Source organism: Talpa occidentalis, unplaced genomic scaffold, assembly GCF_014898055.3.
Source record: "Talpa occidentalis isolate TD23 unplaced genomic scaffold, MPIMG_talOcc4v2.1 talOcc4.15, whole genome shotgun sequence".
Taxonomy (NCBI): Eukaryota; Metazoa; Chordata; class Mammalia; order Eulipotyphla; family Talpidae; genus Talpa; species Talpa occidentalis.
The window spans coordinates 81278847-81414387 of record NW_023601543.1 but is presented as its reverse complement, the minus strand read 5'-3'; the positions used below and the strand labels follow the sequence as shown (position 1 = coordinate 81414387).

At 46.4% G+C, this 135541-nt stretch overlaps 3 protein-coding genes across 5 annotated transcripts in view; 2 read left to right on the top strand and 1 right to left on the bottom strand.

Annotated features, from left to right (window-relative positions):
* SYAP1 (synapse associated protein 1) overlaps window positions 1-2941 on the top strand; it is a 19446-nt gene extending 16505 nt beyond the window's left edge. The window contains exons 8-9 of the mRNA XM_037512660.2: window positions 187-334; window positions 2741-2941. Coding sequence (XP_037368557.1) covers window positions 187-334; window positions 2741-2868 — 276 coding nt within the window. The 3' untranslated portion in view covers window positions 2869-2941. The remainder of the gene's footprint in view (window positions 1-186; window positions 335-2740) is intronic.
* A 12531-nt stretch (window positions 2942-15472) lies between these two features.
* TXLNG (taxilin gamma) lies at window positions 15473-59183 on the top strand. Its single transcript, XM_037512659.1, has 10 exons — window positions 15473-15618; window positions 40169-40472; window positions 43301-43392; window positions 46307-46477; window positions 48102-48296; window positions 51476-51595; window positions 53029-53103; window positions 55519-55611; window positions 57279-57374; window positions 58263-59183. Exons 1-10 carry the CDS (start codon window positions 15517-15519, stop codon window positions 58542-58544), a joined length of 1530 nt encoding a protein of 509 aa, XP_037368556.1. The 5' UTR covers window positions 15473-15516; the 3' UTR covers window positions 58545-59183.
* Window positions 59184-61018: 1835 nt separating this feature from the next.
* Window positions 61019-81035, bottom strand: RBBP7 (RB binding protein 7, chromatin remodeling factor). Of its 3 annotated transcripts, none has more exons than XM_037512656.2 (12): window positions 80724-81035; window positions 79740-79884; window positions 76453-76598; window positions 72727-72900; window positions 71589-71704; window positions 68568-68728; window positions 67776-67902; window positions 67576-67653; window positions 66962-67038; window positions 66652-66709; window positions 63162-63272; window positions 61019-62455 (listed from the first exon to the last, which is right to left on the bottom strand). In XM_037512656.2, the coding sequence occupies exons 1-12, from the start codon at window positions 80737-80739 to the stop codon at window positions 62387-62389; spliced, it is 1278 nt and encodes a 425-aa protein (XP_037368553.1). In that variant the 5' UTR covers window positions 80740-81035; the 3' UTR covers window positions 61019-62386. The 3 variants fall into 3 exon arrangements, with proteins under 3 accessions (XP_037368553.1, XP_037368554.1, XP_037368555.1); XM_037512657.2 differs by having other exon boundaries at window positions 72727-72873; window positions 80724-81034; XM_037512658.2 differs by lacking the exon at window positions 80724-81035 and adding an exon at window positions 80171-80189.
* Between the last annotated feature and the right edge of the window lie 54506 nt (window positions 81036-135541).

Sequence of the window (135541 nt, the reverse complement as noted above, 5' to 3'; positions counted from 1 at the left end):
GCACCCTCGCTTTCCCTGTGACTGCTCTAGTTCTCGAGCCCTGACGCTTGGAAGGTTAGAAGGCTGGAGAGCAGCGCCCATCGGACTAGGAACTACAGACTCTGCTTTAGGTCGTGGCCTGAGCACGAGGGCTCTGGCATGTGTCGCTTCAGACCCCATTTCCAGAGTTCATTTGTTGCATTTCAGGATGAAGAGGAAATTTCTACCAGCCCAGGTGTTTCTGAGTTTGTCAGTGATGCCTTCGACACCTGTAACTTAGACCAGGAGGACCTGAGGAAGGAAATGGAGCAGCTGGTGCTGGACAAAAAGGAGGGAGAGACAGCTGCACTGGAAGGTACCCAGCAAACAATTCTTTTCCCCAATTCAAAGTTGATGGTAGAACATTGTTCTCCTGCAGCGTATACATAAAAATCTGTTGTTACTTTGGCCTCAAAATTGCCCCTCTGTTCCCCACTATAAGGTGGGTGCTGGGCAGATGTGCGCAGACCCCAGGCCCCTCGGCCCTAAGCTTGCACAGAAGCATAGAGAGGAGAAACTGGGACCCAGAGAGGTGAAGTCATTTGTCCCAAGCAGGCGGGGCTGTGTGCTCGTCCTTCAACAGGGTGCTGCCCTTGGCCTGCCGCTCTAGGCTGGAGCCTCACTTGGGTCTGCACTGGGTGTTGGAGAGCCTTTCCGAGCTGCTGTGTGTCACAGGAGCATTGCGCTGGCAAGGGGCGGGCTGCCTTCTGAAACATTAAGTAATTCAGAAAACAAGTCCAGGGTGGGGGCGGGGGCTGCTTTCCTGGGGATAACAGGACAAGTTACGACGAACAGCAAAGGCCTGCATCAGTCACCATTGAATGAAGAGTGGCTTAGGAGCCTTCTGAGACTTGGCACTCTCGGGGGGCTGGCTGTTCCCTCAGTTGTGCAGAGTACGTGTGAGAACACTCGCCTCCCAGGGGCTGCAAGCAGGGAGGAAGTAAAAACCCAGGCTGGGACCTCCCCGGTGGCGCAGCGGTTGAGCGCTGGGTTGCGAAGCTGCCCGCGGCCTCTGCGGCGCCGGTTCGATCCCCGGCTGCCCCCCGGCCACCGGAGGAGGGTCCCACATGGCGCGCAGACCTCTCCTGCCGCCCGCTGCTCCCCTCAGCAGTGTGCTTCGGTCCTTCTGCCTGTTCTGCTCTCCGCTCTGGCTCTGGTGAATTCTCTCACCCTCCCGCGCTTCTGACTGTACCCAGTGCTTGTATGCATATATGTATAAATCAATCAATCAATCAATCAATCAATAAATCTTTAAAAAAAAAAAAAAAAACCCAGGCTGGCCAGGCCCTCAGATACCTCCCAGCACCTCTCTGATAGAGGGGGCTGCTGGCCACTGAGCAAGGAAGGTGGGCATGAGCCCTGGGTGTTGTGGGCATCAGCTGGCACAACTCCACACAGCTTCCATGGTTGCTGGGGATGACACTAGCAGGGGCCTCGCAGGAGGCTGGAAGGAGCCCTGGTTCGGGTTGGCCACTCCAGGCAAGCTGTTCTTTCCCAGAATGCCATGCTAGTTTTATTTGGACCATTTAATATTCTTCTATATAATAGATGCCTTAACACCTCCCACCCCCCAGCTAAATTGTAAATTCCTCAAGGGCAGCTACACCTTGTTATCTCCTGCAGTTTCTAACATGGAGCTTAGTACCCAGTAAATACCTGGCATTTGTGAACTTGGTAGTTTGCAACCCAACAATCTTCCCATGAGGTTGCTGCTGTACAAAATGAAAACATTTGGCTTCTGTTTTCTTTTTAAATGGTTGACCTGTTGGTTTACTTGCTGTTTTATAACCGCATAGCAGCTGCCTTCTATACATACATATGAGTACACACGTGCAGGTATATTGAGTGTCCGAGAGGAAAGTGACAGTTTTCTATCTCAACGTGAAGATCAGTTTGGGGGCTCAAATGGAGCCCCAGTGAGGAGCCAGGCTTCAGGAGCGACCGCCTGATTTCAGGTCCCCAGCTCTGTTGCCACTCCAAGGAGACTGCTGCTACCCTGTTCATTAAGCCCACACCGAGGAGCCTGCAGATCTGGTTCCATCTGAATGTCTGTTGCTGTCAAGCTGAGTGGCCTTGGGCTAGTCATTTAACCTCTCCACATGTACAATGCATGTAATAGTGCTAGCTAGTTCATGGATCATTCTAAGCATGAAAAGAGTGATATGGGGCCTCCCTGGTGGCGCAGCGGTTGAGCGCTGGCTGTGAGCCCGCAGCCTCTGCAACGCCAGTTCATTCCCCGGCCGCCAGCGAGGGTCCCACAAAAATAAATAAATAAATAAATAAAATAAATGATGACATTTTAAAAAAAAAGAGTGATATGTAGAAAGCAGTTAGCCCAGTAGCAGGCTCAGAAAGTGCTAAGGAGGCATTAGCTGTTTTTGCTGCCATCATCACCGTTATCGGTAAAATATTTTGCAGCCACATATTATCAATTATCCATTTAAATAGATGGACAAGTGGAGACCTGGGTGAAGCAAAGTAAATTCCCCACATTTACTGATGATGTCTGATACCTTTGCTTCTACATTTAACAAATACCTTTCTAATCATACTTCTCGTTGTTCACTGTTCAAATTTGTTCAGCTTTTCTGGAGTGCACACAGTGATGCAACCTGAGACATTGAAAATTACTGTGGCTAAAACTTCACATAGATAATTATAGCTAAATTGTTAAAACCAGCATTATGAATTCAGAGACAATCTTTTCGTATGTTTCTTTCAGAGGATTCTGCAGACTGGGAAAAAGAACTGCAACAAGAACTTCAAGAATATGAAGTGGTAGCAGAATCAGAGAAACGAGATGAAAACTGGGATAAGGAAATAGAGAAAATGCTTCAGGAGGAAAATTAGTTGTATCCTGAAATAAAAGAATAATCCTTAACATGTTGTAACTGACATTAAATAGATATGGGCACTCACTGAATCAGAAAGCACTAGAGTACACCTTTTGAAATTCAAAATTACTCTTTTCAAGCTTAAAGTTGCCTCTTCTACTTAAAAAAAAAAGTATATAGAGCAGTTATTCTAATAATCAAGAAAATGTTTTATGTAAAGTTTCTCTAATATAATTCTGGTTGGAGATGTTCTTCTGGTTGGTAGGAATATCTTTGCCACAAGTAAAATTTTACAGTTTGTCTTTTGTGAGGTCAAAAAAGTAACTTATTCAATTGTAGATTTCTAAACATTTCTACTTACTGCGTTTTTGTTGATACATGTCTGTTAAAGTACTTATTTAATGGGTTGATAACTATCACCAAGTGTCCAAATTGTACCAAAGAACTTAAGAGGAAGCACTTTCAGAACAATTTTCTTGCAAGGTTTTTTCTAAAATTCCATCTGGAAGCCAAAAGATAAAATTTTATCTATTGATTTTAATGGTAAAACATCACACAATTTGACTTTGAGAAATACTGTGCAAAACAATTTTTCTTTGGGGCCTTTTCTTTCTTGTTTGTTTTTAACTGTATCATGTTTAATAATCGTGTTTTCCTATTTTCACATCACAGTTTTTGTAGAAAGTAAGGCCATTCATCCTGTCTGTATTAATGACCTTCAGAAGCCAGTTTACCTTAAGTCTCTTGTTCTTATTTAAATCATCACCAGGTATAAATATTTTAGCTTTGTCTTAATTAAACTGTCAGTCTTTAGAAGATTGTATTCCTCTGAGTACAACTTACGGAATTTCATCGATCGGTCCTAGTTATATTCTGCTACACCAGCAGGCCCATGTTCAGAGAAAATGGAAAATGGTCATGTTAAAACTGACTTAATTCATGTCAGGCATTCCCAAGGCATTTGCTTCCCAAACCTTTCATTGTTTTTAAGGAGCCTTTGTTTCATAAAGGGGAATAGAATTAAGATAATTCTTTATAAGAATAATACAGATATTGGGCCTCCCCGGTGGCGCAGCGGTTGAGCTCTGGGTTGCGAAGCTGCCCGCAGCCTCTGCAGCACCAGTTCGATCCCCAGCTGCTCCCCGGCCACCGGAGGAGGGTCCCACATGGCTCGCAGACCTCTCCTGCCGCCTGCTGCTCCCCTCAGCAGTGTGCTTCGGTCCTTCTGCCAGCTCTGCTCCCCGCTGTGGCTCTGGTGAATTCTCTCACCCTCCCGCGCTTCTGACTGTACCCAGTGCTTGTATAAATAAATAAATAAATCTTTTTTTAAAAAAAAACATCCCCATTGCTAAGAAAATTCAACTTACATGCTTTAGCCAATATGAAAGGACATCAGAAAATGAACTATCCAATCTTTAAAAAAAAATAAAAATAAATAAAATAATCCGATGAGGGGAAATGTTTGTTTTTTAAATGATTTGAAGTAGCTAAAAACCCTAGAGGTAGTAAGATAGAATATGACAGTGTTTAGTCCTTAGCGCATGCATGAAAATATTTATGGATGTATGTTGAATAAATACAAAAAAAGCACAGGTTTCAGAAAAAGTAAAAAAGAAAACCCTAAAATGAAAGAGTATGTTATGATTGTTGCTGTCAGTTTTACATGACACTCTTACTGTGTTTAAAAACAGGCTTCACTGTGCATTACCCCATGAAAATAAAAGGATAAAAGAGATTTTATACATGACAAAAAAATACACTCACTATATTTGTATGGATTCATCAGGGAGTAAAATGTTCTGCTTTTGTAAATTATGCGGGTAACTGAAGTCTTACTCTTTTAAAGGGCAAAGTAATTTGTAGCTATGTGTGGTGGAAATTTTCTAAGTGCTACATGCCTGGTGGTTAGCCAACAAAATATACTGGGTCTAAAAACAGCTTCCTAAAGAGTTTAAATACAGATTTCCTCATGTTATGTGGATGATACCTGGCTGGGCCCAACCTACTCTTGGGCCTCATGCAGCCTCCAGCCCTTCCCTGAACCCCACCCCACGCCCACCCCTAATGCGTCACTCTCTGCAAGGTACCTAGGCCAGGCCAGGAGACTGGTCCCTCCTCTGAGCAGCAAGGTCTCTGGGACTTTTTACCTTTGACCCTTCCTCCAGCTTTCTTTGGATGACATTCTTTCTAGCTGGCATTGCAGCCTCCTCTGCTGGCCCATCAAGTCTCCTTTCCACATCGGCCAATTAAGATGAACCAAATTCCCCAGGGACAGTGAATAACCCTGCTCAGCTGTATTTCTAATAATACGCATTTCAAAAGAACATGACAACTACGAAGGGCAGGGGCAAAGCTCTCTGAGAACCCATTTCCACATTCGTGAGCTTTCTGTGAGGTTCTTAGCCATGAGGCCAAAGGTTGATAGGGACTGATGGCGTCGTCTGGCATGTTTATGCACATGAAGTCAAATAGCAAATATAGTTTAAAAGGTAACAGCATCCAGCCAAACTGAGTTTTTAAAGCCTGTTTCTGTTGCACGGAGTCAAGGTCACACCAGAAGGAACAATATTCACTGACTTGAGGTTACAACAGCATATGAGTAAAATCCTCAGCTGACTAGGCTGTCTTTGTGCTCTGGTTAGTGTCAGCATCTCCTTGTTTATACTCAGAAGCAGCAACTTACACAAAGTGACAAGTGCCAGTGTGTGACAGATGAAAAGTTAAAACTAGAGAAGCTTACCTTGTAGGAGATAAAGCAGCCACTAGACTTGTGGACACAGCTTTCAGATGTCCTCCTACAATCAAAATACTGGTGCAAATATGGTTTGTGGGACAGCTTGTGGGTTTACCAGAAGAAAACTTGGGATCATGTCCAACTCGCAATATTTTATTTGCCTCCTTGAGTGCTTTTGATATAAAACCCCGGACTCTGAATGCACTTTCATAATATATATAACTCGATATGGTTGCTCTTTCTAGTAATTGTGAAATATTTTTCCTCCATTTTTAAGAAAACATTTTACACCTATGAAAATTCAGTACATTTAACAGTAGCAAATTTATCTTTAAGCTTTTAGAAATTTAAGTGGTGGGAATTTTGATGTGGCTTCTATAATGTGTTTTACTGAGGGGAAGACTGGCCATTCATTTATTTATTATTTTTTAAAGATTTATTTATGTATACAAGAACTTGGGTGTAGGCCAGAGGTGTGGGGCGGGGGGTGAGAGGATTCACCAGAGACAGTGGGGAGCAGAACAGGTGAATCTACTGAAATACACTGCTGAGGGGAGCAGCAGGCAAGACGAGAGGTTTGCTGCGCCATGTGGGTCAGCTCACTGGCCAGGGATCAAACTCTTGCTGCAGCGGCTGGTGATAGCTTAATAGTGCTGATACTTTAACCCCTGCGCCACCAGAGAGTCCCAAACTGGCCATTTTAATGAATGATTATTTCCACAGACTATATTGCTATGAAGAAACTAAAATTACAAGATGCATGTTACAGTCCCTAAAAAAGACAGTGCTTAGAGAGTTCAGACGGGACAAATGTATATTTGAGGCTTGAATCACTTGCAAACAGTTCTCATCAGCCATCAGTTGTTTATCTGGTCTTCACCCTCAGGGACTTGTTTAGATAAAGTCATTTATAATTTCAGTTGTTAAACCGATGCTTTTCTGCCATTTATTCACTGCATTCTGATTTATTTCCAGTATGAAGCACTATATTAAACTTTGTTCTAAATAAATAAACCTCATTTTCAGTGGTAAGATCCTTCCTTGAATAAGTTAAGATTCTGGTAGGGGATCTATAAATATTTCAAGGTTTTCTGGTATTAGCCTCCTAGTGTTAGAATTAAAACTGCTTTGAGGGCCTCCCCTGGTGGCGCAGCGGTTGAGCACTGGGCTGCGAGGCTGCCCGCAGCCTCTGCAGGGCTGGTTCGTTCCCCGGCTGCCGGCAAGGGTCCCACCAAAAAAAAAATAAATAAAATAAAACTGCTTTGAGATAGTATGAAGAACACATTTTATTTTCATTGTATAGATTTCTACTCAAATGTGATGGGTTGTCCTTTGTAATAAAAGATCATTCTAGGGCCTCCCAGGTGGCACAAGGGTTAAGACACAACCTATGAAGCTGTCCGTAGCCTCTGCAACATGAGTTTGATCCCCCGGCCGGCCAGGGAGCTGACCCACATAGTGCAGCAGACCCCTCCTGTCTCGCCCTCTGCTCCCCTCAGCAGTGTATTTTAGTAGATACACCTGCTCTGCTCCCCGCTCCGTCTCTGTGTTAGGGGGAAATGATGTCCTGAGTTAATCCCAGGCACCCCGTTTTGTATCGGGGTTGCTCTACAACATCTGGTGAATCCTCTCACCCTCCCGCACATCTGGCCTGTACCCCAGCTCTTGTATGCATAAATAAATCTTTTTAAAATTTTTTTAAAAAAAAGGGGCCTCCCCGGTGGCGCAGCGGTTGAGCGCTGGGTTGCGAAGCTGCCCGCAGCCTCTGCAGCACCGGTTCAATCCCCGGCTGCTCCCCGGCCACCAGAGGAGGGTCCCACATGGCGCGCAGACCTCTCCTGCCGCCCGCTGCTCCCCTCAGCAGTGTCCTTCGGTCCTTCTGCCTGCCCTGCTCCCCGCTCTGGCTCTGGTGAATTCTCTCACCCTACCGCGCCTCTGACTGTATCCAGTGCTTGTATAAATAAATAAATCTTTAAAAAAATTTTTTTTTTAAATGAAAGATCATTCTAGCCTAGTCAGTAGACCTTTCTGTCTACAGCTATAGTGGCCCCGCCACGTGTGGTGGTATAGTTTCATCCATCTCATTTCCTGACCGTGTTGGGCAGTGACTGCCTTCGGCTTGCTGGAGCTAAAGCTCATCAAGATTAACCAGCTCCTTTAAGAGTTAAGCCTGTTCTCAAAGATGGGGGGCCAAGAGGGATGGGAATATAAACCTGTGACCTTATAGAGAAAATAGATTGATTTGGAACAATGGAGGATTTTGGTGACTACTCAAGTATCCACACTGTGATCATGATAACAGCCATTAAGTGAATAATCTCTGCCATTAGCGCATTTAGACAATGCCAAAATCTGAATACAACAAAATGGCCACGGCTCCCGACAATTTTAACTCTTTCATGCGACTCACTGCAGGGTATAAGTATGACATGAGAACTGAGCTGAATCACGCGGCTCTATCAAACGAGTGTGGCCGGCCCGGGAATACAGTATTAATGCCACTTGCAAAATCAGTGTAAAGTGTTCTTTGTAAATCGAATTAACAGCATGCATGCTTGCGAAATTAAGGCATGAAAGTAAACACTTCAGAATCTAGACAACACGCAGAAGTAATTGCATAACAATTTCATAATTGGCCCTGGGTGTAGTCCTGGGGGTAAGATTTTTTTAAACCTGAGTCATTCTCCTGGGCAGCAAACATCGCTGAGTACTGGGTCCAGGGGAAAGGCCTGAGGGAAGAGTCAGATTTGCTTGGGCAAGATACTGAACCAGGGATGCTCAGCTGCCTTCTAAATGAAAAGGTGGGAGGGCATGTTTTTTGAGGTCCATCTCATCTCCTCAAATGTTACTGTTTTAAGAGAGGCTTTTGTAAAACAGGTACTGTTCTTTTTTTTTTTTTTTTTAAGTTATTATTGTTGGGCCTTCCCTGGTGGCGCAGGCAGTTGAGCGCTGCACTGTGAAGCTGTCCGCAGCCACTGCGATGCCCGTTCAGTCCCAGCTGGCCAGCGAGGGTCCCATGAGGCGCGCGGACCTCTCCTGTCTCGCCCTCTGCTCCCCTTGTTAGGGGGAACAGGATGTCCTAAAGCTAATTCCATACAGGCTTTGTGGACTCCACCCCCACCCCAGGCCAAAGCCAAAGACACTGGGAACTCCAAATCCCATCCCCACCCAAGGGAAGGTGGCTGGGACCTGAGGGTGGGGTGAAGCAGCCAGGTTGATATAAAGGCAGACACGTGGGTTTTGGGGATCCCCCATTTTGGCTCTCGGCCATCTCGCAGCGTCCGGCCAGCTCGGAGAGTGCCTTTGGGTTTCCAGGTCGGCGGATCAGGTAGGACGCATTAAAGACTTTATTTCCCTATTTTCTCCCTGAGTTGTACATTTTCCTTATTTCCTTTTCCCTTGTAAATAAACCTTTTATGAACCTTTTGTGTGTGCCTGTAGTGGAGTATTCATAAGTCCCTTGTAAGCGCGCGGGTGAGGACCCACAGCCAGGAACCCGTTCAATATCGGGGCTGCTCTATAACACCCTCAGCAGTGTATTTCAGTCTGCCTGTTCTGTTCCCCGCTCTCTCTCTGGTGAATCCTCTCATCCTCCCGTGCATCTGGCCTGTACCCAAGTTCTTGTATAAATAAATCTTTTTAAAAAAAAGTTATTACTGTTTATTATTTTTTTTAAAGATGTATTTATTTATCCATACAAGAGCTGGGGTACAGGCCAGAGATGCAGGGGGTGAGAGGATTCACCAGAGACAGAGTGGGAACAGAACAATTACATTTACTGAAATACACTGCTGAGGGGAGCAGCAGCCGAGACAGGAGAGGTCAGCTTCGCCATATGGGTAGCTCCCTGGCTAGCCAGGGATCGAACTTGTGCTACAGAGGCTGCGGATTGCTTCATAGTGTGGGGCTCAATCCCCTGCGCCACCAGGGAGGCCCCTAAAACAGGTACTGTTTTAACTCTATTTTCATTTTTTTTTTTAAACAATACCCACTCTTTTTTTTTTTAATTTTTTTTTTTAAAGATTTATTTATTGATTGATTGATACAAGCACTGGGTGTACAGTCAGAAGCGTGGGAGGATGAGAGAATTCACCAGAGCCAGAGCGGGGAGCAGAGCAGGCAGAAGGACCGAAGCACACTGCTGAGGGGAGCAGCGGGCGGCAGGAGAGGTCTGCGCGCCATGTGGGACCCTCCTCTGGTGGCCGGGGAGCAGCCGGGGATCGAACCGGCGCCGCAAAGGCTGCGGGCAGCTTCGCAACCCAGCACTCAACCGCTGCGCCACCGGGGAGGCCCTCTATTTTCATTTTTAACTTTCTGAAATGTACGATATCTTGGACTTTAAGATTGAATATGGCAGATCAAATATATGAATTCATCTCCACTCCATCCACAAACCCCATTAAGAGCCAGTAAAGAAATTAAAAGAGGGGCCTCCCCGGTGGCGCAGCGGTTGAGCGCTGGGTTGCGAAGCTGCCCGCAGCCTCTGCGGTGCCGGTTCGATCCCCGGCTGCTCCCCGGCCACTGGAGGAGGGTCCCACATGGCGCGCAGACCTCTCCTGCCGCCCGCTGCTCCCCTCAGCAGTGTCCTTCGGTCCTTCTGCCTGCTCTGCTCCCCGCTCTGGCTCTGGTGAATTCTCTCACCCTCCCGCGCTTCTGACTGTACCCAGTGCTTGCATGAATGCATGCATGCATGCATAAAAAAATAAATAAATAAATAAACAAATAAATAAAAATCTTAAATAAATAAATAAATCATTAAAAAAATAAAACTATTAAAAAAAAGAAATTAAAAGAAAGAATATAAATTCAGACAAAAACTGGAAAGCACGAAATGGCACCCAGGTGGTGTCGAGGACAAGATGCTTCAGAATCCTGGGAAGACCCAGGAATTCTGGAGGCACTACCAAGGAAAGCCAAGGAAAACCTGGTGTCAAGGTGGGTGACTAGCAATCTCTGCCACAATTCAGAACTGAAAAGAAAGTGGTCAAGGCAGAGTATTAGGTGATGTAGAAGTGAACAGATAGATGAAAACACAGTGTTGAAAATGGCCCTTCCCACTTCTGAGTGGGAAGTGAAGGTGGGGTACGGCATGTCAGGGGTCGCTGTTCTGAAAGGCTATGTGACCAGACTTCTAAATTTAAGTATTTATGCATCTTTTCAAATTTATTTAATTTTTAAAAATATTTATGTATGCACACAAGAACTGGGGTGTAGGCCAGAGGTGTGGGGGTGAGAGGATTCACCAGAGACAGAGTGGGGAGCAGAACAGGCAAACTGACTGAAACACACTGCTGAGGGGAGCAGTGGGTGAGACAAGAGAGGTCTGCTGCACCATGTGGGTTGCTGTGGATCAAAAGGGATCAAACTCTGTGCTGCAGTGGCTGCCAATAGCTTGATAGCACAGTCTTTAACCCCTGAGCCACCAGGGAGGTCCTATTCTCCAAATTATTATATTGATAGATCTTGGTGGGGGACCTGGCATCAATATTTTATCATTCCTCATGAGGTGGAAATTGTGGTTCTCAGGCAGTCTTTGAAAAACACCACTAAAGAAGGAGACTATATCAAGTCAGAGATATTTCCCAAGGAAAGTTCAACATTCTATATAATAGATTTTCAATAGAACCTAATCCCAGAAGTACTTCATATTTTTCTTTCCATTGTCTCTATGCATAGACTCTCCATTTCCTTGAAAGTCTATAATTGTAGCTGAGACTTGGGGAAATAAATCAGAACAAAGCTCATGAACTCCAGTGGTGCTCCCCGAAGTATATAGTTTTGTAAACAAATGTCAAATCAATAAAATTTAATAAAAAACTAAACCAAAATGCCAGAGTGCCAATACTGTGAAATATGCAAATATGGTTTTGAATGTTTGAAATGCACATACTCCCAATAGCCCGTATACCACAAGTTTTTCTTTAGAGTGCCCTTTTCCTGCTGGGCTGGCACCCTGCGTGTGCCAATCTAATAGTGCACTCCACAGCTGGCCATCAGTATGCCTGAGCAATCTGGGTATAATCGTTTTCTGAATCTTTCAGCGTCTGCCAGAAATGTGGAAGTGTAGAGCAGATGCTGAAATTGGCTGAATTCTTATAAGGACTAAAATTGGGGTTAGCTCAGAAGGATGGTATTGGGGAACTGAATTAAACAATAGGTTCTTTGTTTTATGAAAAGGCAAATACTCCTTTTCACTACCATCTCAAATAGTATGCAACAAACATGAAATTCAATTCTTTTGATGAAATAATTGTCTTGACTGTTTTAAAGGTTAGTAGGAGCTTTTCTTTGAAAATACTCTGAGGTGCACAAGTCAAACTAGCGTGCTTAATTTAACTCCTGCTGACCCTTCAAGACATGGTTCAGATGTCACCTTAATCCCACCTTAGACCTCCCCACCCCCAGTAGAAAACAATCCTCAGGACGTTACTTTGCCATACCTCTCTTATTGTTTGCTGTCACTGTCCAGGAGCGGCTCAGGAGTCCCTGTTCTAAATTGTGGTCTGCCTGGTGTTTTTTTTTTTTTTCCTAAAGATTTATTTATTTATGCATACAAGAACTGGGGTACAGGCCAGAGATGCGGGGGGTGATTCACCAGAGACAGAGTGAGGAGAAGAACAGGCAGAATGACTGAAATACACTGCTGAGGGGAGCAGTGGACAATACAGGAGAGGTCTGCTGCGCTATGTGGGTTAGCTCCCTGGCCAGGGATCGAACTTGTGCTGCAGTGGCTGCCGATAGCTTCACAGTGCTGAGACTTAACCCCCTGAGCCACCAAGGAGGGTCCCAGACTCCACCTTTTGAAAGGGGGATCATCAAAGAACTTGTGGACAGATTTTAAAACCACCATTGCTTACATTAAAGGCGTTATGAGAAACAGACCTTTACAATTCGTATTTCTTTTTTTTTTTTTTTTTTACAATTCGTATTTCTTGTAGGAGCAGTAATAGCTGTGTTTGTCTTGAGCAACCAGTAGCTTTTATTTTGTAATGTTGTGAATCACTCTGTAAATTATGTTTTCCTCTTGTCTTAGTTGTCAAGAAGCTCAAAATAAAAAACTGACTCACTTCCAGCTTGTATGCAAGACCTAAAGCCTGGTTTTGTGGATTCAACTCACCCATGACCTGATCTTATTTTTTCTATTCTTGTGTCACTTTATTTATTTTTACATTTTAAAAGGACAGGTTTATTAGGAAAAGGAAAGGAGAAGATGCTTGCACAGATACAAGCAGGAGGAAAGAGCTGGTGCTGCTTTGCAAAGGGAAAAGGTTTGTGAAGAGAAACACCTGCACAGGCATGAAAGGGCAGGAGAGCTGCCCCTTGTTTCACTTTGAATTTATTTCTGGAGGGGCCTCCCTAGTGGCACAAGAGGTTAAGGGTCAGCACTATCAAACTATCGGCAGCCACTGCCACCTGAGTTCGATTCCTGGCCAGGGAGTTATCCCCAAGGTGCAGCAGAGCTCTCCTGTCTCACCCGCTGCTCTCCTCAGCAGTGTATTTCAGTAGATCCCCCTGTTCTGCTCCCCACTCTGTCTCTGGTGAATCCTCTCACCCTCCCTCATCTCTGGCCTATACCCCAGTTCTTGTGTGCATAAATAAATCAATCTTTAAAAAATAAATTTATTTCTGGAGATACATGTATAGATGTATGAATGATATGTATGTAGCTACCAACATGTATGTTGCTACATTTTTTTTTTTTTGGTGGGACCCTCGCCTGTGGCCGGGGAACCAACCGGCTCTGCAGAGGCTGCTGGCAGCCTTGCAGCCCAGCGCTCAACCTCTAGGCCACCAGGGGAGGTCCTGTTGCTACATATTTTATATATGTTTACAATTTATCTAAATCCCTTTTGAAATAAGGATGCATATAAACAGAATAAATACAAGGAAATAGTTTTCATTTCCTTTTAAGACTTGAGGTCACTTGCATAGTTCTTTTGTATTCATAATCAAAATAACTATAGATTGTTTTGCTCTATATATACTTACATTCAAATGTATACAGTATACAGAAAATCACGAATTAGGATGCTCCCAAACCTCACCACCTAGGGGAAAACATTAACATTTTGATTAATATTCTTCAAAATATTTCTTTAAAGTCTACTCTATAAATGTAATCTGGTGTTTTTTTTTTTTTTTTAAAGGTCACCATGCTATGTATATTTTCTGAGTGAATTTCATATGCCTGCTGGCCATTAGCATTTCCTCTTTGGAGAAGTTTCTTTTTAGCTCTTCTGCCCATTTTTGGACTGGATTATTTTCTTTGTTTTTGTTGAGTCTCATCAGCTCTTTGTAGATTTTTGTGATCAGTCCTTTATCATTAGTGTTATGTGCAAAAATTTTCTCCCAATCGGTGGGGTTTCTCTTTGTTTTGGTTACTGTCTCTTTTGCTATACAGAAGCTCTTTAATTCCGAGTCAATTTCAAACATGTTTATCATTTTCTGTAGCTGCAGGATGTTGCATTGTACCGTAACTTAACTGTGTCACATTTTTACACTTAATTCCCTGGATGGGTTAGAAGCAGTTTATGGATAGATTTATTCTGCATGTCTCCTCAAAAAAAAATTGTAAGACTATTTTGCATCTTGTTGGGACTTTTGCCTTTAAGAAAGTGAGGGAATATAAAAGTAAAGGTCAGGCATGGTGGCTGAGGCCATCAGCTTTATATCCAGCCTGGGTAAGTGTTCATCGCTGTTGTAGATTTGAAATCTCAAAGCTGGACTGAGGTGTTTTGTTCATGAAATCAAATAATGGTACTTTCCCCCAATGTACAGAAATAAGTAAAATTAATAGATAGCATTTCCCCGATATTGAAATTTACTTTCACGTATGTTGTTAATCTTTTTGGAGGGTGTTACCACTGATTTGTATTCAACTGATAAAAGGTGGTAGAGGAGTTACAGAGGTTTTCACAGTGTGCTGCTGAAGACAACCCATCAGGGTTTCACGACGGTCTGTCACTTTCAGAAGCTTGGTCACTAGAGATGTGATTCCATCAGGTGGAAATAGAGAATAGTCCTGCGGAAAACTCTACTGCCTCATCTCATCTCGTCCCATCCCACCACAATCTCGTGAAGAAGAAAAGTCTATTCAACAAACCGAGTTTTTTGTTTTTCGTGTTCCAAGTTAAGGAAACAACTGACGGAGAAAGCAGGACATATTCAACATGTATTAAGTGCCAGCCAGCTTAGTGCGGACAACAGTGCCAGAAGCGGGGAAGGTTCAGCCAAGGTGAACAGGACAGGGCCCGGGGGCCGGCGCTGGGGCGGGTAAACGGGGCTGGGACCTCAGGTGCAGGGGCAGGGCTGGGGCAGGTGTGCCCGCCTCAAACCTCAATTCTGAAAGCCATTGCATTTCCCGCCTGGAAAGTCACGAAATATTTCCTCTTATCCCGAAATCATCCGGACTCAACTCCGAGGAACAGCAACAAAAGCAAAAACACAACAACGTACCCCTGCTCCAGCGCCGTCCCCAAACCTGGACTATTTGTAAACTTTTCCCTCAGGATAATAAGGAGTACCTTCCGGCATCGGTGCATCACCCCCAGAGAACTACAAGTCCCAGTAGGCTGCCCGCGCAGCCCAGCCTACTCCGGGCTCAGATCGCCGCCTTACGCTCCAATCCCGATCCGGGCCCGCGAGCTGTGGCCCAGGAGCCTGCTGGGACATGTAGTCCGCGCCAGAGTCCCTCTCCCGGTCCGCGCAGACTCGTGCGGCCTCTGTCCGCCCTTCGGCCCTGCAGAAGCCCTGCCCCGGCTCCAAAGTTCCCCACCCCATCCCGCTCCAGCCCCACGGGGGCCAACCTCCTCCGGTCACGTGCGGCGCTGCACGTGCGGCGATTGGCAGAGGGGTTCGGGGGCGGAGCTCGAGGCCCTACGAGGTTCCGTGCCCCCGGTCGGGCCGCTTGTTTGGCTCTGCCGTCACCTCATGGCGACGCGGGTAGAGGAGGCAGCGAGGGGAAGAGGCGGCGGCGCCGAGGAGGCGACTGAGGCCGGACGGGGCGGACGGCGACGCAGCCCGCGGCAGAAGGTCAGTCTGGGGAGCGCTCGCGTTGCTGCCGGGCCGGGGTAACGCTCGGACTACCTTTTTCGGGGTTCACCTCTTCACTCTTTCTGCTTACCTTTAGTCCTGGGACGAACATCCGGCTCTCTTTCCCCCCGGGGGTGACGACAGTGGGAGCAGGTGGGGGGAGTGGAACCGGGATGGATGGCGTGGGAGGGGGTGGCTGTTGGGGCTTGGGGGCACGAGGAGGCGGGGAGAGAGGGCAGGGGTTGCAACCCGGTGAGAGGGGGCAGGGGTGCGAGGCGGGGGGCGCGCCAGTGTGACAGCCACGTGCTGCCGGCCCCGTGGGGTCCCGGGCGCCAGGTCTGCTCTCTCCCAGCCCCCGAGGTCGGGGTGCTTTCTGGGCTCACCGCGCTGGGCGCCGCCGTCGAGGGGCGGCCTGAGGTCACGGGCTCGCCCTCCCAGCGCTGGGCAGGTGCGCCGCGCGCGCTGCGGGTGCGCCGGGGCGACGCGGGCGAGGCTGTTGCGCAGTAAGATAACCGCACCGGAGCCGGGGTGCTGCCCCCTTCCTCGCGGGCTTGCGTTCCCCGCCAGTGCGCGGGCGGGCGGGGGCTGCAGAGACCACTCGGGCCCCGGGATCCCGTCCCGGGCACAGCGGGCCCAGCTGCACGTGGGACTGGCCATGGGGAGGCGATGCTGGGGGACCTGGGTCCCACAGAGTTGGGAGCAGCATCTCGTGATACCCTGTCGTCCCATTCAGCCCCCCCCCCCACCCCGTTCTTTATTTCCTCCCCTTTTCTTTCTTTTTCTCCCCATCGGTAAGCGGAAACTTGAGCGCCTCTCCGACTCGGGCCCTTGGGCTCTTGATCCGGGCGACAGGCTGGACCGTTCCCCCCTGCCTTACTCCACTCACGTCAAGGAGTTTTCAGTGTCTCCCTGGATACAGGAAAATCGAGACCTTCAGAATGGGAGCATTCCACTTGTTCTCCAGTCAGTGGGTGGAGTTGGAAAAACATTGCACAACGAGCGGGGTACAGGGCTCTCAGGGCCTAGGAATAGTGAGCTTAGGGGAGAGGGTGGGAAGGGACAAGCCCCGTCCGTCTGTCCTGGTCTGTGGAACATATGGAAACGTTCAACTTGTTGGACATCCTGCTTGATCACACACCTAGTTCATATTAGCTTAATTATGCATTTGCATACTCTTAAAAATTACCCCTTAAAAATTACTGTGTGAAATTATGAAATATTTTTCTAATGTGATTCATGAACTTGAAAGAGGAGGAAAAAGGTTAGGTTTACATCTGAGCAGTGTCAAGAACCAGCTTTTGGGGGGCCTGTTTCTAGCGTCAGGGATTTTTATGTCTCTGCATGACGGTTCTACTACTTCTCAATTACCTCTCTCTCATATTCTCCCTCCCTTTGTACTCTCAAAGAAAGATCCAGCACTTGCAGGACTGAAAAAGAAGCTGTGGACCAAGTACACTCTAGGGATTCACCTTTGTCACTTTGGACACTTCACTTATTCCCTGAGGGTGGAGGGCCAGTCTCAGTGTTTGATTTCATAGGTCCCCCTGGGGAGGACTTTGATAAAAAGCCGCTGCAATTGAGGACATAAGTTCCCTTTTATGCCACTGGGATAAGAACAAAAAGTGAATTAGAAACTGAGGTTTAATCAGCTAGCATTTTAAAGGATCAGGCTTAGAGGTAATGACCCTTTGAGGCAGTACTCTGGTTAACAGCTGGATATCAATAGTCATGTGTGTGTGATTTTTGTTTACTTACCTCATGCTCCTTTCTTCTTTGCTTGCGCTTTTCTGGGAATCTTCTTTCATTCTGATTTTCAGTTGACTATGACATGGAACTGAAATGCATACTTAAATATTAGTTTTTGAAATTTCTTTTTTAAAAATCAGGTAAATATGTTGGGTTGGTGCAGATCGCTTTTTTAGACCTGTAATTTTTTTTTTTTTTTAAGACAGTTTATTTATTTTTTTTTAAAGATTTATTTATTTATTTACACAAGCACTGGGTACAGTCAGAAGCGCGGGAGGGTGAGAGAATTCACCAGAGCCAGAGCGGGGAGCAGAGCAGGCAGACTGAAGTACACTGCTGAGGGGAGCAGCGGGCGGCAGGAGAGGTCTGCGCGCCATGTGGGACCCTCCTCCGGGGGCCGGGGAGCAGCCGGGGATCGAACCAGCGCTGCAGAGGCTGCGGGCAGCTTCGCAACCCAGCGCTCAACCGCTGCATCACCGGGGAGGCCCTAGACCCGTAATTTTTTATTTCTGCTGGGTCATGACTTGAAAAACTATTCCCAGTTCTAACTTAACCTCTGCCCTATTTTTCCGGAAGCAGAAATGTTTAACTAATTGTGTTTTGAAAATATTGTAGGAATTAAAGGAAAAGTGACCATTTTGTCACTGTTTGGTTACATGATGGGACTTAAAGGAGAAATGATTGGAGATGTGCTTTATTGGTTCCTGGTTGCTTTAACCATCTACTTAGTCACTCCTGACCTACTCAGTTAATTGTGGCATTGTTTCGTAACTGCAGCCAATTGAATGTCTATTGAAGTGACTGTTTTTCTTCTCAAATTAGTATTATAGTGCATTTCTAGAGGTCTCTTGAAGAATTGTCTAAAACTGTGGCTATTTTAAATGTTAATTAAAATAAAATAAAATAAAATTTAAAATTCCATTCCTCAGTCATTTTAGCCATGGTTTGAGTGTTCTATAATAGCTAAAATGGCCAGTGCCTACTGTATTAGAGCAGATCTAGAATGTTCCATCATTGCCTTATATTCTGTTGGACAGGGCCTCCCCTGGTGGCACAGCGGTTGAGCACTGTGCTGTGAAGCTGCCCACAGCCTCTGCAGCACCGGTTCAATCCCTGGCCGCTGGCGAGGGTCCCACATGGCGCGCAGACCTCTCCTGCCGCCCGCTGCTCCCCTCAGCAGTGTGCTTCGATCCTTCTGCCTGCTCTGCTCCCCGCTCTGGCTCTGGTGAATTCTCTCACCCTCCCGCGCTTCTGACTGTACCCAGTGCTTGTATAAATAAATAAATAAATAAATAAATCTTTAAAAAAATTATATAAAAAGAATTCTGTTGGACAACATTGATCTTCATAAAAGGATGGAATATATACATTGTCAAGTATTCCAGAATTTTTTTTTTTTGAAGATTTATTTATCTATGCAAGCACTAGGTACAGTCAGAAGCGCGAGAGGGTGAGAGAATTCACCAGAGCCAGAGCGGGGAGCAGAGCAGGCAGAAGGACCAAAGTACACTGCTGAGGGGAGCAGGGGGCGGCAGGAGAGGTCTGCGCGCCATGTGGGACCCTCCTCCGGTGGCCGGGGGGCAGCCGGGGATCAAACCGGCGCTGCAGAGGCTGCAGGCAGCTTCGCAACCCAGCGCTCAACCACTGTGCCACCGTGGAGGCCCAAGTATTCCAGCATTTTTTAGGCTTCCAAGTTCACTCATAATACTTTTTCTATATCCCTATGTAGAATGTTTTATACGATTGAGCTTTTTAAAACTTAAGGACTTTTTTTGAGCTGTTCTGGTTTACAGAAAAACAGCGTGAATTACATAGTTCCCATACATCCCCTCACACACCTCTTTCTTCTATTAGTTATATCTTGTATTAGTGTGATGCATTTGTTATCATTGATGAGCAGATGTTGGTGCATTGTTTTTAAAGTCCATTTACATTTGGGTTCATTCTTGGTGTTGTACATTCTAAGAATTGATAAATATATAATCATCCATAGCTGCCATTATGGTATTATGACAGAATCGTTTCATTGCCCTAAAAGCCCCCTACTCAACCCTTCCCCTCTCCCCGCCGATGGGTGGCCACCACTGATCTTTGTTCTGTCCTCATGGTTTGACCTTTACCAGAATGTCTAAGGTTGGTTTCTTAACTAGATTTTTGCTTTAGAATGTTAAAATGATTTAACTACCATCAAACTCATTTTTAGGTTAGCAAACCATTCAAAGGCTAAAGATATGAGGAACCCAGGGTCAAATGAACAAACTTTCGTAGCTACACAGCACCCTTAGTTCTTAGGGCGTATGTGCACGTGTATGAACTCAGCGTAACTCGGATGATATGAAGAAGATTGGACAGCTGTCATTGCCCTCATTTATAGATGACAAACTGCTCAGCAAGGTCAAGTGATTTGCCCAAGGGGTGAAGCCAAGTCAGAGCCCAGTACCCTTTCATCTACACTACAGTAATAAGTAGTGTAGTAAGTGGGTAAATAGTAAGGATTTTGGAGTCAAGACTCTTGGCTCTCTGCCACTTACAAGCTGTGCAACCTTGGGCAAGTTTCTCAATCTTTTCAGCCCTCAGTTGCATCATCTGTAAAGTGGGGATGATGCTAATAACACCTACCACATAGGAGTGTTGGGAAGCATAGCAGTTGACGCGATGCCTTCAGTGCGAGGCTTGTGTATTTTCCTTGGTCTGCAGGGGAGACTACAGAAAAGAGATATGTTTCTCCTCTAGGGTGCTGTTTGTAACTCCGTGTTCCTACTTCTGTTTTTTTCCCTCTTCCTGGAACCTCTCTATGGTAGGCAATGAGAAGAAATCAGGCCAGGGTGGGGCAAGAGTGTGGGACAGGGAGAAACCATTTCATTATCTTGCTTTTCTCCCCGCTGTGTACTCGATGAATTCCTACTCTTCTGGCACAGCTATTAGTAAGAAGCAAGGTGCTCTTCTGTTTACAACACTATCATCTAATCGTGTCACTGGTTTGGGTGAATTTCATTTTCACCGGGAGAACCAAACAGGAAAAGCAGTAATGAGAACAGACCAGACATGCCTCTAGTAATGCGGTTTTAGATCGTAATATGCCTTGTTTTTTATGATGTTGCTGGAAAGTGTTTAGTTATTATTTTCGGTGTCATTTATATTGGTTTTGAGTAGAGAAATTTCACTGGGGAATGTATATGTCAAATTCAGATGCCATAAAATGGGGCATGTGGGGTTTGTTTTTGTGGGATTTTTCATAGAAGGAGTCATTATAATAAGCTTCTTTTCAAAAGGTAGGCTGTTCTGGTTTCACCCTTTGAGTCCACTGTTTGCTGCACTTTGCGGGGCACTTAAAATGTACTTGTATTCAATACCTCCTTACCTCTGCAGAGTAGGTGGCATCCCGGGTACATAAATAAGGCATCTGAGGCTCAGTCCAAAAGCAAAAGGTGCTTGAGTAACATAGCTCAGAGTTGGTGAGGTCAGCCCGGAGCTGGCGTCTAGCTGTCATGGACAGTGCAGTGGACGCACCTGCTGCGCAGGCGGCTTCTTACCTCACAAGTGTTACCCTAATATGCCAGGGGAGTCCCTTCCCCTCATTCTTCCCTTCCTTGTCCTTCCCCCAGTTCCTTTTTGTTTGCTTCTAACACGATTATTACTAATCTTTAGTTAATATAATGGATGTGATAGTATTTAAAATGCATGAAGTGGCATACAAATTTAATACAGTATTCATCAACATTGAGAATTAGTTATGTTTATAATTTTCCCCAAGTGGGGCATTTCTAGAAAGGGATTAAAAATAGGTCAGCTGACCTTTTAAGGGTTGAACCCTGAGAATATATTTTTAAGACTCAGTTTATTTCCTTGTTGAAATTATCTTGGTACTTACATTACTTGAAGGAAAAGATGCATAAAATGATCAGTGTTGCCCTCCTGTGTTACCAAATAATTTTATTAGTATTTATTGCTCAGGAGATTAATAGCCTTGTATATTACATTTCCAAAATGTCCCCCAAATAATTTTCCTTTATCACCCACTTTCCACTCCTTGGTCTGCTACAGGTAATATTGCTAAACCACTATCTTTTCTTTTTTTTTTTTTTTAAATATTTTATTTATTTATACATACAAGAGCATGGGTGTAAGCCAGAGATGCGGGGGTGAGAGGATTCACCAGAGACAGAGTGGGGAGCCGAACAGGCAGATGTACTGAAATACACTGCTGAGGGGAGCAGCGGGTGAGACAGGAGAGGTCTGCTGCGCCATGTGGGTCAGCTTCCTGGCCAGGGATCGAACTTGTGCTGCAGAGGCTGCGGATAGCTTTATAGTGCTGAGACTTAACCCCTTGAGCCACCAGGGAGGCCCTACCTTTTCATTGTTATCATTTTTCTTCTTTCCCTACTATCAGAAATGTCAAACAGAATGGTGTGAGGAAGATGTGCCAGTGATGGTGAAGTACGTTTTCAGAATCATCTCTTGGATTGAGGAGTGGGCCATATTAGAAGTGAGAATGTATGCACTGTGCTTATTTTGTTTATGTATCCTTACTCAAACATTATAACAGTTCTGCTGCACGCCAGAAATGTATATTCATTATATGTAGTCTTCTTAAAACCTCTACCTGTTTGGGGCCTCCCCGGTGGCGTAGCGGTTGAGCGCTGGGTTGCGAAGCTTGCCGCAGCCTCTGCAGCACCGGTTCGATCCCCGACCGCCGGGTGAGGGTCCCACATGGCTCGCAGACCTCTCCTGCCGCCCGCTGCTCCCCTCAGCAGTGTACTTCGTCACTCTGCCTGTTCTACTCTCCGCTCTGGCTCTGGTGAATTCTCTCACCCTCCCGTGTCTCTGACTGTACCCAGTGCTTGTATAAATAAATCTTTAAAAAACAAAAACAAAAACAAACCTCTAGCTGTTTGGTACCGTATACCCCCAGTTTGTAGATAAGGAAACTGAGGCAGACTGCCCCGTGGCCACACAGTAGGCAATAAGTGATATGTTGAAAGGTTCTTTAGGCTTCAAAGCAGTTACCCATATTTCATATGGCTTGTGCTGCTCTTAACACATTTCTGAGGATAGTAAATAAAAACGTGTTTCTGCTTTAATGTAAGCACAACCTGGTGACAGGTAAATAGGTGATGTTTTCTGCTAAATGAAAACAAATTGTGAAAGGTCGGCTTGGGAGACAAGGAGGATCAAAAAGCTTTTGTAATTCAGGGACAGGGTGGGGGGGGTTGAACTCTGTAGGTTTAATACCTTTTGTTTCATTCACTAAAGCCCTAGTTAATGTTAGGATACATGATTTAGGGGGTATGCTGGCTGTATGTGCGTGACAAAGGCACCTCAGAGTGTAATTTGGATAAATGAAAAGGTAGAAGCTTTGGAGAGACCCTTTTTATTTTTCCTCTCTTAAAGTCCACATGACATGGTGTTAACAAAGAATTGAAGTGGTGTGGGTAAGTAGGACAGATAAAAAGAGGAGGCTCGGTGTTTCAGAGGCCCATCATGATTGGCCCACATGGAGCTGGCAAAGGGTGACTTCATAAAATTGGGACAGGGATGTTTCACTTAGGTAACCCATAAAAGTAGAGGACTATTTTACACCTTAAGAGTCTGTGACTTGAAGATGGCCACCCCCTGCCCCTCCGCAAACTAGGTCAGGCCCAGGCATTCTTCGGTGGCTTTGGGCATTAACATCTTCACTGATTCTTTTGCTCTCTAGATAGGGGTTTAGGGTAATACAGGTATTTTCCAGATTGCAGATAATCATTCCATTACAGTTTTAGAGCTAGAAGTCATTTTGCAAATTTTGGAGTCCAGCATCCTTTATTTTTATGAAAGAAATAGCTTTAGAAATTAAATGTGAAAGTTGATGCCATCTTAAGTGGCAAGTGATGTGCAACAGTACAGTGTAGATGTCAGCACCCCTGGCTGCTGCTGCTGCTGCTGCTAGAGCAATCCCAGGACGCTAGCTGTACTGTAACTAGACCTTTTCCAGACCGATTGGTGCTTTTTTAAAAAAAATTTTTATTTTAAAGATTTATTTTTATTTATGCATACAATAACTGTGGGGTGTAGGCCAGAGGTGCCGGGTTGGGGTATCTGTGTGAGGATTTAACCAGAGACAGAACTGGCAGATCTACTAAAATACATTGCTGAGGGGAGCAGCAGGTGAGACCGGAGAGGTCTGCTGAGCCATGGGGGTCAGCTCCCTGGTCGGGGATCAAACTCATGCCACAGTAGCGCAAGATAGCTTCATAGCACTGAGACTTTAACCCCTGCGCCACCAGGGTGGCCCCCATTAGCTCTTCCTTGACTTTTTCACCTGTATGGGGGGAGTCAGGTTCCCTCATCCTAATTTCAGCACTACCTTGCCCCTCTTCTCATTTACCTAGTAACGCTTCCACGTGTTCACCTGACCTCATATGTGATGTGACAGATCATTCTGGCTCATGCGCTACCAACACTTAGAAATTGATACAACTCCTAGAACTTATCTTGCCTTCAATTTATGTTCCGCTTTAGAACTCCATTGCTCTGACTTCACTCATTAATTTTTTTAAAGATTTATTTATTTATGCATACAAGAGCTGGGGTACGGGCCAGAGATGTAGGGGGTTGAGAGGATTCACCAGAGACAGAGTGGGGAACAGAGCAGGCCTATTGACTGAAGTACACTACTGAGGGGAGCAGCGAGCGACCCAGGAGGGGTCTGCTGCGCCATGTGGGTTGCTCCCTGGCCGGGGATCGAACTTGTGCTATGGAGGCTGCGGACAGGTTCATAGGTTCCATCTTAACTCCTTGGACCGCCAGGGAGGCCCCACTCATTAATTTTGTGGCTAACAGCTTTATTGAGGTATAATTCAAATGGCTTACAATTGATCTGCTTAAAATGTACAATTAAATGGTTTTTAGTGTATTTGCAGAGTTGTATGGCTATCATTGCACTTGTTTATTTATTTATTTATTTTTGTGGTACCCTCCCTGGTGGCCGGGAAACGAACTGGCGCTGCAGAGGCTGCGAGCAGCCTCGCAGCCCAGTGCTCAACCACTGCGCCACCAGGGGAGGCCCTCCCTTGTTTGTTTGTTTATTTATTTATTTATTTATTTATTTATTTATTTATTTATTTAAATAGAGGCATGTTTTATTTATTTGTTTGTTTGTTTGTTTGTACATGCACTGGGTACAGTCAGAATCGCGGGAGGATGAGAGAATTCACCAGAGCCAGAGCGGAGAGCAGAGCAGGCAGAAGGACCGAAGTACACTGCTGAGGGGAGCAGCGGGTGGCAGGAGAGGTCTGCACGCCATGTGGGATCCTCCTCCAGTGGCCTGGGAGCAGCCTGGGACCGAACTGGCGCCGCAGAGGCCGCGGGCAGCTTCGCAACCCAGCGCTCAACCGCTGCGCCACCGGGGAGGCCCCCCTTGTTTATTTTTAATGTAACCTGGGAACATAATCCTTGGAATGAGAAAGATAAGAATAGAGTTTCTGCTTTCCAAGACGTAAGTCCAAGAGGGTGGCCAGATTACTTAAAATTACCTTATTGCTGAAACTCTTTGATCATTATGTCTGCCTATAAGACAAATCTGTGGATTAAATGAGGAAGTATAGCAAGTACTATTGGAGGGCCTCACTGGTGGCCTAGTGGTTAAGTCTCAGTGCTATCACTACTACGGCCAGAGTTCGATCCCCAGCCAGGGAGCAACCCACATGGCACAGCAGACCTCTCCTGTCTCGCCCGCTGCTCCCCTCAGCAGTGGATTTCAGTCAGTCTGCCTGTTCTGCTTCCCACTCTGTCTCTGGCGAATCCTCTCACCCCCTGCACCTCTGACCTACACCCCAGTTCTTTTATGCAAAAACAAACAAACAAACAAACAAAACCTGTTGAAGAGGCCTCTGAATGAGCCAGAGCAGATAAAGACATGGGAAGATGATTTGTACCAATTCTGCTTCATCACTATTTTTTTTTTATGTTGATTGGTAGACCAGTGACTTAACAAAAGGGGGAAAGAGGCCAATTTGTTAGGTGTAGTTAAGCAAGAAAAATTGGAACTCTCTTTCTTGTCCTCCCACCTGGTCACTGGGCATATTCCCTAGCGATGGATCTTGGTTGTCCCGCCATGATAAGGACCCCCTCCCCCAACCATGGTTTGACTAAGCCGGCCTTCTAGATTCTATAGCCCTGTTCCCATCAAAACCAGGGTAGCAGTTCTCAAACTTTTTAGTTTCAGGGTATTTCTGCGAGAACCCTAAGGCACTTTTGTTTATGTGGGTTATATTTAACGTTTACTACATTATAATTTAAAAATTATAAAAATAATTGTTTAAAAAATAATTCATTTTAATACATTGAAAAATATGAACTGATGCTGTATTAGTTATCAATTGCTGTATGACAAATCACCCCTAAAATTTAGTGCTTGAAACATTCATTATGCTCACATGGCTTTTGTAGGTCAGGAAGCTGGGTGTAGCTTAGCACCTTTCTGTTTGGGGACTCTCAGGGGCTTCAGTCATCTGAAGGCTTGACTGGAAAGGATCCACTTCCTAGCTCACTCATGAGGTCATTGACAGGATTCAGTTCCTGTGGGTTGTTGGACTGAAGCCTCAGTTCCTCATAAGCTGTTGGCTGGAGCCTCCTTTGGTTCCTTGCCACATGGGCCTTGCCACAGGCATCTCACAACATGGCTACTGGCTGCATTGGAAGGAACAAAAGAGAATGCCAGCCCCAGAAAGAAAAGTAAAAAAGACATTGCTGTCTATTGTCACATAATCATAGAGATGACATCCCCTAAGTTTGGCCAAATTCTCTCTTCATTAGAAGCCCACTTGAGAGGGGAGGATTATACAAGCTTGTGAATGCCAAGAGGATCACAGGGACCATCGGGTGCCACGTCAGAAGCTGCCTACCACACATTAACTTACATGATGGTTGTTTTTTTTTTTTTTTAAGATTTTTATTTGTTTATTTGTATATACAAGCACTGGGTACAGTCAGACGTGCGGGAGGGCAAGAGAATTCACCAGAGTCAGAGTGGAGAGCAGAGCAGGCAGAATGACGAAGTACACTGCTGAGGGGAGCAGTGGGCAGCAGGAGAGGTCTGCGCGCCATGTGGGACCTTCGCCTGGTGGCCGGGGATCGAACCCAAGCTGCAGAGGCTGCGGGCAGCTTCACAACCCAGTGCTCAACCGCTGCGCCACCGGGGAGGCCCTAACTTACATGATGTTTTAAAATTAAAAATAGTTAAGTTCCAAAATAAAAATTTGTGGAAAGCATACATTTACATTTTTTTAAAGATTTATTTATTTATGCATACAAGAGCTAGGGTACAGGCTAGAGGTGTGGGGGGTGAGAGGATTCACCAGAGACAGAGTGGGGAACAGAACAGGCAGACTGACTGAAATACATTGCTGAGGGGAGCAGCGGGTGAGTCAGGAGAGGTCTGCTGCACCATGTGGGTTGCTCCCTGGCCGGGGATCGAACTCATGCTGCAGTGGCTGCGGATAGCTTCATAGGTTGTGTCTTAACCCTTTGCGCCACCAGGGAGGCCCCCATTTACATTTTTGCAGATTTCTTTAATGCATGGCTTAATAGACAACTGCATTTTTGGGTCTACTTCTGTATTTAATCAATGGCAATGTGCCATTTTAGTTGAAGTATGTGAAGACAATCTGGCCTCACAGATACATGAAGATGGAACAAGGAGTATTTTTATTAACTATTTTAGATAATTATGGAAATTCTTTGATACTATACCAAAACTCGGCAAGTACTAGTTTTCGAAGGTTAGTTGCAACGTATGATCTGAAATCCTGTTGCTCTTTTCATATTGTTATATTAAAATCTGTTGATCTTGGGAAAGCTGAACCAAGGAAAAGCATTACCCCACTTTTTTTTTTTTTTAAAGATTTATTTATTTATTTATACAAGAACTGGGGTACAGGCAAGAGGCATGGGAGGGTGAGAGAATTCACCAGAGACAGAGCAGGGAGCAGAACAGGCAGACTGACGAAGTACACTGCTGAGGGGAGCAGCGGGCGAGACAGGAGAGGTCTGTCCCACCATGTGGGTGAAGGTAACATGAATGACCTGTGACCTCCTATAATCTTCAGACTTCCTCTGAGCTTGGGGCAGAATAATGAACAAGTATAGTATTGTGATACTGACTCCACATTAACATCATTAAAATTGATTTACTTAACCAAGTACATATAATTTTTTTAAGATTTATTTTTTTTTATTTATGCATACAAGAGCTGGGGTGTAGGCCAGAGGCGTGTAGGGATGTGTGAGAGGATTCACCAGAGACAGAGCGGGGAGCAGAACAGGCAGACTGACTGAAATACACTGCTGAGGGGAGCAGTGGGGAGAGGGGAGAGGTCTGCTGCGTCATGTGGGTCAGCTCCCTGGCTGGGGATCGATCTTATGCTGACAGCTTCATAGTGCTCAGACTTAACCCCTAGAACTTTTTTTTTAATAATGAAAATACTTAATTCATATAATTAAAAAAAAAACTGATATAAGACCAAAAAGTATAAAGTGAAGCTATGTCTTCCTCATCTCCAACTTCTAGATCCATACTCCCAGAAGAAATCATGATGAACAATTTTGGGGCTGTTCTCATACAAAAGTGTTGTCCATATACTGGCTTCTGTATGAAGAGTTTTTAACTTATACTGACATGTTCTTCCTGCACCAAATATTTGTCTTTTTCCTTACTTACACCTTGGAGTTTTGTCTGTATTGACATGATCTTAGTTTTTTTAAATAGCTGCCTTTTACCCTTGAATGAGAATATCTGTGGAAAAACTAGCAGGGGAATACCTGGGTGAAAGTGAGTGCACATTCAGATAATGATAGAAATTGCTAGATATCTCTGCAAAACCAGTATTCTCCCAATCCAGACTCCCCTGGACTGTACTGAGAGACCTGTTTGCCCACATTGAGGTTTGCTTTGTTTTCTTAAATCATCCTTTTAAGTCTGGGAGATTATTTTAATTTCTATTTATTTAATTGTGAATGAGGTTGAACAGGTTTTTGTATGTTGGACTTTTCTTTTTTTTTTTTTTTTTTTTTGGTGGGACCCTCGCCGGTGGCTGGGGAACGAATCGGTGCTGAGGCTGCGGGCAGCCTCGCAGCCCAGCGCTCAACCGCTGCACCACCAGGGGAGGCCCTATGTTGGACATTTTTGCTTGTTCACAAATTCTTGAAACTTGGGCTCCTGAATCATTTGAAGTCCTTAAAGGTGTGGTCTTTGGTTAGTGTGAAGTTCTCAATGATTATTTAATGAACTGATCTTTCTTTACTTTGAAAAATGAAACAGCTCCTGGGCCTCCCTGGTGGCCTAGGGGTTAAGTCTCGGAGCTACCACTGGTAAGGTCTGAGTTCATTCCCCACCAGGGAGCTGCAGCAGACCTCTCCTGGCTCCCCACTGCTCCCCTCAGCAGTATATTTCAGTAGATTTGCCTGTTTTGTCCCCACTCTGTCTCTGGTGAATCCTCTCATCCCCTGCACCTCTGACCTGCACCCCAGTTCTTCTACTAAGTAAATAAATATTTTTAAAAAATAAATAAAAAATAAAATAGCTTCTGAGGTTCCCCTCACCCCTTTGGGAAATACCAAGGTCACAAAACAATTTTACTTAGGACTTCTAGTTTTTTGTGGTTTTCATTTTTGTATTTCAATCTTGATACCTCTGGAGAGAGTCTGTGATTCCCTGACAACACCCCCCCCCCCCGCTCCCAATATGGCTTGGGAGATCACAGATCATTTATTTCATTGACTAATTTGAAATGATACCATTTTTATTATAGCAAATCCCCATATATGAGTCTGTAGTTTGATTTTTAAGACATCGCTATATAATTAGGAAGTCTCAGACAAATATTGCATGCCTGAAATAAAAATAAGATCTCACTTTTGGGAGTTTATATTTTGAGATTTAAGAATGTATTGTCTTGAAGAACATGGGCATATTGTAGAGATATGTTCACCAGAATCTAATTATATACTAGTGCATAGTAATATTTATTTGTTAAAAATAAAGACCCTTTCATTTCATTCCTTTGTTCTAACATAGTAAAACAGATTACGATTTAAGGAGGCATTGACTTATATAAAACATATTTTAAAGACTTTGATCCACAATGGTTAAAACAGAATTTTCAGATGAATGGCTGATAAAGTATAGCTGTGTGGCAAACAGCTATGCAGAATAATTATTTGAAAGTAAAATAGCCTTAGTATAGAAACTATTTTAAGTGACCTATATAAAACTAGTCACTTTTCCTAATTTAAAAAGCACATGAAGGGCCTCCCTGGTGGTGCAGCGGTTGAGCGCTGGGTTGCGAAGCTGCCCGCAGCCTCTGCAGCGCTGGTTCGATCCCTGGCCACTGGACGAGGGTCCCGCCTGGCGCGCAGACCTCTCCTGCCGCCCGCTGCTCCCCTCAGCAGTGTACTTCGGTCTTTCTGCCTGTTCTGCTCCCTGCTCTGGCTCTGGTGAATTCTCTCACCCTCCCGCGCTTCTGACTGTACCCAGTGCTTGTATAAATAAAATAAAATAAAATAATACATTTAAAAAAATAAAAAGCACATGGAAATGTATTTTTGTAATTTGTAAAATTTGTACTTGAAAATGTAAAAGACCCTCAAAATACTAGAAACATTTTGGAGGGATGTTCATATTTTAAAAACTAGGTAAAGTAGGTGGATGGTGTCCTGGGTGCTATAGACTATCTTTAACAGCTTTCAATATTTGCCCATGCAAATTTGCCTTCACTGGGCCTGGCAAATGTACACTGTGGACTTCACATTTTTCCTTGGTAGCTAATAACTTTTTAGGGTAAATTATCAAAAACATGGGCTTGAGGAATTTTTAGAAATAATTTAGTTATCCTAAAACACAAAAAGGCCTTAAAAAAAAACTTCAGTGCCTTAAATAAGCTACTTGAAATTATTTAAAGACATCCCTACCCCTAAATTAGTCTTGTCTCACCCCCCTAAATTCCAGAGTTAATCACTGCTAAAAATTCTACAGCTCTTCCCCAATGTTTTCCTAAATTTACACTGTTATATCTAGCATGCTGTGTATTTTTAGACATTTAATTTCTTAGATTTAGTTTGTAACTGCATTGGAGATCTGTTTGACTTTGAACTTTTATTTTCCAAGGCTGATGTGTGAAGGGGGGAGCAGTGTACTAGAGCACATGCTCTTGAGTTTGACAGATTTGCTTTTGAATTTTGCTGGACCCTTTTTCTGATTTTATTGTGGCCTCAGGCAAGGTTGTTTTGTTTTTTTTTTCCTTTTAACCTTTCCAGTTCACTTTTGTTTTTTCCTCTGTCTCATTTTCCTTATCTGGGAGGTTTAAGACCCATCTTTCAGTGGACTGGGGGAGGGCTCGGTGGGGTAATGTGTCTTGTAGGTCCTGAAGTTTACCGGGACTCTTTGGGAACCTGAGGCAAGCTAAGGGTCTCTCCCCAGGAAAAGGCACAACCTTTCCTACCCTGCTCCCTCTGAAGGGCAGGGCTAGACCTCAGTGACAAGGGAGGGTGATGTGCTCTCAGCACGTGCCTGGCACTGGTCAAGGCATCTGAACTCATCTAAGCAGATGGTAGTTGGAATAATTGGGGAGTGAATGTGGATGTGGGCCTTTTTGTTTTTCTTTTTTTTAAAAAAAAAAATAAGATTTATTTATACAAGAACCGGGGTACAGGCCAGAAGCACGGGAGGGTGAGAGGATTTACCAGAGACAGAGCGGGGAACAGAACAGGCAGGCTGAAGAAATACACTGCTGAGGGGAGCAGTGGGGGCGACAGGAGAGGTCTGCAGCGCCATGTGGGACCCTCGCCGGCCGGCCGGGATCGAACTGGCACTGCAGAAACTTCGGAGGGCTTCACAGCACGGCGCTCAACTTCCTGGGCCACCAGGGGAGGCCCCCTTTTTGTTTTTCATTTAGACTAATTTCAGTAAAAGAACAACCATTACTAAAAACATGTAAGCTCTTTAAACAAAATAAACCTAAGAACTGGGGTACTTCAGTGTCAGTATTTGAAAAGCATAAGTGAAAGTTTTAATCTTTAAAATTGTTTGTCTCTTTGTATTCACAGCGTAGGAAGGAAAGAAACTTACTAAAAGATTTTCCCCCCTTTAAGGCTCATCATTCCACGCAATCTCAGTTTTAAATGTACTGGTCCAAAAAACTATTGTTAAGTAGTAGATGAATACAGAGTACTTCAGTGTGTTCGTTGGCAAAATTTCTGTCATAGTTACTCTTCACTCTTAGTTAATGGTTAGTAAACTGGTGGCTGTTCATTTTTGAAGGTATCTCTTCTTTAGTTAAGGAGCCACCTTAGCTCCAAGTACTGAGACAGTAGAAGGGAGATTTAGAAATTTTTGTTATAATTTATACAATAGCTGGGGTACAGGCCAGAGGCACGGGAGGGTGAGAGGATTCACCAGAGACAGAGCGGGGAGCAGAACAGGCAGACGGACCGAAGACACTGCTGAGGGGAGCAGTGGGTGAGACAGGAGAGGTCTGCTGCACCATGTGGGTTTCTCCCTGGCCATCAGGAATCGAACCCGCGCTGCAGAGGCTGTGGACAGCTTCACAGCTCTGTGTCTTAACCCCTTGCGCCAACGGGGAGGCCCTAGAAATAGGTTTTTTGACAGGAGAGAGACCGCAGGGGTGGCTGGGCTCTGGGCCCTTTAGCGGGCGTTGCTGAGGGCCTGTGCTCTGAGGCACTCCGCTGCGAGAGCTGAGTGTGCTGCTCGGGGGTACAGATGGATGGACACAGTGAGAGTGTGATGACTTTTATGTTTCTGTGCAGGGGAAGGCGCAAATTGAAATTGATCTTGAAACCACTTACTGTTGGTTTCGTTTTTATTTGTGGTTGGAATTTAAATAAACATTTCCACCTCCCCTTGTTTCCCTAATGGGAGAAACTCCATTCCTCTTGGTACTAGAAAAAGCAAAGACTGGGGCCTCCCCTGGTGGCGCAGGCAGTTGAGTGTAGTGCTGTGAAGCTGCCGGCAGCCTCTGCAGCGCGGGTTCCATCCCGGCCGCCAGCGAGGGTCCCACATGGTGCAGCAGACCTCTCCTGCCGCGCCCGCTGCTCCCCTCAGCAGTGTCTTCTGTCCGTCTGCCTGTTCTGTTCCCTGCTCTGTCTCTGGTGAATCCTCTCACCCTCCCGTGAATCTGGCCTGTACCCCAGTTCTTGTATCAATAAATAAATCGTTAAAAAAATAAAAAAAGGCAAAGACAAGTTGGTGAAGAGGCAAGTCCTGGTCTGACTGGAAGAGGGGAAAACACGTGTGCTGTGCAAGCCCAGGCCCCACGAGGTCCCCAGCCCAGCGACTCCGTTTCCCTTCAGTCACAGGTTTCTTTTGTACCCTAGAGACTGTGTGTGCTTCCCTGCTCGTCGCTTATATACCCCTCACCCCCGGATCGTGGCATGTAGTGCAAACTGAAGTGTATTCTCCTTTTTCCCTTTTCATCCTCTCCTTAGGGACCAGTAATTCACAGCTGCCTTTTTCTGTTTTAACAGGTGCCACAGTACTTCATCGTTTGGCCGGAGCACAATCTTTCCATTCATTATTCATTGACATTTAGGGTATTTCTGATTTTTAGTTACTATAGATAATGCTACACAAATATTCATGTGTCTGTCACTTCACAAATGTACTGGTTTATCCATTGGGAAAACTGATAAGAAATGAATTTCTTGTGTCAAAGCATGTGTATGGATTGATGATTTTTCCCAACATTTTATTTATGAAATTGCCGCGGACCAGCACAGTAGTAGACGATGAGGCCACCTCAGGGTTGAGAGAAGCGTGCAGGGTGGTCAGGGCGTCGCCGAAAGAAATGACAAACAGACACACTTCAAGAGTGAAAATCTGAGTGTAATTTTTTTTTAAGTTTGTGACCAGTATATATATGTTTTCCAAAAGCACAGGAATGAATATCAATGAAATTAGCTTGCTCATGGGCTCAGTCTATCACCATCAGGGAGGTGATCTACATAACAAGCAATGACCATTATAGAAGAAGGAAGGAAGTTTAGAAAGACAAATAAGGGATTAAAGTTTGTAGTTCTAGAAAGACTTTTTAGCATTCTTATAGTGGTTCTTGGTGGTCCTTATCTTTTGATAAGCTTCTGCCTTTTCAGGGAACTTCCGCTGAACTTCCTCTGTTTCAGGCTGTTCTCTCCCCGCGTGCTGGTTGCCCAGCCGGATCTAGGGACTGTGGCGAAAGCCATTCCTAAAGATCACTGCGGGGGGAGGTGCAGCAGGTAGGGTTTTGCTGTTCTTCCCCTGCGCGCTGGTTGCCCAGCCGGACCTAGGGCCGGTTAGCCCTAAAGGTCACTGCAGGGGGAGGTGCAGCATGAAATTATCAAACATACAGTAAAGTTCAAAGAGTTTGATACTGAGCATCCAAATTGCCACCATCTAATTCTACCCTTGACAGTTTACTATACTTGTTTTTACACTTTTCCATCTCTGTCCCTTCACCCAGGAAGCCTTGTTAAGTGTGTACATGCTGAATTTAAACAAAAATATGCATCTGCAGCTCAAACCCCCACAACATCTAGTGCATTCCAGTACTTTAGAATGTTCCCTTGTGCCCCTGCCCAGGCAAACCCATCCTGGGTCGGGTGACTTCTTCGTGGTTAAACCAATTTATCCCCCAGCCAGAAATGCTTGACAGTGTCCGGCACCTTCCTCACCATATTGTCAGCTGTGGATGTGAAAGCTGGTATCTGTTAGTTAGAGTTGCATTTTTCTTTCCCTTTTTTTAAAGATTTATGTTTTAATTTATTTATGCATACAAGAATTAGGGTGTAGGCCAGAGGTGCGGGGGTAGGGTGTGTGTGAGAGTGTTATAGGACAGGGAGAGGGGCACCCCAGACCCCCACAAACCTGCCTATTCTACATGGGTTCTGCCATCCGCCGCATCAACACAAAACATAGGACACTTTAATGGGAAGGATCTTTAATAAAAACTAGGAAACAATACAGGTAAGGCAAAGAGTTTAGTTTCTAAATGAAGCACCCAAAGTTACCCGTCCCCTCGTGGGTCAAAGTCCATCCAAATGGGATTGGCCCAGAACAAGGCCCCAAAGCCTGCTACAAGTCTAAAGCATCTTCCAGTGGGGACCCACAGAAAAGGGTCACAAACAACTGGACAAGCCCGGAAGGAAAAGAGCAAAATCAACATCAAGATAAAAGCTGCCATTGTCACCTCCCCACGGGTCTCACCCACATCTGTGTCACCCAGTCCACGACCAAAAGACAAGCGTAGTTTCTTCACGTGTCTCTAGGCTCCATGCGACTCCTCCAGGTCTCCTTGCTCCATCCTGCTTCCTTTCTCCGTCTCTTCCTGCAGCTTTTTCTCTTCCTGCTCAGCTCCACCCTTCCTTGGGTGGGGCAGGGAACCTGGAACCTCCCCCTTTCCTGGGGACCACCCTGTTACAAGAGGATTCACTAGAGATAGAGTGGGGAGCAGAACAGGCGGATTGACTGAAGTACACTGCTGAGGGGAGCAGCGGGGCGAGACAGGAGAGGTCTGCTGTGCCTTGTGGGTTAACTCCCTGTCATGTGGGTAGCTCCTTGGCTGGGCATCGGAACTCCGCCCCCAGTGGCTGGTGATAGCTGGATAGTGCTGAGACTTTAACCCCTGGGCCACCAGGGAGGACCAGAGTTGCATTTTTCTTATTGTGAATAAAGTCAAGCATGTGTTTATGAGCCCTTCGCATTTACTTTTCTGTGAATTCTTGCTTCAGGTTGTTTGCCCATTTTTGTTGGATTATAGGTCTTAGTATTGTTTATTTCGTGTGTGTGTGTGTTTGTGTGTGTGTAATATATACATGGCATGCTGTTGTGTAATTTATCTTTACATGTTATATTTTGGTCACATCTGTCCCCATTATTAACTATTAACTAACTTCTGTGAGAAGGCTGGGCAGTAGACCAAGCATGTTTAGGGAGGTTAAGAGCATGAACTTGGAAGCTAGACTGCCAGGGTTTAAATCTTTGCTCTCCAGTTTGCTGTGTCCTTAGCCAAGATACTTAACGTCACCATGCCACAGTTTGCGCATTTGCAAAATGGAGATAATAATAGGATTTGTATGTTTTAATTGTGAGGATTAAATTAGTTAATATAGTAAAGTGCTTAGGGTACTGTCTGAATGTAGTATTTTCTATATGTGTTAGCTGATACTATTTGTTTGTATAAGAGAATGTACCCAAGAAAAGGCATCCAGAATGGTTATCTAAGAGGGCAGAATAAGGAGTTATATTGGCCACATGATACAGAATTTTCTGCTTAAGTTGATGAGGGCTGAGAAATCATTTACAATTTAAATAAGGTTGTTGCCCTAAGAATGTGCTATATATCAAATAGCCCAGCGCTATTTGATACCTCAAGGAGGTTCTTGAACAAATAGTCCTTTACAGTAGAAAAATTGAGGCCTGCTATTTCAAGAGTGAATAAGGTTTGAATCAAGACCAGCTAGAACTGGGCTTATTCATAAACAAAAGATTTTGTAAAATCAAAGTAAATCTTTCATTAGCAAATGTGAAAAATATCCAAATATGATATATCAAAATTAGTTACATAGGAGAGCAAGGAAATGTGATACTATCTTGCTTATAATGATAAAATAATAATAGTGGTGTTTTTCCTACTGTGTGTGTAATACTTAGGTGCTTTACATGGCTTGTGTTCAGCACCCATTTTGCTCCCTTGTGTTTTCCATCCACTGACATTTGAGTACTTTTTATGCACGAGCTATTGCTGTCTAGAAGGATATACGTGCCAAATAGGTGGTAATGGAATATGTGTGAAAGGAGTGCCTTGAAGACAAAAAAGTAGTAACTGAAAATAGAGAAAGATGAAATAAAATTGCAAGGAAAACATGAGATGTGAGGGATGTGTACAATACAGATTATTTTTTTTAATTGAGGTAACACTGGTTTATAGTACTGTATGTGATTGAGGAGTATTGGCTCACACCTCTTCGGATGCATGTTTCCATGTTACCCTATCGCACCTAACACCGAGCACCCATAGCCCTTTGCTCTCTTCCCTCCCTCTCTGGTAGCTTGTCAAACCCCCAGCGCGAGTTTTACCTGTGCATTTATTTGGTTGTCATCTCCAGGCTGAAAATATATACAATGACAAAGAGTCAGATGTCACCCCGTCGGAACTGGAGGGGCAGGATCTTAAACCCGAAGTAAAAGAAGTGTTTCTATTGAATGTGATGCTATGTTGAATGCTTGGTTTATCAAGCGCCAAAAAGGTCCTAGCGTTTGTTTTGGGTTTGATTTGTTATGATCTTTTGTTTTGTTTCTGTATATTCCTCCTATGAATGAAACCAGCAGGTATTTGTCTTTATTTTAAGATTGATTTATTTATGCATACAAGAACTGGGCACAGGCCAGAGGTACAGGGGGTGAGAGGATACACCAAAGACAGAGTGCGGAGCAGAACAGACGGATTGACTGAAATACACTGCTGAGGGGAGCAGTGGGCCAGTTAAGTCTCAGCACTATGAAGCTCTCAGCAGCCACTGCAGCACAAGTTCGATCCCCAGCCAGGGAGCTGACCCACATGGCACAGCAGACCTCTCCTGTCTCGCCCGCTGCTCCCCTCAGCAGTGTATTTCAGTTGATCTGCCTGTTCTGCTCCCTACACTATCTCTGGTGAATCCTCTCACCCCCCACACCTTAGGCCTATACCCCAGCTCTTGCATGCATAAATAAATATATCTTTTTTAAAAATGGGAAAGGATCTGAATAAACATTTCTTCCAAGGAGGTATACAAGTAAGCACATGAAAAGATTCTCAACATCATTACTCATTAGATGATATGCCTTCATACCACTAGAATGGCCGTAATCAAAAGAGCAGATAATAGCAAGTGTTGGTGAGGATGTGGAGAAATTGGAAATCTTATGCACTGCTGGTGGGACTGAGAAACAGTGCATTGCTTAGAAAAAGCCTGGTAGTTCATCTAAAGGTTAAGGGTAGAATGACCATATGACCCAGCAGTTCCTGGGTGTGTGTGTCTGTGTGTGTATAATAACATAATGTATGCACACACACCCTGGAGAAAGGGAAATGTATGTCAACACACAGATTTGTGCACTAATGTTCATAACAGTTATTCACAGCCACCAAAGTTGAAAGCAATCCAAATACCCATCCGCTGATGGATGGATAAATAGAATGTGGACTGTGTCCATCCAATGCCATATTATTCAGCCATTAGAAGGAATGAAGTACTGATACGCGCTACATGCACCCACTTTGAAAACATTACGTTAAGCACAAGAAGCCAGGAGCTAGAGGCTATATATGTGCATGGTTCCACTTGTGTGACAGCTCCAGAATTTACGGAGACAGTACATTAATTGTCCGGGGTGGGGGGCAGGAGATGGGAGGATTAGGTGTTGACAGCTGAAGCATGCAAGGCTTCTTTTTGAGATGACGAGAGTATTCTAAATTGATTAGAGGGCCTCCCCGGTGGCGCAGCGGTAGAGCGCTGGGTTGCGAAGCTGCCCGCGGCCTCTGCAGTGCCGGTTCGATCCCCGGCTGCTCCCCAGCCACCGCAGGAGGGTCCCACATGGCGCGCAGACCTCTCCTGCCGCCCGCTGCTCCCCTCAGCAGTGTCCTTCGGTCCTTCTGCCTGCTCTGCTCCCCGCTCTGGCTCTGGTGAATTCTCTCACCCTCCTGCGCTTCTGACTGTACCCAGTGCATGTATAAACAAAACAAACAAACAAGCAAACAAATAAATAAAAGAAAAACATGCCTCTATTAAAAAAAAAAAAATCTTTAAAAAAAAAAATAAATAAATTGATTAGAGTGGTGGTTGCACAGCCTTCCAGGTTCACTAACAGGGAGTGACTGGTATGCTTTCAGGCCTTGGGTTATATGGTATCTGAATAACATCTTGATAAGGGGGTTTAAACAAAAGTCAGAACAACGGAACACCTCAGCAGCACCCGATCCAGGGCAGGCTGGCATGATTACTGAAGCGGATCGCGGACACGTCCTCGGATTTTCCGTGGGGACCGCTGTGCTCCCCTCCCGTCCCCGCAGACGCGCGCTCAGAGTCTGCTGGAGAAGGCCTGACGCCGTCTCCTGGGGGCTTGTGGGTTGTATTACCATCGCGCTTCTGAGGAAATTCTGTCATGCCTTGGAGATAAGCAGTCTTTCATTTTAGTTATCTTGTAACAGACTTTCATCAGTATTGAGGCCCACACTGTGGTGGGGTGGCCCCGTCGTCAAACTTAGTTTTCAGGGAACAGTTTTGAAAATTATTTTTAAAAATTGGGAAAGATGGTATTAATAGTGCTCATTTTTCCTCTGCATTGCTTTCGTGTAAAGGGGCTCTTAGAGTATTCATATGCTCTTCTAGTATGTGACAGTTTCATATTTAATATAAAATAGAACAAGGAACTGTATGGATAATGCATTAAAATAATAACTTGGCATTTGGTTTGATATTAATGCTTGTGTGTTATTTGGGTGTATTACTGATTTTACAAAGGTCCTGCAGTAATGAAATCTAACAAGGTGTTTACTGTAAGTTCCCCAGGAATTCTTTGTAAACTTACTACCTATGAATTGAGAAATTCTGCTCTATGAAATGTATTGTGTATGGTTGGGAATTTTAAAAAATTTTGGAAGCATTTTTTTTTAAAGATTTATTTATGCATACAAGAGGTGGGGTATAGGCCAGAGGTGTGGGGTGGGTGAGAGGATTCCCCAGAGACAGAGTGGGGAGCAGAACAGGCAGATCTACTGAAGTACACTGCTGAGGGGAGCAGAGGGAGAGACAGGAGAGGTCTGCTGTGCCATGTGGGTCAGCTCCCTGGCCAGGGATCGAACTTGTGCTGCAGTGGCTGCCGATAGCTTCATGGTGCTGAGACTTAACCCCTTGCACCACCAGGGAGACCATGGAAGCATTTTTAAGAGTCTTTCCAACATACTTTTATAATTTTTTAAAAATCTGAATTAGGTTTAGAGCGTGGCATCCATTACTTTGAAATAGACAGCTTATGTCCCCTTAATGCATTATTTTTTTTTTTAAGAACATGAGAGAAATTGTTTTACTCCTCTAATAGTCCAGTGGAGCTGTTCTTTGTAAGAAGGGTGGCTTCCCTTGCGTGTACATGGAATTTAGGGGCCCAGTGCTGCTTTCAGCTGTGGCCCTGCCATCTCTTAGGGTCTTGGAGACTGAGACCTCTGTGTTCAGCCAGAGTGGTGTCGAGATGCACCTGGGGGAAAGATGCGTGCTTCTAAGGGTGAAAGTTAGTGCAGAAGGGATAGACATCACTTGGTGGAAACTGCACGTGGGAATCCCCCCACCATGCCGGGAGCCTGGGAAATGTAGGCCCTGGCAGAGCCCTGGCGGAGGACCGTGGGTTTTTGCTGGGTAGCTAGAGTGCCATCTCGGCTGTCCCAGCCCCTTGAGGAGAAGACCAGGATAGTTGTTGTCCACTGACCTGGGATCAGTTTAGGTCTGTAACGATGCTAATTATTTTGAGTGGTGAATTTTTATGGGAATAAGTTAAGATTCACAACTAAATGGCAATTTTTGCTTCTTTGGTGTACCATTCATGTGATTGTTTTAACTTTGATTTTCTCGTATTTCACAGTTAGGTCACCTCTCAGTGGAACTTAGAAACTGCCTATTTATGTCGGTTTAGAAATCACTAAGAAAGAGAAAAAGCATCACGCTGCCGTGCACTGCTGGTTGTAGACAGTGATTATATTTTTATTGACCACCTTTCCATCTCTTCTTGCCTTTCCCTCGCCTTTAGTTTGTGATTGGCACAACGGAAGAAGCTGGACTCTGCGGGCTGGGGGTGAAAGCAGATATGTTGCATAACTCTCAATCAAATGACATTCTTCAGCATCAAGACTCACGCTGTGGCGGCACAAGTAACAAGCACTCACGAGACGATAACGACAGCGGCGACTTCATAGCGAAGAGCCGGGACTTGGTGAGTCAGGCCTTCTGCACGCAAGCGCCACGAGAGGGGATTCCGGGACGAGAAGCTCGAACAGACCCCCCTGATGGCCGGCAAGATTCGGAGTGTAACAGGAACAAAGAAAAAACCCTAGGTAATAAGCTCTGCTGGGTGGCTGCGCCTTTTCACAGGCGGCTTGTTTTACTTCTTTCCCCGCACAGCAGGCGGCTGTGAACACGCCCGTGTCGTGGCGGGGATGTTGCTTTCTGTCTTTGGGCTTAGTTAGCGCGTGCGCTGCTGTGAGTGCAGGGGGCAGACAGTAGACAGGAAGTTTAGTTATTTCTCTCTTAACTAATCAAGAATTGGCTTAAAAATTTTTGAGGTAGTACTTAATTTCCCTGGCTTGTATCTTTAATGGTAGCATGACCAGAATGTACTATGAAAACTGTATTGTTTGATAACGTTTTGTTTAGGAACTAGTCAGGAAACTTTAGAGACAATATCATCGGTAGTTTAGCAAGTGGGTTAGGACTGGCGTTCAAGGGTATGTTTTGTTTTCTCCTGCTGTGTTTGAGATTTAGGACTAAGAATGTGCTATGTTAAATCTCATGAAATCTGAAATCTCTGTTTATTTTAGCTTTGTTGCCCCTGAGTTTTTTTATACTTCTCATCAATGTTTGATTTGTATGGGTGTGTGTGTGTGTGTGTGTGTGTTATATGTTAAATTAGAGTTAACTTCCTTATTAAATCCATTTTTTGCTTACTTGGAAAACTTTAAAATGTACAGAAATCTGAAAAATAATTTTAATTCCTTACAAACTAGACAGATTTCTTCAAAACCAGCAATTATATGTGTAAAAGCAGATGAACTCTTGGAAAGTTACATACATTACCATGCGCCCTTGCTATACTGCCTGTAGGTGTATACCCAAGAGGATTGAAAACATGTCCACTCAAAAAACCTACACAGATGTTCATGGCAGCATTATTCCTAATAGCCCCAGAAGTCAAAACCATAGTCATCCACCAGCCAGTGAGTGAATAAACAAGATGATGCCTCTGTACTATGATTCAGCCATAAAAAGGAGGAAAGCACTGATAGATTATGTGGGTGAACCTTGACACAATGCCGAGTAAAGGAAGTCAGACACACGAGGCCACATATAATATAATTCCAATTTCTTTGAAATGTTCAGAATTGGCAGATCCATGCCACACAAAGTAGAATGGTTGATTGCCAGGGGCCTGGAGGAGGGAACTGTGGGGAGTCACTGCTGATAGGGGTAGAGTTTCTAGTTGGGATGATGAAATGTTCTAGAATAGACATTGGTGGTGGTTGTACAACTTGTGAATAGAGGTGAATTTTATGATATGTTAGTTGTATCTCAATCTTAGATGCAGTGTGAGGTTAAAAACATTTATAAGACCTTCAGGTTACATTAGAATTATTTCTAGTCATACTCAATAATCATATTTCATCATCTCTTAATACTCTTTTAAAAAAAATATGTATCTGTGGAAGAACTGGGGTGTAGGCCAGAGGTTCAGGGGGTAAAAGGATTCAGCAGAGACACAGTGGAGAGCAGAACAGGTGGATTGACTGAAATATACTGTTGAGGGGAGCAGCGGGTGAGACAGGAGAGGTCTGCTGCATCCTGTGGGTCAGCTCCCTGGCCGGGGATTGAGTTCAGGCTGTAGTAGTGATAGCACTGAGACTTAAACCATAGGCTACCGGTGAGCCCCTCTTTATATTCTTATTGGGGGCCTTCCCTGGTGGCGCAGCAGTTGAATGCTGGACTGCAAAGCTGCCTGCAGCCTTTGCAGCGCCAGTTCGATCCCTGGCCGCCGGCAAGGGTCCCACATGGCGCGACAGACCTCTCCTGCGGCGCCCACTGCTCCCCTCAGCAGTGTACTTCATCAGTCTGCCTGATGTGCTCCCCGCTCTGGCTCTGGTGAATTCTCTCACCCTCCCGTGCTTCTGACTGTACCCAGTGCTTGTATAAATAAATAAATAAATCTTTAAAAAAAAAAAAATTCTTATTGGCCTTGAGCTGAATGAGAGATGTGTGTGTGTGTGTTTTCCTGTTCCAGTAAGAGAGTGTGTGAGATTTTTATTATTTCTGCCCAGTGCTCTGAATGTCAAAGTGAAGATTTTTATTAAAATTTTATGTGGGTGGAAAAAAGTATTCTATTTTGAGATCAACCTGCCTTTCTCTCATAGCAGTCTCTATGTTTCACTTTATTATATATTTTAAATGAAATGTTACATATGAATGAATATTCCAAAAAATAAAAATGGTACTTACCACCCTGCTTAAGAAACAGACCATCATCATTTATTTTGAAATACCATTTGTCCCCTCCTATCTCAGCCACCTGCTTCTCCCCACCAAAGCCCTTAAAATACTGTTGTTAATCTCTCTTCCCAAAGGGAAGTGCTGTCTTGACATCTTTTTGTTTATACTACACTTGGTAAATACATGGACTATGCCTATTAAAATCATCAGGAGTTACTTAAATTGCTCCCAGGATGGGATATTTGTCCTAAGTGTTTTTGTGCATCCTAGCTAGCAGACAGTTCCAGCTGAAGTTACTTTTGAACTTGCTTCTATATTTGTACTTGGTTAGGAGGAAGCTTATAAAAATCTTCTGCCCTTTGTAACTTGCCCTTGGTCTTACCTTGGACTCCAGTGGTTAAGCAAGGGAAATTTAAGCTTTTAGCAAGAATTCTTACAAGTAGCTAGCAAGCAAGGTTATAAGTGAGTGAAGGAATTTGGGGGTGGGGCTGGGGATGCAAGGGTTCCTGTTAATCCAGAATTTAAAAATAACTTTCTTAATTTAGCTGGTAAATCTCTTATTTCTAGTTATACTGTAAATTGTTTTATACTGAATACCAGAACACAGGAAGTGTTATATAGGATTTTTCAGGTTAGATTTGATCTTCATCCTTCAGGACTTATTTCTTATTTTGTTTATCATCAGGAAAAGAAGTTTTATTATTGATGCAAGCCCTAAACACCCTTTCAACTCCAGAAGAGAAGCTGGCTGCTCTCTGTAAGAAATATGCTGATCTTGTGAGTATTAAATCAAGGGAGGGCCGTATAAACTGCAATTAAGTGTGTATGGGCTTAGTGAGCTTTTTTAAAGTATGATTTGGTACAGTGTGAGATTTAAACAAAACGATTTCTTGGGGCTGATGTTCATTTGTATGATTTCATTTTATACAGTGATACATATAGAACTATTATTATAATGCTGAGATATGATATAAATTTTGTGAAAGTGGGTCTTAAGAGTATTTCTAAGTCAGCCTTTTCATTCAATTGGGGTGTAGTGGTTCCTATATTTAATTTCCCCCAAGGGAATTCTGGAGATAATACCATTATCTCCAGAATTGATTGAAACCGGGAGATGAAATAGTGTACCAAAACAATACTGTGTTTGAGGAAATATTTAGCATCTACTGTCTGCCAGGCATTACTTTCTCCATCTTCCAAGCCTCATTTGCACTGATCCTATGTTATTTCAGGGAGCATTATTTCTCTTTAAAATTATGAAAGTGGCTTTCTTTTTCCTCTTTTGGGGATGGTGTCTGGAGGCATTCATCATGGTCCAGCCTTTGACACACCATCATAGACTCCCCAGAACTAGGTCGTCCCAAACCCTTGGTAATAGAATTTGTTCACCTTGAGACCAGGACGGCTGGGACAGCACCAAGACCCGCATGTGGTGGGTGGCCAGGCTGACTTTGGGGCGTTCTTATGAGGCCGTCGGAAGCAAAAAGACATGTCAGCCAGGCCCGTGGTGGCTCCATGTGGGCTAAACGTGTCTGGGACAGGATCCGGCAGGCTTTTCTTATTGAGGAGCAGAAAATCATTGTGGAAGTGTTGCCGGCACAAGAACAGAGCCAGAAGGCTAAATAAAAAAATCAAGGTTTTTTTTTTTAGTAAAATTCTGAAAGCACTCTCAATATGGAAAGCACTGCCATCTGTAATGTGAAGACGAGGAAAGGCACGGGACACTCTTCCTTTGAAGGAAGAGTTGTGGGAGGCCCGGCGGGAGTGGTCCTGATACGCGCGCTGCAGTCGGCGCCCGTGGGGAAGCACTCTGTGAGCCGTCACCAGCGAGCACGCGGACACGCATCTCCATCTGCTGAAGCAGTCATTCTATAGCATTAAGTTGTCAGTGGCCAGCTTTAAAAAATGAATTGTTTGTTATTCGAAAAATTTCCCTCGGTTGTTTATGAAGGGGTCCGTGTGTACTTACGTAGCTGGTATTCAGCAGTCTGGCACCTTCTGCGTGGAGCAGTAGGAAAGCAGCAGTAGCATCGGTGTTGGTGACCTCCAACAGCCACATTGCAGGATGGTAGAGAACGCTCGGGGTCAGGTCGCAGGCTTTGGGAGAAGGGGTGCCCTGTGGCTCAGGAAGAGAGGCCCTATCAGAGCCCTCCATGTGAGGGGAGCAGTAGGGAAAGATGAGAACAAGAAGGGAAACGTTTAAATTGGAGACAAGAGTATAAAAGACAGAAAAAGCAGTGTAGGTTAGCTCCTGGCCTGTGGGTTTTTTTTTTTTTTTTAAAGATTTATTTTTATTTATTTATACAAGCACTGGGTACAGTCAGAAGCATGGGAGGGTGAGAGAATTCACCAGAGCCAGAGCGGGGAACAGAGCAGGCAGAAGGACTGAAGTACACTGCTGAGGGGAGCAGCGGGCGGCAGGAGAGGTCTGCGCGCCACGTGGGACCCTCCTCCCGTGGCCGGGAAGCAGCGGGAATTGAACCGGCGCTGCAGAGGCTGCGGGCAGCTTTGCAACCCAGCACTCAACCACTGCGCCACCGGGGGGGCCCTGGCCTGTGTTTTGATGCCAGCAGACAGCCCAGATTCTTTCTCTATATACATTGTCTCTTGGTTTAATAAAGATGACACAGCAGAGACCTTAGTGGCCCATAGCCTAAAATACTTACTTCCTGGTCTTTTTCAGAAAAAGGTCACTGACCCCTAATCCATACCTACATACAAGCGATATGGATGAGTTCTAGCAATATAATCTACAGCCCTGCTGTCCGAAACAGTGGCCATTAGCCACATCTGGCAACTGAAGCTTAAATTTAAAGAAAATTTAAAAAATTCACTTTCTCAGTTGCACAATAAAGTCAAAACAACTAAAACCAGTGATTTCATATAGGACCAGCAGAGGTGAGATAAAGAGGTGAGCAAAAGACTACAGGATTCAGGATCGTGTTTCCTTGAGCCCAGAGGGGCTGCAGTGCTCATAGAATTGCAGGTGGCCTGCTGCGGACCAGCCATCTCTGACTGGGCCGCAGCCCGTGGTCGGCAGGCAGATTGCTTTACAAACTGTCACGCAGAAACAAAGTGATTCAGGGGGGCAGAAGCTTCCATAAAGGTGTTTTTAATAGCTGTCAGCTAGCCTGGGAGGGGTGCTGGCTGTGGTGTGATAGCCACCAGGGGGCACTGTAGCTCTTGAAATTGTGACTCAGCATCATTTCCTCCTTCCTGAGAAGGTCAGCGAGGCTGCCATCTTCTGCTAGTGTTGACTTAACCTTGAAATATACTCGTTTGCTCCAAACCTAAAATTGCAGTGATTCCTCTCTCACAGGGAACCCTGAACGCTGTTTATTAAGTTCTAATTCAAAGGACCGTTTTCATTACAGCCTGTGTGTGTTTCAGAAAAGTAAAACTCTTCATGCTATGGATTCCTAAAAAGTTTTCTGAAAACATCACTTTTTTAAATGATAAACTAAAGAGATTGTTTGTTTTTTTTTTCCCTACCCTGAATTATTTGTTTAATTTCCTGTCACAACCGGGAGAGATGGTTGCCAGAGTAGCATGGCCTGAGACAATTGAAATGAAACACTACTGTAATTCTTGGTGTGTGAGAAAGTGCTCCGTAGCTCTCACTGTGTGTCTTCCAGCAGTAGCTCAGAGATGTCCACTGCGCTTGCTAAATGAAAGTGCTTGTTAATTTCAGCTGGAAGAGAGCAGGAATGTTCAGAAGCAAATGAAGATTCTGCAGAAGAAGCAAGCCCAGATCGTGAAGGAGAAAGTTCACTTGCAGAGTGAGCACAGCAAGGCCATCTTGGCAAGAAGCAAACTAGAGTCCCTTTGCAGGGAGCTTCAGCGCCACAATAAGACGTTAAAGGTTGGTCGGTTCATTTTTCTGGTGTTCAGGAGGCGCTGACTCAGTGTTGTGTAACCCTCTATACCTATTTGAAATAAATCCTTGTCTCTACCCAGAGACAGAGTTCTGCCTTCGCTTTCTGCTTTGCTTGGCCTCATGTTTCTTCACGTCTCGCTTACGTGGTCCTGGGCAGCGCAGACGGGCCTGGTGTTTCCACCGCAGCTCTCCTGCTTGCGCCGTGGCCGGTTTCCTGCTGAGTGCTGGTGTAGCTCATTATCCGGTCTGAGCAGCTGAGGGGGGCTGAGAAAGGAGTAGTAACAGCCGCGAGGCCAGAGTCTGGCAGGGAACTCCTCTGCCGAGCGCCTGGCGCGCTGTTAACTGGTGCCATTGCCAAACTGCCTTTGCCCATCCCTGCCGCCGACTGCCCGGGTACGTTTAGCATAGCACCTCCACCTCAGCCGGCGCCCAGGCTGGTGCCCAAGCAGAAGCCCTCGTCACACACCCACCACAGTCACCCCCAAGGCCCGGGACAGCAGCACTGAAGAAATGGAGCTTCACCTGATATAGGAGCTGTTCATTTTTTCTTTGCTTTTTAAACCCTTGGATTTATTTATTTTTTTAAAGATGTATTTTTTATTTATACAAGAGCTGGGTTACAGGCTAGCGGCACGGGAGGGTAAGTGGATTCACCAGAGACAGAGCGGGGAGCAGAACAGGCAGACAGACTGAAAGCACTGCTGAGGGGAGCAGGGGAGAGACAGGGGAGGTCTGCCGTGCCATGTGGGTATCTCCCTGGGCGGCTGGGAATTGAACCTGCACTGCAGAGGCTGCGGACAGCTTCACAGCGCTGTGCTCAACCCGCTGCACCACTGGGGAGGCCCTGAACCCTTGGATTTAGACATTAAAGTAGGTGGTATTTTTTTCCTGTAGCAAATCAATATTTTGATGGAACTGGTGACTGTTTAGTCTGTTATTACCAGTCCTATCCTAGTAAGAGTTGGAAGTCACCTCCAGGGAGTAGGAGGTGTGGCCTAGAGAGGAAGCTGCACAAAGGGTTCTCTGGTCATGTTGGTTTAAGATGAACCCCACCCCCACCCCCCCACTCGCCCCTGGCCTCCTCTGGTGGCCTAGGGGTTAAGTCTCAGCGCTATCACCACCACGACCTGTGTTTGATCTCCGGCCAGGGAGTGACCCACATATGGCACAGCAGCCCTCTCCTGTCTCACCCGCTGCTCCCTACTCTGTCTCTGGTGAATCCTCTCACCTTCCACACCTCTGGCCCACACCCCAGTTCTTCTGTGCAGAAAAAAAAAAGACGCCCTGCTACCCAGCCAGGAGGGTCCCTGGGAACCTAATGTGGAAGTTGCTGAGCGCCTGGAGAAGCGCCTTTCTCTCTGTCGTGACTAGGGGATGGCCACGTAGCGCCTGTTTAATAGCAGGGCAGTTTGCAGCTCTCTGATCGCTCTACTTAAGAAAAGCTGGCTTTAAAATGAGCCTTGTGGTTATAAATAAGGAGAAAGAATTATATATAGCTCAGAAGCGCACTGCAGGGCAGCAGTAGATGAACACACATAGCAGCAGCAGCTTTTGTGAGCATCTTATCTACAGGTCTGTGCCATTAACAGAGATTATTTTGGATAATAAGGAAGAAAATATGCAGCAGGCACGAGAGGAGGAAGAGAGGCGTAAAGAAGCGACGGCACACTTCCAGATTACTTTAAATGAGATCCAGGCGCAGCTGGAGCAGCACGATGTCCACAACGCCAAGCTCCGCCAGGAAAACATCGAACTGGGGGAGAAGCTGAAGAAGCTCATTGAGCAGTATGCTCTGCGGGAGGAGGTTTGTGTGTCCAGACAGCGTCTCGCTGTGAGCAGCGACCGTTCACCCTTTGGTGCTAAAGTAAAGCTCCGATCACAGGATGCCGTAGAACCTCTGTGCACAGAGAAGTTGGGCCCCCACCAGAAGGATTCTTTGGGGTCAGCACTTGATGGGTGTGGGCATGCCACGAGTGTCCTGGAGGCCTCTTAAGTGCTCCTTGCCTTCCATGGGACAGCGGAAGATTGCTCCTTTAGCACACACGTGCCCCCTTATCCAAACTAACGAGGGATAAATATTTGGCTCCCACACACCCCATCTCTCAGACTGTCTGATAATGTGTTCGGGCCCCCTACCATTGCATCACACGTTTCAGCTTTTTCTTTCTAAATAAGGCTTTAATAACGTTTGGGGAGAGAAAAAGAACCTGCTTCTTAATCACTCACACATATACCCATTGAAATAGCTTACTGGAAGGATCCATGGCTGCTGCACTTGGTCACTGGGCTCCAACTAAGACTGCTGCAAGCTAGTCTAGAAGTTGAGAGGTGGTGTCGAGATTGAAAAGCAAATAGCTGGTGACCTGCCTGCTAAGGCTTCTTGCTTTCAGAGGCTGAATGGCCGGCGTTCCGTGCATCCCCTGCCTTCTACGTTAGTAAGAGATTGTGTTTTATGTGTATTAGCTTTATACAGATTAAATTTTTTTTAATTGTGGCATCTCTGGGGGTTACTTTATCCCATTTTCAGTGCAAACTTTGGCGTTTACACACAGCCTGACAAATTTTTTTTTTAACTGCGGTCATGTTGGCTTAGAGCGCTGTGGTTTGGGGAGATGTAGGATCCCATCCCGTCAGGTGGTGTCACCACACCACACCCACCGCCAGAACACCCGTAGTCCTGCACCATAGTTTACTGTGCTCGCTCTGCTGTGTTCTCTCCTGCCCCCCCCCGCCCCCAGCCTTGGTCCTGCAGTCAGACCGCCAGGGTTTGTTACTCGTGTGGCTCTGTCCACCAGCCCTTCGTTTCGTTCCTCTATATTCCACGTTCAAGTGACACCATCCAGGATTTGTCTTTCTCCTTCTGGCTTATTTTCCTTAGCATCATCCCGCCCTAGCTTATTCATAGCTAGGCGTTCCGCCGCGTCCACGCGCCTCTTCGGCCGAGCAGTCACCCGCGCGCGGCTGCTCCCGTGGCTTGGCCGTCCCGGAGCGCTGCAGTGAGCGTGGAGTGTGTCCCGCCCCTTCGAGTTAGTGCTTTTGTCAGATACCGGGCGTGAAATCGCTGGGTCACATGGGCAATCCATTGCTCCTCTGTTGGGAAACCTCCCGCCCTTCTCCGAAGGGGCCGGCCCAGTCCGCATGCCCAGCAGCGCCAGGGTCTCTTTTGTGCCACATTCTTGCCCCCGCTCGTCGTTTCTGGTCTTTTTGAGATGGGTTATTCCAGCAGGTGTGAGGTGCTATCTCGTGGTCCGATTTGCAGTTCTCTAATGATCAGTGATGATGAGCATTTCTTCATGTGCCCGTTGGCATCTGTATGTCTTCTTTGGAAAAATGCCTTTTTAGCACTTATGCCCATTTTTTGATTGGGTGGTTTTCTTTCTGTTGAGTTCTAGGAGCTCTTTGTAGATCTTTGATATCAGAGCCTCCTTGGGTGTGCGGTGTGTAGATATTTTCTCCTATTCATGAGGGTGTCTTTTTGTTTTAGTGAAGGTTTCTTTCTCTGCAAGAGCGTTTTAGTTTGAGGTAGTCCCTATTTATATTCTCTTTTGTTTTCCTTGCTGCTGGAGAGGAGTCCACAAAGACAGCTCTGCAGCCTATGTTGCGAAGTGCAAAAACTTTCCTAACAGTTTATCACTCTTGGGCCTCCCCTGGTGGCGCAGCGGTAGAGCGCTGGGCTGCGAGGCTGCCCGCAGCCTCTGCAGCGCTGGTTCATTCCCCGGCCGCCAGCAAGGGTCCCACCAAAAAAAAAAAAAAAAAAAAGGTTTATCACTCTCTACATTTTGCTTTTTCTTTTCCCTTCTTTTATGGAAAGTTGGAGACAATTCTCATCCCCTTCCCTGGGTTATTCTGAAGCAAATTCAAGGTGTCATATTATTTCATTAATAGATACCTGAGTGTGTACCTCAAAGAGAGAAGCATATATGATACCATTTTCACACCTAAAAAATTAACAATAATAAATATCTAGTCATTGTTCAGCTTTTTTATTGTCTCCGCTTTAAAAGTTATTTGAGATAGGATCTAAATATAGTCCTTCCACTTTATGAACACGAAGATTTCCTTGTCTCTTTTTATTTCTTATTTTTAGAGTGTGTTTATTGAAACCTTTTTTGTCCCAGAGAGTAAATTTTTTATTAGATTACAAAGCCTCAGTTTTCTTAAAATTAGCTTAGTTTTGTTGTTTAGCGAGTCTGCCTTACCACTCATGTAGGAAATTTGAAAATAAGATGTTTCGATCATATAACTTGTAAGCCATGTATTGTGAATATGATCAAATATCCTTTGGTTAGGACCCCATCGTGCTTAAATTATCTTCAGGCCATCTGTTGCCCTCCGACTTAGGCTACCTGTTCCCAACAAGCATTTTTTTCCTTTCACATGAGGTATTGTAACTAAAAGTCCGCTCTTTCTGCATCTGGGAAGGAAGAGTGGTGATTTCATTATATGTAAATAACCACTCAGCAATTGCATTCGGGAATAACAATCTCTCATCAAATGTCTCACGTGTGCCAGGCACCAAAGCACTTAGTGTAGCCACCGCCCTGGCTTTCATGTTACTGCGGTGGAGGTGTGCTGTCCCCCCACTGCCGTGAGGGAGCTGGGGGGCCATTCCCATCATAGCCTGCTGCCTCCCACTGAGAAGGGCGCGAGTGTTTAAAGGGGAGAAGAGAATGAGGAGCTGTGTGTGTTTGGGTTGCAGTTTGCTCTCCTTTTCCATGATTTTTTGAGACTTTTCCCCATAGGGCAGAAGTAGGAAGTACATGCTTACAGCTGGAAAGGCATTTGATGCCCCCCTGCTCCTGAGTCCTGAATGGGGGCGGGGGGGTGTGGGGGGCAGGAGAGCACAGGGGAGGTGCAGGAGGGGCAGTGCTGGGGGGGAGCCCATCATTGCTGTGGTGCTGTTGGCAGGGAGCGCAGAGGGAGCAAGGTATCGGGGTCCATTTTTTTCATTCAGTGATGGCAGAAATTTTACTTTTCCCATAGCATATTGATAAAGTGTTCAAGCATAAGGAACTGCAGCAGCAGCTTGTGGATGCCAAGCTTCAGCAGACGACACAGCTGATAAAAGAAGCCGATGAAAAGCATCAGAGAGAGAGAGAGTTTGTAAGTTGTTTCTTCACGATATCGCCAAAATTGTAAGAAAGCATTTAAATCATTTAAACTTATTCTACATTTAAAGTGCACCCGGGTCATGCTAATTGTGTGTCGTTGCTCTGAATTGAGAAGGTGCGAGAACGCACTTAGCTTGTTCTTGCTGTGTGATGTATATGCAGAAGATACACTGGCGAGACCAAGTTCCCAGGAAGACCTCCCTCACTCGGCTTCTGTGCTCAGAGTTCTTTCTGCACTTTTAGGTAGTAGTGGTCACGAGGTGCAGGCACTGTACCAGTATTGAGCACATTAGATTTGGCAAAGTCATTTCAATATCAAGCTTGCAAACATGGGTCTCCTCTATACTGTGACATTTCCTTTTCAAACAAGTAACTTGAAACGGGGGCAACTATTTTACGGATCTGGCATCTTTTCTTGATGAGGTTTTAACAGGGTTCTGTACCCCCTCATCAGTCAGCATTGTTCCCCGGAGTATGCTCAGAGTCTCCTGCGTGTCAGTAATTGTGACCACAGTGGGTTCTCATTGGGCATGGATATCTAACATATGCATAGTATGTGTTTGACCGAAAAATAATAAAATTAAACATTTTATAATAATGAGGACTGTTCATCCAGCATGACGCAGGTAACCTAGGCCCCGGGGCAATCCTGGTAGGAGGACTCGGGCCCGGCGTGGTCCTCCGTGACACGAACAGGTCACACTGGGCGGGGGTTAAGAGAGACGGCAGCTTTCAGAGGCTGGTCCCGCGGCGTCCGCCGCAGCGGTGCCCCACGGTCAGCTGAAGACGGAGTTGTCGTTTCCACAGCTGGAGTCTCAGTTTCGTGCATACACGCACGTGCTCACATACTCATCTGTCCTTTCTGGTTGCACGTCTCAGCGTTTATTTGAACTGTACGTCACCTTTTCATTCCAGGGACTGAATTCCATAGCTGCCTACGGGGCAGCTTCTTTATAATTTCTTTAAAAACCCGAGTATGTACGTGAAAACTTCCATCCCTTCTCCCTCACTTTTTAAACCCAACCAGGCCTCTGATCTCATTGCTTTGCTCATTGCCCTTCCACCCGGCCTCATTTTGCCTCTCGCTGAGTAGAGGGGCTTTCTGAAGCACCCAGATGATGTCAACGTTCTTAAAGTTCTAATTATTTTCACTTACAACAATTTAACCCTGAGTTTTGTGAGCCTCCCAGTAGGCCTCCCGGCACTTGCCCCGAGTGGGAGAAGAACACTAGTGCATTGCCCGTGGCAACACGTAGGAGATGAAGACGCAGGGAATCGGCCATTGATTCAACGGAACGTGTCATCGCTGGACACGCTTCTGGATGAAACGGAGGGCGGGAGGGCGAGGCCTAACCATCTCGCCACTTGACGCGCTCGTATTTGTAATTACTATTAGTGTTTTGCCAGAATGTTTCTGTTTTCTAGTTATTAAAAGAAGCAACAGAATCGAGGCACAAATACGAACAAATGAAACAGCAGGAAGTACAACTAAAGCAGCAGGTAACTTGACTGTAGGGGATAGCAGGCTCGGTAAGAAGAATCTGCTTCGTTTCATACCTACCTGGAATCTCCTTTAAGGTGCTTTTGTGTGTGCCCAGCTACAGCCAGATCACGTGTCCCGCTTGGGATTTTCCTCTTCATTAGGGTCACTAGCACATCCTATTTCTCCTAAGACTTTCCTGCTTTCCACGCAAACTCCTGTGTCCCAGGAAACAAAGTGGGTCTGATGAGGTCTCAGGCAAACTGGGGTCCTTAGTCCCGCTCTCTGCAGTGGCCTCTTAACACCACCCAGGTATCTCCTCCCTTCTCGATCTGTTCCCACATGTGTCAGCTCATTTCCAGCCAAAGAAAACTGATAAATCCTCAGATTTTCATTCTTTTGTATTAAATTTAACCATATGGAGTTACTGCTTGACTTTTTTGACCTATAAAATCAAAATGGCAGTTGCGGGCCTCCCCTGGTGGCGCAAGCATTTGAGTGCCGCGCTGTGAAGCTGCCCGCAGCCTCTGCAGCACCGGTTCGATCCCCGGCTGCCGGCGAGGGTCCCACATGGCATGCAGACCTCTCCTGCCGCCCGCTGCTCCCCTCAGCAGTGTATTTTCTCAGTCTGCCTGTTCTGCTCCCTGCTCTGGCTCTGGTGAATTCTCTCACCCTCCCGCGCTTCTGACTACCCAGTGCTTGTATAAATAAATAAATCTTTAAAAAAAAATAAATAAAAGAGGATATATTTTTTTTAAAAAATGGCAGTTGCATAGAACTTAGCCTAAAATCTTTAGAAATTTGCAGTATGAATACATAACTTATTTTTTAAATTTATTTTTTGCAGAGAAGAACTGGGGTGTAGGCCAGAGGTGTGGGGGGGAGGGGGTGCGGGAGGTGAGAGGATTCACCAGAGACAGAGAAGGGAGCAGAACAGGTAGATCTACTGAGACACTCTGCTGAGGGGAGCAGCGGGCGAGCCAGGAGAGGTCTGCTGCGCCATGTGGTAGTAGCTCCCTGGCCAGGGAGGCTGCAGACAGCTTGATAGTGCTGAGACTTAAGCCCTTGGGCCACCAGGGAAGCCCTGTTGTAAATTCTTCACTTCAGCTATGAAGTCCTCTGGGCCTGGGCTTTTGCGTATCATCTCCCTGCTTTTCCATCCAAACCCCTGCGGTCTCTCCCACCGCAGCCTGTGTTTTGGGTGCAAGTGGGGTTAGCAGATGCCATTCCCCCCTCAAGGAAAATGTAGAGAAAAAACTCCCCTGGTCTTTACAGACAGGTGAAATGAAGTGCTTCTACTTATAACTCACCCTTTTTCAGTCAACTGAGATTACAGTCTGTTGAGAAAAACTGCATTTTAAAAGTTTGTTCCCCACTCAGGGCCTGCAGCTTCCCAGGCAGTTACCGCCGCCCTCTACAGGCAGGTCATGAACCCTCTGCTTGGCCCATTTCATTTCCCCTCACCCTACCGGTGCCAGCCTCTGGGGCGGGGCGGGGCTCCCTGGCCTTGCCTTTGGTCTGTTTCTCCCAGTCAGCGCGTGCTTCCAAGGGCTGCTGGTCTCACCTGACAACGTGCTTGGGCTGGTCACCCCTCTCCTGCCCCGGGGGCACTACCACAGCAGTGCTGAAGGTGGAAAGGCATTCCTCGTACTATTTCTTGGTCTCTGATGAGCTTCCATGCCTTTCCTGCTTGCCTCACACATACTGTGAGAGCTTCCCTCTGGCCTGTTTCCTCAGCCCAACAATATGCCATTACTCCAGACGGCTCTCAAGAGTTCCCTCCTGGTCCAAGCGAAATTGAGCTACCCACAAGAAACTCCCAAATGATTGTGGCCCCCACTACGTCCTGCCCCCTGCTTCTGAACACCTGTCTCGGGGGTGAAAAGGGTGGACTCCACCTTTCTCCATTCCGCTTGGCTTGTTGTTTTCCCAGCTAGAAAAACAATCCCTTGAGGAGTTGAAAGAAAAAGTGGTATTTCTACCTCTTCTAGCTTTCAGCACTCAACACTATTCTGAGTTCTGCCCCCCCCCCCCAGCATGATCAAGGCATTCATTGGCTTGTTTCATTTTCCTGCCTTCGTGAAGAGATGTCCTCAGTGCCAAGCTAAGACACGCACTGGCGGTGTTCTGAGAACGATCCTTTCCCAAGAGCAGTTTTTCAGATCTGTGAGGGGGTAACTCATGAAACGCTTGCAGCTTTGTTGAAGTTGTAGCTGTAGCACACCTTGCACTATTCACGATGGGTGGAACAGCACTAGGGAAGGCGCTCAGGTTCCAGCGTGCGCGTCTCTGTCCCCGGCAGGGCGTGCTCGGTCCCATTTCTGTCACTTGTAACAAGTGACTTATGCGTAGCGCCGCTGTGTTCTTTCTGAAAGTCACTGGGTTTGGAAATAGTTTACCTGAAACTCAGAACTTTTCGTATCTTTTCCCGGTAGCTTTCTCTTTATATGGACAAGTTTGAAGAATTCCAGACAACCATGGCAAAGAGCAACGAACTGTTTACCACCTTCCGCCAGGAAATGGAAAAGGTATTGGCCTATTTTTAGTAGCCTCTTCTCTAAGAGGGAGTGGACAGAGGCTGCTTTAAGCACAGCCACTCCTTGGACGAGCTCAGGAGGTTAGGGTGCCTCCTCCATTCCATCCTTTCTGAGCCTCGTGCGATGTTTGGGTATTTTGCCCTCCCCCGACCCCCACGGAGGGAATGGTCTCTGCGCTGCTAAGATGCTATCATTGAAGTGAATTCCTCTACTAAATATGACTTGCAAGAAATAAAGTGCTTTCATTTTTGTTTCTTGTCTTTTGTTTTTAAGTACCTCAGGTGCCCCCCCCCCCGCCCCCCAAGAGCTGTGTGCTCGACAGCAAATCATTTAGACACCCAAGCCCAGGCCCTCACATGCTCACGTGGAGGGGTAGAGATGGACACGTTGATATCGGTGTTTCTGCTTTCCTAGTGTTTTAACTGTGCTCCCACGGACTCGCACCAGCCAGGGCTCTGGCCCGCTTCTCTTTCCCCCGTCACCTTCAGGGAAGACCTTGCTGTCAAGCCGAGAACCAGAATATACACATATGCATCTGGCCTTACTCTAGGTCACGCGTTCCCCTTAAACCAGGGGCTGTCAAAGAATGTCGCGGGCCGGGGAGGGGCGCCTGGCCTTTGTCCCGGGGCGGAGCCCTGCCTGTCGCTAGACCTTATGCAGTAGTTGGGGGCACGTGTTCTGGGTTCACGTCCCGCTTGCCTCAGATAAAAGGACTGTAGACAAGGTGCTTAACCTTCGTTTCATCCTCCTCAACAAATAACCTTCCTGGAGTATTTCAGACATAGCCATGTTCAGTGCTCCAGTGACTACCAGCAGGTATTTTTAGACCCAATAATCTGGAGAATTCAGGGAGCAGCAGAGTCATTCTGCACTCCTCCCCCCTTTCACCAAGACAGCGGCCTCCGGGGTCCCCGTGGAGGCCTCAGCTGGGCAGAGGTGCTGTTGAGGCAGCAACAGCACTGCCGGGCGCTATCCTTGTGGAGAAGCGTCCCCTGCTCGAGGCTAGTGACACTGTCCAGGCTAGCAGGGCACTTCCCGAGCTCATCCTCCAGGCTTTATCCTGCGGGCGGGGCGCACAGGCCGCTAGGCTCAGCCAACCCCGGCCAGCCCCGCCGGATGGCGCTGCGGCGCGGGCGGGCGGGCGGGCGGGCGTGGGGAGTGCTCAACTCGGGACTCCTGGCAGCAGAGAAGCCTCCTTTGAAACTTCCACAAGCTGAGTCCTTGGAGCGTAGGTTTAAGAAGGTGCCCCTTAATTTTGGAACCATTTTATCCTTAGCAAATTCTGAAACAAGTCGTGAGGGGGAGGGTTAGGGGCAGGGACTAGGACGGACTACCTTACCTCTCCCCTGGTCCTCCAGGTCACAGGGGATACAGTGTTGGCGAGCACTGAGTCTTAATCTTTGGGGTGCTGGAGGCCCCTACCCTTCCATCATCCGGTGAAGTAGCTTAATGGACAGAAAACTCACTAACACGGTCTGCCCGGCTGGGGGGCCGTCTGGTCGCTCTCTGACTCCCCTCTGGCTCCTGCCGCAGGGAGCCCATAAGGCAGGACCTGCTAGTGGGGGGAAGGGGGAGCGTTCTAAGATTGGGGGGGGAACCAGGGGTGGAGATAAGAGATCAAACTTCAAATTTACATTTGCGATTGTGTTGAATCACAGATGACAAAGAAAATTAAAAAGCTGGAGAAAGAAACGCTAATATGGCGCACCAAGTGGGAAAACAACAACAAAGCGCTTCTGCAGATGGCTGAAGAGGTGAGGTGGTTTCCCACAGCCAAGGTGGGGCGCGGGCAGCTCAGGCACCTCACCGGGTAGGGGGCGGGCCGTGGGACTCCTGTCCGTCCTTGCTGAGGACTCTGGCTGGAGCTGGGGCGACAGATAAGCAGAACCTGGGGTGTCTCCCCGGTGGTGGGAAAAAGGCTACAAGCAGGGGCTCCGCTTCGTCCCCGCCAGCTGCTTGGCCCAGGCCGGTGTGGGGGCACTGGAGAGCATCTAGGTTTTGCTCGCCCAGCAGTGGTTTCCCAAACCTGAGCTGGCGGCCAGCTCCGCCCCGGACGGCCAGGCCCGCCAGGCCCGGGGTGGGCTCACACGCCGCGCCGCCACCTGGAGCAGCACCGGGCAGGTTCCTGCGCACACAGGCCAAGGAGGCCCCTCTGCCTCCTCCGGTCCCCAGGAAGGCGGCAGCGTCGGCACTTGGCCAGCCTCGCAGCCGAGCGATTCTCTGCGATCTAAATGTCACCGCTTGAATGTTGTTCCCGTCCACAAAGTGGAAGCAGTATCTGTAGAGACGAGTTCGTTTTTCAGTAGGCCGTTCGCTCTTGCACCTGCTAGGTTTAGTGACGAGTTTCTTAAGTTTTCTTACTATTCCATCAACAGAGACATTTTAAAAGGTAGGTTTTGGTGGTGGGTTTTTTTTAAAGCCCAACAGGGAGTTACATTTTGCCAGCCTAGAACAGAAACGCATTACATGCCTCTCGGGGGCCACGGTGCGCGCGGCGGGTGGCGGCTGGGCGTCTCAAGCCACGGGACGTGGCCACTCGGGGGCGAGCGCATAGTTCTGGGGCGGCTCGGGTTCCTGTGCGCACGGACCTGACTCCTGTTCACGGAGGGTGTATAAATTCCCCCCTTTTTGTCCCCTCACAGAAAACTGTCCGAGATAAAGAATACAAGGCCTTTCAAATCAAACTGGAACGGTTAGAGAAGCTGTGCAGGGCTCTTCAAACAGAAAGAAACGAGCTCAACGAGAAGGTGGAGGTCCTGAAGGAGCAGGGCTCCGGGCGGGGGGTGCCACGGCCCTGCGCCGCCCCAGGCTCCCCCGCCCAGCCGAACCCTGCTTCCCCTGTGGCCAGCACCCCGTGCCCCCCCGAGGCCGCGCCCCAAGCTGGGTCCACGGGTGTGGGCACTGGCATCGAGTCAGTTGACTGAGATCAAGCGTGATTGCTGTGTGGAGAGCTCTATTTTGTGTATAACTTTCTCTGTTAGTAGTTAACTATTGGTTTTGTGGTGAAGATTTTCTTACTTTTTCTACCATATCTGTATTTTCTTAGAACTACTGGACTTCTGTGGTACAGGAGGCTGCTTAGCCGTGCGGATAGTTTTACTCTGCGTCCTCCTCAGCTGTGTTGCACATCTGCCTCGGGTCCCCTCATTGGAATGCATGTGGTCATGGCTTGTCCTTCCTCCCCTGCGCCTTGCCTAGAATTATCCTAATTAAAATTTCACTCAAGACAGGACCGGCCATTACAAAGGAACTTTGTTCTGATAATGGTCCCTTGATGTGAAAATATTCACTTCAGCGTCCTGGCCCCCCATTAATACTACTCAAAAATAAAATCAACATGATTAGTTTTGTCTACTAGACCATTTAAATGCCGAGTGAAAATAAAACTCTTGTGTTGGGTCAGAAACAAGCATAGCATATTCAATTCCAATCCGGTCTCCGGTATTTACGCACTCGACAAGTTGACATGGCCACAAGCCTTGAATTCCTACGAGCTCTGGCAGGCTGCGCGCAGGAAGCTGTCCCCGGGGAGCAGCCGGGCAGGCCACCGGGCGCAGGCAGAAGGCTCGTGCGCACGGCCGCGCCGCTCTGCTCTCGGGGCGGCAGAGCCACTGGCGAGCCCGGGCCACCTGCCGCCCGCCCGCCCGCCTCCCGCTTGGGTTCGGGGACACTTTCTCTCCTCCCCACACAGCAGTCACGCTGGTCCCCTCTCAGAGGAGGGCAGGTGCCCGCATTGCTCTCCCGAGGCCGGAGTCCCTCCGCTACCTTGTAGCGCCCTCGTCAGTGTCCACCTGTCCAGTCCCAGCAGCCAAATTCTCCAGGTGTGTGAGAAGGGAGTCTGGTTACAGCGCGGGCCCGCCGCAGCGGCTCTCGTTTCCCACATGCGACCGGAACCAGCGGCTTTGACTCTGGGGAAACGCGGCAGGGTGTTCAGTCAGAATCTCTTACTTAGGCCGTCCGCCTGTCTCTCACCCTTTCCTTCCCGTCACTTGTTTTACTAAAGAAAAAAACCCCAGTATTACCAAGGTCTGTGCACTCGCAAGTGGGGCGCTTTCAGAAGCAAGCACACCGCTGGGAGTAGTTCACCTGGATTTCCTTTGCTCCTTCCAGCATCGAGTATGGCCAAGTGAAATGACTGAGGAGGCTGCAGGGATAGCGAGTTTGACTTTGCCCCCGACAGAACTTGCATTGGCATACTTCATGAGGAGAAGTAGGTTCTCCCGGAACCGCCGATAGCACATTCCACCAAGCCGAACTATCCCACAGACCCCTCTTACATTGCTTACCGGACTGACTAAATTCCACTCCGCCAGCCGAACAACAGGGTTTCTCCGTCCTGACACACACTAAACTGGGTTGAAAGGATTGAAAATTGTGCAGTAGCTAGGAAACAGCACCTGGAGTGGCGGATTCTACCACGCGTCCACCGCCGGGCCTATTAACCAAAGGCCAGATGGTGGAGGAAAACAAACCCACCAAGGAGGTTATCTGATTCATTACTCCTGTCACAATGAGTCAGAAGCAGAAACAAACACCCCCGCCCCCTCCAGTAACCTCTTAGAAATACCCCCTTCGGCTACCGAATGAAATATTGGCCTCATTTCCCCCGGAGGAAATGAAGGTATCTATCAAATGATAATCTCCTTTCCGAGGAGGACCACCGACCCCATCTCGCCACGGCTCTGCCGGCTGTCTAGCTCGGGACAGAGCGCCCTTCAGCCACCGCGTAGCCCGCGTTTCTTTGTGGTGCTTGTCCTGTGCGGAGGATTGTAAACCTCGGGCCTGTTGCGTATTTTCAAGGGCTTTCTTAAAGCCATGTGACTCAGTCCTTGGCCTGCTGCTTTTGGCTTACTGTGTATTTTTAGCTAGATGCTGTCATGTGTTTCAAGGATATGGATTCTGCGTGGGATGCGTTTGGTGTCCTTTCAGAATCTCCCCACCCATTACCCTGTGAATAAACACACATGGGACCCTCGAGGAGGCCCTCGTACAGCTACCACCTCACCAGCCCCGTGTCGTGGCTTTGTAGCACGCCCTGTTATCTACCATATTCTAGAACACTGTAACGCGACTAGGCTGACCCCGAAAAGGTTCAAATGTCCACTTCACTTACATTGCATCTGTCGCGCCATCACGTACTCTTGGTGTATTTAGAGTGGCAGTAGATCCCCAGGAGGCAAGAAAACCTGGGTCTTGGGTAACGGACCAGTTCATCCCCAGAGTTGTAGGAGTACACTTCTTGGTCTTGAGACCAGTCTTTTCAGTTCTGTATGCAACTGCCTTTATCACACCTGGCTGTCACGATTCAACTCTCAGGTGTTGCAGAAAAAAATCTACCTCTTTCAGACTGTAGAAGGAAATAACTGTGAAAAAAATGATGCAGATATCTTCTAGTTTGTGCTAAACACACTGCTTTATTTTTACAGCCCACGTCTTTCATGAGGATACGAATTGTTAAGAGGCAGTCTTGTTTTGCTTTTCAAAGACATTTTGTAGAGATTTTTCACTAATGTGAATCTGATTTTATCTACTCGATTCTGTATAGATGAAGTAAATATGTATGATAAACTTAACAGCTTCTGTGGATTTTGTTATGTGACCGTAATTGTATTATCAAGCAAGTCAATCAAGGTCGACAGCAGTTGTAGTTCCCTGGGTTTCTTGGGTCTGAAAAAGTATTCGTTCTCAGGCACTGTGAGTAAGGGGCGGCCCGGGCACCCTTGCACTGGGCGGCTGATCTCTTCCCTGCTGCCAGACTCGTATAGTACCTTTTCCTGAACCTTTAAAACAGAGAACTCTAGAAAAAACTCTACATTCTAACTGCAGCTGCCGCCAAAGCGCTAAGAAACTACAAGGACTATGGATGTCTCCAGCCAGGGCTGTTCGCAGCACTCAGCAGGGCGCACCTACAGACTCGCACTGGCACCCACTGGACGAGGAGCACGAAGTACTGATGCGCCTGGGACCGAGCATGCGGGGCCGGCCTTTCCGTCCGGTACAGCAGGCCTGCCCGCTGACCTGTGCCGTGTAAGTGAAAACCGTTCACGCTTTCGGAGAAAGAGCCAGTGTTTAAAGCTGCCCGAGGTAACTTGCAAACAGGATACGGGTTAAGTGATAGGAGTTAAGGTAGGTCTAGGGGTGTGTATCACAAAACACAAAGTACAGACCCCTAACTCAGGTTTCGAGCAGGAGACGGTCACGTATCCTGGAAAGAAAGCAAGTCCTCAACCAAGATGCACAATGGCCGCCTCACTTATAAAAATGAGTCCAATAAACGGGGGATAAAGTAAAACTGTCCCCATTTCCACTCAAGAAATGGACACATGGCCAGACGGACATACCCCTCCCTACCCAGGTTCTAGAAGAATAAAACAAAATTTATTTTAAAACTTTATTTCTGCAAAGCCAATCAAGAAGTGTTGGAGGGAAAAAGTGTAAAAGTTAACTCTTGCATATCTGGGAACAGCAAGCACTTAGTTTGAGAAAACAACGACTTAAAATAGTTGAATCAAAAGCAGTACCCTGCTAACTTGTATTTTAAAACAATAACTGTGATGTTCTTTCTTAAGCAACATTCCTGTCTTCCCTAAAAGCTACAATATGATACAGTACGCAACAGCTCACTGGAAAGTGCTAGAATCAGAAGTAAAGAACGCCATATGCCATCCCACTTAGATTTCCTACTATACAATGCCTTTTTGGCGCTTGATAAACCAAGCATTCACGGAGCATTACATTCAATAGAAACACTTCTTTCACTTTGGGTTTAAGATCCTTGCCCCTCCAGTTCCGACGGGGTGACATCTGACTCTTCGTCATTGTATATATTTTCAGCCTGGAGATGACAACCAAATAAATGCACAGGTAAAACTCCCGCCGGGGGTTTTTACAAGGTTATCTAAAAATGCTATTTAATAATTATCCAGATCTTAGGATTCACTGGTCAAGCAGTTTCAATCTTGAAAACTAAGTGTGGCCACATTTTAGAGTAATTTGGTAATTTCCTCTGTGGTTTTCCCCGAAAGGACACGAATAAACCGAATAGGAAAAGGCAGGCCAGAGTTCGCAAAGACTTTGTCAGTGTCTAGGTTAGCGTTCTGTGTAGGTACCCCTAGCTGCCCGGGGCGCTGTTTCTTAAATCATTGCTCACAGAAGGCATTTTCCAAAGTATCTCAGGCATCTCTCAGAAGCCTACCGAAGGGGTGATGAACTCAGGGCCTCATCCAAGGCGGCAGGGGGCGCAGGCGCTCATGGATCTGGTAGCCTCCACCCCCGCGACCCCAGTGGTGCCCAGGGCCCAGCTGGTGACTGACTGCGAACATGGGCGCAGATACCAAGCCTCCATCTGTGTGTTCACAGACACAGGAGTTCGGCCCCAACAGGTGCTGTTCACCTGAAGTGGAAAAGGCCATCTGACTGTTTCCTTCCTAGAAACGTGGGGGATAATCGCGCACCTAAAGAGCTGAGGTGTCCTACAGCATGCCGTCAGCAAAGCCCCTTTACGAGATGACCGTGAGGGAGAAGCAGCCAGTGGCACTCACCATTTGCCAGATCTGCATGATGTTGTCCTCAGACACCGAGCAAATGACCCACGGCTCATTGGGGTTCCAGCTGAAATCAGATATCTTGGCAGTGTGTCCTCCATGAATAAACTGTTAATAAGAACAAAAAAGCCATCTTGGTTTCTCTCCTGTCAAGTTAGTTTTCAGAGAAACAGTCTTGCAGGGCCTCCCCAGTAGCGCAGTGGTTGAGCGCTGGGTTGCGAAGCTGCCCGCGGCCTCTGCGGCGCCGGTTCGATCCCCGGCTGCTCCCCGGCCACCGGAGGAGGGTCCCACATGGCGCGCAGACCTCTCCTGCCGCCCGCTGCTCCCCTCAGCAGTGTACCTCGGTCCTTCTGCCTGCTCTGCTCCCCGCTCTGGCTCTGGTGAATTCTCTCACCCTCCCGTGCTTCTGACTGTACCCAGTGCATGTATAAACAAAACCAAACAAACGAACAAATAAATAAATAAATAAAACATGCCTCTATTAAAAAAAAAAAAAAAAAAGAAAAGAAAAAAAAAAGAGAAACAGTCTTGCAACTAGGGATTGCGGCCCTGCAGTTTGGAGAGGGCGGTATAGGCTCAGGAATCTGCTCCCCGGCTAGTTGTGTGTGACTTCCCAGGCCTTCAAAAACAGGGTGACGGAGGGATGGCCATAGCCTCTTGGTTAGGGCCCCCAAATGCCAATAGAATGCCTGTTCTCTCTTTTGTCGAGCCGCCAAAGCTGCAGCTGAGACACCATGCCCACGCAGGCTTCCGCCTGTGTCCCTGAAGGAGACACCCCCACGAGCACACCGCCGTCTCCCCACCCAACGCCATGAACAGGGACTCCACCTCACTACCTAACAGTCCAGTAGATACTCAAGGTGACACATTTCCAGAATGTCCCATTTTGTATACTCTTTCCGAAGTGGTCTACTGAGGAGCCTCTTGGCTCTTCAGCGGCCCCCCTTCCACAGCTTCCCGTGACTGAAAGGTCTGCCTCTCAATCTTCCTGCACCTTACAAGGCACACTGCCCCAACGTGGGGTGAGGGGGCCCCCAGGAATCCAAAAGCATGGCTCCCAGAAGCCCCTTATTAAGGGCAGGAGATGCTGAAGAGGCAGAATGTTATTTTTTTGTGAAACCACCTCATGGGAAAGACTGCATCTTCTTATCACTGAGTAAGATGCAGGAGAACAGTTCTCACAAGGACAACGTGAACATTGTTCTCCACTGTGAAGTCATACTTCCTGACAAAGTGACTTGAGTTTGACGATAAGGTCTATCAGGTTATAGACAATGTAACCAGTTTACTTAATTTTATCAGTGTAAAAATATGAGATGGGATAGAGAGCTTTTCAAAATGGTCTACCACCACTGGCCTGCAATAGACAGGTTTCTCCATTAACGCTCACATTAAAATGAGTTAGTATCCACTTGCTATACTTAAACCTTTACTTCACTAAATCTCTTGACTTCAGGCTCTCATGGAAAAAGAAAACCCTAGTGGATTTTCTCAGGGATCATGAAATTGTTGCAGAGCATAATGTACAAAATGATACACTCGTGGGCCTCCAAGGTGGCACGGCAGGTTGAGCACAGCACTGTGAAGCTGTCCACAGCTTCTGCGGCGTGGGTTCGATTCCCGGCCGGCCGGGAGATTCCCACGTGGCACAACAGACCTCTCCTGTCTCCCCCGCTGCTCCCCTCAGCAGTGCTTTCGGTCTGCCTGCCTGTTCTGCTCCCTGCTCTGTCTCTGGTGAATCCTTTCACCTCCAGCGCCTTTGGCCTGTACCCCAGCCATGTATAAATGAAAAATAAATCTTAAAAAAAAAAAAAAAAGATACGCTCGCCTCTCCCTGAGTATCAAAAAATAGCTGGAAACCTTGAAACCATTATGCCAACTGCAAGAGTCAGTACAAAAGACCACAGATTGCATGACTCCACTTGTATGGAATGTCCAGAACTGGCAAATCTCAAGAGAAAAAAGAAAATGAGTGGTTGCCAGGGGAAAGGCGATGGGGGTGTGATGGCCACAGGGTTTGAAGTTTCTGTGTGCGGGGACATGAATGTCCTAGAAGGAATTTATGGTGATGGCTGTACAACTGTGAAGAGACTAAAAACCACTGAATGGTACACTTTAAACATGTGCCTTGTATGGTGAGTGAATTACATTTCAATAAAGGTGTTACCCAAAGTTAAAAAGAAATAAGTAAAAATAGCTGGGGGGCAGGGGCGAGGGAACAGCTGGTAGCAGTACCTTAGCCAACAAATATTTAAAAACCATGAAGCCCTGCATCGTGAAGCAGAGTTTTCAAATTAAGTCAGCCAGTACAGAATAAGCCACGCCGTGACCTGGCCCGGGCAGCAGCTAACCGAGATCCAGCGGCAGGGGTGCGTACACTGGAGAGGCCGGCGCAGCCCGCGCTGCCTGCTGCCTGGGGGCGCTGGGCCCAGGAGCAGACCCGACAGGGACCAAAGGGGTCCCGGCTTTTCGGACAATAAGGGCCTCGGCAAGGACCTTCCGTGCAGGCTCCATCTCAAGGGCCGGCCTCCCCTTTTGAAGGGGGCGGGCAGGCACAAGGGCCCAGACAACCAGCACCGGCCTCAGAGCTAAATATACATTACAGGCGCCGAGTGATTATCTGCCCGATGGCTGGTGGAGACAAGCACCACATTCGGAACAAAGACAAAGAACCACTGCTTCAGCCCGGCCGCGCTCCGCGGGAAAGAGACCCGAAGGCTACGCTGGAGGACGGAGAGCCAGCGAGGATGGGGACAGACCCCTCGTCGGCCTTCAAGAGGCACCAACAAGATAAAACGGAGGACGCGTCCATGTTCTGGGCCAGGATCTTTTCAAAAATAAGGCCAATTTTTTCTCAGACTGTCAGAAAGCGTGAAGTGCTGCTACCCGAACGCGCCAATACCTGCCCTGAGAAATGTGCTCACAATTGACGTCACGGAGAAGTAACGACACCGTTTTCCAAGAGCGTAAATGAATCTCAGCAAAACAGTCATAAACACCTACTGGGCTCCATTTTACTGTTTTTATTAAATGTCGGAACCCAATCACGAGAACCAGGACCTTCCACTTGAAATTATCTTTTCGGAGCTACAATATGAGGGGCCTCCCTGGTGGCGCCGGGGTTGAAGTCTCAGCGCTATCAACCTATCGGCAGCCACTGCAGCCTGAGTTTGATCCCTGGCCAGGGAGCTACCCACAGGGTGCAGACCTCTCCAGTCTCCCCGCTGCTCCCCTCAGCAGTGTATTTCACTCCATCTGCCTGTTCTGTTCCCCGCTCTGTCTCTGGTGAATCCTCTCACACACCCCCACCCCCGCTCGTACCTCTGGCCTACATATAAAAATATTTTTATATAAGTAAAAACAAATCTTTAAGAAGAGAGAGAGCTACAACTTGAAGTTCTGACTCATTTCTCCAGATAAGTCAGTGACACACAGGCCAGAGTGCACGTGACAGTTCATCTTGTGTAAGAGCCAACGCTATACATACCAGGAGTTCTGGAGGCCCATCTTCCGCGTCCTCTGCCGATTGCTCTTCTCCAATTTTGCTATTAAAGAACATAATGCTTTCATGATTGAAATTCTGGTAGCACGAAGTACGTAACACCCGTATAAGCCCAGAAAGTGCACACACACACCCCCCCACCCCCTTCATGCCCGAATATCAAAAGAAAAAACATGCAGCATCACTTTAGCCTACTGGCTGATTCACTTCTACTTTACAGACTGAAGACTCTTCAGGATGCACTTCAAAAGTTACTTCATTATTTATGCAGTTTCTTGTCACCAAATTCTGTTACCTTAAATCCCACACATTGAGGCGGCGATCAGTACCACTTGAAGCCAGAATGGTTTCATTATGTGGAGACCAGTGGACCTAGCGAGACATATTTTAAAGGTTTAACGAAACACGCATTCAGGGTTTGCGGATATCATGCTAGTCCTTGACGTTTTCCCATGTCATGTTCTCTATCTTCTCCTTGTCCTACCCGCTCAATGGTCCACACGTCCCCAGTCTGTCCCCAGGAAGGTCACTCAAACTCTGCTAGGGTCCCAAAAAATGTTTTCAGCCCCGTAACCATCCCCGAGGAGTTTAAGGGTCCCAGTGAAGTGCGACTCGACCAATGCAAATCTCCCCACCACAGGGCAGCCTTCGCTGCAGGACCCGCGCCCTGGCACTCCGCAGCCCAGGAGTCCTTGGGTCTCACTTTTAAAACTGATGCTGTTCTGTGAGGTTTTTTCTTCTACCTCGGAACTAACAGCCTCTCAAAAAGCTCCTATTTATTTTCCACCAGTTAATTTTAGCAGAAGAGGAGCTTAAAAACTAAGGTCCCACACCTGCCAGATATACAAAATTTTCCCTCCCACCGAGAAGTCACTAAAACCTGACAGACACCAGACGACCATCACGTACCTGGAAAATCTCGTCTTTATGAGATTCGAAGGTATGGAGCTTGAGCTTTAAGTTACGCAGATCCCAAAGAGCTACAGTCTAAAGGAAACCACAAGTGAAAAGGAATTCATTTCTGCATTTGACCTGGGAATTTTGAAGTATCTCATTACAGTGCAGGACAACTGGGCTTGTGAACACGAAATACACCAAAACTGAGAGACCTTATCTGCAGAGCCAGTGGCGAGAATGAACTCGCTGTAGGGGTTGAACGACAGGCAGTTGACCTCAGCGGTGTGCGCATCCACCAGGTGACTCGGCTTGGAGGTGGTGTTGGACCTGGTGTCCCATCTGCAACACAAAGGCACAAGGTGCACCGCACAGAGGCGGCCCCCAGCTCACACCAGTCCCACTCAGACTGCCCACCCTGAAGACGCCAAACCACGCACAGAGGAGGCAGCTCAGACTCCCAAGCGCTCAGCGATGCGGCCTAAGCCTACGAACAACCAACTGGGGCCACAGTTTCTGCCTTGTCACTTGGTAGATTTCTGCCCTAGTTACCATTACTTCAGGCACACACAAAATACAGAGATGCTGAGAATGATTTAACAATTCGAGACCTTCAACCTAGCCTATCTGAGTTCAGTATTTTGCAATAGTTACCTCAGGTATTTGTTTTTGAGCTGAAAGCATTACAGGTTGCGTGGCCACAGTGATGGAACTACTGTCCCCTCTGACCCTAGTTTTGATCTTCTCCGCCGCCTAGCATGTTTCTTCACGTTCCTACCTGCTTTCTTTCTTCTTAAAAAAAGAGAAACTTGTGTCCACGCAGCACAGTAAACCCTCTGGAAAAAGGCCTCCCATACACGCAGGCCGTGTGTCACTTATACCTCCCTAAGGCCGTTCTTTTCTTTCCTTTCAAAGCCAGGGCCTAACTAAAACAGCAACCCCCGCACCAGCCCCAAGCACTGCTGCTCATGAGGACGCCATCCACCGGGGCCTGCGGGCCCCCTTACATCATGAGCTTTTGATCATCCGCGACAGATCCGAAGAGAGACTCGTGCAGCAGGTGCCAGGCCACGTCCTCCACGACGGCCGAGTGGCCAGTAAAGATGGCTTTAGCATCCACAATCTTGCCTTCCTTTGGTCCTGCATTTATATCCCACAGACAGACAGTCTGAAGGAGAAAAAAACAAATCAACAAACACCCTTTAGAGACTCCATCTAAAGACGAGCATCTTATTTAAAACACTGCTGTGAAAAAACCATTTACACAAAAATCAAATATAGAGGGAGAGGCACTATAAACAAAAGCGAAGCTTCACAAGTGGAAGAGCACAGAGCTTCCTCCGTGACCTCTGGGGCAAGGAAAATGCCCCGCGGTGGAACTGCGGGTGGCGGTGCGGGCAGAGCACAGTGGCAGGCAGGGACACGCAGGCTGGTGTTTCCACCTGCATTTGCTAAAATACCCCAAATTCCTCGAGCCAACAAGTCACTTGGAATCCTGCACTCGGAGTCTACTGAGCACATGCACACCCTCGCGATTCACACTGGGCCGGGAAGATGGGAACTAAAACAAAACTTCGTCTCTCAGAACACAGAAGCCTTGGAACAAGTGTCACTTCATGGCATCGGGTAGTGGGGCAGATGACACACAAACCTCCACTAGGTTCCTTTGGGGCCGCAGACAGCTCCCCATGACTTGTTCCTTGAAATGTCAGCAGCGTCCCAGGAGCAGCCCAGGAGGGCTATGAGCGCGGGCTTCTCTCGACAGCCCATCACAAGTTAAGAGGAAAGCCTTCGGCATTTATGAAAAGGTGACACAAGCTATAGGGCAATGAGCCTCGCCCGACGGTTTAAGACAGAATTAATTCCACTAAGGCTTCCTTGATTAATTGCACTGATAGTGTGGGTTTCACCTCGATTTAAATCACTGGCCCATGTGAAGAGGTGTCCATAACAGAGCTAGTTCCCAATAAAAGCCATTATTTCCCCTACCGCACATGTCCTCATTCTGGTTACTCAGACACATTATTCACACTGCAGAGAAAGGAAGGTGTGCTGGGGCTCCTACCAGCCGCCCCCCAGCACCCGCCCTTCACCTGAGAAGGTGGGAGACTAGGAACAAGCCCACCACTCACCGAGCCCGTGGGAAAAGTCAGCTACTAAGATGCCTAGCAATTCCCACCTGGCGCCCTCAAAAGGCATTAGCAATGAATTACCTAGCCTGTGAGCACAGAGCCTCTCCCAGGACCACCCCGAGGGAAGCAGGGGAGCTTCCTGGAGAACCCAGGCAGATCCTGGATCCTGGCTTCCCCAGTCTGTGTGGCAGGGCAGCTCCGGTCCAACCGGGGCTTTGAATCGTGAACGGGAGAATCTGGGATGGGGCAGGATGTTCCAGGCACACTAAGAGAAACGTCCTCACTGTCCCACCTGGCCTCGCCTCTCCTCTCCGGGCCACGTGCCATCCATCGGAGCAATTCTGTGAGCTCCCCTACCCATGACCTTCTGATAAACTCCTTTTCTATTTAAATGAGCCAGTCAGTTCAGGTTGCTTACAACTAAAGCAGCCTGACTGGGGCAATTGTCTACTTTCAGTATTTCAAAATGCTTAACAGAAATTGCTATCAACAGAAATACTGGACCCCTACCTCACACTATATACAAAAATTAACTCAAAATGGATCAAAGACCTACATGTAAAAGCTTAAAAGTATAAAATCTTAAGAAAATAAGTGTAAATCTCTGTGTTGTTGGATTATACGACGATTTCATAGGTACCACACAGCAATGACAATAAAAAATACATAAACTGAGCACAAAATTCTAAGTTTGTGTGCTTTCAAGGACATCCTCAAAAAAAGTGAGAAAGACAACCCACAGAATGAAGAAAAATTTGAGATAGAGGGCTTGTACTTTAGACTATATAAGGAACTCTTACAACTCAAAATTTAAAAATATTTTTAATGGACAAAGGACCTAAACAAATATCTTCCCAAAGAAGATATATGAATTGTCAATAAACACACGCAGAGAGGCTCAACATCGTGAGTCATCAGGGAAATATAAAATCAAATCTAGTCAGACAGCACTTCACACCCACTAGGAAGTCTATAATAAGAGACAGACAGTAACAAGTGTTGGTGAAGAGGGAGAGAAACTGGAACCTTGGTATACTGCTGATGGCAATGTAAAGTGGTACAGCTGTTTTGAAAAACAATTTGGCAGCTCTCCAAAAAGTTAAACATAGTCACCATATGACCTAGTAATTCCATTCCTAAGTAACTGCCCAAGAGAAATGAAAACACACATCTACACAAAACTTGTACAGAATGTCTGTAGCAAGACCACTGGAAATAACCCCACAGTGAAAACCACCCCAATGTCCACCAGTAAGTGAGTAAACTGTAATAATCCAGAAGAGAACCCTACTCAATCATAATAAAGGAATGAAGCACTGACACGCTTCAAAACAGATGAAGCTAAGGGAGAGAGACAGACAGAAGGCCACCCACCGGACGATCCCATTTATATAAAATACCGAGAACAGACAAATCTATAGAGAGAAAAAGTAAACCAGTGGTTGCCAGGAGCCAGAGAAAGATGGACTGGGGGGTCTGTTCGATGGGAATGGAGTTTCTTTCTGGGACTTTGGGCAACAATATCTTCTAATTGGTGACAGCTGCACAACTTTGTGAATACATTAACACCTGCTGAATCATACACTTAAAATAAAAAATAACCTAAAATGAGGGGGGGGAAAAAAAAAAACCTAAAATGTCATTCACATTAATCGTGTCTGTTCAACAATGGGAGGCCCTTTGCCTACTTTCCTTCCATCCCGAAGCTGCTTTGAAAGAGCCCTGTGGCACACTAAAGGACAGTTTGAGAAGCACTGCTCTAAACGCTGTGTAGATGCTATCACCACCACCAGCAGTAATATCTTTGAAAACTTTCCATCTGCAGAGTGCTCCTTCAGGGCGGAGCTCTCTCTAACTCTGGGTACACGAGCAGGAGAGGAAGAATAGGTTTCTCACATGGTCGTCAGATGCACTTAGGAGATGTCCACTCAAATTAGAATTCCAGGAAAGACCATAGCCTTCCTTTTGGTGACCTCTTAGTCTAAGATCAGGATTACATTCTCCACTTGGGTCTAAAGAAGAAAAAAATACATTAACTACTAAGTGTTTATCTGTTGATCAGAACCGGCAAGAGCAAATTCTCACTCCTCAGTGAATGAACCGTAACATTCATTATAATGTTCAGAAAAGCCCTGCATGCCAACAAGGACTTGGTCCGACCACAGAGCTAGAAAAGTGGTTCTCTGAGTTTCATTTCAAATAAGTCAATGCAGACCAAGTCTCGTGACCATATAATGACTGGTTCCTTTGCAAAACCAGCTATGCCACAAATTTGTGTGGGGCTAACCTGTTCTCATCCCATCCCCCTCTACAGTCAATTTTAAAATATTTTTGTAAGGAAAAAGCACAGCAGGACAGGGTCACCTGCACCCATGACTGAATTCCCAGCCAGTCCTTGGGAATGGGACCATCACGAAATTCTTCCTGTCCCCAGCTGCTGAGTGGTGTATGCCCAGGGCGATGGGGCGTGCCAGAGCAACCTGTCATGACTTGTAGGACTGTTTAGCAAGATTCATGATGCACCTGGTTTCAATGCTGGGGTCCTGTGTTTCCCTTACTATGGCTGGTCAGAGAGCAGGAAGTATCTACGAGATCAGGCCTCCATAAAAACCTCAGACCCCCAAATTCAAATGGGCTTCCCTGGGCAGAGACACTTAGCATATGCCCCTGCGGTTTGCTGCCAGGGAGAATGCAATTTCTGTGGGCCCCAGCAGGGAAAAACTCAGAAGCCTGGGCCTGACCGCTCTGGACGCTCCCTCCTCACGTGTTGTCTTTTCCCTCCCACTTTTGCTCTGTGTCCTTCACTGTAGTAAACCTTGGCCAGGAGTATAACCCGCTGTGAGGTCCTACTGTTAAATCACTGAACTTGAGGGTGGTTATTGAGACATTCCCCGCCCGCCCCCCACCACCACCCTGGAACAATTTTTAAACCTTTAAAAATTATAGTGTGTACTAATTTGAATGATGCCAAAGCAATTATCATGTCAAACCAAGAAAAACTTTCAAGTGACGACCTGACTTTATTCCCCCATACCTGGCTTAGCAGGGTGCTTTGTATAGTCGAAAACCAGCACGTCAGAAGATGGTGTTTTTGTTGCAATGATGTGAGGATTCTGCGGCATATAACGAGCACGGTTCACTTCTCCTTCGTGGTTGATTTTAATTTCACATTCAATTTTTCCTGTTACAGAACCAAAGCCACCAAATTCTAATGTGAGAAGAAAGAATAAACACATACACTTAGGATTAAAAATCACAGCTCACCTAGCTGAATCAACCCAATAGGGTTGGGATTTTAACCTGACAGAACACAAGACAAAATGACCAGCGAGAGAAAGAACATAGATATACAGGTCCACAGGGCACTGGGAAATCATTTAGTCTCAAAAGACATTTGCACAGGAAAATACAGATAGTGATTTGATGCGAGAGAATTCAGAATTCAGTTCCACCTTGGATATAGAACAATTAAAATTCAGTCCCTCTCACTTGTGAAGATGTGGTTATTCCCTGAAATTTCAAATAACCATGTACAAGTAATCTGCAAGGACTGCAGTGAAGTGGCATCTTATTTTCTCATTAAGAGAAGGCTTTACCTTCCTTCAGGAGTAGGGACAGTACTTGAGTCTAAAGTCAGAAACACCCTCAAGCCAGAAATACATGCTAAGTAACTCCCACCCAAACCTAAGCACACATAGCTACTGGCTCCTCTAACATATCTGAGTCAACTGCTAGTGGAGTGGCAAAGCTAAAACGAGGGAGGAACCTCTATCTGGTGTGCGAGAGACTTGTATTAGCAGTTATTAAAAAGGCCTTGGAAAAGTAACGAAAGTCACACAAAAAGTTGGATAAAGTCTGAGAAGCAGCAAGATGAAAGCAGAAAGAATACAAACAGAAAACACTGAAGTAGACAATAGCAAACAAGAACATTTCCCTCTTTGTTCTCATAAATAAAAACCTGACTTAAATGCTGACACAGAGTTCAGCGATGTCACATTATAACTGTGTCATTTCTTCTTGACCTATATATTGCTGCTTCTTTGCACGTTCCTTTTTAGCTCACCCTGCGTCTCAGGTCAGGGAACACTAACTCAAATGCCTCATGGAACCAGGCAGTAACAGGTAAAATAGACTGGCCGGGATCTGGAAAAATAACACCAAAAGCAGTAAGCCACTCCCCAGTCCCAGCCAGCTCTCCGTAAGTGGGATGCTTGGCGACCACTGGCTCCACGGCTTAATACCACAATGAAGCCTTTCTTTCCTGTAGCCAACAGTTTACCATTTCTGTGTGGCTGAAAATTCAATCCCATTTCACAGCCCAGACCATCATGGCTCCCCTTCTTAGCACTTTCCCATTCCAATGTGTCCCTGGAAGAAAGGCGCCTCAGCCTTTTTAAGAGATCCTTCATGGTCCTATCACGCCCCCCTTCCTCCAAATCTGCCCCCTCCCCAACTCCATACTGCTATGGAAGATATTCAAGTTGCCCAATTTCTTTAGTATAAACAACTTCAATAGCTCACCTGTTTAAAAAAAAATGGGTTTCCAGGTAAGATTAACTTTGAACACAGGGCTTTACTTCCTCAAACTCAAAAAATTTGAAATACCATTATCTTCATGATCATAATAGTATCCATTAAAAAGAAAACCCACTGCTCCCCTCAGCAGTGCTTTCAGTCCTGCCTGCTCTGCTCCCCACTCTGTCTCTGGTGAATCCTCTCACCCTCCCGCGCCTGTAGCCCAGCTCTTGTATAAATAAAACATAAATATTGAAAAAGAAAAAGAAAACTGAAGTTAAGTATAAAGGCACCCAAAAAGAGACCACCAAAATTGAAAACTCAAAAAATACGTTGTTTGAGTACGTGAAATACTTAAGTCACCCATTAGAACATAATACACTGGACACGTAACTTTATTAGCTTAATATAGCCATCTACTATGCATGGAGACTAATCCTTAAGCCAAAAATCTAAGTACATACTCAGGACCTAAAGCATTAAGAAAATCAAATTAAAACCATATTTAAAGAAATCACACAGGAAGTTGTCGGGGAATGGACGCTGAACTGCTAGTGAGAAACTGGGTAATTCATTTTGGACAACAGTTTTGTATCATGTTAAGTTGACAAGGAATGCATCACACAACACAGTGGTCTCATTCCCACTAGATACCCTCCCCCCACATGTATGCGGGCATGGCACAGATGTTCACTGAAACATTTTAAGAGCAAAAACCTGTTTGGCAGAGGGTGAGTGGAACATGTGCACATGTGGAGGAGCAAAAATGTTAATCCCAGAATTAAATTAATTTAAAAAAGGAGCAAGAAACCATGCCCACACAAAATCCAACTGAACCCTGGGAGACAAATGGAGAAACAGGTCTGATCACAATGGAATACTATATAGCAGTTAAGATAGATATCTACACGGCGCCTGCACGCACGCAGGCCACCACCCCACCAAGGCTGAATGACAAAAAGCAGGCTGCAAAACATCACATTATTTACTACTGTATACATGGTAGAAATCCCAACAGTTCAAAATGGCACACAAATTTAACCGTGATGAATTCTGGACAAGACAACAAGAGGGGAACGGGGGTAGGAATGTTAGGACTTTAGTTATAAAATTTTATTTTCAGTAAGAAAAATCCCTAAAGCAGATGCTGGGAATTTTATGCTCTCTAAGTCATTTAGGGCTGTGAGGAAAGACTAACAACCCAGCTGGTCTGGCTGCTTAGTCCTCCAGGTTCTGAGGGACACTGGGACCAAGATTGACCTCTGGCCAACTCTTGAGAACATGGATCTCAGAAGGTTCTTTCCGTCACTGATGAACTGATGATTTTGTGGTGTACACCTGGAATGAAGGACCGCGCTGTACCAGTTCGTCAGGGGTGCACTGCACAAACAACAAGATGGATGATACGCACCTGGTTTCATGACCTGGGCGCTGAGTTTCAGTGGTCATGGCTCATTGTCAGCAGGATGCGCCTGCAAAACTAGCCCCCCGCCCCCAGACCCTGACACGTGAATGGGTTTCCCCTAAGCAGTTATCACCATGTGTCCCTGTCACTGGCTGCCAGAGAGAAAGCACGTCCCATGCAGCCTTGAAGGAGACCGTGCCAGACCTCCCTAAGCTCCCTGATGTCTTTTTCCTGCTGCTTTTGTTCTGTATTCCTTACTGTAACAAACTTTAGCCAGGAGTATAATTTGCTATCGTGTCTTATGAGTTCTTTCAAAAATCACCCAACTTGCTGGGTGGTTGTAGGAATACTAAAACAAAGAAATGTGGGGGGGGGGAGGGGAGGGGAGGAGTTAACACCTTCACATACACACACACACAAAACCACCATGAACTATTTGGTATACATGCCTGCCACCTTTTCCCCACGCATACACCAACACATTATTTTTACCAAAATGAGTGCTATTATCACATATAACAGTAACTCAATTTATCTTGGACGCTTTTCCATACTGGTCCATACAGGTTTATTTCATTCTTATGTCATTACTGCAGTTTTTCAGATATAACATGAGTTTAACCAATTTCCTATGAACTAATGTATGGATTGCTAGGTCGATCCTCATTTTTCAGTCCTGCAAATAATACTGTTATGAAATCATTGCACACGTGGATGAGTAGCTCTGTAGGATCAAGTTCTAGAAGTTAAACCGTTGGGCCAAAAGATATTAGTGTAAACTCCTAGTAATACGTAACGAGAAAGAGGCATACTCCCTTAGACACCGGACGGTATACCTACCACCCTTCTCACTGTCACAGTGGGAAGCATCAAACTGGGCATCGTCATTTGGAATATGAACACGAGCAACCACGAGATGATTCTGCTCATCGGAAGTGTGGGTCCCCAACACCAGCCAGTGAAGGGCATAATCCTTTCCTTCAGGTCTGTTTAAGAAAGAAAAAAAGTCGCACTAATCCTACAAGAAATCAGTTGCTAACAAGTTAGTCTTCCCCAAACACACTATAATCTCTTTAGCAAACATAAAGTTGACCCTTGAACAACATGTGGGCTGGAACTGCCGAGGTTCACAAACACGGGAGTTTTTCCTATCTCCAGGCTCCACGCTCACGAAGGACAGCAAGCGCAGATGCGGACTGGCTTAATCCTTGGATGCAACACTCACAAATGTGGACGGCTGACTGTCGGGGACTTGAGCACCCCCAGATTTTGGAATGGGGTCATGAAGCTTTTCATTCGTATCACCTCGATCATTAAAAAACAAGCTCCTTCCCTCAACTTCCCTCAATGAACATTACTCTATTTTCCTCCCACACTGAACGCACCCAAGGCTGCAGGGGCGCTGATGAGAAGAGACCTTGTCGGGCGCCTGTGCTAGAGCCCTCCGACCACTGATCCCACATTTAAAAAACTCACCCAGGGCCTCCCCTGGTGGCGCAGCGGTTGAGCACTGGGCTGCAAAGCTGCCCGCAGCCTCTGCAGCACCGGTTCGATCCCCGGCCGCTGGCGAGGGTCCCACATGGCGTGCAGACCTCTCCAGCCGTGCCCACTGCTCCCCTCAGCAGTGTATTTCATCAGTCGGCCTGTTCAGTTCCCCGCTCTGGTGAATTCTCTCACCCTCCCGTGCTTCTGACTGTACCCAGTGCTTGTATAAATAAAATAAATAAATCTTTAAAAAAAATTAAAAAACTCACCCAACCATCAGACTGTCCTAAGATCATTCTCAGCAGCACTGCTTGTGGCAGCAAAAAATGGAAATCTCTATATCCATTACTAAGGAACTGAAGACACAAATTCTAGTGAACCCATAAGTGGGAGTCCTTAAAACCAGGGAGCCTATCTGAGCAGGCTGAGTAAAGTCTCCAATACACACTTAATCAAAAAAGTCTAGTCAACCACTGACTGCCATACAAAATGCTGGAGGCAAAATAAATGTATGCACTTCATGCTAGCAGGATGGGGAAGAAACTGAAAACAATGACTGGTCTGGGTAAGGATAGGGAAGGGGACTTACTTTTCACTCTACTTTTGTATTATCAATACGGATGAAATACTTTTGTATTATCAATATTTGATCTATCACAAAAGTTAGTCAACCACAATGTTTAATGATCTTTGAGTTTTAAAACAATTTCTTATAGAAATACCTAAATGAAAGTTTTTTAAAAAGCCAATCAATTATTCAGATAATTACTTTTCTTGATTTAAGGAAAAAAGCTCCCAAGTGCAGTTATCAGTGGGGAGCATGTTATACCTCAGTAGAAGGCATCATGCCATTGAGTAGGGTCGAGTTTCTCAAATAACATTTTTACTGTTCTGTGTAGTGACAAAATGCAATCGCAGCCCCTTCACACCTCAAATAGAGCCCTGCAAAGCGCTACACAGCAGTCCTCAACTGCCAAGAATGCAAGCTGGCTGGCATTTTTCTTGCATTCCCAGAGCCACTGCACATCCCACAACCAGTTCCCACTTCTTTATATGCAAAGACCAATATGGAATAATACATAATTTGAAGTATTTTCTGTTGAGCTCCCAAGTGTTAATTTAAAAGCAATCCTTCCAGGCTGAGAACATATAGAAGACTATTACCTTTAAAACCTTTATATAAAACACATCATAAGTAACATTTTTAAAAGGCTTCAGTAAGCAACTTTCACTGAAACCCAAGTGGAGAAACAGAGTAGTTGTTTTACCCTAACCAATCTGAACAGGAAAGGCTGGGAGAATCAGCATCAGTCACCACTTACTGTATACTTACCCTGATCTAATTCCCTCAAAAGTAGGCGGTCAGTATTGTCAGCACTTCCATTTACAGACCATACAACTTAGGGACAGGGACTGACCAACTTGCCCTGACTCACAAAGCCACCAGGAAGGAGGCAAGATTCAACTCCAGGCCTCTAACCTTAAAAGCTCCTGCACTCTTCTGTCCTGTTACAGTAGGTCAAAAAGAGCCAAGAGAAAGTAAATTAAGTTGTGGAAGTTTTAAATCTGGTTAAGCAAAGGCACTGAGTCAAATTCACACAGTGCTCTAGTATCTGATGCTCAAAGCTATCACAAATGGTAATGCTTAGAAGTCCCCATTATTTTGTTCTTGGCTACTCTTCCCATACCTGTACATTTACATGGAGATTTTTGGGGACCCCAGTGGAAACCCCTATATGTATGAAAGTCAACATTCACAAATTGCTATTCCGCGGTTTTAAATAAAATTAACTTTCCTTTTAAAGACTTGTCACAAAAACCCCCTTCCTAGATTCATTAAATTATATGCTCACAATACCCAAATTGGCCGTACCTTTAAAGTACTAAGAAAAGTGCAAGTGTATGGCCAGCTTGGGCTAAGTCCTTTCCACCACTTACCAGCGGTGTGATCTGAGACAGGATCCTTAATTTGCAAAACAAAAAACAATAAAAAGGATAAAAAGTGGTGGTAATACCACCGTGAGAATTAAACGAAAGCAAACAGACAATTCTTCAGATACCCCAAGTTTTGTTCTATGTGTTCAATAAATGCCAGCAATTCCAATGAGAGAAATTTTAGGAACAGCCTTAGAAGACGAACAGCAATTTCCAAGGATATTCTACCCTGGAAATCAGGAACACCTTGTCTCTGGTAAACTGCCACTCAATTCTTCCCCACTTGTCCAATTAAAATGCATTCATATTGGAGGCTGATTACATACGTGTGCTCACTTTGTAAAAATTCATCAAATCACATGCTTGTCATCTGGGCACTTTCTGCACATATACTATTTTTTGTTAAGGTCTTAAAAAGAAATCCATTGGGGTGGGACCCGGAGAGATGCTGCTGTATATACTGAGGCTCCCAAAATGTCCCTTATACCAGGGGTCCGTCCTCACAAATTAATCTCACAAGGAATTCTCCTGTTTTAACGCCAGACTTGTTCGCCAGAAATCACTCCAATTTTGAAAAAGATCACCTGTCACCCCATCCGAGAGCTAAGTGGATTGTACGCTTACGTTCTGCGTGTAAGACGCCCAAACCAGCCAATTCAGGTCAACACTTAAATTTATACAAGACAAAAGGAGCCAGAAACCCTTACTTAGTCACTTCAGGAAGCCACTGAACGGTAAGACTCGGCCACTGAAGAGCATGGGTCATAACCAGGTCATACAGAAACGGTGTATTCTTCTTCCAGATCTTATACTCTTCGTTGATGACACGCTCCTCCACAGTATCTTCAAACACTGGAATTTGGAGAAAGCCCACACGATTAAGCGGCTGAGAGGGATCGCGATCCGAATCGGTACACAGACACTGGAGGTCACCTCGAGATGGCCACACCTCAGCTATTCTTTCCCTTTACCTCTCGTTCGGCCACGACCAACTAACTGCTCTGCAGAACGTCGAGAGAAAATGTGCAGCAGGCAGCTCATTTTTTGCACTCCGAGAACCACCCCGCCCGCACCCCCAGCCGCGGGTAACCGATTACACGGCGACCGAAACTGCTCGGCCGGCCCCAGCTGTCCGCACCTGTCCGGGGACGACGACCCGTATGTAGAGCGGCGCCGCGACCCACCCGGGGAGACGGATCCACGTGCAGCAGCGAGCCCACGGCCCGCGGCCCCCATCCCCCACCGGCAGCGGCCTCGGCTCCCACCCAGCCCGCGTCGGCGCCATAGGCCGGCGCTTTCCAGAATCCCCCGGACCGGGGCCGCGACCCCGATGCCGTCGACGCGCGCGCGTGGAAGGAGCCGCCGGGCCCGCTTTCCGGCGGGGGCCGCCTCCTGGCGCGCGGAGAACGCGGGAGGGCGCCCGGCGGCGGGGGGAGGGGAGGGGGCGGAGGGCCGGGGGCCCACCCGCCGCCCCGCGCCCGGCTCCGGAAGCGCCCTCGGCCCTCGCCGGCGCGGCCCCGTCCCGCGCAGGCCCCTCGAGGCGGGCGCCCCAGCCTCCCGCTCCGGCGCCGGCGCCGGCCCCGCCCCCTGCCCCTCACGCCAATTCGCGCCTTTCGCCGGCGCGTGCCACGGCCTCGCGCGCCCGCCGCCCCCCGCCGCCCCGGCGCGCGCCTCCCCGCCGGGCCTCTTACTCTCTTTACTCGCCATCTTGCGTCGGGTCGTTCGCCCCTCGCCGCCGCCTCGGACTCCCCTCACTAGCCGAGCGCAGCCCAGCCGCAGGCGCCCCTGCCTCTCCCGGGCGCGTCCCCCACGTCCAGCCCTGGAAGCCCGAGCTCCGCCGCACGGCCCGGGGGCTCCCCAGACGCCGCGTCCTCCTTTGCTGCCGCCTCCCCGCTCGCGGGTACCGAGGTCTGAGGCGCGCTCCTCTCTCTCTCTCTCCAAACTTGGAACGAGACTTTTCAACGCGCGCCTCCCAGCCCGCCCAGGCAGCTGAGCGCAGGCGCAACCGCCCTGGGAAAAGTGAGCGGCGGCGGAGAGGCGGGCCTGGGAGCCAACGGCTCGGGCGTCCGGACCAATGGCGCGCGGCAGGCGAGGTTCACGCGGCCTGGGGAGGCGGGCTTCGCGCCGGGGGGCGGGGCCTCCCGCGGCAGGAAGTCGGCCGGGCGCAGGCGCGAGGCTTCGCTCGGCGCTCCCAGGGCCGGCCGCGGGGGCGGATGGGGGCGCGCGGGGTGGGGCGGGTGGAGGCGCGGCGTGCTGGCTGCGCGGGGGCTGCGAGCCCCGGGGCGCCGAGCCCTGGGGCCGCGGGGCGTGGTTGCTGGATGCGGCGATGGGGGGCGGGGGGAGCAGGGAGGTGGCCTCCGCTTCGGCAAGCAAAATCTCGGAGAGAGCAAAATGGTTTCTGGTCTCCAGAGGTGACCGTGCCCTCAAAATCTCCCCAATCATCACAGGGTTGCCGTTCGGTGTCCCCCCGAAAGGTTTTCCTCCCGCCTCCTGGCTTTCCTGGGGCCCGGTTGAGCCGAGGTGGAATTTCTCAGAGGCGAAGGAGACCTTTCGGAGAGGCCGCGGGCATTTTCTGACTGCAGGAGCCGCCAGGCCTCCCGGTTAGGCTGAACCTGCGGCCTGGCCCAGGCCGCCTTCGGGCCAAAGCTGACTTGCATTACATTTTCGTTTGTTCACATCTCTGGGGCCTTAAAACGAGCCGTGGCTTTTGTCCGCGCCCTGGCTTTCCTGTCTGCGTTCCAGCCCGGGCCCCTGCTGAGTCATTCACGTCACCTGCGGGGGGTCCCAGGGCGACCCCTCTTACAGCGGGGGAAGTTGGGGAGCGCTGATCTAAGCTGAGCCCTGCGCTGCCCCGGAAATTGGTAGCCCTGAGTGCGTGTGGGTGAGGAAAAAGCAGACGGCCAAGCCAAAAGGAAACGAAAATGAGGGCCAGGAGCTGGGGGGACAGGGTGGGGAGAGCTGGCCGAATTGCCTAAGTGCGAAGGGAACGGCAGCCTACACCCAGACTCCAAGAGAAGCTTCTCGAAAATGCTGCCATGATGCGCTCCACGTGCCTTCGTGCAAGTGAGCGTGGAGGTTCTCAAACGTAATCATGCCGATTCCCCTGTGGTGCCCACTTTTCGTTTCGGGAAACAGACGCAGAAGTTACCGGGGTGCGTGGCAGAGCCGCTCATGTTTACCTTACATAGAAAGTTACCTCTGGTTTCCAGTTTGGTACGATGCACTGTTACAATAGGCCCAGGAGCCTCGTTCCTGACTAAAGCGGAAAGGGAAGAGGGTTGGAGGCGTGTTGGAGGAGCAGTGCAAGCCTCGAGTTCGAGAACGCTGGTTGGCAAACGTTTTTCCTAAAAGACAGTAAATATTTTAGACCTTGCGGGCAGCTACAGATCTCGCGTACTGCGAGAAAGCTGCCCTCCGCTGAGTGGATGAGGCTGGCTGGATTCCAATAAAACTTTACAGACACCGACATTTGAACGACATATAATTTTCACGTATCACAAAATATTCTGATTTTTTTCACCCACCTGAAAATTGAAAAACCATTCTTAGGTCGCCTGCCATACAAACACGGGCAGCGGATTGGATTAAGCCGGATGACTGTAGTTTGCTCACCTTTGTTCTGGAATAATTGTGTCTTAACAATTCTGCCTGAATGGACACAGCGAGAAGGCTTGTCTGATAATTTCCTGTCTCCCTTGAATACATTCTACTTGTTTCTGATGACTTGACATGATTTCCAAAAACTATTAACTGTTTAAAAGGTTGAAAGAACCTTTAAAGAAGCCAGGCGATATTACTTTAAAATCTTTATATTGTCTACCTGACCAAAGATAGAGAAGAAAGTGTGGAGCAGATGTTCTAGGAATTTGTAACAATATTCAGGTACTGCCATACACTTAATCTGGAAGTATCACGGGCAGCATATTTCATTTGCTTTTAATTTTTTTGTAGGTAAATTGCATCTGAATTTTATTTCTCTAATTTTTAAAAGGGGGGGTGTCCTTTTCCAGCCAGGTACTTTTTGGTATCAAAAATGTAATATTGGGCCTCCCCGGTGGTGCAGCGGGTTGAGCGCAGCGCTGTGAGGCTGTCCACAGCCTCTGCAGCACGGGTTCCATTCACCGCTGGCCAGGGAGATTCCCACATGGCGCAGCAGACCTCTCCTGTTTCCCCCGCTGCTCCCCTCAGCAGTGCCTTCAGTCTGTCTGCCTGTTCTGCTCCCCACTGTGTCTCTGGTGAATCCTGTCACCCGCCCACGCCTCTGGCCTGTACCCCAGCTCTTGTATAAATAAAAAATAAAGCTTTCAAAAAATATAATACTACTTTTCTCTCTGAATTGCTTTAACCATTCAGTTTTGGTTTTGCCTCTCCCCAGTTTCCTCTCTCTGGTCCCAGTCTTTTCTCTGCTGTTGTCTTTCTGTCTCTCGCTCTCAGCTACCATTACTGGTCCTGTAAGGTACTGACAGGGCACAAGGTGTGGGCTGCCTCACTGAGAGAGGCCCTGCTTGGGTATCTTTCATTAAGACTGCTTACTGGGGTTGCTATAGTGCTAACCACCACTTTCTCTTTGCCTGCAGCCTTTCACTTGTGTATGCTCTGGAACAAATGACACCAAACTGTGCTCACCCTTCATGTGTGTGATGCACTCTGGTATTTTATTTCATTGCTTAAAATCTGCAGAGAGTTCTCTGCATTGATTTCCTGATTGCACTTAGTCAAAATTTGAAGTTTGCAAAACATGGACTAGGATATGTTTGAAACCATTATCCCTGACCACCTTTATAAAACAGCACTTCCTATCCCCTTTGTTTTCTTTTTTCTTCTAGCACTTAGGAACTCCTGACAAATGTTTGTTCCTAGGCTTTTTCCCCTAACCAGAATGTAAATTGAGGGCGGACCCTTTGTTGTGGTGTGTCCCCAGCACCCAGACTAGCGCTTATCAGATGAGGTGGCTAAGACAGAGAGCGGTTGAAGTTTCTGGCCAAGGTCACGTCACCAGGGAGTGTGCTGGAGTTGAAATTCGATTTCAGTCTTCTAGCAAGACAGCAACAGTGATCACATGGCATAAATTGAACTGTTCACCAAATGAATGAGAGCGGGAAATAATAACCAGCACAGCTGCAGTGTGATTTTGTGTTCATTAGCAACCCTGGTTGGTCTCACTGGTTTTTGGCGAAAATTTTTGCCATTCAAAAACCATTTTGGAGTACCTACTGTGTGTCAAACTGTGTTCTGGGACCTGGAGATGCCTGAGTGAGAAGGACAGAGTTCTCACTCTCTTACCTATTTGTTTGATTGATTTCAAAAGCAGGGCTTGCTACAGAAAAATCTGAAAATTACACAAGGAAAAGCAAAACTAAAGAATACCAGTTTTGTTTCTGGCCAAATTGTTTTCATCCAATCCATTAGGAGTAAAGAAAATACACAAAAAAACATCAATAGCTATTGTGTCTTGGTTACTAGTATTATGGATGATGGTTAGTTTATTCTTCACATATTGCTTAATTTAAAAATTTTCTCCACAGGGCCTCCCGGTGGCACAGCGGTTGAGCGCTGGGTTGCGAAGCTGCCCGCGGCCTCTGCAGCGCCGGTTCTATCCCCGGCTGTTCCCCGGCCACCAGAGGAGGGTCCCACATGGCGCGCAGACCTCTCCTGCCGCCCGCTGCTCCCCTCAGCAGTGTACTTCAGTCCTTCTGCCTGCTCTGCTCCCCGCTCTGGCTCTGGTGAATTCTCTCACCCTCCCGCGCTTCTGACTGTACCCAGTGCTTGTATAAATAAATAAAAATAAATCTTAAAAAAAAAAATAAAAATAAAAATTTTCTCCACTGGACATTTATGAAAAGGAAAAATCCCACACATTTTAGAAAATGCATATAAAGAAATGGTAGGTGAGTAATATCTTAGTGTGATAAAATTACAAGTAATTTCTCTTAAAATGTTGTTTAATGCAATTATGTGAGAAGGGTTGCCTGAGAATTATGCTAGAAAACACTACTTTTTGAACTTGTGCTTTGTTTTCATTTGCTGTTGTGTTATTTTATTAGGTAAAATGAAGTAATTGTTTTACAGTTATGAATGCATAAATAGTTAACCTTTGTGGGGTCTCCCTCTGGATTTCTGAAAGGCCGGCCTACCCCATTGTGCTGGCTGTTAGTGTTAAGCAACTTGAGCTTAGCATTGGTGACAGTGAATAAAGGAAATGACCTAGACCAGAACCCCTGAGGCTTAGACAGGATCGCTGGGGCGTAGTAAATAAATATTTGTCAAACCAAGAATATTGAATAGGACACTCCCCCTGGGTTTGCCCCAGTCCACACATAGTGATAAGGAAGCTTCATGTGCAGCACCTTCTTTTAGAAATATTACTCTGAGCATTCTACCCCAAGTGCATTGTTCTCCTCTCTCTCGCTCTCTTTTTATTTATTTATTTATTTATTTATTTATTTATTTATTTATTTATTTATTTATTTATTTATTTATTTATTTATTTATACAAGCACCGGGTACAGTCAGAAGCGCGGGAGGGTGAGAGAATTCACCAGAGCCAGAGCGGGGAACAGAACAGGCAGACCAACGAAATACACTGCTGAGGGGAGCAGTGGGCGGCAGGAGAGGTCTGCGCGCCCTGTGGGACCCTCGCCTGGCTGCCAGGGATCAAACCGGCGCGCTGCCGAGGCTAGGGGCAGCTTGGTAACCCAGCGCTCAACTGCTGCGCCATGCCACCGGGGAGGCCCTGTTCTCTTTCTTTTTTAAAAGCTTTATTTACTTATGCATACAAGAACTGGGGTACAGGCCAGAGGTGCTGGGGGTGGAGAGGTGAGAGGATCCACCAGAGACAGAGTGGAGAACAGAACAGGCAGACTGACTGAAATCCACTGCTGAGAGAAGCAGCGGGCGAGCCAGGAGAGGTCTGCTGTGGGTCACCTCCCTGGCTGGAATCGAACTGCAGTTCATAGTGCTGCAACTTAACCCCTTGCACCACTGGGGAGGCCCCTGCATTGTTCTTTTATTCAAAGCTCTAGTACACAGTGCATTGTAATTTATAACTGAAGACCTCTTCTGAGCTTCACTCCATTCAAAGTTGGTTGTAATTGCTGGCTGTCATCCGTTCTTCCTTCTCCAGGAAATGGCATGCTAAATTTCTTTTGGTTGAGTTACTCTCCCTTCTTCAAACTTCTTACAGTTTGGTAGGACTGTCCATCAGGATATCTTACTCTTCACCAGCCAAAGAATAGGCTGGTGAAGGGGAGCCACACAATTCCTGGAATGTGGGCTCTGTGGATGCAAGCTGGTGGAGCACCCCTAGGTGCATTCCATAAGTTTCCATTCCTATATCTCTGGAAGGGCTTTCATTGCCCCGCCTTCCCCAATCCACTCCTGTGATTCTGAGTTCTTCATAGCCTTCTATAGATGCCTTTTTTTTTTTTTTTTGCTGAGGCTAGCCTAAGTGTTTATTTGTAATCTACAACCAAAGAATCTAACCCTGTCCTCATCCTCCTTCGAGTCCTGAATTTGGCCACAGATTCTCCTGAATAAGGAACATTATTCTCCTTATTCTCCTGAATAAGGACCCCTGTAGTTAGACAGATAGGCTTTAGAAAAAATGGCCAAGTTCTGTGTGGAATTGTGTAAAAGCTATACAGGAAAACACGGTCATGCTAAATATTTCCAGTAGAGCAGATTCAATACAGGAATTGGGTGTTAGGAGGCTGAAAGAGGGGACAATAAGGTAACCCAGATATTTGTCATTGCGACCTGTACCCCTCGGGCTGGTGTTAGTAACAGCAAGAAGCAGCTACCATGCTTAGGGCTGGGAAAGGAAAGGAAAGAAGTGGGGCAACAAGGAGTTTGCAAAAAGCATTTTGCAGAGTTCTGGACTAGTAGCATCACAGAGCAGAACGAAAGGGTTAGAGTTACTAGGTGGCAGGTAAATAACCACGAGAGAAGCATGCTTTGCTTTTAAAGGGATCGGTGATGGTTTTTGAAAATAGATTCCCTAGTAAATTGGAAATTTTCAGTATATCTGTGGCTGAATGTAAATTACATCATTATTTGTACTTCATGCTGAAAGACCTGAGGGCACAGATTTCAAACCTGTAACATGTTCTCTGGCCCTTAGTAATGGTCTATGGATGCATCAGTTAGAAATTTGTCTCCTAATACATATTTATGAGGTGCAGGAGGTACACAGTGAGATTGTTTTGTTTGATTATAACCAAGAGGAAACCAGCATTAATGTAAAGCTATCTTAGTCATGGAAAGGTCTGTCATTGTAAGGTCATCTACAAATTCCTGTTGAAAATTGCTTTTCAAAATATGTTGGAAGAAAAGCCAGAGAAAGTCATTCTATTGTTGGGAGAATATTTCATCATTTCACATTTTTTAAAAGATTTATTTATGTATGCATACAAGAACTGGGGTACAGGGCAGAAGTGCGGAGGGTGAGAGGATTCACCAGAGACAGTGGGGGTCAGAACAGGTGTATTTACTGAAATACACTGCTGAGGGGAGCAGCGGGCGAGACAGGAGAGGTCTGCTGGGCCATATGTGGGGCAACTCCCTGGCTAGGAGATTGAACTTAGGCCACCTTAGCAGTGATGGCGCTGAGACTTAACCCCTAGGCCACCTGGGAGGCCCCACAGTTCACCACATTTTGACAGATGTAAATACTCAGGAAAGCACCATCATACTGAAGAAACAACATTTCAATCACGCTCCAAATTTTCCTGTATCCCTCCATCTCTAGACACAGAGAAACCACTGATCTGTTTTCTTTCACTATACATTTTACAGAGAATGTAGTTTTGAAAAGAAAAACTAAATGGTACACGATTTTATAAAAATTAGAAGGGAGGGGCCTCCCTGGTGGCACAAGAGATTAAGTCTGAGCACTATGAAGCTAGCCGCAGCCACTGCAGCATGAGTTCAATCCCCGGCCAGGGAGCTACCCACATGGCAGAGCAGACCTCTCCAGTCTCGCCAGCTCTTCCCCTCAGCAGTGGATGTAAGTGGATCCACCTGTTCCGCTCCCCACTCTGTCTCTGGTGAATCCTCTCACCCCCTGCACCTCTGGCCTACACCCCAGTTCTTGTATGCACACATAAATCTTTAAAAAAAATTAGGATGCTGTCTAGAAATGAAGAAAAATAGTGTATTTCCTTGTCTGCTATATTTTGGTAAGCCCCTGAAGCAGAAAGCAGGTTAAATTTAGAATACTATAATAACAGCTAACATTTATTGAGCACTTACTATATGCCAAATATATCACCTAATTTGTCTCAAAATAGCTCTGGTGGTGGTTATCATTCCTATTATTATCAAACCTGTTCTACAGCTGAGGACACGGAAGCTGCCAGTGATAGTGTGCCTGTGATCGCACAACTTGTAGCTGAAGAAGCTTTCATAGAAAACTAGGTCTTTGACTCCAGAGACAATTCCCTTAAACATAGTTGTAGTTAGTTTGTCAGGAAAAATGACATGAGAGCAACAACTGGTTATGTTGCTAAAAAGTCTGACAAAGGAGCAAAGGCAATTCAATGGACAATGGATAGTCTGTTGCAACAAACAGTGCTGGAAGGACTGGACATCCACCGGCAAAAAGTGGAATCTTGACGCAGACTTTACATCTTTTACAAAAATTAACTCAAAATGGATCATAGGTGTAAGTGTGAATCTATAAAACTGGAGAATTTAGAAACCAGGCAAAGGACTTTCATTGATGATGTAGTTTTGATGGAATGTGGGGTTCAGTGAGTGGGGGGTCCTTGGGTTGCACCTGAGAAAAGTTTCAGTAGAGCTCCCCTTTCAGCAGCACTAGGAGAATTTGCCCAGGAGTGAAACAGACACAGGCAGGGGAAGGTTACATTTTACTTTATTTTTTTTAAAGATTTATTTATTTATGCATACAAGAACTGGGGTATAGGTCAGAGTGCTGGGATGGGGGCGAGGGGAAGTGGGTGAGAGGATTCACCAGAGACAGAGTGGGGAGCAGAACAGGCAGATCTACTGAAATACAACCACTGAGGGGAGGTGTGGGCAAGACAGGAGAGATCTGCTATGCTATGTGGGTAGCTCCCTGGCCAGGGATCAAACTCATGACGCAGTGGCTGCTGATGATAGGTTGATTGGGCCCGAGACTAACCTCTGCACCACCAGGGAGGCCCTTACTTAATGATTTTTCTCACGATGTGGATTCCCAGATGCCTTGGGAGATCAGCTAAGCTGGCATCCCTCGGTGGTGGGTGTTCTGGCAAAGAGACGCAAAGTATTCACAGGTTTTCTTTTTTTTCCTTAAGATTATTTATTTATGCATACAATAACTAGGGTGTCAGCCAGAGGTGCAGGGGTTGAGAGGATCCACCAGAGAGAGTAGGGAGCAGAACAGGCAGATCTACTGAAATCCACTGCTGAGGGGAGCAGCGGGCGAGGCAGAAGAAGTCTGCTGCACCATGTGGGTTGCTCCCTGGCCGGCCGGGGATCAAGCTCGTGCTGCAGTAATTGGCGATAGTTTGATAGCGCTGTCTTTAAAACCTGCGCCGCCAGGGAGGCTCCTATTCACAGGTTTTCTTTATCAAGTCTTTTTGGTGATCTTTAGGGAAAGCTTGTCAGTAGGTCCGTCGATGTTTTCTGCCAATTTGAAAGCCATTTTGTGCGTGCATCCAGTTTGCTTCAGTGACACTGAAAATACGGTGAGTCTTTCAAGTTAGAGGGATTATTCTAACTTGTGGGAGAATTCTTACCCCTCTATATTGTAATTTCAGCAAAATCCTCCTTTAACTGTCCGTGCCTTGTAGCTAATAGCACAAGAGCTTAGTCTTAAATGAACAGAAAGATTTATATAATCATGTAAAGTCAATAGGTCACATTCAAGAGCGTCATGAACTACACATCAACTGCCATTCTACTCGCCGAGGGGACGTGAGATATTTATATAAGCCACTGTGTTCCATGTTCCCCATGGGTACTCATAAATATTTGATAGTGATGTTTAATGAATCAAACCGAGTAAAGAAAGAGGTACAAGAGAACTAGACTGAAAAACACCAGCAACCACTTTAATATACACCGCAATGCTGGTTAAATTGCAAACTATAAAAGCAGTGGGGACGATTCTTATTGAATCATTTCTTTTTTTTTCTAAGATTTATTTATTTATGCATACAAGAGCTGGGGTACAGACCAGAGTTGCAGGGGGTGAGAGGATTCACCAGAGACAGAGTGGGGAACAGAACAGGCAGACTGACTGAAACACACTGCTGAGGGGAGCAGCAGGGAGACAGGAGAGGTCCGTTTCGCCATGTGGGTTGCTCCCTGGCCGGCCAGGGATTGAATTCATGCTGCAGAGGCTGCGGACCGCTCCATAGTGGGGTGCTTAACCCCCTGCGCCACCAGGGAACCAGGGAGGCCCCCTCTTATTGAATCATTTCATTCCTAAGAAGTCAGGACAGTTTCAAGTAATGGAGCCTGAACTTTATTATTTTTGGGGTTGTTTTTTTTTTTTTTTTGAAATTTCTTTCCTTTTTTTTTTTTTTTAAGATTTTATTTATATAAGAACCGGGGTATAGGCCAGATGTGCAGGAGGGGTGAGAGGATTCACCAGAAACAGAGTGGGGAACAGAACAGGCAGACTGACTGAAACACACCGCTGAGGGGAGCAGTGGGCGAGACAGGAGAGGTCTGCCAGCCCGCCGGGGTCGAACCCGCACTGCAGAGGCTGCGGACAGCTTCACAGCACAGCGCTGAACTTCCTGGGCCACCAGGGAGGCCCTGGAGCCTGAACTTTAAATTAAGATTAACTTATACTCAGTAAGTGTATCCGTATTTCTTTTCTGAGGACTGTTAGCACTATGTATTTTTTGTTTACATTATATAATTGTTCTATTTTAGTCAAGAAAAAAATAGGCATGCCTCATTCACCACCTCACTCCCATTATAGAAAAGAATGTTAAATAAATATTTAGACTGCTTAAAGCAGTGGCTTTAAAATTTTTTGGACTGTAGCCCCCAGTAATATATACATTTTACATCTCTCTCTATGGGCCAGTCTCCCGCCCTGCCCTCCTTCCACAAATTTCTCACAGAGCATTACCTACCCCTGCTATGTATAATACGCTCTGATCTGATCTATTCTGTTCTGTTTCATTTCTGAAAAAAGCTGATGATGACCCTGTAATTTGATTTCACTAATGGGCTAAGACCAGTTTTTTAAAAGTGGCTTAGACAACTCTGCATGAAATGTGCAGCAAATAGACCAAATCATCACGTGCCATGATAAAAATGCATTAAAACAAGGCCTTACCTCTTTGCTCCTGAAAAAATGTGAAGATTGGCAAACCATAGGCTGTATCTCTGGGGAGGTGGGATTGAGAAATTGAGCCCTTTCATCTTCCAAATTGTTTGAAAAAGTTTAGTCATATACATAACTTTTATAATTAAAAACACCCGGCATGATGTAGCTATTTACCCCAAGAAGCTGATGTGTCCACCCTACAAGTTATGTTTTATAAAACTAGTGGAAAATTGGACACGAGAGGAATGTGCAATTACAGGGTAGATTATCCATGGAGTGTACTATGCAGCCATTATAAACGATGATGTAAGGCCTAGCTTGGTGGTTCTCCACCAGGGGCCATCTCCCCTCCCAGGGGACACTTAGCAATGTGCAGAGACAGTTTTGATTGTCAAAGCTGGAGAAGGGGAGGCATCTAGCAGGCCCAGGCTGCTGCTAACTCCCCTACAGTGCCTAAGACTGCAACAAAGAATGACTCCCAAATAGCAACAGTGCTAAGCTTGAAAAACCTTAGTCTAGCTAAATAAGTCTATGAGCAGCTTTATCCCATTGCTCATATCTGTAAACAATTCAATCTTTTTTTGTAACATTTTATCTCTGTCTCTCATAGTGTGCTTTTATGTCCATGCCCTAGTTCCCTTCCTTAGACAAAAGGCTTTTTTAAAAAAAGATTTATTTTTATATATCTATGTATACAAGAACTGGGGTGTAGGCCAGAGGTGCGGGGGTTGGGGGGAAGGGGAAGGGTGAGAGGATTCACCAGAGACAGAGTGGGGAGCAGAACAGCTGGATCAGCAGGTGAGACAAGAGAAGGCTGCTGGCCATGTGGGTATCTCCCTGGGGCGGGGAAAGGAACTGGTGCTGCAGAGGCTGCGGATAGGTTGATAGTGCTGTGCTTAACCCCTTGCACCACCAGGGAGGCCCTCTAAAATAACATTGTGTTGACAATTGCACAAACCCAGTCTAGATTTCAAAGGGATGACTTACATAGTAGGTAAATTATATTTCAGTAAAGTTACTTAAGAAAAAGAAAAAGCAACACTTTGTATATTGGCTCCCCCAATGGAGTGAGCAAAGATAAATGTGGAATGTTAGCTGGTCAGCATGTACCTGGTTTTCGGGAACATTCCTTGTGAAACTCCTGATTGATACATTGCAGCTGCACTGGGGGGGGAGGGGGCTGTGATTTGGCACTTACCCTCAGAGACAAGGAACCCATCAGACTGTAGGCTCATGTGCTGAATTGGGGGGGGGGGGTGGCTTCCCTGGGCCGAGCACTCTGCACCCGGCTCCAGGCTCGCAGCTGAGCAAGCTCTCTGGTGGAGGGCCCCAGAGGCTGAGCCTGAGCCCCTGGCCAGGCCCCAGGAAGCAGCTGCTTCTTGGTTGTGGCATGGCTTACTGCATATCTTTTAAAGCTAAGTAAACTGGTGGGGGAGGGGCACTCCAGTGTGTAGTAAAAACCTAGTTAGCTGGCTTAGCGATTCTCTTTGGATGACCGGATTCTGGGTAATCATTACTTTCTTTATCCTACTCTCTGTTTTACGATTTTAAAAAATCTGTAAGATTTTATTTTATTTCCTTTTTGCCCTCCTACCCCCTTGAGTAGATGACATCTGTGTACTTTATTTCCTTTTTAATAAAATGATCTGAAAAACAAGTCTTTGCATTCCTGGCATAAATCCTACTTGATCATAGCGAGTGATTCTATTAATGTATTATTGAATTCTGTTCGCCATTATTTCATTTATAGTTTTTCATCTGGCCCCTTGGTCTTTTGTGTTCCCTCTCTCTCTTTTTTTTAACCCACCACAGTAAGTCTTCACTTAACATCCTCAATAGGTTCCTGGAAACTGCGACTTTCAGGGTAACGTAATGAAATCAGGCCCTGGATGAACAGTCATTTCTTTCAAAGTCCCCGGCGATTGTTTTGTTCTCATCAATGTTATAACAAAACAACATTCTCTGAGGACCTGCTGCATATTCCTCAAGGTTGGATCCCGGGGCTGTACTGTCCTCATAAAATGAATAGAGGGGTTTCCAGCCTTTCTATGATGTGGAACTCTTAGTTGAGCAGAGGCATAATCTCTTAGAAGTTGCTGTTTTTATTATAAAAAGATGACTCTGCATGGCCAGATGGCAAGGCCTGAGGACAGGGCACGTGGGCTTCCAGGCCCTCTCCCCATGGCCCACCCTTTGAGAACCCCATGTGTTCACCAACCCCGAAACTCCCTGATTTTGTGTGTGTGTGTATGCACATGATGTATTCGTGTTTTCTCCAGGAAAAAATGAACCTTCACAAAGAGGTAGCTTTTTAATGTGTCTCTTGTGAGCCTGGAACTCATGGGCAGAAACTTGAGCAGTTTCTCAGCTCCCGCCTGCCCCGGCGGGTGCCCTACCCCTCCATCTCGCATCTGTTTGTCTGCAAGTGTGAGGAAAGCGTGCCCAGTGAGTGGGGAGGCAGGAGTAAACTTTTGGGATCTGCCAGCTGTGTAGGGGAGTGGCCGGAAGGGTGACCAGCCACCCAGAAACCAGAGTCCCCCCATCCAGTGAGAAGTTGGGTCTCAGTTTATTCCCTTTGCCCACCCCCCACACTGGGAGCCACAGGTTCCAGCCTGCTTGTTCCCAGCTGCCAGGCGCATTAGTCCACTAACCCTGCTTGTCTCTCCAGACTTGTAAGGTTCCGTGTTTCTGTTTTGGCTTTCATCAGGGAGAGTCTATCTCCCAAGCCTCGGTAGTTCAGAAAATACTGAGATTTAGGAATAATATGGTTACACGGCCAGACCTTCACAGATTTTTTCCATAGTAACTTCTAGAGCATTTGAAATGCATCTACTGTCTGATGTTGCTTTTCTTTCTACGGGCTCCACCAAAAAACTTTCTCAGCCCAGCCCTGTGTAAACCTGCCGCTGCACCTCACGTACAGACTAGTTTCACCTTCAGCCACGAGAGGGCGCACAAATACATTGATCCCGTGGAGTTTGGTCCAGGTTAAAATGTTTGGGACCACCCTTCACCCCTACTTGGGCTGGGGGGAAAACCCACGAGCAGGATTGTCCTCTTGTGTGGTGTCCAGCAGCACGGTCAGGTGGAACTTTCTGTGATGATGGCAGAGCTCTGCCTCTGTGCTGTGCACTCTGTCGGCCACTAGTCGTAAGTGGAGATATGAATTGTTGAGATGTGCTAATGCGACTGAGGAAATGAATTTTTGATTTTAGTTCATTTAATGAGGAAGGTTAACAGCCACCTGGGGCCAGTGGCTACCAGACTGGACCGCACTGATCTAGACCACTAGACTCCATTGAAATAGTGGTTTTTCTGAATGACTTTAGGAAGTTGACATGTAAACAACGTTGAATCTGACAACAATACCTTAAGAGGTGAGGGAAGCGTACATGGATGTGCCCCATGGGCCAGCTACTGTGCCAGGCAGACTTCCCTACCCTTCTCGTTTGCCCCTCAGTTTGCACTGGAGCGGTGGACATTAACACGCCTGTTTTATTTTATTTTATTATTTTTTAAAGATTTATTTTATTTATAGAAGAACTCGGGTACAGGCCAGAGGCACAGGAGGGTGAGAGAATTCACCAGAGACAGAGCAGGGAGCAGAACAGGCAGACGGAGCGAAGATACTGCTGAGGGAAGCAGACGGCGAGACAGGAGAGGTCTGCAGCTCCATGCGGGTATGTCCCTGGCCAGCCGGGAATCGAACCCGCGCTGCAGAGGCTGCGGACAGCTTCACAGCTCGGTGTTCAACCCGCTGCGCCACCGGAGAGGCCCAGCACGCCTGTTTTATGAACACAGAAGCAGACTCCGGAGAGTCTGGAACTGGTCCAAGGTCACCCAGACAGCCACCAAGCCAGAAAGACCCATCTAATCTTTTTTGAGAACCTATTACATACCAATAAATGTCTCTCCAGGTGGTATAACAGACCCTGGAAATCTAGCCTCCTATCAAGGATTGAAACTGGGGCCTTTTCAGTAAGCGCTCCTTTCTGTCCTGCGTAACATTTCCTGATTTACCTGAGGATGATGAGTACATCTCAGCATGTCATATTTCAGAGTTAGAAGGAGCCTCCGGGCTAACCCTTATTTGCCACCCCTGCTGTATGAGATTCTGTCACATGAACTCCCATCCAGGCAGGGGGTTAACTGATTTCCATTTTCAACTCTGTCACTAGCTAGGCCTATGACCTTGAGTAGCTGGTTTGCCCTTCCAGAACTAGAATCTCTTCATTCCTCAGATAGTATGTTTCGCATTTTAATATCAGGTTTCACCCTGCTGGACATGCCCCGTCAAGGTCTTGTCAGCAGCATTTTTCTTGTTCAATATATAAAACAATGGCGGGTCGGGTAACTGTGACACCTTAGGCGGATGAAATAAGGTTTATGTCATTGAGAATATCAGTGAAAATATTGATCCATCTCTTTTTTTAATGTACATATTGAAGTTCCCTCAGAGGCCGAGGCCTTCTCTGGTGATTCTCAAACCAGCTTAGAATATGGAGTTTCGTCCATCACCATCAGGGCTTCCTCAAGCGGCCAAGGGGCGGGCTGCAACCCGGAAGTGCACTCTCTGCTGCAGGGCCCCCACCCCCCCCAGGAACAAAGGTCAGCAGGGTCCTAATCTTAGGGAGGGGGAGGTGGTTCTGTTTGTCTGGAGACTTTCCCATCCTTTTCTTCATTTTTCTTGCTCAGGTTCTCAAAGCTCCTCAGCCGCCTCTGCTCTGGGCTCCTCTGGCCTTTCCTCCCTTCCTTGCCCCCTTCTCTTCGGCCACACTTGAGAGTGAATTAATTCTGAGCATATTTTCTCATGAAGGTTTATGACCCAGAAAAATCTTTCATAGACAGAAATTACCCTGGGAAAATCCCCTAAATAGTCCATAAAGTGCAGACCAGAGTCTGCCATCTTTAAATAAATCTAACAGTTTTCCCTTTAAAAAGAAAAAAGTCACTCACAAGAGGGACATCCCTCCCTCCCGCATAAGGGGGGGGGGATGTCTCTAGATGCAGAGCACAGAAGAGTGGCTGCTTGGAGAATGGGGGAGATGAGAATAAAGGGGGTAACAGCTAAAGTATTCACAGTTTTTTCTTGAGGTCATGAAAATGTTCTAAAATGGATGTGAGGATGGTTGCACATACCTGTCAATATTTAAAAACGATTGAATTGTGCATTTACCTGTGCAATTAATATGTGAATTATATCTCAATAAAGATGATTTTTTTTTTGCAATTGAAAAAAAAGATTTATGATCCAGGAAATCACTTGGCTGAAATATGTTTAACAGCCAGCTCTCTGGGGCTGGGAGTGGAGGAAGGCCTGATTTGATATGTAGCATTTGCCAGTTTCTCTGGTCTAAATACTCCCAGTGTGGCTGGTTTGAAGCTATTGAGATGATGTCAACCACTGTGAAAAACTCCCCGAATGTCACATCGCTCCCGGGCTGCGTGGCCCCTGGCCTCATGGCGCAAGCCTGATCCTTCTGCCAAGGTCAGAGCCATCCAGCTTGTGTATCCAGCTTATACATCCACTGGATGTATACGATCAGGGGGTGGCCCAGGTGGCCCGGATCCTGGAGCTTATGCCTCAGGGGTCCTCTTTCAGAAGAGTCCAAATATTCCAGAACTGTCCAAACTTAATAATACACCATTAGGAATGAAAGTGAGCAATTCTTTGGTATGAAAAGAGAAACGATAACAAACTACCAATGTTTAAAAATTGACAAGTGCCAGGATCATCACGAAGTCTGAAGGGAAAAAAACTCAAATCTGAAGAAAATTACATAATATGATGCGAAGAACTGGCCACAGACTTGCTTCTGAGCCTGTACATTTTATTTTTTTAAGATTTATTTATTTATGCATACAAGAACTGGGGTGTAGGCCAGAGGTGTGGGGGGTGAGAGAATTCACCAGAGACAGAGTGGGAACAGAACAGGCAGACTGACTGAAATACACTGCTGAGGGGGGCAGCGGGGAGACAGGAGAGGTCTGCTGCGCCATGTGGGTAGCTCCCTGGCTGGCAGGAGATCTAACTGCAGCGGCTGGTGAGAGCTTCACAGCGCTGCCTTTAACCCCTGCCCCACCAGGGAGGCCCCCTGAGTCTGTACATTTTAAACCCTGTTTTTGTTTCCTAACCGCAGTGAAGTGACATTGGTTTATACTAATGTACAGGCTTCGGGGGTACAGCATCAGACTTCCACGCCTGAGCAGACTACATCCTGGTCCACACCAAAAGTCCAATTGCACATATCACCGTACAATTGACCCCCTTTACCCGATCTACCCGCCCCTGCGCCTCCCCCCTGGTGCCCACCATTTTATTTTCATAATCTGAGTCTCTTCCCTGCCTTCCTTTGGCTTCCTTGTCTCCCCCACATGAGTGAAGTCATATGCAAGCCACGCTTCTTGTCCACTACTGGCTTCGGGACCTGGTGCCCTAAAACCTCACCCATTGCCCCATGTTCTCTGGCAGTGGGTTCCCTCGGAATCTTAGGGAAATGAGTCTCCAACTTATCTCCCCAGCAGCTGGGCCCCCCAATGTGGCCATGGGGGTGCCGCTGAGCACTAGGGGAAGTGCATCAGTCTGGGTGGGCAGCGCAGCAGGGCCCAGTCCCTGGAGCCAGGGGTGCGTGACAGTAGGGAGCTGGTGGAGGCTGGTGGAAGCCTCTCTGCAGCCCAATGCCACCCAGCTTGTGCCGGAGCCCCAAGCGGCCTCAGACAGCCAGACAGGCAGTGGGGACGGGGAGCTGCAGGTGGGAGAAGGCAATCTGGTGGCGATGCCATCTAAGTGGGGGGTCAGATCAGTGACGTGCCTGGGTGAATCTTCAGCGCCTCAGAAACATCACTGCCGGTTCACCTCTGCCTCCCACAGTGGCCTACAAGGTGCGTTTGCTGGGCACCAGCCTGCGACCCTGCCGTTGAGGGAACATGGCTTCTCCCCAGCACAAAGGCTGCAGCACAAGCTGCTGCAGGGGCACCATAGGGGACCCTGGTTTGCACTGATTGCAGTGGAAGCATTTTCTTTTGAAAATTTAAAGCATGGCCTTGCAAACACATTGCTAGGACCTTTCCTGAAGCTTGATCAGCTTCATGGTAAATCTATGCTCTTCCAAACTCAGAGGCAACTAGCTCCAGCCGACCTCCCAGACTGGTCTGATCTCTTTCTCAGCATATTCTAGATAGCGGGGATCCAGAAGTGAGCAAAACTGCCCCCTGCCCCCATCCTGGTGGAGCTTCCACATCCCTGGTGGCAGGGAGTAGAGAAAACAAAGCAACATGCTTGAGTCTGTGGCTGTGAGCCCCTGAGGCTGAGCAGAAACCCTGAGGAGGGGAGGGAGCAGCGAGCATGGTGGCTCTTTGGGACTACGTGTTCCCAGCCGAGGGAAGGAGCACAATGTCCCCCAGGGGAGGTGGGTGAAAGGCCTGGTTGCCATGGGGAAGATGGGAGAAGTGAGGGGGCATTAGCTTCTCCAGGGGAGGACAAGATGGGCCTTCCATGTTTAAAGACACAAACACTCGGGTTCTGTGTGGAGGCAGACAGGAGGGGACAGAGATGGACAGAGGGGAGGGGTCCAGTCAGCAGGCCCACAGGGCATCCCTCCTGCCCGGCTCCCTCTGCTCCAAGCCCCCAGGACCCTCTGCCAGCAGGCCCTTCCCACTAGCCTTGCCTTTGTGGCTTCCTCCCCATCCCCCTGGATTGTGCTTCAGGCTTCCTCTTCTCATTTGACTATTTGATCTCAATTTTAATGTTTTTTTTTCAAGATGTATTTATTTATGCATACAAGAACTGGGGTACAGGCCAGATGTGCAGGAGGGTAAGAGGATTCACCAGAGACAGAGTGGGGCAGATCTACTGAAATACACTGCTGAGGGGAGCAGCGGGACAGACAGGAGAGGTCTGCTGCGCCATGTGGGTCACCTCCCTGGCTGGGGATCGAATTCGTGCTGCAGTGGCTGAGGATTGTTCCATAGGTTGCGTCTTAACCCCTTGTGCCACCAGGGAGGCCCTTGGTCTCAATTTTAGTTTGCAAACGTGATAACCTAATTTGAAACTGCAAGATTTCCTCCTGGACCCGAGCAAGGGCAGGTGAATGGCTTATGTGTCAAGGTGTCTGGATGGGGGAATCTCTACCCATGGGCTGGGTTAGCCCCTGTGCGCCCCTGCAACTAAGTGTCTCCTAAACTTTTGTGCCCCAAGTCTCTCACTCACCTCATTTTAGTCCCAGCCCTGCAAGTCCCTCAAAATGACATTGCAAAGGGAAAATTAGTAACTTTGCAGTAGAGACACGTTGCAGACACTAGACACAATCTCACCTAATAAAGGCTCCAGCTGATGTCGTGAACCTAATGTGGTGCCCCAAGGACACCAGATCTCCTATGTGGCATTCTGTCAAAAAATGCCTAATCACCTAATAGCGTTAGCAAACCCAGCCAGAGGCCACTGCACAACGGCACCCCCACAACCACAACTTGATGGCCTGTCCCCTTCACCACCTCAAATGTCAACGCAGACAGAGGAGGCTGGGGAATTGTTTCAGGTGGAAGGGGCCTAGAGACTTGACAACTAAATACCATGTGTCCCTTGCATTAGCTGGCAGAATGGGAGAAAGTGCTAGAAAGGACATTATTGGAACCAAGGGAAAAGTCTGAATACGAACTGTAGATTGAATGGCAGAATTGTATCAACATTACATTTCCCGATTGAAAGTTGGTCATGAAAGTGAGTGTCTTGTTCTTTGGACATATACCCTGAAGTACATAGGGATTTCAGGAGCATGGTCAATTTCCTCTCATAAGGATCAAAACTATATCTATGTCTATCATCTATCTCTTATCAATCAATTTATCACTGTCATTGAACACGCTATCATCTATCTATCTAAGAGAAAGCTAATGTAGTAAAAACGCTAACAATATTTGGGGGCCTCCCCGGTGGCACAACGGTTGAGCACTGGGCTGTGAAGCTGCCCACAGCCTCTGCAATGCTGGTTCGCTCCCCCGCCGCTGGTGAAGGTCCCACATGGCGCAACAGACCTCTCCTGCCGTGCCCGCTGCTCCCCTCAGCAGTGTATTTCATCAGTCTGCCTGTTCTGCTCCCTGCTCTGTCTCTGGTGAATCCTCTCACCCTCCCACGCGTCTGACTGTACCCAGTGCTTGTATAAATAAATAAGTAAATCTTAAAAAAAAAAAAAAACAATAGATTTGGTTGAGGGGGTAGGTGGCATTTCTTTGTACTATTTTTGCAACTTTTATGTAAGTTTGAAAGTACCTCACAGCACAAATGTTGTTCAAGGTGGCTGCAATTTTAGATCCTAGATGAGTACACTGGAGATTAGAATCATTCTTTATAAACAAGCATCTCCTTTGCTTTCAAAATAAACAGAAGTTTTATCAAAGAGTCATCTTTCCGCAGCAACAGCAGGGAGGATAAATCATTAACTTTGTGATTGCCTCGAACCTGCAGTTCCCATTTGCATCTTAAGTCCCCTAGTTCTGTCAGAAGGGGCAATTAATAAGGTACAAATAGTTACGAGTTCAAAAGGCTAACGTGTTGATTCATAACTGCTTGAATGAACAAACATGCTCAAGGAGAACTCTAGGTAAAAGGAGCCTGCTCTGAGGGAGTGAAGTGTCTCTCCAGAGTTCAGCCCAGGGGTACAGCAGTAGTCTGTCCAGCTCAACCTTGGCTGCTCATTGGTATCAACTGGGGAATTTTTTTCAAAATGCTGATGCTTGGGTCCCTCCCCTCAATTTTTGACATAATGGTCTGTGGTGCAACCTGAGATCTTTAAAAGCCTCCCATATGATTCTGAGGTGCAGCCACGGTCAAGAACTCATGTAGGGGGTGGTGGCGGGGGGCTCAGTGGTCTAGGGTAAAGGACTATCTGGGTGTCTTGGTGATGGGGGTGGTGCGGTGACATACATCTGAGGAGGTGTGAACCTGTACTCCTAAGTCATAGACAGTGTTGTAAACCAATGTCACCTCACTTAAAAAAAAGAACTCATGTAGGGTCCTTCTTTCCTTCCTTGGATAACCATAGTAACATCATAAGAGATGCCACAGCACAGAGATGATTCAGCCTGAGGAGGCGGCGTCCCAGAAGGGCAACATGACCGGCAGAAATCGGCTCTCCTTCCTTTCAACCCCCAATGAATTTTCCTTTCACCGCACTTAATGCTTTTTTTTTTTAGCCTTGAATTAGAATTATCTATAATCCTATTTTCTTCCCAACTAGACTGCAGACCCCTGGACCACAAGATTCCTGGGAAAATGATCGTGTTATTGTCAAGTCAGCCAGACCAACACACTGCCTCTTTTTTTTTTTATAGAGGCATGCTTTATTTATTTGTTTGTTTGTTTGTTTTGTTTATACAAGCACTGGGTACAGTCAGAAGCGCAGGAGGGTGAGAGAATTCACCAGAGCCAGAGCGGGGAGCAGAGCAGGCAGAAGGACCGAAGGACACTGCTGAGGGGAGCAGCGGGCGGCAGGAGAGGTCTGCGCGCCATGGGGGACCCTCCTCCGGTGGCCGGGGAGCAGCCGGGGATCGAACCGGCGCCGCAGAGGCTGCGGGCAGCTTCGCAACCCAGCGCTCAACCGCTGCGCCACCGGGGAGGCCCAACACACTGCCTCTTAGGAGGCCTGGATGGGCTTTTTGCGCTTTGACCACTTCTGATTAACACAAGGCAGTGCTCACATTTATGTGGGAGAAATGCTGAAATATTTGGCATCTCCTATCTTTACGCCCAAGAGACCCACATTCGTAAAACAAGACCAGAAGAAAACAAAGCAAAATGTTAAGTGAGCTGCTTCTGGTGCACGTGATTATGGGTGACATTTTTCTTCTTTCCTGTATTTTACAGAATATGTAAAATAAGGTACAAAGGTACCTATTTGAAATCTATTAAGAATAGAAACTAGGTCCTCCCTGGTGGCCTAGGGCTTAAGTCTCAGCGCTATCACCTCTATAGCCTGAGTTTGATCCCCGGCCAGGGAGCTACCCACATGGCGCAGCAGACCTCTCCTGTCTCCCCACTGCTTCCCCTCAGCAGTGTATTTCAGTCAGTCAGTCTGTTCTGTTCCCCACTCTGTCTCTAGTGAGTCCTCTCATTCCCTATACCTCTGGCCTACACCCCACTTCTTTGACTAAATTGATAAATATTGGGCCTCCCTGGTGGCGCAGCGGTTGAGCGTTGGGCTGCGAAGCTATCCACAGCCTCTGCAGTGCCAGTTCGATCCTGGCCGGCTGGGGAGGGTCCCACATGGTGCACAGACCTCTCCTGCCGTGCCCGCTGCTCCCCTCAGCAGTGTACTTCGTCAGTCTGGCTGTTCTGCTCCCCGGTCTGGCTCTGGTGAATTCTCTCACCCTCCCGTGCTTCTGACTGTACCCAGTGCTTGTATAAATAAATAAATAAATCTTTAAAAAAAGGTAAATATTAAAAACAATAGAAATTAAATGCATCAAGCAGTTATCAATTGATGAATTCATCATGATAACACAAAAACAGCAACACTGAAAGAGTAAGTGCTCATCTTTGGTGAATATTAGAAAATCACGTGATTATTTTCAAAGCTGGCAAATAAGAAAGAGACAATCATCAGTCCAGTTTTCTTCAAAGACTTACACCTGAGAACACTGTGTTTTGTCTGCCCATTCGTTGGTTGGTGGGTGTTTGGATTATATCCAGTTTGGGGCTATTATCAAGAATGCTGCTATCAACGTTTGAATACAAGTTTGAGCACAGACATGTTTAATTTCTCTTGGATATGCATCTAAGTCTGGGATTGCTGGGCCCAATGGTAAATTTACGTTTACATTTTTAATAAACACCCGAACTTTTCCAAAGTAGCAGCACCATTTTACGTTCCCGGCAGGAATGTCTGAAGGTTCATTTTCTCTACATTCCCAACATTTGCTTTTGTCTGTCTCTGTGATTGTAGCCATGCTTACAGCTGTTAAGTGGCACGTCCCTGTGCTTGTCACAAGTTTGCTATGACATTGAACATCTTTTCACATGCTCTTTGCCATTCATTTCTCCCCTTTGGTGAAATGTCTTTGATTTTTCAGATCTTTGGCCCATTTGTAAAGAGCATCATTGGACTTCTTATGGAATTGGAAGAGTTGTTTACATGTTCTTTTTTTTTTTTAAGATTTATTTATGCATACAAGAACTGGGGTACAGGCCAGAGGTGTGTGAGGTGAGAGGAGTCACAGGAGACAGAATGGGGAACAGAACAGGCAGATTGACCAAAATACACTGCTGAGGGGAGCAGTGGGTGAGTCAGGAGAAGTCTGCTGCGCCATGTGGGTGTTGCCCTGGCCAGGGATCAAACTTGTGCTGCAGTGGCTGAGGATAGCTTCATAGGTTGCGTCTTAACCCCTTGCGACACCAGGGAGGCCCTATTTACATATTCTTTTTTTTAAAAGATTTATTTATTTATTCATACAAGAACCGGGGTACAGGCCAGATGCGCGGGAGGGTGAGAGAGTTTACAACGCTGTATAGATTTCAGAGGTAGTTTCTCACCTCAGAGCGGGGAATAGAACAGGCAGATTGACGAAGTACACTGCTGAGGGGAGCAGCGGGCGAGACAGGACAGGTCTGCCTCGCCATGTGGGACCCTCGCTGGTTGGCTGGGATTAAACCGGCGCTGCAGAGGCTGTGGACAGCTTCACGGTGCAGCGCGGTGCTCAACGCCTGCGCCACCAGGGGAGGCCCCCTATTTACATATTTCTTGATAAATATCTGTTATCGGATACAGTGGGTCCTCCTTAACTTCATCCACTTGTTCTTGGAAACCGCGATGTCAAATGAAATGGCACATAACCAAACCAGGCCTAGGCGTTTCATCTGACGTCAGCTGGTGTTGACTTTATAATGAAATGATGTTGAAGAAAATGTTGTTATTCAAGGGATTAATTACCGTAGCTGATTTTCAACCATTTCAACTCATCTTGTGGCCTGCATGGAGGCAAGAATGAATGGTTGGCTGATAGGCCTGTTCTCCAGAACCATCCATTTCAAGGCCTCCTGATAGGCCTCTAGCTGTTTTGCTGCTAAGGTTACTAAGATTTAGTAAATTTTAAGTTATTTAGGAGTTAGCATCCATATTCCTAAGTGACAGTGGCTGATAATTTTCATTTCTCAGACAGGTCGGTCAGGAGATACAAGCCCCACCAGTTATTTATGTATGTATGTATTTATGTATGTATTTAAAGATTTATTTATTTATGCATACAAGAACTGGGGTACAGGCCAGAGGTGCGGGGAAGGGGGTGAGAGGATTCACTAGAGAAAGAGTGAGGAAGAGAACAGGAGGAGTGACTGAAATGCACTGCTGAGGGGAGCAGCGGGCGAGGCAGGAGAGGTCTGCTGTGCCATGTGGGTAGCCATGTGGGTAGTACCTTGGCCGGCTGGGGATCAAATTCATGCTGCAGAGGCTGTGGATAGCTTCATAGGCTGCATCTTACCCACTCGCACCACCAGAGAGGTCCACCCACCAGTTATTTAAACAAAAGATAAAGACTGCACAATCTCACTTGTACACAGAATCTAACCTTCCAAACACCTGGGAGCAGAGTGGCCTGCTGGTTGCCAGGAGCAGGGGGAGGATGAGGAGGTGCTGGTGGAAGGCTCCAGAGTTTCTGTTCTGCAAAACAAATGAGTTCTGGGGAAAAGAAAACAGAAAGGTCACCTGTAAAAGGCTCTCCTTATGTCTGCAGTTCAAATTGAGTTGTGTTCTATCATTGAGGCAAAAGAAAACTTTGTTTTTGTTTTTAAAAAGATCTATTTTATGCATACAACAACTGGGCTGTAGCCAGAGATGCAGGGGGTGAGAGGATTCATCAGAGACAGAGTGGGGAACAGAACAGGCAGACGGACTGAAATCCACTGCTGAGGGGAGCAGCGGGCGAGACAGGAGAGGTCTGCTGTGCCATGTGGGTCAGCTCTCTGCCTGGGGATTGAACTTGTGCTGCAGTGGCTGCAGATTGCTTCATAGTGCTGTGGCTTAACCCCTTGTGCCACCAGGGAGACCCAAGAAATCTTTTGTTTTTAATCTTAAAAAGAAAAAAAAGACTGGTGTGGCCAAGTAGTTTTAAATACATCTAATTTCAAACTCTTCCTCATGTTTGTAATTCTGACAGGGTGATTTTTCAATTACTTTGACAAGTTTATTAGTTTACAATGCTGTATAGTTTTCAGAGGTAGTTTCTCACCTCAACAACTGTAGATATCACCCCACACCCACCTCCCAATGGGAGTCCATTCACCAAAGGAAGGTTTTAAATAATAAATCTTAAAAAAAAAATTACAATTATCCCTTTAGCTTTAAGACAACCTAGAAAAATCACTGCTAAAGAGACATGTTAGAACTCTATTCAGTTCTAAAATAAACAATAGATTATGATTTTTAAAAGAATTTGATATAAAGAATCGTTAACTAGGAAAGGACAGAATCTAAGTTGTCGTGGCTGAGTGATCAGCAGGAAGAGGTTGGAATTACTAAAGTTAGAAACATGGAGGAGGGGACTGGAGCCCAGGCCTCAGGGGTGGGGCGCTGCCAACTGGAGCTGCCAGCTCGGGGGGCTGAGGTGCAGAGACAATGAAGCAGGCTCTGTACCTGTTGGGAAAGCTGCCAGCTAGATTCAAAGACGCTGCGGGAAGGCAGTGCCCCTGCCAAGGTGCAGGGAGCCAACACAGAGGAACAGCAAGCCTTTTCCTCTTTTTTCAGCCTTACATTCTCTCTCTAGCGCCCCCTACTGGCAGATACATGGTTTGCAGGGCCGTGAGCTCCCGGATCATCAACCAGAATAGACCTGGTTTGGAGCCGGACACAATCATTTACTGCCTGACTCAAGGTCATCGAAAAAAAGAAGGCAGTCTTTTCCTACATTTACCATCAGCTGTTACAATTTACATAATCCTAACGTCTCCCCATATTAGCTGTTTAGTTTGCACGAGTAAATTCCATTCATTTACTCATCTTACAAGATGCTGGCTTGGAGTGCTAGTATTTGCAGATTCCTGAAACAATTCTCTAATAAACACAACAGTTCTGGGTACTTTTAATTTTGGAAAGTCTTTTTTTACAAATTTTATTTTTCCCCCCACTCTTATTATTTCTCAAATTGTTATGTCAATCTGTCCCTTTTATTTTCATCAGGAACCATCTTGTGTTTACCTTTTCCAGAGTCAGGAAGATGAGGCCCATCTCAAACTTCACTTGTCCAGAACTAAACCTTGGAGCCATGCTGGAGTCTACCTTCTACATCTAATCCAGCAACAATTTCTTTTTTAAAATATTTTTAAATGAGTAAACATTTTGTGAGTCATCAGCCATCCAATTATAAGTGCCTCAATATAACCTTTTTTTTAAATTTTAGGTGAATTAGAATGATGTTTATTTCCAGATCTGATGGCACTTATATAACAGTTCTCACAATTTTTCTTTTTTACCATAATTCAGCTAAGTCCTTCAGGATAATTTCTTTAGATTTAAATCACTTGTAACAGTAAACTAACCTTCCTTCCTTCCTTCACCATTGTTTTGCATCTCTGTTAATTTTTTGACAGTAGAGGATTTCTTTCTTTTTTTTAAAAAAAGATTTATTTATGCATACAAGAGTTGGGGTGCAGGCCAGAGATGCGGGGTGGTGAGAGGATTCACCAGAGACAGAGTGGGGAGCAGAACAGGCGGATCTACTGAAATACACTGCTGAGGGGAGAAGCGGGGAGACAGGAGAGGTCTGTCAGCTGCGTCATGTGGTCAGCTCCCTGGCTGGGGATCGAACTCGTGCTGCAGTGGCTGCGGCTAACTTCATAGTGCTGTGTCTTAACCCCTTACGCCACCAGGGAAGGCCCAACAGTGTAGGATTTCTCCCTTCCTGTGTAGTCACCATAGCTCTCCCACCACCAAAGCACCCAGTAGTCCATTGTGCTCTCCATCCACTGTTTTCCCTGCCCCCTTCTCCCCATCTTGTCTTTTCTTTCTAGAATTCTCTTTTATTTGCCATAGTGCTATTTACATTTTTATTAATGAAACAAGTCCATTCCTATTTGATGAAAGTGGATATTTAAGGCATTTTTTTTCCTACCTCCGAAATATTTGTTAGATCTTTGTAGCCACCAGCCCATTCCCAACAAGTGTTATCTTTCGCCTCTCCAGAGCCACAGCCTCCTCTTGGTCTTTCCACCACCACCCCTAACCATTCCAATTCATTATCCCCAAATTATCAAGGGATATTTGGTTATTTCTCTTCCTTACTTTACTCTTCAGTATCTTCTCATTCTACCTTAAGTAAAATGCAGATTCCTTACAACAGTCTCTAAAGTCACCAAACACTGGACTCCTGCCTGTCTCTAAAGAACATTTCTTGCTCACCAAGAATGTTCTGGACTTTTGATTTACTGAACTTGCCAATTTTTTGTTCCATCTCAGAGCCCTTGAACTTATTGTTCTTTTTCTGCTTCTCCACACCCTGACCCCACCCCTCCTTCTGTCCCTTTCAGTCTCAGCTTAAGTGTAATTTTCCAGGGAACCCCAATCTAAGCTGGCCCCCTCCCTATTATTTTCCACTCTAATACAACACTCTCCTTTGTTCTTGGTGCTTTGCACGCTGTGTGAACTTTCTCTTTATCTGCTAGTTTACTTGTTTTATCATCATCCCCTGCTAGACTGTAAACTCCAAAATACTAGGCCCCCGTGTCTTCCTCACCGTCCTGTCCCCAAGGCATAGCACAGCACCTGTCCCGTCGCAGGCTCTCAGGATTGATGGGATGAATACCAAAGTGGAGATTTTTTCCTCCCTCTGGCATGTGGGGGATTGAGCACAGAGAGTCAGGAAGACTGTTTCAGGCAGCTGAGACACTAGTCAGGCCTTCTTTTCCACCCGGGTATGGGCAAGGCCTGAGTCCCTGCAGACTGGGAATGGCTCAGCTGGGCCATCTGCACTGGGAGCTCTTTTTTCCCTTTTAGGGGAGAGGGGCTAAAGGGTTATGGGGTGAAGCCTACCCCTCCAATAGCTAATTAGCTCTCCCGCATTATCTCACTGGCACCTTTCCCCCAACTCAAAACCATAGACACCAGGCCATTGAGCTTTTTGTGGTTATCGGAACACCCCTTGCTGTTTCTCATCCTACATTATTGCTCCTGCTTTCTCAATGGGAATAGCCACCCGCTCTGAGGCCCACACAGCGACGCACTGTGGATTGTGAGCATGTTTCAAGACAGAGCGAGGTGTGCCTCCCAAGGCAGTCCGCCTTGTCCCTTGGGTAGAATGGACAAGCTCCTACTGTGTAACTGATAGAACCACGTATAGATTTCAGCTTTTGTAATAGTTGTTTGCTAACATGCCTGTCTTCCTTTTGTAGACGCCATGATCCTCAAAGGTGGGGGGGCTGCATCTTTTTTTTTTTTTGTATCTCTAGAGTCTCTTAGTGGGCAATTATTGGATGATGACTTTTTGGTTAATTTGTTTTAATGTCTGCTTTTTTTTTTTTAAGTTTAGTGGATTTTAAAGATTTATTTTATTTATTTATGCATCCAAGAACTGGGGTGTAGGCCAGAGGGGTGTGTGTGTGGGGTAAGAGGATTCACCAGAGACAGAGTGGGGAGCAGAATGGGCGGATCTACTGAAATACACTGCTGAGGGGAGCAGCAGGCGAGACAGGAGAGGTCTGCTGCTCCATGTGGGTCAGCTTCCTGGCTGGGGATTGAACTCATGCCGCAGTGGCTGGGGATAATTTGATAGCACTGAGACTTTAACCCCTGCGCCACCAGGGAGGCCCCTAATGTCTGTTTTTAGATGACATACAGATGGCCAACAGGTAGCTGAAAAGGTGCGCACCATCACTAATCATCAGGGAAATGCAAAGCAAAACCTAAATGAGCTGTCACCACGTCCCTGCTAGAATGGACACCTTTAGGAAGACGGGAGAGGAGTGATGAGGATGAGGAGAAAAGGGAATCCTGGTGCACTGTTGGTGGGAAAGTAAACTGGCACAGTCGCTGTGGCAAAGAGAACGAGGTTCCTTAAGAAATTAAAAGTAGAGGGGGAGGTAAAGTATGGGTGGGAACAAGGGGGGGCAGTGGTCTAGGGTAAAGGCCTATGGGTGCTGTGGTGGTGGAGGTGATGTCATGCTGTACATCTGAGTATGTGTGAACCTATTCCTCTAAATCATAAACAGTGTCGTAAAAGAATGAAAAATAGAACTGCAGTCTGACCTAACAATTCCACTTCTAGGTATCTATCCAAAGGAAGTGAAAACAGTCTATTGAAGAAATATATGCACCCCCAATGTTCACTGCAGCACTATTCACAATAGCCACAATGTGGAAAGAATCAAGTTTCTATTAACTGATAAAGAAAATGTGACATGCACAAACATATCCAATGGAATATTATTCAGTGATGAAAAAGAAGGTCATCCTGTCGTTTGTGAAAACATGCATAGAGCTTGAGGTGATTATGCTAAGCAGAATAAATCAAGAAAGTAAAAGATAATTCCTGGATAGTTTTTCTCATATATGGGATATAAAAACCAAAAAAAGCAAACTAACAAATTACCATGAAAATATCTTTAGACTCTGAAAAAGATATCGATTCCCAGAGGGGTGGGAAAAGGAAGCAGGAGGAAGGGGTAGTGGATACCCACCCGGTGGCGGGATGGACGCTGGGTTAGTTCATGGGTGGCAGGCGAGGTGAGTCTTACACAGGCACAGAAGTGAAGCCGCACCTCTGAAACCATTACGGTTTTATAAATCAGTACAATTTCATTAAATTAAAAAAAAAAAAAGAAAATGCACTATGTACACACGATGGAACATTGTGCAGTCACAAGAAAGAAGGAAGTCCCGCCATTTCTATCAACATGGGTGAATCTTAGAGCATTATGCTATGAAATAAGCTGGGTAAAGGTCAAGACTGCATGCTATCACTCATATGTGGAATCAAGAAAACCCATGTAGTGGACCTCCCTGGTGGCGCAGCGGTTGAGCGCTGGGTTGCAAAGCTGCCCACAGCCTCTGCGGCCCTGGTTCGATCCCCGGCTGCTCCCCAGCCACCGGAGGAGGGTCGCACATGGCGCGCAGACCTCTCCTGCCGCCCGCTGCTCCCCTCAGCAGTGTCCTTCTGCCTGCTCTGCTCCCCGCTCTGGCTCTGGTGAATTCTCTCACCCTCCCACGCTTCTGACTGTACCCAGTGCTTGTATAAATAAATAAACAAATAAATCTAAAAAAAAAAACCCATGTAAAAACAGAGTGTGCCAGGGCTAGGAGCTGGGAGAAGCCAGGAGAGGTTGGAAAAAAGATACATTTTAAAATCACAAGTGAAATTGGGTATTTTTCATATACATGCTACTTGTACATATTTTTCAGGGGGTAATTTAACAGCTAGTAAAATTAAACATTTTTCATATGCATATTTATATATGCATTTTTTTCTCATGGGGCAAATGTTTACTTTTATTTCTGTGAGTTATATACACAATTGCAGGATTGTGTATTAACAGACTCACTCTAACATGTTTTTAAATCACATATATTTTGTTTTATTAATTTTGTAAAACAGAGAATTTGAAATTCTGAAAACTTCAAAACAAACTTTGTGGGGAAAAATCTGGTATTATTTATACTGAAAGCAGAAATATAAAGCTGTGGAAAAAAGAAAAGAAATATAGAGCTGTGTAGCCCCAAAAGAAATAAAAGTCAGTTTGAGGTGATATAGTAAATGTAGAAAACTTCACTTAGGTGGAAAAATTAAAACTTTGTCAGTTTCCTTTAGAAAGGGTGCCCACTAAGTGTTATAACAAATCCATCTCTCAAAACAGCTTAGCAGTCTGCTATTTTTCACACTTGTGTTTTTGAGAGAAATAAAAATGCAAAACCAGGGAACAAGGTGATACTATTACTTGTTACATCTTCTATTTTTAACATCCTAAATTGCTTAGTTCTCATTTCTTTTGGCATTTCAGCTGCGGTTGGCTTTGCAAAGCTAAAATTTTTTTTTGGTGACAGTTTTTAGAACATAAACCAGAAGAATTTCATCATGAACTTCCCTATTCCATAAGACATTTAGGAACTTTTTAAAAAAGTCATTTAAATTCATGTGAGTAAGTTAATATTATATCTTGCCAGAAGGTTGTTTTTTGTTTTATTTTGTTATGTTGTTTCTTTGTTTTTAACTTCTAGACCCATCCTCATGATTTTCAGGATCCTCAGAACATGTTAAGGTGCTTTTTAAAAAAAACCCCACCCTTTTGTAACAAAGTTTTTTGACCCTTTTTTTTTCTAAAGATTTATTTATGCATCAAGAACTGGGGTACAGGCCAGAGGTGTGGGGGAGGTGGTGGTGAGAGGATTCACCAGAGACAGAGTGGGGAACAGAACAGGCAGACTGACTGAAATACACTGCTGAGGGGAGCAGCGGGCAAGATAGGAGAGGTCTGCCGCACCATGTGGGTAGCGCCTGTGGATAGCTTCATATTCCTGACGCTTAACCCTTTGTGCCACCAGGGAGGCCCCAGACCCTTTCATTTGAAAACTTCTTTTTACTGTAAAGTGGGAGAAGAAATTTCCCCTTAGCCCCCTGGGTTCTCTAGGACAGGTCTAACATTCAAGTTACCATCAGACAGTTTAGTAGGAGGAAAGAACAAATTTAAGTACATGCACGTGGATAATGTACATGGATGTGGAGTCCGAAGCCAGCGGGGCAAAGTGAGGGTATATTTCCTGAGCTAAGGAATGGGCCTGGGGTTTCCAGCGGAGGGGAGGAGACTCACACAAGGAGGAGACGGTGACTCATGACAAAGAGCACATGCTCTGTAATTACATGTTTGCCCTGCCATGGAGATAGGTTTCTCTGATAGAAAGGCTGTTTCTGGAGATAACCCTAAATTTAGGTAATATTCCTAATCTTCATTCTATGTTTCATTCATCTTCCCAGAGGGACAGAGAGTGGAGGGGGAAATGGTGATGGATTTGGAAGGAATAGTTGGTTTCTTTGTTTTGTTTTTAAAGATTTATTGATTTATGCATACAAGAACCGGGGTACAAGCCAGAGGTGTGGGGGTGAGAGGAGTCACCAGAGACAGAGGGAGGAACAGAACAGGCAGACTGACTGAAATACACTGCTGAGGGGAGCAGCGGGCGGGTCAGGAGAGATCTGCTGCGCCATGTGGGTAGCTCCCTGGCTGGGGATTGAACTCGAGCTGCAGTGGCTGTGGATAGCTTCATAGGTTGCCTCTTAACCCCTTGTGCCACCAGGGAGGCAATAGTTGGTTTCTTTGAAACTGGGAAGCAGGGTGGCTTACCTGTGGGTAAGCGACTGACGCAGTCACACAAGCTTGTGCTTGGTTTAATGCTCTGCTGTTACTTTCTTGAAGTTCTTCATGCTTTTTGAACAAGGGCCTATGCATTTTCATTTTGCATTGGTCCCCACATCAGGCCTACTGGGGACACCAAGGGGTGAGGGGTGGCAGTGGTGGGGACTTTCTTCTCCTTTAACAGGGAAGCCACAGGATACTTGTAAACAAAGCATGGTGTGCCTTAGGAGTCATGGAAGCTGAGCTTGGCAGGGAATGAATGGCTCTAGCAGGGCTTTTGTAAGGAGGTAGGAGTTTGGACAGTGGTTATGGTGGACTGAAAAGAAGTCCTTTCTCAAATGTTTTGTATTTCATAAGCCCCAATGTTAAATCTGAGCTAAAGAAGGCTCTCCCTCCAAAAAGACAGAGAGACCTATATGGTGGGTTGAATGGGGTCTCCCCAAAAGATATGTCTACCTAGAACCTCAGAAAGTGACTTTATTTGGAACAAGGGGCTTTAGAGATGTAATTAAGGTAAGGGTGTCAAAATGAGGTCACTCTATTTTAGGGTGGGCTAGGTGTCCTGATAAAATACAGCGAAGAGGACATACAGAGAGACACAGAGGGCAAAAGACCCTGCAGCCACCCAAAGCTCAGAGAGGGGAAGCAGCCCTGGCAACACCTTGATTCTGGACTTGTGGCCTCCAGAACTGAGAGGATACATTTCTGTTGTTCTAAGCCACTACGTTTGTGATGATTTGTTAGGTCAGGCCTAGCAAATGAATACAGACTGTGTCAGTGAGGTGCCTGGCTATTGAGAGTTAATTTGATTTCAAGGGGGAAAGTTATCTCTTGCATCACAGTGTCTTTTAGCAAGAAAATAAAAGCTTTCCCAGAAACATTCTAGAAGACTAGAAGGTTCATCTTATCCCACGGACTAGTGGTGGGTCCCATGGCCACACTTAGGTGCAAGAGGCTCTAGGAAAGACTCTATGTAAGGGGCTCAGAACAGCCAAGGCTGGGTTGCTGCCTGAATAGAATGGGAGTTTTATAAACAAACACAAGGTGCACAGCAGTAAGGGGACAAGAGAGAGGGTGCCCAGGCAGGCAAAGCACATCATCTGCCATATGTGAAATGCGTCTGCTAAAAATTGGTAATGGTAAGTTACATTTGAATGTAAGTCAAAACAGTGACAAGGTTACGATTGTTTTGTCACCCTTGCTATCTGTAATGCCGGAGACTGCAAGACAATCCATGGGTGAACAGAATGGGCCTCTCCCGGGAACCTTCTGGAAATTCAGGGTCTTTCTTGGACCCACTGCGGATCCATCCACCGACCAACCAACTGACTGACCGATTTAGACTTGGAGTTTTGACAAGCCCTCCAGGTGATTCCTAAGGTTTGAGATGCCTGAGTCCTAGGTGACTGAGCTACTCAAGAGAAAGCAAGTTGCTATCGTGAAAAAGGAACACATTAGTATCGGTACCAGAAGCACAGAAAATGACGAGTCCAGATGGAAGGAGTGTAGGCAAAAATCAGAAAACTTTGAAATGTTGTAACGTGAGCACATGCTGCAGTTGATCCATAAGAAGAAAAAGAGATTTCTTGGGTCAAGTTTATGTGAAGGAGACCTACCTCATGACCATCGTACACATCCTACCCTCACTTTTAAGGTTACATTGTACATGAGGAAGTTCCTGAGAGCACAGGAAAGCACCAGTGATGAATCTTCACCAACAAAGGTAGAAAATCAAGAATTCAAACCCACCGGCCCTGAAGTATCCAGACAGATCTAGACCATGGGCGAGTGCACGGTGAGTTGGTGCAAACCTACCTCAGAAATCCAAGACTTGGGGCCTCCCTGGTGGTGCAGGAATTAAAAGTCTCAGTGCTATCAAGCTATCGCCAGCCACTGCAGCATGAGTTCAACACCCCTGGCCAGGGAGCTACCCAGAGGGCACAGCAGACCTCTCCTGTCTCCCCGCTGCTCCCCTCAGCAGCGGATTTCAGTAGCTCCTCCTGTTCTGCTCCCCACTCTGTCTCTGGTGGATCCTCTCATCCCCCGCACCTCTGCCTGCACCCCAGCTCTTGTATGCGTAAATAAATAAAAATAAATCTTAAAAAAAAAGGAAATCCAAGACTTCCTTTATGGAAGACTTGATTTCATGAGATTTTATTGAAACACTTTGTTGTGGGTGAAAATAAAATTTTCTTATTCATCCTTTAATGAGACTGTACAGTTAATTCATGCCAGCCATTCTGAAGCCTTTTAAGACCCATTGATTAATTATATATGCTTGTAGCCTCAGTCTCATTTTGTGGGAATAGAAAGACTTATGATTCGCAATGTTCCCCCAGGCCACAGTTCATTTAAAAGCAAATAGATTGTTTTTTTTAAAAAAACATAATTTATTTATGATAGATCATAACTCTAGCTGCGCTTGTGGTGAAATTGTTCTCTTAGAGTATGTACAGAAACCCCACAGTTAGAAATAAAATACTACAGTCAGCATTTTACATACCGATTTATTTGAACAAGGGTGTTTGCTTTTTAGAAGGGAAACTGGACTGTACACAAAGCTGTATTGGCTAAATATACTGCTTGAATTGATCTGTTTCATCACAAAACTCAGGCAGCAGATGTGGGTAACTGCTTCTTTGAGGGGGATAAAGCATGCTGTAAAAAAGGCAGCTCAAACAAGGCATTAGAAACAGACACTTCCTAACATAAGTGAAAAGGGGCCCAACGTGATTAGTCATCACAGAAATGGAATTTGAACCCAACTGAGATATTGCTACAGTCACTAAAATGGAAAAGACAGTCAACACCAACTGCTGGTAAGGATGTGGAGCCACTGGAATTTTCTTGAACTTCTGGCAGGAGTGTAAAATGGCAAAACTTTGGAGAGCTTTTTGTCCATTCCTTCTAAAGTTAGACATACATCTATCTCCTCAAGGGTCCTGAGTCCCAGTCTCAGGTATTTTCTCATAAGTCTTGAAAAGCGTTCGTCTACAAAAAGACTCTATAAAAAGGTTCATAGCAATTTTATTCATCAGGGATTCAAAATGGAATCAACTCACATATCCACCACATAGCCACCACAGGAGAATGGATTATCAAAGAGTGCTGTATATACAGTGTACTGCTCCTGAGTAATAACAAGGAAATAAATAAATAGGACACAGACCTAAAATATTGTGCTTAATGAAAGAAGTCATCCGTCAGATTCCATGTAAATAAAATTCTAGAATAAGCAAAATTAACTTTTGGTGATAAAAATCAAAAAGTGGTTGGAGGGGATCAGGGATTGCATGGGGTTGACTGGAAGGAGGCACAAGGAAACTTTCTGTCTTGATTAGGGTTCTGGTTACATGGGGATATAGTTGTCCATTCCCATGGAGCTGCATACTTAAAAGCTATGTGGCTATTATTATTATTATTATTATTTATATATGTATATTTTTTTGTGGGACCTTCTCCGGTGGCTGGGGATCGAACTTGTGCTGCAGAGGCTGCGGGCAGCTTCACAACCCAGCGCTCAACCGCTGTGCCACCAGGGGAGGCCCTATTATTATTTTCTTTAAATAAATTTTTTACTGAGGTAACATTGCTTTATACTATATTTTTATTCAAGGTCAGTTATACTTCACTTTTCAAAGTAAGAGCCCTGCCCCTCTCTCCCCATCCAAGAAAATATCTGCTGAGACAGCCAGCAGTGTAAATGATGGTCTTTCAAAGAACGCCTGCCCTCTAGGTAGTGCTTTACCAGCCCACCCTGCACCTCTGGCCTGGCTCCTCTGTGGACCACCCATCAACTTGACGATCTTGTGGTTTAACTACATCCTCACCTTGGCCTTTCAGTAAAGTCTACCGTTATGGCCTCCACTTTTATTTTCATTTCCTGACTTAGCTTTCCCTCTATCCTTTTACTATAAGCACCTGTTGGTAAGGCACAATGTATATGAAAAAAAGAAAAAAAATTGTCTCTTTTCAGTCTTATTCCCTCTTTAATTTTTTGAAAGAGAGCATACCGGTGTGCTTGGCTTTTCTAACTGCCAAATATGATGCAATGTAATTACTTAATTAGATTGGATTTTTGTTTATATTGAACTCAAATATTGATTAACCTGAAAAGTTTCACGACAAGAGCTCGCAGGTGTTATCAGCTGAAATCAACTGTGCTGGTCTCAGCCCAGGCTTCGTTTACCCAGCCCTAAGCACCAGGCGACATTCGAGGCCGAGCTGACAGAGGAGCGGCCTCTGTTAATAGAATACATCTAGGTCACGGTTAAGCCCATATAAGATGCCAAACACGAGCAGCAGCAGTGCTTCCAAAGCCCTCTTTCAACACTGCCATATGGCAGGAACACACATGGTGTCCTCAAGGGGTGTCTCTCTCTGATGCTCTGTCTCCCTAGTATACAGCCCACCTCCAGCTCCAGAGTGCAAAGCTTTTCCAAACGATAGACTTAAAAATAACTTTTAGAATGGTGGTATAGCATATATGCAGTTATGGTAGCTGGACCTCAAAAATGGCCCCAATATTCATGCCCTAGTGTTCTCCAGACTCGTCTGGTCTGTGACTTGAGTTAAACAATAGTATGTGGCAATGCATACATTGTGCAAAAATGAAACATGATGTAAAAAATATATAAAATAAAATAAAAATAGTGTGTGGCAGAAGTGAGCCTGGGCCAGTTCTGGACCTACTTTTAGGAGTACTGGGGGCTCTGCTTCCTTTCTTTTGGAATATTGTTTTGGGGAGCTCTCTTGGTTTCAATCCCCCAAGAAGCAATCATCAAGACCAAATTATATATGCAAGTGACTTATTAGGGGATATGCTAGTTTTCTGAAACCTTCCAACCTGTTTGTTTATAGCCACTTGACTATAGGCATATGGATAAAGATTGTATACCTCTTCTACTAGATTTTCAGTCTTGTGTAGACACACTCGAAGTAAAATGATAAAATGATAAATTATTAAGTCCTCACAGTAGGGCTTCTTAATCTGGGATGTTGATCTCAAACAAACACCAGTTACCTCACCAACAAAATGGATTTATTGGAGTTTTTAGAAACAACAACAAAAAAGGCCTTTTGGAAAGTGTAGTTGTTAGGGGGAAAGGATGTTCTGAGCTAATCCCATGCAGGCTTTGTGGACCCCACCCCCACTCCAGACTAAAGCCATCAGGACATCGGGAAAGACAAATCCCGTCACCACCAAAGGGAGGGTGGCTGGGACCTGAGGGTGGAGTTAAGCAGCCAGGTTGGGTATAAAAACCAAACACGTGGGCCTTGGGGGGCTCGCTGTCTCTCGCTGTCTCTCGCTGTCTCTCGCCTCCTGGCTTCACGGCTCCTGGCTCGCGGCCAGCTCTCAGAGTGCCATTTTGGGATTCCAGATGGGTGGATCGGGTAGGACGCATTTAAAACTCTGTCTCCCACTTTTCTCCCTGAGCTGTACATTTCCTCATTTCCCCTTCCCTTGTAAATAAACCTTTATTAACCTTTCGCGTGTGCCTGCGGTAGAGCATTGATAAGTCCTTTTAAGCGCGCGGGTGAGGACCACAGTCAGCACCCCGTTTTGTATCGGGGTTGCTCTACAACATAGTCTCACACGCATCCTTCTCTTAGAGCAAACACTGGAACCAACTTATATAGATTTTAAGGGGGCTGTTGTAATCAAAGAGCTGATTGGAGAAAACTGGGAGCTTGATGTGTGGTAGCTTCTCATTTGTTAGTTTTTTTTATTTTGAGATTTATTTTTATTTATTTATGCATACAAGAACTGGGGTGTAGGCAAGAGGTACGGGGGCAGGGGCGGTGAGAGGATTCACCAGAGACAGAGTAGGGCGCAGAACAGGCAGATCCACTGAAATACACTGCTGAGGGGAGCAGCAGAGAGACAGGAGCTGTCTGCTGCGTCTTGTGGGTCACCTCCCTGGCCAGGGATTGAACTAGGCCACTGCAATGAGACTTAACCCCTATGCCACCAGGTAGGCCCTATTGTTTACATTTTAAAAGGACAGATTTATTAGGAAAAGGAGAGAGAGGCAAGGCACCTGCATAGTCACAGGTGGGCAGGAGAGCTGCATCTTTTCAGTGCAGAAATTGTACTGATGTGAGCATCATTTAAATAGAGTTTCTATATTTTAATTTTCACAGGAGTCTCTGTGAGGGCCCGACATCTCTGTGAGGGCCCGACACACACAGCCTAGTGTGTGTGCCACTAGATGTATCACTTCTGGGTGCAAGTGGCAGGAGCCCAGCCGGAAGTCCCTTAAGTTGCTAAGGGGATTTGGTGGCAGGATCTCACTTGGCTCGTGAAGTCGGAGGAGGACATGCATAGCCGCCGTCGAGGGATTTGGCGAAGTTCAGGGTCTGGGACCAAGATCCCTGCCAGCACAGGGAGACCTAATGCTAGCTTCACAGCAACTCTTTGTGTAACAGGGTGGTCCCCAGGAAAGGGGGAGGTTCCAGGTTCCCTGCCCCACCCAAGGGAGGGTGGAGCTGAGCAGGGAGAGAAGAAGCTGAAGAAGAGACTGAGGAAGGAAGGAAGCAGGATGGAGCCAGAAGGAGACCTGGAGGAGGCGCATGGAGCCGAGAGACACGTGAACTAACTGCGCTTGTCTTTGGTCGTGGACTGGGTGACACAGATGTGGGTGAGACCCGTGGGGAGGTGACCATGGCAGCTTTTATCTTGATGTTGATTTTGCTCTTTTCCTTCCGGGCTTGTCCGGTTGTTTCTGGCCCTTTTTTGTGGGTCCCCACTGGAAGATGCTTTAGACTTGTGGCAGGCTTTGGGGCCTTGCTCTGGGCCAATCCCATTTGGATGGAGTTTTACCCACGAGGGGACGGGTCACTTTGGGTTCTTGATTTAGAAACTTGATTCTTTGCCTTTCCTGTATTGTTCCCAAATTGTATTAAAGTTCCTTCCCATTAAAGTCTCATATGTTTTGTGTTGATGCGGTGGATGGCAGAACCCATTTAGAATAGGCAGGTTTGCGGGGTTTGGGCTGCCCCTCTCCCTGCCCTGTAACATTTGCAGAATCCAAGGCTCATTTGACACTAGTTTCGGGGAAATGTAGAAAGTGTAGCTTTTAACTTTCCAATCTCTACAGAACAGGAAGTACCCTGACAGTATTTTTTTTTTTTTTAAGATTTATTTATTTATACAAGCACTGGGGTACAGGCCAGAGGTGCGGGAGGGTGAGAGGATTCACCAGAGACAGAGTGGGGAACAGAACAGGCAGACTGATGAAATACACTGCTGAGGGGAGCAGCGGGTGAGACAGGAGAGGTCTGCTGAGCCATGTGGGTAGCTCCCTGGCCGGATCTCCCCTGGCCGGGCGGGAATCGAACCTGCGCCGTGGAGGCTGTAGACAGCTTCACAGCGCTGCGCTCAACCCGCTGTACCACAGGGGAGACCCTGAAAGTATGTTGTGATAGATCACAGGATTCCTTCTTTAAAAAAACCCACACGGGGCGGGGGTTGGGGGGGAAGCTCCCTGGTGGTGCAAGGGGTTAAGCACTGCACTAGGAAGCAACCCACAAGGCGCAGCAAACCTCTCCTTGACTCCTAGGGCAAGTGAGGGATAACTAGGCAGCCTCAAGGACAGTGCAGGGGCCTCAGGAGAGTTAAGGAAGGCTCAAGAGATAAGAGCCACAAATTCCAAAGGGGACTAATCAAACACCCCAGGACTTATGACATTAGGGACTTACTTTATGACCTCAGGGTCAACAAGACATTCCAAATAGAGGGCAATGAAGAAAGAAAGATAAGGGCTGGGACACAGAGACATTTAGTCGGTGAGTGAGACCACCGAGAACTAACCACTCACAAAGAGCCTGGTGGAGCTTTAGAATAATCAGGGAAAGAAGGTCTATATTCCCTGAGACACGACTCCACTTGGGCTTCCTTGCCCCTCCCTGGCCTGGTTTCATGGCCTGGGAGTCCCACTTAATTTCTGTTCCTTTTCTCCTCAATAAACATTTTCTTTCTCTAAACAAACCTGCCTCTTCTCGCTTGCTGGCCTGAGCGTCTGCGAAGTTCCTGCTGCGGCTTCGTGAGGCACCAACCCGTGGGGGTCTAGTGGCCGGGGCTCAGCGCTGCCCTGCAGCCTGGGATCCGTTCCTGGCTGGGAGATTAGGCCTGAAAACCTGCAATTCCGATGTCATCTTGACTCACCCACTGCTCCCCTCAGCAGTGTACTTCGGTCAATCTGCCTGTTCTGTTCCCCGCTCTGAGTCTGGTGAATCCTCTCACCCCCCGCGCCTCTGGCCTGTACCCCAGTTCTTGTGTGCATAAATAAATAAATCTTAAAGAAAAACAAACCCAAATAGGGTCTCAAATCCTACTCAACTCAGCACAGGGCTGTCAGGACCACTGAGCTGGATCTACAAGTGTCACCCCGCACCATTTCAAGTTGTTCCCAGGCCCCTAGTGCACAGCTTTTACTTTTGTAAAGAAAAAATATGCAAAACTTAGAAATGGGCAAGATGATGAGGGCATGTCCTTTCAATGGCATGTGGGAATGCTGTTCGCAGCAGAATTTCCTATAATGGATAACATAACTGTTCCAGAAGGCAAACCACACACTTGCAATAAAACCTGCCTAAATTTAAATTGTTTTAACATCAGCCCTTTCAGACCCATGGGTTCCAAAGTTCAGCAATTTGTGTGGTTTACAAGTTCTGACACAAGTTCACTCCCTAAGGACTGTAACAGTGTGATCCCCATAAAAGGGGGAGGTTCCAGGCCTCCTGCCCCACCTGTGGAAGAGTGGAGCTGAGCGTTGAGGAGAGGCTAAAAAGGAGCTGGAAAAATAAGACTAGGAGATTTATGAGGCCTGTGGAGCAGACGCGTGAAGAAGCCGTGCATGCTTCTTGGCCTTGGACTTGCACCAGGGATCTGGGGGACATATTGCAACAGGGTGGTCCCCAGGAAAGGGGGAGGTTCCCTGCCCCACCCAAGGGAGGGTGGAGCTGAGCAGGAAGGGGAGAAACTGAAGAAGAGACTAAGGAAGGAAGCAGGATGGAGCCAGGAGATCTGGAGGAGGCGCATGGAGCCTAGAGACACGTGAAGAAACTGCGCTTGTCTTTTGGTCGTGGACTGGGTGACACAGATGTGGGTGAGACCCGTGGAGAGGTGACCATGGCAGCTTTTATCTTGATGTTGATTTTGCTCTTTTCCTTCCGGGCTTGTCTGGTTGTTTGTGACCCTTTTCTGTGGGTCCCCACTGGAAGATGTTTTAGACTTGTGGTAGACTTTGGGGCCTTGTTCTGGGCCGATCCCATATGGATGGACTTTTACCCACGAGGGGATGGGTAACTTTGGGTGCTTCATTAGAAACTAGATTCTTTGCCTTACCTGTATTGTTTCCTAGTTTTATTAAAGTTCCTTCCCATTAAAGTCTCCTATGTTTTGTGTTGATGCGGCGGATGGCAGAACCCATTTAGAATAGGCAGGTTTGCGGGGCTTGGACTACCCCTCTCCCTGTCCTATAACAGATTTGGCGTCCAACGTGATTTAGGACAGAGCCATCCGTGGCTAGTCAGCCCCATGGGGAAATTGGGCTTCCCTATGGCACTGGCTACCATAAGCGCAAATGTGATTTTTGGTTTCTCCGGTGTGTTTGTTTCATATGTCGATTTGCTGTTGAAAAAACTGGCTTGGGCTTTGTGAAGATCTGTGTGTCTGTATGTAATTTGTTTGTAGTGACTTGCTAAGACATTTGATTTTGTGGAAATTGTTCTGTGCCAGTTTTACTCAAAAGATTAGGCAGTACATTGGACCATGTGGCCAGATCAAAGATGGCGTCTGAGGCCACTTGGAACTTTTTTTTTCTTTCTTTTTGTAATCTCTGCTGTCTCATTAGCATTTCTAAAGGCAATAATGGTTCTTCAGTGGTATGTTGCTTTGTCTTTGGCTACTTCCTGCCCTGTGTCCCTTGGGTTTTGCAAGCCAACTGTGAAGCAGTGGTGTTTTAAATTAGCAAATGTATGCCTGGGTGTTAAGTAAAGAGTAGCCTTATCAGTAACTGGTAATTGCTGGTATCCTTGATGGAATCTTGGAGATAACTTGAATTTTTGCAAAGTCTGGATCAGAAAAATTAACAAGATTTTGTCTGAGTCTGAAAGAATTTGCTGCTGTGAATTTTGTCTACACAATTTGTTTTGGCATGTTTGCCATTTTGAATACTGGATTTGTTCAATTGCTGTGTAAGACAAGATTCTAAGTTTCTGCTTCCTACTGAGGAAGGTCTGTTATGGAAAGCACTCTTTAGGGTGCATCATGTAACTGTACCAGGTTTTCATACCTGTGTTGTTGTTGTCCCTCCCTAGTTGGGGGAGGTGTAATCTGTGCTTAGATGTTTAATCTGCTCTTTCAGCTTCTGTCCCAGAGTGGCTAACAGAAGTAAGGAGATGACTCCTTTTAATTGAAAGTTAATTACTGATGTTTTGATTTTGCTTTTTCGGGTTCTGTTCCGGGAGACCCGAGGAGTGCCTGCTTGGTGGCTAACAAGAGAGACTCCTTTTGCTTAAAAGTTAACTGTTACTTTTATTCTTTCAGTTGCGTACAGAATACCCCAGGATTGACTTCTAATAAAAAGTCTTCAACACTGAAAACCCTAAGGTGATAAACAAGTCATGTAATTCTTGTGATTAATAAAACTTTTCCTTCCTATTTCCAAAGTCTTAGGTTTGCAGGATGACAACTGGAAATTTTTCTGCCAGCAACACTCCACATTTTTTTTGGACTTTGATATTTTTTTTCTGAGCCTATGGAGTAAAACTGCAGTTACATAACATATTCTACGTGGCATAACTAAAAAAAACTGTCTTTGTCTATACGTTGTATGTCTGTATGTCCTTGTGTCTAACTGTCTTGACCTCCAGTGATCGACAAATTGGTATACATGGTGCCCATAGATGTTGAAAAAAAAAAAAAGTCTCCAGTTATGATAAAAACAAAAAAGTTATGGTTTGATTGTCAACATTGTGCTACTGAACTAGGCCGGTGCCTTCATGGAGATTGAATATTGTTGTTTCTGCTAATTTTCTGATATTTATGGCAAGGCTTCCCAGAAATCTAAATTCAAGTGCAAATTTGGTAGCCTGTCATTTGACTGATGCAAGGAAATTTTGTGGAACCTCAGTAGAGGCTCCTGAGACACTCCACGAAGTTTCTCCTTTTCCTCCTGGGAAGGCATTACATGAATTTGTTTTATTTGGCTTTTAACCTAATGAAGTAAAACTGAAAGGGAAGCATTGTCACTTGGGAAAATGGTAAAACTTTGGTATGTACAAAATGTTAACAGTAGTATCTGGTATGTGTGTAAATTGTCAATGGTGATTGTCACCTTGTAATATTGTATAATTCAATTGTTTCACATCTACAGAAATTGTTTCTGGAAATATAGGGAGAAAGGTCTCAACAGATTCCTATTGATGGAACTGTTTGAGAGTAAACTTTCTTACAAAGGACTCAATAGACCTGGAAATACACCTGACATTTACTAAGGTTTCTTTGACATAATACTGGAACTTTTTTTTTATGCATTCTGTCCTGAATCCACGAAATTTTTGTTTTGTTTTGTTTTTGTTTGACTAACCAGGATCTGCAGAAAGGTTGTAATTTTTTTTCCAGCAAAGCTAACTTGTCACATTTTCTCTCCCCTTGATACCAACACAGCATACAAATAGTGGTAGTAATTTTTGCTACTTATCTTAGAGTCTGTTTTTGCATAACTTCCATAGGGATTTTGTCTGTTTTAAAAAAAAAAAAAATTGGACGCGAGTTTGATTGTGTGGCTTTGTGTGGAGTTCTTCCAAAAAGTTGAAAAAGAGCTGAACCAAGAAGAGGAGAACCTGTTTGCCTTGTTTGTAGGGTTCCAGAGACCTCCAAAGAAGGTGAGGAAGCTTGCCTCCATTGGCAGGACTGGACAACCCCGGCCAACGAAAATGCCCTGGTACCCTCGAGAAGAGGAAAGCCCAGGTGGAGTCTGATGAGACCAACTTTATACCTGAAGCATACATCGACTGGATGCCACCGGTTCGCTCTGATCCTGTATGGAATATTTCAACAAAGCCAGCTAAAAATTGCTGTTTGTTATTTCTACCCTGTGATTTTATGCAAAAATAGGAAAAATGGTTTAAAAGTAGATTTAGTTTGCAAACTTTTGCTTTGCTGTTAAAAAGTTTGGGATCAAGGTTGAGAAAATTTGCGTTTTTGCATAAGTTGAACCAATTTTAAGATTTTTTTTCTTTTGGCTTGGATAATGGACTATTTTTCAGAATGGAAAACTGTCATACTGGACATTCATAGACAATGCTGCTGACTAATTGTTGCTTCTCTTACACACATTGTAACCCTAAAAAAGACTGTCTCCTAAGACTACACCCTGAGATTGTGCCACCATAGATATGGTGGAATAAAAATTAAAAGGGGGGATTGCAACAGGGTGGTCCCCAGGAAAGGGGGAGGTTCCCTGCCCCACCCAAGGGAGGGTGGAGCTGAGCAGCAAGAGAAGCTGCAGAAGAGACTGAGGAAGGAGCAGGTGGAGCCAGAAGGAGACCTGGAGGAGGCGCATGGAGCCTAGAGACACGTAAAGAAACTGTGCTTGTCTTTTGGTCGTGGACTGGGTGACACAGATGTGGGTGAGACCCGTGGGGAGGTGTCCATGGCAGCTTTTATCTTGATGTTGATTTTGCTCTTTTCCTTCCGGGCTTGTCTGGTTGTTTGTGACCCTCTTTTGTGGGTCCCCACTGGAAGATGTTTTAGACTTGTGGTAGACTTTGGGGCCTTGTTCTGGGCCGATCCCATATGGATGGACTTTTACCCACGAGGGGATGGGTAACTTTGGGTGCTTCATTTAGAAACTAGATTCTTTGCCTTACCTGTATTGTTTCCTAGTTTTATTAAAGTTCCTTCCCATTAAAGTCTCCTATGTTTTGTGTTGATGCGGCGGATGGTAGAACCCATTTAGAATAGGCAGGTTTGCGGGGCTTGGACTACCCCTCTCCCTGTCCTATAACAGTGGGGACCCACAGCAAAGGGTCAGAAACAAGCAGACAAGCCCGGAAGGAAAAGAGCAAAATCAACATCCAGATAAAAGCTGCCATGGTCACCTCCCCACGGGTCTCACCCACATCTGTGTCACCCAGTCCACGACCAAAAGACAAGCACAGTTTCTTTACGTGTCTCTAGGCTCCATGCCAGGTCTCCTTCTGGCTCCATCCTGCTCCTTCCTCAGTCTCTTCTGCAGCTTCTCCTCTTCCTGCTCAGCTCCACCCTCCCTTGGGTGGGGCAGGGAACCTCCCCCTTTCCTGGGGACCACCCTGTTGCACAGCCTCAGAACCACCTGAGCCAGCCCTAAAGCCCTAGATCTATTTAGATTTCCTAACTGCCTTCTTTTAAGTCACTGTTGGAGACTTGTGAACTCGGAGCCCTTCCTTACTCAGCCACTTTAATCAACCCCAGTTTTGTGTGATCAAGAGGTGACCTGGTGGGTGCTTCAACAAAGTCTGTAAGTTTGTATTTTTTAATGAAAAGTGAAAAAATGAGGTTCTATTCGTACAGACTTCTTGAAACTAGTAACGAATCTAAGGCCCATCATCTTTGCTTTGAGAATGGGCCTCTGCTTCATTTGCAACCTTGTCAAATCATAATTGTGTCAGGGAAGAAAAGTAATTTTCCTTCTATCTTTTTAGGTACTGGACTGAGACTCCTTGTAATAAAAGAGCAGCAGAAGATAAACACTGAAATCTAAGAGCATGCACAGCTCCTGTGTACATGGGAGAGACCCAGGAAAACCGAGTAACTCCCCCCAAAGCCCCAAGTCATCACCTTCAATGCCATCTTCAGTAAAAAAGAGAAAGGGTTGTGCTTGGTGGTGGTGGTGGTGGTGGTGGTGGTGGTGGGGAAACCAGTTGGGGGATGTCACCAGCAAAGCCAGGTGGGCCGGGGTTTGGTTGTTATGCAGATTTCAATTGAAGCCTTTTCCATTGAAAACAGTTCCACGGAGTCTTAGTCCTCCTCTTCCTGCTCGGGAGGAGGCACCTTTACAAATGGAGATTCCCCTTGGAGATGTAAATATCTCTTACTCAAGGTAATTTCTGCCCTTGTTTTTCAGAGCGGAGTCTGCTCGTTTTGAATAATAGCTCAATGTAAATCTTCTGCCAAAAGAGGTATATTTTGGGGTGGTCTCTTTTTTTTTTTGCTCCCCTTCAGTTGCGTGGTGGAAACTGCTGTAGGGGTACAATGGGGAAATGTTGCCTCTCAAGTGGCTGCTGTCTCTCCAAGCAAATCGCCCCCTCTCTGCCTGGATGCTTTTGGGCAGGAAAACTGAACATTGCCAGGGCAGAAATTGTTCAGATATAGTGTTCTTTTGGGGGGACAGGTTCATTCCTTTGTGAAATTGTTATATACTGTTAAATCAATCACTTCTAGGGTGTGGTTGGGCTAATTTGTAAGGACCTGTGATTCTCTTTCACGGCTCTATATCTGGTCTGCTCCTTGGAATTTTCTAGAGCAATCCAAGCCTCAGGATTTCTTGTGCATAAGGATTTTTTAAATTTTTATAATTGGTTTAACAACTATGTTAATCATTTCTACCCCAACCTCCAATTTCTGGTCTTGTGAGGCCTTCATCCCAAATTTTCTACTCCAAGCCTCCATAAGATAGTGGTAGAAAACTCTTCTCTAAATTTAATTGAAATGTTGGAAAAGAGCAAAATCAAGATAAAAGCTGCCATTGTCTCCTCCCCACGGTCTCACCCACATCTGTGTCACCCAGTCCATGACCAAAAGACAAGCGCAGTTTCTTCACGTGTCTCTAGGCTCCATGCGCCTCCTCCAGGTCTCCTGGCTCCATCCTGCTTCCTTCCTCAGTCTCCTCTGCAGCTTCTCCTCTCCCTGCTCAGCTCCACCCTCCCTTGGGTGGGGCAGGGAACCTGGAACTGTTATAGAGCAGCCCATATATTGAACGGGTTGCCTGGCTGTGGGTCCTCACCCGCATGCTTAAAAGGGACTTATGAATACTCCACTACAGGCACACACAAAAGGTTAATGAAAGGTTTATTTACAAGGGAAAAGGAAAGAAGGAAAATGGACAACTCAGGGAGAAAATAGGGAAATAAAGTCTTTAATGCGTCCTACCTGATCCGCCAACCCCGAAACCCAAAGCCACTCTCCGAGCTGGCCGGACGCTGGTAGCTGGCGGGGAGCCAAAATGGGGGAACCCCTCCAAAGCCCACGTGTCTGGCTTTATACCAACCTGGCAGCTTAACCCCACCCTCAGGTCCCAGCCACCTTCCCTTGGGTGGGGATGGGATTTGGAGTTCCCAGTGTCTTTGGCTTTGGCCTGGGGTGGGGGTGGAGTCCACAAAGCCTGTATGGGATTAGCTTTAGGACATCCTTTTCCCCCTAACAATACCTCCCCCTTTTTGGGGGACCATCCTGTTACAGAAAGACTTATTTCACTTTGTCCATCAATCCTAAAACTACTGCATCATGATATCTCAATCTTAAATTGCTCAGTCTTAATCAGGCCTCCTCCACGAGAAGATCAGCCTTAGATCAGACCTGCCCCAAACCTTTCACCCATTTTCCCTTCACCCCTCAGAGATATTAGAAGACTGAAGGTAAGTGATCATCCTTCCTGCAATAAGCAGTAAACTCAGCTTCACTCAACAGCTTATTTGGTTAAGTGAGAGCCGGTATGGGACAACACGGCAAATGCCAGGGTTTTTGAGGAAAAATGAGGTTTTTGCAAATTAAAAAGCAGACCCCTTGAATGAGTTGGGAATCAGGTTTATTCCTAAATAGTGACTTTAACAGACAGAGGAGAGAGAAATGAAATTACTTTACATGAGGATGGGATAAGCATTATGCTGACCTAGGACAGAGGCAGAGTTAAGAGTGTTGGTGCGTGACTGGGGGCACCCAGGGACCCCAAGCTATTAGGGAGTGTGCTCTAACAGTGATCTGGCCATCACTGCACACAGTGGCAAAGAAAGTGGACTCTTGGGCCTCTCTGGTGGTGCAAGGGGTTAAGCACAGCACTGTGAAGCTATCTGTAGCCACGGCAGCACAAGTTCCATCCCAGGCTGGCCAGGGAGCTACCCACATGATGCAGCAGACCTCTCCTATCTCCCTGCTGCTCCCCTCAGCAGTGTATTTCAGTCAATCCACCTGTTCTGCTCCCCACTCTGTCTCTGGTGAATCCTCTCATCCCCTGCACCTCTGGCCGGTACCCCAATTTTTGTATGCATAAATAAATAAAAATAAATCTTAAATCTTTCAAAAACAAAAACCAAGTTCATCCACACAAAGAACAGATGGTGGGGTGGGGGAGGGGAGGTGAAGGGGATGGGCAAAATGTGTGAAGGAGGTCAAAGGGCACAGCTTTCTGTTGTAAAATAAATAATGGGATGTCACATACACCCTGGGGGCCATAGGTAGTGGTGCTGTGTGGTATAGTTGGGAGTCTCTAAGAGAGATCTTAAAAGTTCTGTTCCCAAGAAGAAATATATTTTTTACTATGTGGTGACAAGTGTAAATTTAACTTAAGGTGATGATCATTTTGCAGTATATATAAATGTCGAATCATGTTGTAACCTGAAAGTAATATGTTGTATGTCAACTGAAGGACAGGCCTTCCCAAGTTGTCCAGAATAGGCCTCCCTAAGACACGTCCCTTGGCATGTGAGCTGAGGTCAATCCAGGCCCTGCCAATTCCCTTACTTTCACCACTCCCTTAACTATCTAGAAGAATGAAGACTGTGTGTGTGGCACAGAGGGTTCTCTCCAGAAATAACCTTTCTATGGGAGAAGCCTATATGACAGAGCATCTGGTCTTTGCCATGAGTCCCCCCTCTTGCCATCATGTGAGCCCCCTACTTTCTCCTTGAAGCTCCATGCCCCCACCACTTTCATTAGCTTAGGCTATATACCCTCTTACCCCAACTATTTTAGAATTTACATCCAACTAGATTCTCCGATCATATGTAATGAAGTTTGTTCTTTTCTCTTACTCTGAGGCTAATAGGATTATCCACCAGCCTGAGAAGAACCCTAAGAGTTGGGGGGAAATTATCTCTATCCCTACATACTTAGACCTTAATTTAAAAAAAAAAATGACTTTTAAAAGAGATGTTTGTTTCTCTGATTAAGAAAAATTTTCCAAAACATGTAAACAAGGAAAGAGGCTGGTTGAAAGTGCTTTCCCTGTGATGTGGCAAGTGTCCCTGGGCATGCTCCTTTCATACTCAGTAAACTCGCTCGTGGCTTCTTGTCCAATAGACAGGACCTGCCCCATAGAAATGAGCATACCAAAGATTATGTTTTTATTGTCCTGTGGGATTTTAATAGTTTAAGTGCTATTGCTCAATTAACTTATTTTGGCATGATTTTTTTTTTTTTAAGATTTATTTATGCATACAAGAACTGGGGTATAGGCAAGAGATGCAGGGGGTGAGAGGATTCACCAGAGACAGAGTGGGGAGCAGAACAGGCAGACTGACTGAAATAAACTGCTGAGGGGAGCAGGGGGCGAGGCAGGAGAGGTCTGCTGCACCGTGTGAGTAGCTCCCTGGCTGGCCGGGGATCGAACTTGTGCTGCAGAAGCTGAGGATAGCTTCATAGTGCTGTGCTTAACTCCATGCGCCACCAGGGAGGCCCTATTTTAGCATGTTTGCTGTATGTGAGTATACACACATCAAGTTTTTTATTTTTATTTTTTTCATTTTTAAAGGACAGGTTTATAAGGAAAAGAGAGACACCTGCATAGACACAGGCAGGCAGAGAGCTTCCACTGCTGCTTTGCAAAGGGAAAAGATTTCTTAGAAAAAACGCCTGAGTAGGGCCTCCCCCGTGGTGCAGCAGTTGACCGCTGGGCTGTGAAGCTGCCCGCAGGCTCTGCAGCGCCGGTTCAATGCCCCGCCACTGGCGAGGGTCCCACATGGCGCGCAGACCTTTCCTGCCATGCCCGCTGCTCCCCTCAACAGTTACTTTGTCAGTCTGCCTGTTCTGCTCCCCGCTCTGGCTCTGGTGAATTCTCTCACCCTCCCGCACTTCTGACTGTACCCAGTGCTTGTATAAATAAATAAATAAATCTTTAAAAAAAAAAAAAAGAATAATAAGAAGAAACACCTGAGTAGTCACAGGCGGCAGGAGAGTGGCCTCAAATGATCTTTCAACCAGCCTAGGTATGCTGCACGTTTCTTCATTAATAACTTCTGTGAATTTTTTTTTAAAGATTTATTTATTCATGCATACAAGAACCGGGGTACAGGCCAGGTATGCAGGAGGGTGAGAGGATTCACCAGGGACAGAGTGGGGAACAGAACAGGCAGACTGACGAAATACACTGCTGAGGGGAGCAGCGGGCGAGACAGGAGAGGTCTGCTGCGCCATGTGGGTATTTCCACGGCCGGCCGGGATGGAACCCGCACTGCAGAGGCTGCGGACAGCTTCACAGCGCTGTGCTCAACTGCCTGCACCACCAGTGAGGCCCTGTAAATTTTTTTACATACATTTTTTGCTTGGGAATATGTGAAGATCTGGAATCTAGCTGTTCCTGGGAAAGAATTCTCACCCACTCTATTCTTGGCTTCCACCCACCACCCTGTCCCCCAGCCTACCTCAGAGGACTGGCTCCCTCTAGCTGTGAAGCTTTTCTGGGGGTTCTGTGCCATGGATCATCTTACTTCTATTGGCTCTCCCCTGACAAGCACTTATCTTTCCCGTCTTTCTGGGATTTTCAGAGGAACTCAGGATACATGCATGAGATCCATCTGCCTTGTTGAACTAGAACTGTATGGGATTCTCAAATAAATATAATAGTGGTTTCTTTATTAAATGAAGAAACTCATGCAAGGGAGAGAGACACGCACTCACAAAGTTCTGGGGATTGAGCCATTTGTACCTCAGTCCGATCTTCAGTCTCATACCTCATGCTGAACATTGGCCACCACCATGTTTTGGATCTTGAGTTGCAGGTTCAGACTACCTGTTGCATTAAATGCATCACTGAATTGCTCTTTGGAAAGCAACATGCTTTAGAATATGCACAGATGGTTTTTGCTGGCAATATCGGTCTTGCATATGTGAGAGTTTTCCTCTGGACTGTCAATGTGCTCCAGTATGGAAAGGCTGGCTTGCACATGCTCCTTGTCATGGTCATAGCATGCAGAAAAAGGGGTTGCAGTTTATTTAGATACTGCATTGAATCAAGAAACCTAGTGCTGACACGGGCCACGCTGAGCAAATACAGGAGTGTGAAAAAACCATCCTTTTATTCACAAGCTACAGTCGACCTCTATTTTCACTTCCCTGCCCATCATTCATTTGACCTCTGCTTGGTATAGTTCCCTGACTTTCCTCTGGAAAACCAGTCCACCCCCTCTTGCATCTCAGTCTGAGCTTTGGTGAGAGTTGGCTTCATCCTCAGTTCCAGGGATGGGTGATGAGGTGATGACCACTGAGTGGCCAGTTAAAGCCCTGCATTCCCTTGGCCAAAGACCCCGGCGTGTAGATGGCATGTGACCCACTAGACAGCGAGTGAGACCCAAGTAGATGTTAGCTGGGGCTTTGGAAGTGTGGCAAGGTGGCCTTCCCGCCAGAGCTGTGCGGTTGGAGCCCCCTGGAGCCTGAAAGTGACACTAACAGAACAGAAGAGGGAGAGGAGCGGTGGAGACCAAACGAGTGGTGAAATGGCTCGAGTGCCTGGATGAAGTTGTGATTGCTCTCGGGCTGAAGGCCCTTTGGGCTGTGTTTCTGTCACTTGCCGCCCGTCTCACCCACCGGGCAAAGCCCGAGTCACTGCATACCTGTGTTCCCCGCCACTGGCTCCCACCGCGGCTGTTACCTTAGCGAGAAACCACTTTTGTCAATAAGGATGTTCAGAGAGAAACCAAAGGAAAAGTGAGCGCCTCTCCCTCCTATATGCTCGTTGCATATGTCAGGAGGATATTGACCAGTGGCTGTAATGTGAACCCTGCAGTCACATAAACAGCATAATCAGGGCTGGTTAACACAGAATGCCTTTGATCTTAGGTGATGTAAAACAAGCTCATTTGATCCGAGTGTGCTGCCTACATGTCATTCCATTTTCCATGGGAGTGGTTTTATAAACTTCTTGGCAGGAGTACAACTTGAACCTTTAACATCCTGGAACACACACTTGAGTTTTTTCTGGAAAATCTCACTTGCTTTACCAGAGAGGTCATCGTGTTTTGTTTATGAAAATGATTCAAAGGTTTCAGTGGCTTCCTACCATGACTTGACAGTTTCCTAACAGGCACACCACAGGGATCTCGAGACGAGATCTCAATTTCATGCAATGATTGTAGTTCTTATTCCTGCGTTTCCTGTCTGCCCATCACCCTTGCAGATTCTCTTGTCCCAGCAGCACTGAGAAGTCCTTTAAAGTCTCCCTGACCTCTTCTGCACTGTTTGCATTCATAAAGTCATTCTGCACTGCAGTATTAGAGAAATTTCTTCACTGCTTTCATGCTTCAGTGGACCGCTGATCCATTTTCACAAATTGGGACAGTGATGAAGCACCGTGGTTACAATGAAAAATGTGAATTGGCCAAACATTAGTCATAAAACGCAAATGATGGACAAATACATTAGCTGAGATCAAGTGCACACGGCCAGCCCAGGGCTAGCTGAAGGGGACGGATCAATTCAGTCTTCATGGTGAATGCGTAAGTTTCAGGATTTGTGATGATAGTTGAAGTTTCTGTGAAAGTCTATGTATGTGGACACGATGGTTTCTTTTCCCCCTGAGGCTGCTTTTGTGGACTCTAGTCATAAACAATGATCTGAAGACAAACTCAGCCAAGAGAGGGCAACCAAGGTGGTGGTGAGTGGGGGGCAACAAAGCCTGGACAACCGGAGAGAGAGCCATGGGCATCAACACTGAATTACCAAATATTAGCAGCCCCCAGGCTGGTATTTTTTTTTTTTTAAGATTTATTTATTTATTTATTTATTTATTTATTTATTTATTTATTTATATAAGCACTGGGTACAGTCAGAAGCGCGGGAGGGTGAGAGGATTCACCAGAGACAGAGCGGGGACCAGAACAGGCAGACTGATGAAATACACTGCTGAGGGGAGCAGCAGGCACGACAGGAGAGGTCTGTGCGCCATATGGGACACTTGCCAGTGGCTGGGGATCGAACCGGTGCTGCAGAGGCTGCGGGCAGCTTTGCAGCCCAGTGCTCAACCACTGCGCCACCAGGGGAGGCCCCCAGGCTGGTATTTTTAAGGTTGACTCTTACAATTTTCAAGTATGCAGTACAGTACGGTCAGTCCTCGAAGTCCTTCCATTGGTCCCTGGAGACTGAAAAACAAAGAATAAGGAAGGCAGGTTATTGGAGGACCTGCAGTACCACTTGCTGTATATTGAGCCCCCAGGACTTTTTTTATATTTAAAGGGGAGGTTTATTAGGGAAAGGGACAGGAGAGTAGAGGACACTTGCACAGACACAAGCGGCAGGAAGGGCCGCCCCGAAAGGGACAGGTTTGCTGAGGAAGGCCTGCATGGTTGCAGGCGGGCGGCCTTGAGGAGAGCTGCCTCTGCTGAGGGAGGTCAGTGAAGAGAAGTCCCAAAATGGTAAGGGGCACAGGCAGGCAGGGAGGCTGCTGCCCTGCAGAGGGAGAGAGTGGGTGAAAAGAAACACCTTCATAGTCACAGTGGGAATGCTGCCTGAGCCCCCAGAACTTATTTAGCTTATAACTGAGCCCTTGTACCCTGTTCTGCTCCCCATTCTGTCTCTGGTGAATCCTCTCACCACCCCCACCCACCTCTGGCCTGTACCCCAGTTCTTTTTTTAAAGATTTATTTATGCATGCAAGATCTGGGGTACAGGCCAGAGGTGTGTGGGGTGAGAGGATTCACCAGAGACAGAGTGGGGAACAGAACAGGCAGACTGACTGAAATACACTGCTGAGGGGAGCAGCGGGTGAGTCAGGAGAGGTCTGCTGTGCCATGTGGGTAGCTCCCTGGCCGGGGATTGAACTCGTGCTGCAGAAGCTGCGGATAGCTTCATAGGTTGCGTCTTAACCCCTTGTGCCACCAGGGAGGCCACACTAGTTCTTTTTTTTAAAGATTTTTTTTTTATTTATGCACACAAGAACGGGGTACAGGCAGAACTGACTGAAATGCACTGTTGAGGGGAGCAGCGGGCAAGACAGGAGAGGTCTGCTGTGCCATGTGGATAGCTCCCTGGCCGGCTAGGGATCCAGATAGCTTCACGGTGTTGTGCTTAACCCCTTGCGCCACCAGGGAGGTCCCACCCCACTTCTTCTATGCAAAAATAAATAAAATCTTTTTGGAAAAAAAAAAAAGAGGCAGGGGAGGCCAGATTTAGCACAGGCACCGCTGGAGAAGGCTCAACATTACACTGCTGTGTTTGCGTGTGAGTGACACAGGCCAAGGCAAAGCTGGCATTTGCAGGATGTAATGAAGTGGCAAAAGAGAGGCAGCACCCAGCAAGAAGTGTTGCCTGCTTGCCTCAGAGTAGAGTGCTACAGGCTGGGGTTAAATTCCAAGCATAACTTAGGCAAGGAGAGAAACTAGATTGCTGGCTTCCCCACTACTGCTCCTACAAGGAAATACTGGAGGTGGTAGTGTCCGGCTATGCATTTTAATATACTTTTTTTATTGAAACATAAACATATACCGTGAAATTCTCCCTTCAGAGTGTGTATAGTTCAGTGTGTTTTAATATATTCCCAAGGTTGTCCAGATCACTCCTAATTCCAGAAAATTTTTAAAAAAGATTTTAAAATTTATTTTAGCATAGAAGAACTGGGGTGCGGAGGGTGAGAGGATTCCCCAGAGACAGAGCGGGGAGCAGAACAGGCAGATCTACTAAAATCCACTGCTGAGGGGAGCAGCGG

Bases quoted from the DNA above. Each gene is read 5' to 3' on its own strand.
- TXLNG (XM_037512659.1), top strand. From the start codon at position 15,517: ATGGCGACGCGGGTAGAGGAGGCAGCGAGGGGAAGAGGCGGCGGCGCC. The intron at 48,297-51,475 runs GTTTGTGTGTCC...CTTTTCCCATAG, and splicing joins AGTATGCTCTGCGGGAGGAG to CATATTGATAAAGTGTTCAA. The intron at 55,612-57,278 runs GTATTGGCCTAT...GTTGAATCACAG, and splicing joins TCCGCCAGGAAATGGAAAAG to ATGACAAAGAAAATTAAAAA.
- RBBP7 (XM_037512656.2), bottom strand. The intron at 71,705-72,726 runs GTATGGGGGAAT...TTTCTTCTTTAG, and splicing joins AAAGCACCCTGCTAAGCCAG to ACCCAAGTGGAGAATGTAAT. The intron at 63,273-66,651 runs GTATGTATAGCG...TCTTATTAACAG, and splicing joins ATGGGCCTCCAGAACTCCTG to TTTATTCATGGAGGACACAC.